The sequence below is a fragment of the Pantherophis guttatus genome, chromosome 6, assembly GCF_059756535.1.
Source record: "Pantherophis guttatus breed Tessera chromosome 6, ASM5975653v1, whole genome shotgun sequence".
NCBI classification, from domain to species: Eukaryota; Metazoa; Chordata; class Lepidosauria; order Squamata; family Colubridae; genus Pantherophis; species Pantherophis guttatus.
In genome coordinates, this window is record NC_142068.1 from 56053282 (window position 1) to 56162888 (window position 109607).

The 109607-nt window shown below is 39.1% G+C and overlaps 1 long non-coding RNA gene across 1 annotated transcript; it reads right to left on the bottom strand.

Annotated features, from left to right (window-relative positions):
- Positions 1-41717: 41717 nt before the first annotated feature.
- On the bottom strand, positions 41718-107923 carry LOC132709451 (uncharacterized). The gene is made up of 7 exons (XR_015728666.1): positions 107863-107923; positions 71969-72035; positions 69737-69791; positions 50043-50108; positions 45256-45605; positions 44227-44291; positions 41718-44128 (listed from the first exon to the last, which is right to left on the bottom strand). It is a non-coding gene; the product is annotated as an uncharacterized LOC132709451 (long non-coding RNA).
- Positions 107924-109607: the final 1684 nt, after the last annotated feature.

Consider the following 109607-nt stretch of genomic DNA (forward strand, 5'->3'; position numbering starts at 1 on the left):
ACCTCAGCAAGTTAGATGTTCCAAAGAGCAGGAGCCACAGCAGAGAAGGCTCTTCCCTGGACCCCGCCAGCCGGTATTCATTGACTGATGGGGCCTGCAGCATGCCTCCTCTGCTGGTGCAGGTGGAATGGACGAGTGCCAGTGAGGTAAGAAGGTTCCTCAAGTAACCTAAACATGCAGGGCTTTAAAGGTAATAAGAAAGATTCTTTATTGAATTAAATGTACACTATGAACATGTAAAAAATAAAATCACTTTTGCCTGTTTTATCATAACACCGACGGTTGAGACTGATATTATTCTGACTCATGTTTTAATATTTCTTATAATATATTTTTCATCTAGATAATTTGCATGTGCCCAAGTAAATATCGATATAAACTGAATGAACAAAAGAGCATTTTTGTTAATGTCATCAATGCTTTATGCAGATTTTCCATTTGAATGTGGGTTTTTTTACCCCATTGATATAATCTGTTCTAAAGTATTACTACAAGAGAAAAATAAGTGTTAAACAAGCACTGAATTGAAAATTCTGCTTAGGTCATGAAAAGTAATGAATACTGCCTTATTTTTATTTTTTTTTAAAACCAGAAGCCAAAGAAATGTTATCATGTCAGTTGACATTAACAAGGCCCAAGGGTAATGAATTACTGCAACATGATTATGTCCATCAAAAAGAATTTCTACTCCATTGGGCAAAGCAAAGTGGGCTTGATTGAGGCTTTCTGTTTAGAAATAAGTAGACATAATAAAAGTGGATGACTCAATAAAATAATGATTCTCGTCCTTTCCTTTTTAATTGCAGCTGCTGCTGTAAGGGAAACCAAAGGATTTTCTGAGGGCAAGGATCTAAATCAGATTTTGATTGCTGCTGGAGTTTAACCTAAGCAGATCTGAAATTAATTCTTCTTGGGTGCAATGCTGTAATATCCAGTGAAGGCCAATCTGGCTTGATATCTTATTTTTAGTGGAAAAGGTAACATTAGGGTTTGTAATAATATAGATTTTTATCCATGGAAATTGTATTTGCTGCAAAAGGTTCTGCATTTTAAAGACCAAAGTAGCAAGGGACTTTCAACATCATTTGTTCATCCCCTGTGTGACAGGTAGACATTTAGTTTATGAAAATCGTAACATGATGACATGTCAGTATAGTACTAAATTCTGCACTGATTTTATAGTTTTAATATAAAGTTAGGTATATAGCCACCCTGAATCCTTCTTGAGAAGGCAGTTATACAAATTGACTAAATAAATTAATAACATATTATTTTCATAGCACGGACTTATTTTTATTGTAAATACTTATACTGCCTTTCAGCACAACTGATTCTATAGTTTTAAAAAAAAGCAAATCAAATAATAGATAACCAAATTAACCTGGAGATAAAAGAATATTTCAGGGTACCCAAAAGCAAGAAAAAGTGTGGGTAAATATTCCTAATGTCTAAAAGAAAAATAAAATATCAGTGGTCTGTCTGATTGTTGAGCTTTAGTTTATTTATGTATTTATGTATTTATTATTTAAATTTTTATACCACCCTTCTCCCAAAGGACTCAGGGCGGTGCACAGCCAACACTAAAACACATATATACAAAAAATTTAAAAGCAATTTAAAAATATATTAAATAATTTGGCCCCAGTCTTATTAAAAAACTAAAACAACCATTAAAATTCATGTTTAGGCCAGCCCAGCTTGTTGAAACAATAAAGTTTTGAGGGCATGGTGAAAGGCGTGTAGGTCAGGGATCATCCGTATCTCCGGGGGCAATTCATTCCAGAGGGCAGGTGCCCCCACAGAGAAGACTCTCCCCCTGGGGGTCGCCAGTCGACATTGTTTGACCGACGGCACCCTGAGGAGTCCCTCTCTGTGGGAACGTATTGGCAGGTGGGAGGCTATCGGTAGCAGAAGGCGATCTCGTAAGTTCCCAGCTTCCTTCACCATTGGCTTTGCTGCCTGAGGCTGCTTGGATTTCATCTGGATGACCACCAATTTCCTGTCCTTAACCTTAAAATAAATAATATTGGAGTGAGGTATATCTCCCTCCAGAATTGGGGTGCTTTGACAATCTGGAGAAATCACCTGTATTCACAGAGGTAGGACCAGCTGCCAGGTACCTGGTTATAATTGCAGGCTTCTCCTTGTTGAGAGACATGGAGAGTCCTACTATTGATTCAGATTGTTCATGCTGTCATCACTCCTTTTCCACAACTTCATGAAGCTACTAGGTAAGATCATCCAGTGGCATGGATTGAAGTTTCTTAGTATGCTGATGATACTAAGTGGTATATCTCTGTTCCTAGTCCAACCTCTTCACCATTATACCATGCTGTCCTTTTGACTAGCAGCTCTCCAAACAACTTCCCTCTTAGAAAAAAAAGTCTGCATTTAGCTGGTTCCCTAATCATACAAATATTAAGTATGGGGGATGTTGCAAGACAGGAAGAGTGGCTATAACAGTAGTGTTAGGGATCAATCTGAATCTTCTTATTCAAATGCCAAAGACCTTAACTAGTCCAAGTATCAGCATCACCTTAGGACTTTGCTGAAAAATGAACATCTGAGAAGACACCAATATGAGCTGAGTCAGCTGATCTAAAGTCTGAGCAAGACAAGGTCATGGCCATATTGCAAATTAAGAAAACAAGGGCAAACAAGTCAAACCGTCTGCTTGAGGGAAAGACACATGACTCAGCCAATTAATCAAACTGAGTGTCAGGGCTAAAAAAAAGGATGACTTTTGTGATGATTCTTTGTAGAAGATGACACTTGTATCTCTTGCGTGTGGCTCTATCCATAGTCTGTTAACTAGATTACCTAGACCCTTGGACTGCAAAAAGATCTAGTCTTGAATATTCCTAAACTTGAGGTTTGTGTCACTGGACTCTTGTGTTGGGATAAACTCTCCTGCCTCTTTCCTACGCAGGATGCTTTGAGTTTGCCATAAGCTTTGTGCTACGTTGATGAAAGATTTTAAACAACTGTTTTTTGAATAAATGGCAGCATAGAACAAGCAACTACAGTACATTGAGATTACTGGGAATTTTTAACCATTCAGTGTCTGGGAATCTCAGACCTCCTTATCTCCCTTTCAAAAGTTCATTTCAACTGTCACTGTTAGAGGAAAGAAAATATAAAAAATATCACAGTGGGGTTAGCAGGACTGGATTTGGGCAAAGAAAGAGACAATCTAAATGGCCATTTCAGGATTCAGAAATGTAGTGTTATGATATAAATGGCCCCAATCCAACTTATACCTTTTTGAATTATTGAGAAAGAATATTGAAATATTGAATATTGAAATATTGACAATATATGTGTTGGACAATATATGTGTTGGAAAGACAATATATGTGTTGGAAACTCCAAAGGTGTTGATTATATTGATTTATTTGAGATATATCTTTTTTGAGTTGTTAGCCATTCTGGTGGCTAGCAAGATTTTAAGTGGCGTAGGTAGAAACTACTGAAATGAAGAACAAGAGATTTCCAGCTGACATATAGCAATCCTGGAAGGAAGAAGCAATTAGAGGCGAGCAACAGATATAAGGAATGCAAGAGGTTTTAAATGAGATGGTGATTAGAGCCTTTCCAGGCAGACAGTATAGAAGCGACAGGCATACTGAAGCAGCAGGCCTAACAGTTGTCAGCCATATGGAGACAACAGTAATCCTCATGCTGATAGCACATGGGACTAACAGTGGGCTTACATTGGTTAATGCTGTCCCAACCTGGCACAGGCCCCCTCCAGGTATGTTGGGATTGTAAATCACAGAATTCCAAGTCCATTCTGGCTAACAATACACTGAAGCTTAGCAGAAGCTGGCTACATATGAATAAACAATTGGAAGGAAAATCCCATTGCTGGGTGCCCTTATTAAAATGTTTGTGCCTATTAAAAACATACTAAACATGCCAAAGATAATTAAGGTTTATTGAAATATTTGTATCTATTTTTTCTTACTTTTTTCTGATTATTAGGCACTGAGTTGTATAATTTGAGGAAAATCACAAATGTCTTTCGCTTTCTGTGCACTGTGTTCCATTCTTTGAGCTTGGGTAGAAGCAAGCTGCCAATTGCTGGAAAGTCAGCAAAACTAGAATCATGATCTCTGACGAATATACGAATAGCAACCTGCCGTCTAACTTTCCAATGTTGTTCTGGCTCAGCTTTCCCAATGGCTTTTTCTGCTTGTGAAAGCCAAGGGAAGGGAGTCAGAGGATTAAGCCTTTCCTTCTCTTTGCTCAGATGTCCTATGGCAAAACTGTAGCCCAGATGTTTTGCACACAGAGGTCTCAGATTCGATTTCCAAGCAAGCAGGAAGTAAAATCTGACCCAAACCCTGGCAAATCAGTTCCAGTCTGTGCTGACAAACAAGACCTACTTTAAATAAGTATAAGGCAACTTCTGATCTTTTCTCTGGATGTCCCCTTCTATTTCACATGTTTATGCATTCTCCTCGGTTGCTCCCATAAGACTATCTGAAACATGTCTTTGTTATACATTTTTTGAAGATCGTTTATCTAGGTCAGGGGTGTCAAACTCAAGGCCTGTGAGCTGGATCCAGCCCTCAGGGTTCTTAGATCTGGCCCCTGGAGTCACCCTGGAAACAGTGAAGGACCAGCCTGTGGTGCCTCTACCAGTAAAAACGGAGCTTGGGAGGCTGCGACGGCCTCCTGCAACCCTCTGCCAGTGAAAACGGAGCTCAGGAGGGCTGCATGCAGCTGACAGATGACCCCGACACGAATGACGTCAAGATGGCCACACCTACCCGGCCCCCAAGGTCAAACATGACCCTCATGTGGCCCTCAATGAAATCGAGTTTGACACCCCGATCTAGGTTGATTAGTTTGCTCTGATAATTTTGAGGATAGGGGTTTTTTCTGTCTCTGCTATTTTCCAGGGCTTTTCCTTCTGGTTTCTAATGATTGCCTGTTTTAAGGTATCTTCAAAATACATTTGTGCGGCCTAATCAAATAAACAGCATACTTGGGTCACTCGGCGGTCAAACGGCTCATCTCTGCTGTTGTTCTAAGCACCCTTACTGAGATGTCATGGGGAAAATCTAGTTAATTTCTTTAAGGGACAGCAGTATTTATAAAATAAATATATCCTCTAATATCTCTGTCTTGCACAAATGACAGGTTAAGAGAAGCCCAGCAGCTGTATATTTGTTGAATATCAGCCCCCTGCGAATAGAAATTACACCTTACAAGGCAGAAATACAATACGGTCCACCAGAGATTTCCCTGCAAGGTGTAGCTGCTTGACTACGGGCAAGTAATGACTTGCGTTTTCAGCTGCTTCTTAGTAAGAAGCCTTAGTAATTGGAATCAGTTATTCAAAACATCTCTAAATGTGATTTAAATGGCAAGGATTTAATAACATAGAAAGAAGTCATTACGCCCGGTTCAAGCAGGAGGAGAAGGGAATTCCGTTTTTGAGAGCAGAGGGAGAAAAATAAAGCAATTACTTGATGTAAAGGCCAGCAACAGGACTCCTGCTGTCACAGAGAAATCAAATCTGTCAGCAATTAGTGGGATCTTAAGGAGGCAAAGAACCCTTCAGTGTGGAACAGTGAATAAGGGGTTAGCAATTATACGAACTGATAAAAATGTTCTGGTTTTCAAGCAGCAGGCTAACAAGCACCACTTTTTTCATAACTTGATGCAGATGTGATGATTCACACTTGGTGACTTTTTCAATAGCTTCCTATGAAAAGTTGTGCTTTTTTTAAAATTGTCTTTTGTGTTTGTATTTGAAAAGCCCAAGTGATGCATCAGCCTCATCCAGAATTTCTGAAACCATCACTGGGAAAAGACAATAAAGGAGTTTGAAATACACTGCAGTCTTCTTCTTCTTTTTCTTGTGTTGGACAGTATAGCTCTGGAAGATAACATGTTTTAAATGTCACAGGCTTTCCCTTTGTTTGTACCTTGCCTGATTATATGGCTGGCATAATGAATGATTACAAAGACTGTAACTCACTCTATACAATAACAACTCATTCTACTGAAACAGTGCTAGCATAGCGACTGGCTTAAATTTAATCTGAAGTGGAAAGTCATAATTTCATCAGAAATATTGGGTTTCATTTGTTCCAATAGTTTCATATTAGTGGCCTGACCGATTCCAAAATTAAAGAATATCTGATTCAGAAACCACACTAAGCCATAGTTTTCTTTAACTATTATTTACAAGATAATGCAATGCTCCAGGCAGACCATTAGATAGCACTGGTGTGCTACAAATAAGAGTTCTTCTTAAAATGCAGGTAGTCTTTGATGTATTTGGGCTCATCAAATTTGTTGGGCCCAAATTGTTCTTAAGCAAGGCAGTTGCTAAGTGAGTTTTGCTCCCTCTTACAACCTTTCTTGCTGCAGTTGTTAAGTTAGTAACACGGTTGTTCAGTGACTCTGGCTTCCCCACTGACTTTGCTTCTCAGAAGAGTACAAAAGGGGATCACATGATCCCGGAAAACTGCAACCATCATAAATATGAACCAGTTGCCAAGCATCTGAATTTTGATCACATGACCACGGGGATGCTACAAGGTAAGTATGAAAAAGTTACTTTTTTCAGTCCCGTTGTAACTTCAAGTGGCCACTAAACAAATGGTTGTAAGTCGAGGACTACCTGTATTACAGATCAGCAGATCATTCTACGGAAAATTTATCATCAAAAGGTTTTAAAGCAAAAATTAGGAAGGCCACCTAAAAAGACTGATTAAAGGCTGAATTATATACAATTCAGTGGTTTGTAGGCAGAAATAACAAACATTTGGAGTTTGATAACTGATTTAATGCCACACAAAGGACAAGTGGAAAACATAACACAAATTCCTAGCCAGTGTTTTCCCAGTTTCTATTCCTGAAGCATCTGCTCTTCTGCTTCTATTCTCCTGAATTTCCCAGCTTCTTGGAATTCCAAATTTTCATGAAAAGCATGAGATGGCAAACCTCACTCAATTTCAATCTTGGGCCACAGGCTTTGGCCCTTTCCTATCTCCAGCTAAAGAAGGGAACCAGAGCATGTTGTCCATAGATGACAGGAGCGCATTTCTCTCTTAAAAAAATAATGATTGTGAATATCTGCATTGGCAGCTGCTGCAAGCTACAGTCTCTATAGAGACTTTAAATCAGGGCTGTCCAACCTTGTCAACTTTAAGCTTTGTGGACTTCAATTCCCAGAATTCCCCAGCCCTGCTTTAAATTAAGCTTAGTTGCTCAGAACACACTTCCAGTTTACTTTCTTAGTGAAAGGAGGGTGCAAAGAAAGGCAAAACTGATGCTTTGAATATTCCACCCATCCATCCACCCCCAGACTTTATTCTCCAATATCACCATGGTGTTGGGTAATAAACCATCACAGTGATTAGAGTGCAGTACTGCAGGCTACTTCTGCTGACTGCCGGCTGCCTGCAATTTGGCAGTTCAAATGTCACCAGGCTCAAGGTTGACTCAGCCTTCCATCCTTCCAAAGTAGGTAAAATGAAGACCCAAATTGTTGGGGGCAATATGCTGACTCTGTAAATCACTTAGAAATGGCTGTAAAGCACTGTAAAGCGGTATATAAGTCTAAGTGCTATTGCTATTGCTATTGCTATTGCTATTGCTATTGCTATTGTTATTGTAAGGCATTAAGATGATAATAAGAGCCTTTTCAATAGATGAAATATTCAGTTTAATAATTCTACAGTATAAATAAAATCCATGTAAAGCACCTGTCATATAAAACAGATGCCAAACAATATGGACAGTCAAGGTAATGTTTATATTTAACATTAAAAAAAATATACATGGCATATCTTTCTCTAAAACGTCGAATTTTATTATAATTTTACTGAGGGACAGATTCCAGTAAAGGCAAACTCCAGTAAAGACATTTTTCTAGTATTCCCAACTCTATAAATATGTGAAATCTTCCAAGATTAGGAAGAGTAATATTTATCTGTAATTTTCTCTTTCATCCTCCCCAGCTGCATATTCCAAATATTTGAGACTTAACTGAGCTTCACTCCAATTGTCTAAAGGAGATGGGGCTCACTCACACATAAAGCATCCAGTTTTCAAGTGCTTGAAGAATTGTGATGATATGGTTGTATTGGCAGCTTGTGTTATTCTGAACTAAAACATACTTAGACAATATAAATTAAACATAGAGTGGTATGAATCCTTTTGAATCAATGAAAAGATTAAACCATGCAAAACCCTGGCTGCTGTTGTAATTTTAAGAATTACAACATAACTGAATCATTATATGGTTGAACAATTTCATCAACCCTGTTTTTTTCCTCATAGAAATAGCAGTAATACATAAAAGGAATGAATTCCTTTCTGTGAGGTTTGTAATTTGGAATCAAATTAAGGATCTTGTTTGTAGGAGTGAACCAGATTTTGAAGGGGAAAAGGAGATTCAGCACACACGTGGGTAAACACATTGCATCTGTCAGCACCTTCTTATTGAATATGTCTTTTTCTGGGACTCTGCAGCTATGCATTCAATATGCACTCTGGGCCACCTGTTCCCTTTTAAATCAGGATAACTGCACAGCCCTATTATGTAGAGTGGCTATCTTTTTTACAGTCTCTTCCAAATGTCTGTGCTTCAATCATTGTTCCCTCCAATCTGTTGTGGTGATTTTCATATATAACTCTGAGTGAAAGATAAATCAATCATGGATTTCTTTTGAAAGAAAATTGAGTGAACTGGCAACAAAATACTCCCTTGGACATGCAATTCAAGGACTGAGAAATATTAAAGCAAAAGAAATAGTAAGTGAAACTATAAGAGGAACGAATATAGTTAAACCTACATTTCTTTATCAATCTATTCTTGTAAACTGTCTTTGTTTCCACCACTTGATACATGGCCTTTTCGTCTTTAAAGTTCCCAGTTCTCTTTTTGAGGATCTTAGCAACTACATTCAGTCATAATTTTCTCAATCTTCCACTTCTTCTTGACTTTTTCACTTTTCCTTCACATATTTTATTTGTGACATTCTTAAAATTAACTTCTGGATCCATTGTCCAAAAATATCTTTCAATATGCCCAATGTTAATATGATATTTTGCCTCATTCTGTATTAGTAAATTAAATTTCAATGTTCTTCTCTAATTGCAATCTTTAGTTCCTTCTGGTTCCCTCTAGTGTTCAATTTCAAAATATCATCCTATCACTTTTTTAACAATTCAAAACAACCCATTTTTTTTTCCAATAGGAAAATTAATTCCAAAATCTATTTCAAATCCATTGATACTCTTAGTCCCTTTGTAACTTTCCAAAATCAAGCTTCTAATTACCCTTTCGCACTTTATTTCAAAACAGGAAAAAATATTTCTTTAAACTTGTATTTAAAACTTCTTTCTCTAAGGATTGAAGGAAACACACCCAAGAAGTTTTGAGACTTCTTGATCTAAAGGTTCCTAATAGCTAAAAACATAATGATTAGAAAAGAAAGAATGCAAACCCAGTGTCCTTCAAGGTACTGACTATGGCTTAAGCAATGTGGTTTTCAGCAGGGGTGAAATCTATTTACCTTCCCAACCGGTTCAGAAATGCATGCACCGTTCATACACGTGCATCACATGCGCATGCAGACCCTCTGCACATACGCAAACCCTTCCACACATGTGCAGAGGGTAAAAAACAGGTTACTTCCTGGTTAAAACCAGGAAGTAACGATGACCGGGTGAGTGGGCAGAGCCTCGTGCCGCCATTGCTACCGGTTCTCTGTACCATTGGCTGCCATCACTACCGGTTCGGCTGAACCAGTCCAAACCGGGAGCATTTCACCCCAGCTTTCAGAACTCCAAACCTGCTCATGAGAAACAACTGTTTAGACTTGTAAGAAATTTCAAGCCTTGCCCTTGAATGAATTACAAAGAGCCAATCTACTCAATAGCTCTTAATTCTGACACGGTCAGTTCACCATTTCTTTCCCGGAAGTTCATCACAATAAATTTTGAAGTATTCTTTCTGCACCTTTTTAAATACACAGATGGATAGCCAAGCAGCCTCCAAATCAGGGGTGAAATGCTCCCGGTTCCGACCGGATCGCCCAATCCGGTAGCGACGGTGGCGGGTTGTTCGGAGAACCGGTAGCAAAAATCCCTGAGTGCCCCCCCCACCATGCCCAGCTGAGCCGCACGATCATCAGAGGCTTTTTTTTTTTACTTTTAAAAGCATTTTTTCTACAACTTCTTCCGTTGAAAAAAATGCTTTTAAAAGTAAAAAAAAAAAAAAGGCTCTGATGATCGCGTGGCTCAGCTGGGATCATCAGAGGCTTTTCAAAGCATTTTTTTCTGCAACCTCTTGGCTGAAGAGGTGGTTGAAAAAATGCTTTGAAAAGTCTCTGACGATCCCAGCTGAGTTCCCTGATCAGCAGAGAGGAATTTTTTAAAAAGCCTCTCTGACAATCCCAGCTGAGTTCCTGATCGGCAGAGAGGCTTTTCAAAGCATTAGAAAAAATGCTTTGAAAAGTTTTTTTTAAAAAAAGTTGGCCACGCCCACCCAGTCGCATTACCCCACCACCACCAAGCCATGCCCACAGAACCGGTAGTAACAGATTTTACATTTCACCCCCGCTCCTAATTGTCCCGCGAACTGCCTTATTGAGCTTCCTAATCCAAGTAAAAGATAAAGAAATCCTAATATAATTGTAAAACGTTTTTTTTTTTTAGATTTTGTTTTATCCCACCTTTATTAATTTTATAAATAACTCAAGGCAGCAAACTTGCCTAATACTCCTTCCTCCTCCTATTTTCCCCTGGGCTAAGAGAGAGTGACTGCCCCAAAGTTACCCAGCTGACTTTCATGCCTAAGGCAGGATTAGAACTCATAATATCTTGGTTTCTAGCCTTAACCAGCACCAGACTTAATATGATACTGATGTGCCATTGGACGATTGTGTGCTGTGACACACCCCTACTTTGAGATGCATAAAATATCATGAATTCATTAAGTCTGGAATAGATGGAAGCTTTTTGTTTCCTAAAAAAATGTCTCCCATGTACTGTGAAATTTCAAATTAACAGTCTACTTAGGAAAATTACATCGTTTATATTGACATAGGCCACTCATACAATTATGTAATTATGCACATGATATATTAATGTTATTTCCACATTTTAAGTGTCTCATTTTGACTACTTCAGATTTTCTGCTTGGACTGACCATACACCAAACCTCCTGCATGGCCCTTGATATATGGCCCTTCTTTGGTTTTGCCAAAGAAGCTGGTTTTCTCATAGGCTCCATGTTCTATAAAATTGAATGTAAGTGCTGAGAAAAAGGAGGAAAGCACAGGAATAAAAAAGAACATCCTAACAAAGGCCAAACAAAACAGGCCATCCTAGGAACATCGAAACAGGTGGCCCTGATAAATCTTCTCCAGACAACTGTTCTATGATGAATATGTGCTGAAACCCGAGTTTATTCAAGCTATCATTCATAATACATACCTATTTTAGTTACACTAGCTGTATGGATATTTATTGTATTTAGAATTCCACTGTTTATTGTTTTCCCTTGTTTTCCCTAAGGTTCTCTTCTTCTCAATAACTCATTTTATATCTGCATTGGTTTTATAAAGGAATTTTTCATAAAACTCGTCCCTGCGCCTAAAATTTCATAAAACTACTTAAAACCTACTCTTGCAAGATTGACATAAGGCTTGTTAAATTCTGAATTTCTGGTCTTTAGTCAAGAGGATTTCAGGGTTGTTTCACACATATATCAGCAAATGAGCTCACATAACATGGTGACACATAGCTGAAGATAGGTTGCTTCATCCAAAAGCATAATGAATATTAATTATTTTGTAGCAGTTATTCTATTGCATCCAAATATTGATGGAAAAGAAGAAAAGGTATTCCTAATTAACACAATTGTTATTTCAGAGGGATAACTTAATTGTGATGCAAAATTTGAACACATTCTCAAAGTTCAAGCCATTAAATTGCCAATTTTATTTGCCTATCTTAATCAAATATTACCTTTTTTGGCAACCAATGTTTCTTGACTCCAGAAAGTCAGAATCTGATAACATGTTTCTGGATTATTTATATTAGTTTACTCATTAAAATTATCATACAACATTCTTTTAATATTTTATTATATTTGATGTATTTATTTGTATTTATTGCTGTTAGGTTTTTAATTATCTCCTATGAGCTGACTTTGCCAGGATTATAAGGCATACATATATAATAAATTACAAACTAGAACTAAAACTTAGGAACAGTTTATCAATGCTTTCAGCCTGCACTTTCATCTTGAGAGAGTTGACTTTAAGGTAAGAAGAGTTTATATTTCTAATACTTCTCAAAAGCTACATACTGTAACATAAACTGTTTCAACTCCTATCCTCCAAACGATGCTATAGAGCACTGCACACCAGAACAACTATTCACAAGAACAGTTTTTTCTCCGAACGCCATCACTCTGCTAAACAAATAATTCCCTCAATACTGTCAAACTATTTACTAAGTCTGCACTACTATTAATCTTCTCATCGTTCCCACCACCCATCTCCTTCTACTTATGACTGTATGACTGTAACTTTGTTGTTTGTTTCCTTACAATTGATATTGATATTGATTGTTTCCTGATTGCTTATTTGTTCCCTACGACTATCATTAAGTGTTGTACCTTATGATTCTTGATGAACGTATCTTTTCTTTTGTGTACACTGAGAGCATATGCACCAAGACAAATTCCTTGTGTGTCCAATCACACTTGACCAATAAAAAAAAATTCTATTCTTATTCTATTCTATCCTTATGATATCAAGGTGAAATTTGTCCCCATCTTCTTGGCTTTCTGAAAGTGGCTGAAAACCTGGCTCTACCATCATGAGGCCCTGATGATTAATAGAAATGGTTAATACCATAGATTAAGCTCCCATCTACACCCAGTTGTGTATTGGTTCCTTTCTTATCTAGTTTTTTTCAAATTAATTTTTAACATTCAATGCTTTTAAATGTTGTAATGCTTTATGATGTTGTAAGCCACCCATAGGTGTTTGACAGTGTCCAAACCATTGCCAATGTTAGCCACATATTGTAATATTGAGGCTTTAAGGCTATAGTACTGCAGTGTTGTACATAGATATGTAGGAGAAATTAATATGGTTTACAGTTAAATATTGTTATATTTTTCAAAACTGGTTGCATCTTTTCCAAGTTTTGCTATCTATCTGTCTGTCTGTATTTCTATGTCTGTCTATTATGTATCATATATCAACATAGTCTATTAAAATGCATACACATGTAAAAAGTATATTAACACCAGATAGAAAAATGTGAATGGGAATTTGTGAGGACCTTTTAAAAACATTTGCCAACTAATATGAACTCTAATAGACTGAACTTGAGGTTGGAAAAATAAACAGAGTAAAGTATAATAGATTTCCTGTCTATAGCACCTACTACTGCATTTCCCTAGCCATTTCTAGTAGAGTCCAATAAATGTACACTGATGTACTTAGAAGGATGCTCCTCTTCCAATATAAATCATATGGTTTAAACATCTATTCAATTCTGTTTAGCAAATCCTTGCAGATTTGAATCTGCATTAACTCTCACAAGATTGAAGAATGAAAACCAATCACTTATTTCCCCTCCAACAATCCATTTTTTTTCTTTCCTTATGTAACCAAGAAACCATGGCAGCATTTTGTTGACATTCATTCTTGTCCACTCTTGACAGTGCAAATGAACCCGCTGTGACCTCTTTTGACCAGGCACTTTTTGCTCAAAGAACTGCTTACAGCATTTTGCAGCCAGATGGTATTGTATATGCCTTGAATGTTACTAATATTTTTTGTCTTAATTTTTTAGTTTATGTGCTGTCTGTTTGTGTTATATAATAGTATCTACTTTAATTTAAGGTTACACATCATTTCAGAGTGTAGTGCATTAGAATAAGGGAAGCTAAATTTGTAGCCTTTAGAAGTTTGGGAGTTCAACCACTATCAGTGTCTGCCGTAACAATCCATTGTCAAAATTTGTCATCCAGATCATCTTACTAATGATATATTAAACTAGGAGATGGGATATTTAAAATAGCAGTATCTGGCCAGCTCATATACTAGAGCTTCAGTGTCATCATGAAGGGTTTGAAGAACAATATTTCATCAAGTTCCATGCGTCATTACCCCAATACATATGCTGCAAAGGAGCAGTGGCAATGACAGTTAATAAAAAGAGCTTAATCAAAAGGCAGTTTGGTGGTAGACTGGTGCGTCCAAAAACAAATGAGTAGACCGGTGCCTCCAAAAACAAATGAGTAGACCGGTACAGCTCTGCAAGTAGTTAAAAGCCTGGTAGACCAGTACCACTGCTAAATCCTAAAGAATTGTCACATGACCATCAAGCCATGCCCACAAAATAAGCCACGTCCACAGAACCGGTAGTAAAAAATTTTAGAACCCACCCCTGATTTATTGTTATAGAAATGGCTAGTTTATACTGTTATGAAAAAATGAAAAGTTGAGGCTTTATGTTACTGTCTTATTCTACTGCACCAGAGGGGGTCAGAAGTCAATGCCTTTCCCCACCTTCTCTTCTATACTTCTCCCTTTCCCTCCCTTTTGTTTCCTACTATTTGCTCTTGTATTTTATATTTTAAGCTAATACAAAACTGTAAACACTACAGACTAGTGTCTGATTGTGCAACAGTCCGGATGCAAAGGGAGAAGTTGAGAAATTTGGATTGTGCAAGATTGCTTATGTAGCATCAATTAACACTCTTTAAAGAAGCACTTTTTTCTGGGCTTCTCAAGTGACATTCCATAATCCAGGAAAGGACACATTTGCTGATTCTGACTCCTAACTACATATTACATGCCATGCAAGTCCGCCTTGTAAGGCTGGTTTCCCTGAAATCAAACTCAGATCCTTGTGGCTACATGGATATCTACACAGCTTGCTAGGCCCCCTTGGATGATGATGATGATGATGATGATGATGATGATGATGATGATTTAATCTTTAGTGAGATTCACAGCCTTTGAGGCTAGTTAATAGCTCAGCAGCTCGAGTCCTAACCAAGGACCTAGGAACTGTTAAGGTATCGTCGGAGGATGTAAGCTGCTCCAAGTAAGGTGGTTTTTTGTAGAGTCAAAATGTTCAAGTCCGGCAAATTAGAATTTCTAAATAGCGGGGTAGGCCTTTGGGTATTGCTTCAAGGGCTCCAATTACAATCGGGACAACACACGATTTCTTTTTCCACAGTCGCTCAACTTATTATTATTATTATTATTATTATTATTATTATTATTATTATTATTATTATTATTATTATTTGACATATATATGCAGCTATGGGCTTTCCAAAAACTAAATTGGTATGGTTCTGCTTAGAAATAGATAAAGAGCTAGATATTACTATCTGTTGAAGCAAGAAAGTATTATATTGTCTGGTTACCATATTTTTATGATGTTAAAACACAATTTCCTTGATTTATTTAGATCAGTGTTTCTCACTCTTGGTAACTTTAAGATGTATGAACTTCAACTCCCAGCATTCATGCTGGCTGGGAAATTCTGGGAGTAAAGTCCACACTTCTTAAAGGTGCTGCGGTAGAGGAAAACCGATCTAGATTGTGAATGTTCAACTATGGCTGATGTACTTTATATAGCTACACAGCATGACATTATAGAGCATTGCACACCAGAACAACTAAACACAAGGACAGTTTTTCCCCACATGACATCATTTCGCTAAATAACTAATTCCCACAACACTGTCAAACTATTTACTAAGACTGTATTACTATTCTTCTTCTCATCCTTTCTATTACCTTCTTATGACTACAACCTCGTTACTTGTATCTTTACAATTTATATTGTTTTATTTAGTTTCCTAATATGATTTTGATTGCTTATTTAGTATCCTATGACTATCACTAAGTGTTGTATCTTATGATTCATGATGAATGTATTTTTATGTACACTGAGAGCTTATGCACTGTAGACAAATTCCTTGTGTGTCCAATCACACTTGACCAATAAAGAATTCTATGCATAGTCAAATGTAGAATGTGGAGATTCAGTTCCAACTTTTCCATCAAATTGTACTATCCTTAGTTGAAACAAATTGCCTACAAATTGATTCAGACAGTTTAGTACATGGACAAAAATAATCTGCTTAGAAATCCACATTGAATCAGCCTAACCTCCTGAGCTGAGCCTCTGAACAGAAATTATTTGGAAAATTGATTCAAATAATTTAGGTTTCTTGAATTAAATCAAGAAGTCAAATAGAATTTTACATTATTCACATTGGATTTCAGCAAATTTAGGAGAACTTTTCAGATATGCAAAATAAATGAGGTGGGAATCTCTGAAACCATTTTTCCTTTTCTCTAAAGTCACAAACTCAGAGACGACTGAACGTTGTCAATGTCCTCGGACTACTAAGATGCATTAAGGGAAAAATATGGATCTGGGAAAGATTGGTATGCTGACTTCTTTATATTCTAAGACTTATATAAAGCCATACTTTAATGATTTTATGCAGCAACATTTTTTAATCTTTCCCCACCTCCCTTGAGCTTTTGTTTAGAGCTGCTGCCATCCCTACATTCCATTTGTGTTATTTAAGCATCTGGAAAACAGACCAACATATATGAGGTCAGACAGACTTGCATCATCGCTTCATTCTGTTGTAAGACATCAACTGTTCTATCATTATTGATGGAATGCACACAGAAGAAGGGAGGGGAAGAGAGAGAGGGGGGGAGAGGGAGAGAGAGAGAGAGCGCACATATACAGGGAAAAGCCAAATATCTTGCAGCACCCTTCACTTCTTAAGACAATTACAGCAACTGGGACCATTACATGCACATTCCACAAACTTTTTGGTTTTTGCCAACCACTTACCTACCTAACATTGTGTAATGCTAACTGAATCAATATAGCCAAATCTATTTAATGGTTGGCATGAATTGCTTCTACCCAAACGTACACTACAATCAATAAACATGTTAAAATCCCATTCTCCAATCTCCAGCTGTCTGTTGCTATGAGCACTTTTAATTAAAAAAGTAAAATAAACATATTTTAACTTCATACAAATAAAATGCCAGCTTCAGTTTAGTTCATAAACATTGATCTGAAGATATTTCTTATATCAAGTAAAATCTTTCATTCCTCTGACTCAGAATTGTTAATACTAACTGGCAGCTACCGATCAAGGTTTCTCAGTCTGCAATAGACTGATTGAGAACAGCTGGTATTGACCAGTGTTTGCAATCTATACTGGAAGAATAATCTTATTTGATCTAATGGATCCATTTCACACCCTTAGGGAATTTGGGGAGTTTTGTGAGTCTCTGGAACATGGTTTTACCAAAGCTTTAGTGGCCTACTAGAACAGTTAGGATTGGGCCTGGGTTATGTTTTCTTGCTTGTTACCAGAGGAAGTATCTGGAGTGATGCTGATAGAAGACAGAAAACAAAGAGCAAGTCTAATTAAAACCAGCAAAAGTTCATATTAAAGCCAATATTGTTGACAGGTTCTATTGAAGTGATTATACCACATCTTCTAAGGTTATCTGGGATATGTTTGAACCTGTTAGTCATAAGGAAACGGGCAGGATTCTCTGTAATAATATGTTCTGCCACCTGTTATCAGTCTTTGAAGTAGACAAAGTCAAGAAACAAGCCTGTGTTGAAAAAGGCAAGGGTGCATTTTTCTCTTAAGAAGAAGTTCAACCTGGCAACTTTGAGCATCTAATAGCCAGTCACCAATTGACCAGAAAGGAAGGTCATTGAGAAGATGATGAAAAATCTACAGTATGCTCTGGAGGAACTGGATTATCTGGATCCTTTTCATTCTGGCTTTGGAATTGGAAATGGGAATGGCACTAAGGTCACATTCATTGCACTTGTGGGTAACTCTTGGTGAGAGCAGGATAAAATTAGTGTAATCCTATTAGTGTAAACTTGCTTGATCTCTCAACAGCCTTCTGTCAGCAAGGGTTTGAACCAGGGGCGGGTTTCAAAACCCATCACTACCAGTTCGCTCGTGGGCACTTGCAAGCTCATGCGCTCACACAATGCTTTTGCACATGCGCAGAAGTGTCTGGGTGGGTGGGCAGAGCCTCCCGCCACTGCCGCTACCAGTTCGTCCAATCCGGGGTGAACCAATAGCAACCCACCAGTGGTTTGGACCAAGTGCCATGACTTTATAGTGGTTCTTTTCCATCTTGAAAGGACATTCCAGTCAGTAGAAACTAGTTATAGTTTGGGATTCCATGGGGCTTGATACTCTGTCAACTTTTATTTAATAAATGCATACATACAGTATACTGGAGGAAGTAATTATTAGTATATTGATATTAGCATCAACACAGTGCATTTCAAACTTGAATAGGCAAAGCTGAAATATTGTCTTGGTGCCTGGAAATTATTAGGATCTGGATGGGAGGAATAGTCGCAAACTTAATCTTCTCATGATAGTGGCTTTTGGTTTAGTAGAGAATCAGTTCAAAGGATATTCCATATTTGATTCTGGATGGGGATTGCATTGTTCTTTCCCCAACTAAGCAGACTTGGATTATTGGCTTTTTGGTTCTTTAAATTCTACAAATTCTAGAAGCAAAGACTGTACCAAAGTAAGTATTTAAGGCTTTATTCTGAGACAGTATAAAAAAAGAACAATGATTGTGCACCATGAATCTGCAATAGAACAATATATAGGAATACTGAAGAATATAACATAACCCAAGACAGAAGTCAAAGAATATTATATGAAACATCAAGTAAAATTATTCAAGAATACATGAAGATAAAGAAATAACCTTCTACCAGTCAGTAAATCCCAAAAGGATTAAAGTAATTGGGCCTCTTCAAAGCCATGAAACATGCAGTATGCCCCTCCTGGTTATGTCTGCATTGAAGTTCCATCTGATGGAAGTTTCTGAGTAGCTCATATGGGCACTGAACCATAATTAAGCATATCTGATTTTCAGTGGTCTCATCTTACTGGAATTTACCAAGGGCAAGGAGAATAAATCTATTTTATCTTAGAATGCTTGCCCTTGCTGCCAGGAATCAGCCCTTGAAGGTTGAGAAGTCCTGCCAAGAATGAAACCATCAAGGCTAAGGAGTTCTTGTTTATACCAGATGGCAATGAGACCATCTCAAAATTAAGGAGTATCTGTTTGTCAAGGTTAATTGGGTTGAAGATGAGAAAAAGTTCCTACTCTACACAGGTGTCTTACAAAGAATAAGGCAAAGTAAAGTATACCCCAAATATGATTAGTGACTGAAATAAATATTTACTTAATTCTTCACTATAGAACTAAAACATTACATGAAACTATACATATAGAGTTTAATATTGTACTGTATGTACCTAAGGAAAAGAAATACCTTTTTTTAGGCACTGTAATGGGGTGTGTAGATGCTTTGGGGAATGAAGGGAAGTGAAACTGCCTAGAATCCAATCAGACAAGTGAAGGATTAATATTAGAGGAATAAACTTAGGATGGGGCTGCCCTAATTCATCGATAGTGAAAAGTGGCAGCAGGAAGTTAGGACCCTGAGACTCGTAAAATTGATTTCAGCCTTTGCAAGTAAATCAAATAGGAAACACGACTAGAGAAACTAATTCTACTTTAATGTAGGATCCATTAACAGAATCTTTCAAGTCTGAAAGTTCATACTTCCCACTTTTAACCATCTAATCCAGGGATGTCAAACTCGATTTCATTGAGGGCCGCATCAGGGCTGTGTTTGACCTGGGGGCCGTGGTCAGGGGGGACATAGCCAGCTTGACGTCACTTGTGTTGGGGGTGCCTGTGATGGCCCGAGCACTCTGCTGGTGAAAATGGGCTCCCAAGCTCCATTTTCGGCTGCAATGGCCTCCTGCAACCATCTGCCAGCAAAAATGGAACTCAAGAGTGCTCCCAAGCTCTGACAGAGGGTTTCAGGAGGCTGTCACAGCCGAAAATGTAGCTCGGAAGCCCATTTTCGGTGGCAAACGCACCTCAGGCCAGTCTTTTCCTGTTTCCAGGGCAGTCGCACAGGCCAGATCTAAGCACCCCATGGGCTGAATCTGGCCCCCAGTCCTTGAGTTTTACACCCCAATCTAATCAATTAGGGAAGGTCCATCCTAAGATTCTTTCTCAGACCATTAAACCCAATTGACTGAATGGTCTGACAAAATCCTATAAGAGGTGGACATCCATCCTTATCCAAAGTCTCAAGAATTAGCCAGGTTTTTAAGATTTCTTACACATTATCATGATTGGAGCTACATAGATCTCAGGAGGATGCTCTTCCAGAGGGGCAGGTGCTGCAACAAATTTTATTAGCTAAAAAGACCATTTTACAAGAAAAACCATCCATCACCCAACTTCAGCAGAAATGTAGGATTCTTCCAAGTATTTTGTTTTTACTTTAAACAGTAGAAAGCATCCCATTTATTAACAAGATCTTTAACTTATTCTTAGCAGATGATTATATAATTAGATGATAATTAAGCTGAATCTGGATGCTTTCTGGGTGGTCTCTCTGTGACCTTGTCAGATAAAAAATAAATAAATAGTTTCATCTTCCTTTAACCTTCCGGGACTTATTTCAAGGATGTAAGATAGAAGCGATCTTTCATATAGAATGGGCAGTGAAATAACACATGAATCATCGGCTCCATTTCTGCAGCCTGAGGAAGACATATTAATTCAAATATATATTCTCCATTACCCAAAAGCATTAAAGTCATTACACTGTGCCAAGAGAAAAGCTTTTTATGGGATCCAGAAGGTCCTATTATATAAATAATTAGCTGATGTAAATCTCTCTTGTCAATTCCCATCTGAGAAGGGAAGGAAGTACTCCTGCCTCTTTTGGAGGACTATATTTAGCACAGAGCCTGACCTTTGCTTTAATCTTCCTGAGACTCAGGGTGATCAGATATTGGTTAGAGAACCCATATGATTAGATCATTAAAGAAACCACATCAAGAAAGTAATTTTTATCTTTTCTTCAGGAAGAGGCAAAGCTTCTTTCAAAACCAGACAGGTTTCCCAAGTAGCTAGCAGGAATTAGCTTAAATAGTAATTGAGGTGGCAAATTCACACCCAGGCCCATAGGGAAGAAGTCCCATAATCCATGTGAAAAGTTCCCTTCAGTATTAAGGAAGTAAAGAATAGAGTGACAAGTTAAGCAACCTACTTCTGACCTTCTCCAAAGCAAAACCAATATAACTGGAAGCAGTCTAGTGAAGGAGGCTAGTTCCAGTTAGATCAAGGCTTCCAATAGTTTATTGAAATACTATTTCTGAAACTGAAAGGGAGGTGAAAGGGTTTGGAAATGAAGGGTACACTAAGAAAGCTGTATGTGGATGAAGGTGATGCGATCCTTAGAAAGAGAATGTAAGTGCAATAAACAAACAACAATGTATGAATCTGTGTAAAGATGTGGGAGCAGGAGAATTTGAAAGGTCAGAAAGGTATAGAGATCTGTTGGGTTCGGGTTGGCATTGGCATGCTCTTTTTCATCCTTCAATCCACAATTTTGGAATTAATATTAAGACATTTTAATTGAAAGGTCCTTGTGCTTTAATTTTATAGTATCATGTTAGCTTTTAGTGGTTTATTTATGTATATTTATGACCATTGCTGTGTCCCAAGGTCATGTGATCACTTTTTGCAACCTTTTCACAAGCAAAGTCAATGGGAAAGCCAGGTTCACTTAGCAACCAGGTTACTAACATATCAACTGCAGTGATTCCCTTAACAACTGTGGCAAGAAAGGTTGTAAAATGGGGCAAAACTCACTTAACCACAGAAATTTTGGGCTCAGTTGTGGTCGTAAGTTGAAGACTACATGTAGTTTGATTTGACCTTCCTTAATATAATATGCATAACAAATAAATTAGAATTGTGTTATTTCTCAGTTCACCACAAACAAAGGGTCTTGTGGCCTTTAAAGATGAACTTAGTAAATAATATAAATGTACTGTAAGTTTATATGGTAAAAGTGTACCTAATATTTGAGTATTTATTTATTTATTTATTTATTTATTTATTTATTTATTTATTTATTTGATTTCATTTCATTTCATTTCATTTCATTTCATTTCATTTCATTTCATTTTTATACAGCCCTTCTCCAGCAGGACTCAGGGCGGTGGACAGCCAAAGTAAAAACACAACATACAAAAATTAAAACAGTTTAAAAGATATTAAATAATGTCAGCCACAATTTAAAATAACCCAGTTAAAACCAATTTCAAATTAAAACCGAAAGGATGGGATCAAGCCAGCCCGGCCAGATGAAATAGATGTGTTTTCAGGGCCCGACGAAAAGTCTGGAAGTCTGGTATCGTGCATATCTCTGGGGGTAGGTCGTTCCAGAGGTCAGGTGCCGCCACAGAGAAGGCTCTCCCCCTGGGGGTCGCCAGCCGACATTGTCTGGCTAACGGCAACCTAAAGAGGCCCTCTCTGTGCGAGCGAACTGGCCGGTGGGAGGCTATTGACGGCAGAAGGCGGTCTCGTAGATACCCCGGCCCTAAGCCATGGAGCGCTTTAAAGGTGGTCATCAACACCTTGAAGCGCACCCAGAAGACCACCAGAAGCCAGTGCACCTCGCGCAGGAGAGGTGTCACATGGGAGCACCCCATCGCTCCAATAATCCCCGCGCGGTCGCATTCTGGACCAGTTGGAGCCTCCGGGTGCACCCCAAGGGGAGCCCTGTGTAGAGAGCATTGCAGTAGTCCAGGCGGGAGGTGATGAGTGCTTGAGTGACTGTGCCTAGGGAGTCCTGATCCAGAAAGGGGCGCAACTGGTGTATCAGGCGAACCTGATAAAAAGCCCCCCTGGCCACAGCCGTCATATGCTCTTCTAAAGACAGCCGTGCATCCAGGAGGACGCCCAAGTTGCGAGCCGTCTCCGTGGGGGCCAATGACTCGCCCCCAATAACCAGTGATGGCGCCAGCTGGCTATATTGGGACGCCGGAAGCCACAGCCACTCGGTCTTGGAAGGGTTGAGTTGGAGCCTGTTTCTTCCCATCCAGGCCCGCACGGCCTCCAGGCACCGGGACATCACTTCAAGGGCATCATTGGGGTGGCCTGGGGTGGAAATGTACAGCTGAGTGTCATTAGCGTACTGATGGAATTCCACCCCAAAGCCACAGATGATCTCACCCAGTGGCTTTACATAAATGTTGAACAGAAGGGGCAAGAGGACCGACCCTTGTGGCACCCCACAAACAAGGCACCTCGGGGTCAACCGCTGCCCCCCTGCCAACACAGATTATGACCAGTCAGAGAGATAGGAGGAGAACCACCGCAAAACGGTGACCCCTACCCCCAACCCCTTCATCCGGTGCAACATGATACCATGGTCGATGGTATCAAAAGCCACTGAGAGATCTAACAGGACCAGGATAGAGGAACAACCCCTATCCCGAGCCGTCCAGATATCATCCACCAACGCGACCAATGCCGTTTCCATGCTGTGCCCAGGGCTGAAGCCAGACTGGAGCAGATCTAGATAGACAGCTTCCTCCCATTCCCAATGGGAGGAGGCATGGAATAGAAATCTTAAATTGACTAGAGCGGTGGCATATAAGGAAAATCATTACAAAATGTTTCATAGGTGGTACCTAGCCCCGGCCAGACTAGCGAAGATATATCCCAATATACATCCCAATTGTTGGAAATGCAGCCATGGCCAAGGCACCTTCTTTCACATGTGGTGGACATGCCCGGAAGCGAAAGGATATTGGAGTAAGATCAGGAGATGGTTACACGAAATAATTGGGGAAGATATTGAACTAACACCAGAGATTTTCCTCCTGGGAATAATAAAGAAGCCATATAGAAAGGAAATGACACATTTAATGATCCATATAATTACAGCCGCTAGATTGGCATACGCACAGTATTGGAAAGAGAAAATTCAACCACCAGAAGAGCTTATAATTAAGAAAATACTCGAGTGCGCAGAGATGACTAAATTAACTTATGAATTAAATGATGAAAAGTCAGTATACTATATGGTGTGGGAAAGGTGGTACAAGTGATTGCATGTTAAAATGGAAGAAAGATCAAAGGTGTGTTAAATATTGGTTAAAAGTGAGTCAAAATATCAACAAGTATTATTTATGTAAATAGTTAAAACACTGCATATCCGATACAAATTGAAAATGTTTATTATATTTATGTGTTCTACGTTATTGTTTGAATGATTGTTTGTTTGTTTGTTTGTTTGTTTTATTTATTTCCTTTTTGTTCTGTAAAAAATCTCAATAAAGTCTATTAAAAAAAAAAAAAAAGACAGCTTCATCCAGGTACTGTGGAAGCTGCCGCGCCACCACACTCTCAACAACCTTCACAGTAAAACGAAGGTTGGAGACTGGACGATAATTAGCCAAAACAGCCGGATCCAGGGAGGGCTTCTTGAGGAGGGGCCTCACCACCGCTTCTTTCAAGGTGGCCAGCAGGACACCCTCACTCAAAGAAGCGTTAATAATCCTCTGGAGTCAGCCTTGTGTAACCTCCCGGGAAGCCAGCACCAGCCAGGAGGGACATGGGTCCAATAAACATGTGGTCGCGTTCAGCCGTCCCAGAATCCTGTCCACATCCTCGGGAGCCACAGGATCAAACTCCTCCCAGATAACACTCTCAAGACCTGCCTCAATCATCCCGTCCGGACTTACCCAGTCAGAGACCAAGCCTTCCCGAATCTGAGTGATTTTATCATACAGATACTGGACAAAATCCTCAGCTCGGCCCTGCAAGGGATCATCCCACATTTCCAGATGGAGGAGAGAGCGGGTCACCCTAAACAGAGTGGCTGGGCGGTTATCTGATGATGCGATAAGAGTGGAAAAATAGCTAGATTTTGCCGCTTTTATCACCACAAGGTAGGTCTTAATATGAGACCTACCTTAATTGCATTAAGTATCTGAGATTTACCATTCTATTTCCACAAATAGCTGGGACCTTTCTTCAGTATTATCTAACCTGAGTAGCTGACAAATCATCTTCAACCATGGGAGCGTTGGTTTCTTTTCATCACAGATACATGCTACACCATATCATCCTTCTGATAGGTCAATTCTGATAGTCGTCTAGTACATATCAGCACCTCTTGGTTGCCAGTTATTAAGCAATTTGATTTGATTTGTGTGAGATCTGCATAAGGACATGTTGGTGCTCATTTCAATATTTGTCTTAGATGTTTCACCCAGAACTTCTTGGTATATATTGTAGCCCATCTCTTTATTGAAAATGAAAGTCAGATTTTTTTTAAAAAAACTCGGACAAATAATTAGGAACAACCACCAAACTGTAGACTTACAGCGGTATTAACACTGTGACCTTAGATTAAAAGTAAATGATTATTTTATATACCAAAGCAAATTACTGTGGTGACCAGACCTGTTTGGTATCTAAACCAATAAAGAAGAGGGAATAGCCACAAAGTTCAGCTCTGATCCAGCTTAATCCCTTCAGGGAATAATGGAAAACTTGGAACGTAAGTATAGTATAAGCATTTGTATACCAGTGAGATTAATATTTATCCTGCTGCTATTTACAAGAATAGAAACATGGCTAAAATCTCAAACTTCATCTTTCCAACAACCACCTCGGGTGTTTGCTTTTCTCAGTTTTTTCCTGAAGTTTGCACATGGCACTTTCATTTGCATTTAATGTACTTCAAATTACTTCCTTTTGTTGTGCTAAACATTTCTCTCAGTTGAGCCTAATTTGGTGAGGTCATGCTTTGACCTCTGACCTTTTGGTTTTTAAGTGAAACCATCTGACTACAAAATAGGTGGAACATTCTTTGCTTGTTCATGATACTTGATATTTGTAGACATGCAGCTGGATTTTAAAAAGATTCATTTGCCAAGTTAACACTTATCTAGAAAAACTGAGTTAACGAATTCTCACCAGAGGCACTTGAATATCAAGAACAGAGATGAAGCCACTTCAATCCATTTTCAATCTTAATATAAATGTTGTATATAACTGTGTGCATATAAATTATGAATCCTGCCCTTCCTGACATTGCTTAAAACTTGTGGGTTAGTACACGTATTACAGGTGTGTTCTACTGGAAACATGATGTATGTCAAGAAATCTATGCTGGTAGAGTACCTGCACTCAACACAAATCTTTTTCTTCCTCTATCCCTCTCCTAAAGGATAGAACACATATAAAAGGGCTGAGTCAGAACTTGGGTGTTTCTTACATAAATTGTTGTAGATGTCAAAGGCTGTAGCAATTTCAGCATTGTTTGGCTATTAGTTTATTTAAAAAGTGCATATATTTTACAGCACATTTAAATGTTTTCACAGTCTACTGATTGAAAGCATTCCATCTAACGTATATAGACATTCCTACACTTCAAAACTTACAGTATTTCAATTAATTGGAAGATGTGATAGCAGAGTCCCAAAATTGTACCATTAATCAGCTGAGAATGGCATTGGAGGGACAATTAATAGCAAAGGAGAGTTGAATGAGAGACCATCCAAACTGGGTCAGCAGAGACTTGAAAGAAAAAAAAAAAGCAGCAAAGAATAGAAGGCACCATTTCTAACTGGGAAGAATCTGAAATTCCTGTCAGAAGATTGATGGAAAGTAATAAGTTTTGGGGATGAGAAAGTTCACACATTCTGGAAAGAGAAAAGTTTCATGAGGATGGGCTCCAGCATGAGTCCAAGAGCTTGGAAGAATAAACCTTTGGTCCCAGTGACTGACTCAGATTGGATCCTACATAAGAAAGTCCTGCTACAAAGAACAAAGTTCTTTGTTCTGACAGAGTGGAACTACAGGAGTTCTTAGGCAGGGAAGAAATCTCAGTGGCCTGCATCAAACTCCTATAAAGAAGAAAGCTCCTCAACCACCACCACTCTACAGTTTAATGTTTAATGAACATTGTAAATTATCAGAGTTTATTTTAGTGTTCCTTTTTCTGCTTAATATTCCTTTTTATGCTCAGGTTATATATTTTATTTTATTTTCTTAAAAAAAAACTTTATCTGCTGTTTTCAAATCACGATAATCAAAGAGGTTCAGCTTTATATGAGAATCAAAATCAAACCTTAATCCTAAAGTCTTCCAAGTGTGTTTTCCTTGGCTTTACAACAGAAAAATATGTTCACTAAAATTAGAAGCAAGCACTTGCCAAATTATCAAAGAAGTCAAATAGTATTACTTAAATATTCTGGCTGTTTATAAAATCAGTAAGGCTGCTAATTGACTGATATGCTAAATATTTATCTGATATTTTTCTGAAATTGTGTTCTAATATTCAATTTCATCAAGACACGGTCTTGGTGAATTCCTTAAAAGGGCCGTAAGTTTAACCAAATCAACATAAAAATTACAGCTTGCTGGGATGCTTGGTATTTGTTTTTAGGCAAATTATATTCTATACCTAATTATAGTACAATATTAGGTAAGTCTATTGAAAGAAAGTCACATTCACAGAAAACCTCCTCATTTTCAAGGATGCAAAAGTAAAGCTAAGGGGTTTTTTCTATTGGTTTTAATACTTTAAGATTATTTGTGAAATTCTGCTTGTGCAGCTGAATGAAAAACAGTACATTTTTCTTCCTATGTAATGCTTTTGAATCTTCAAATTTTCTTTGATTGAAAGGTGTCTTTGGCAATTGCTTTGTTTAGCAGCAGCAAAAATGTAAATAAGCACCATTAAAATTGAAATGATCTACAATTATATATGTGTTTAGTTTCTAATAGGAAGGACTAGATCAGCCTTCTCTCAGGCTGGCATCCTCCTGATAAGCTGTACTACAACTCCCATTGTGCCAGCTGGAATGATGGAAATGATTATCCATGCACATGTGAAAGATGCCAAGTTGGATGAAGGCTGTAGTAGATTTTTTATCAATGTCCCACTCTCTGATGGCGCAGCTATTTAAATAAATGATGCCAAAGCATTATTGCAGAATGAGCGACTAGTGAGAAATGGGTTGTCCAATAAATACATAGTTATTAAGCTACAAACTTCCTAGCCAGAATGACAGTGTGTAAACAGTTTGTCTTCATCATAACTGCTTTCAACTAGACAGTTAGTTGCATGCATTATGCAGAGCTACTACTTTGCTTTGCCACCATTAACAGGAATGCTATAAGAAACTAGCAAGGAGAAAATAACTAAATTTTTAGAATGAAATTTTACATTCCACAGCATGGTAGCAGCTGTCACAAAGAGTCAAAGCAGCTGTCACAAAGAGTAATTTCAAGTAGTTTCCATATGGTACAAGTTCATATATATTGCTCCTAAGGATATGTGTGCTCGCTCTCTCTCTCTCTCTCTCTCCCTCTCTCTCTCTCTCTCTCTCTTTCTGTATAAATATGTCTCTGCATCCATTTCACATAAGCATGTTGCATACTATTTTCCCTCAAAGGAAATTATACAAAGGAAAGGCCAACTATTGAATTGAGGTCTAATAAAACAAGTTCCCCTAGGACGGTCCATCTGGACAGTGCTAATTTGAGATATCAGGTGAGTTGTTTTAGCACCTCTGTCCCTGCAGTCCAGATGTTTGGACTTCTGCCATCTTCATAGCCCACCTCCTTTTACAAATAGCTCGCAGAGCTATTTTTATAGTATTTGAGAAATCAATAGGGAGGAAAAAAATATCTTAGAAACAGTCAGATCTGGTCATATCCCAATTGTGGATGTCCCTTCCTTGATCTCTCAAGGACTGAGCCAGGCAGAAAAATGCAAATTTCTAGGAGATATATCTGCCGTCTTTCCCCCAAAATAAGACCCTGTCTTATATTTTTTTGAACCCCAAAATAAGCACTTGGCCTTATTTTCAGGGGGCTCTTATTATTTTGGGGCACATGGAGCAAGATGGGGCTCTTGCCATCTTACCTGATTTCCAGCTCTGCCTTTAAATATTTTTGGGGAGGGCTTATTTTCAGGCGGAAGCTTATTTTAGCAAATGCGCTCAATAGCCTGATTGGGCTTATTATCAGGGGATATCTTATTTTCAGGGAAACAGGATATATATCCCCTTACTTCTGGAGAGTGACTGGTTAGGAAAAGCTTGAGTTAGCAAGAATGTTTTGCTTGATCAATTAATATTAAATATATAATTCTTCTAAGTGTTGATTTAAAAAATCAATCATTTGTACAGAGAGATAGCTGATGGAACTTTAGATGTACCAAAGAAATAAATCCTGGTGTAAAGATATTTCTTTTGATCAGTCATATGGAAAGAATTTAGCTGGAGAAAACTAGTTATCTAAGCTTGATTCTTGGCTTTTCCCCCCTAGGTTTTAAACCTCAAAATTATCAGGAACATGATTCTCCTCTAAGAGTGAGTTTGCTTTATAAAAACCATTTTGGCAGTTGTGACACACTCATTATTCCTCCATATGTTTTATTTTTCTTTAAATGTACCACACCCAGGAGAATTTTTTATAGAATAAAACTATGTTTAATAGACAAAATTCCAATCTGAAGCATGAATAAACGAGACTAAACTAAAGCTAATATACTAGGCTATAACTTTCTACAAAATCCATTTAAGGTGACTAGTTCTGAGAGATGCCAAGTATGTCTTTTTTTAAAAAAAAAAAATCATTTTTTTTGATCCAGGCATTCTGCCACCAGAGAAGACAAACCAGTAAAACAGAAGCCCAAGAAAACATAGAGAATAGAAGAGTAGAAAAAGGTGGCCTAGGAAAGTGGAACAAAAGGCCTGTTATTGACCATGAACATTCCACCCATATCTTTATTTTTTTCCATTTTTAGTATTAAAAAATTATCCTAATCAATATAAAATAGAAGGAGACATAGCAGCACCTATGAGGGTGCTAAAATGTTGATGGAGGCATGGTGGCATCATCCTGCTAATACTACCCTTAAGTACTTACGCCAAAGCATTCAACTTTCAACAGTGCATAAATCAAAGCATTTGTTTGATGGCATCATCACACACATTTTGTTCTTTGCCCACTCTTCCTATAAAAACAGAGGAGGAACCAATGCCTTTTGTGGCAAGACAAATCCCCAAATAATAGTAATTTAGATGTAGACTTTATGAAGGTTAAGAAATGAAGGTTAAGAACTGTAAATAAAAGCATCTGCAGAATCAGGGAATTTTGGCCCTTTTTACACATGCACACAATGTCACCATGCACGTATAAAAGGGTAAGCACTTTTGCAACATGATTAGGGGTGGGTTCTACTTACCTTTACTACCGGTTTGTAACAGGGCCATGCAGAAGCATTTTGATTATGTTGAGATCGGTGGGTGGAGCCTCCCACCAGTTTTACTACCAGTTCTATAGAACCGGTGCAAACCAGGGGCAACCCACCATTGAATATGATGCTGGTTTCATTATTTTTCCCTTCTTCCCCTCACCCAAAGATGCCTCTGGTTTAAACAATTTATATAATTCCTATATTCTAAACTATAAAAGTTATCGCAGTTTGAGTTCTTGTGAGAGATGTATCACTTCTTGAAATGCAACCGAGACATCGCTCAAAGACCTTTGTCTGAAAAATATTGTACATCGTTATGCACAAGACATTTCCATTTAATTATATTTTTTTTAAAATCAAGCAAGCAATTTGATGATTGTAAGAATATGATTAGAATAACCTTGTATGTTTAAATAATATTGCGATTGGTATTAGAACCGTATATTGAAACATTGAACAATGAAATAATGAAAGATTGTACCTTAATACAAATAGCTGCAAAGAGTGAAATATGGGAGGTAAGTTAAAAATGAACAGGATTCAAAGTACCAAAGTGGGCAAGAGAAGTTGTATAGAAAGAAAACATATTTTAATATAAGGGTGATATGATTAAAAGTTAGAATAGAGACAGGAATAAGAGAAAGGGGGAATATTAGTATACACATTTTTACATAATAAAATGAAAGCAATAACAAGAGGGAAGTTTAGAAGTTTAGAAATTGAATGGCGGTATTATTATGTATGTTCAAATAATATGGTGATTGGCATTATTATGTATGTTTAAATAATATGGTGATTGGCATTAGAACAATGTATTGAAACAATTTAATAATGAAAGACTATAACTTAATATAAATGTGTACTATTAATAGAAATACATAAACTGGATGAATGTAACAACTATGATTAATATTACTAGTTTTATCTGTATTAAAATGTATAATACCCAGGTGCCACACAGTTCACGCATTGATATGTATATGTAAAATAAAATAAAAAACTTGAAATCTAGAAAAAAGAAATCTAGAATTCTATCCAGCAGCCTACAGCCAGATCAGCAGAGATTACTACCAGACAATATTTAATCCAAGATCAGATTGATTCATTGTTTAAGATTTTTCAGTATATTAGCAAATAAAGTGGATAGATTATGTTTGTTTTCAAAATAGAGAAAACCTACAAATGTTGAACACTGTACAACCTCTATTTTTTTGGGATTTTATTGATTGATTGATTTAGTAAAATCTCTCTTGAGGAGCGGGCCAATATCAAGAGAACCAGCCGCAAATACAAATTGTATTGATTTATCTTTTGGAATAAAAACTCAACTGTAACTAATTATAGTATGCTTTGCTTTAAAATGGATTTTGAGACATGTTTTTGATAAATGGATCACACAAGATTACATGACTGCAGATTTCTTTCATATATTTCTGAGAAAAATTCTGAAACATTGTGTTAATAAATCTCATACATAAATGCAACTTCAATCTCTTCTAAAGTTTATTAAAGAAAAAGGCAACATTTAGGAAACAGCAAGAACTATTATGTGTGTGACTGTCTTTAAAATATTTATTAAACTTATTAACTGCACTTAGTAAGATCCCTAGAAGTTTATTGTAAAATAACGTTAAAACCAATAATATTAAAAACTGCTTAAAAAAAGTAATAAAATTAAGATCAAGAATCCTGCTTAAAAAGGACTACTTTAGGGCCATTTATTTATTGGATTGATTGACTTAAGGCACAACCTAACTCTGAACTGACTCTGGAAGCTTCTGAGAAGCTTGCAAAATGGTTTGCTCAATAGAAAGGATGGATTTCCACATTTATTTAGAACAGCTGAGTGTAAATCTCTGAGGATTTCTATGATGGGAAATAATATAAAAACAGCCATTCTCTCAAGTAGTATGAATCCAAGTCATGGAAGACTTCAGAGTTAATAAACATTATTTCATATTTCACCCAAACACAAATTGGCAGCCAGTACAATGGCTTTTTCCCCTCCCATTTAATCTTGTTTGTTCTTGGAAATGAGCTGGACAAGGCCCCTTTTTTGTAAGGCTTTTCAGAGTGATTTGCCATTGCCTTCTTCCTAGGACTGAGAGTAAGTGAGTGACCAAGGTTACCCAGCCTAAGGCAGAATTAGAGTTTGTGATCTTCGGTTTACAGCCTGATGTCTTAACCACTACACCAAAATAGTTCTTGAAATGGCTTTAGGATGGGTATAATTCGATTTGAGTTCTTCTATATATCGACTTGACTGTTGGGTTCTGTGCTTATTATGAAGTTTTTTTTAAAGCCTTATGTAGAATGTATTATAGCAATCAAGACTAGAGATTGCGGGTGCTGGTATAAAGTTATAAAATCATTTTATCCCAGGATAGGATACAATGGCAGAACAACTATAGCTAATTACTAGAACTCCTAGGTGTTGCTTCAAACTGAGAAATCAAAAATTGAGATCTAGGATCAGTCCCAAAATGCATATTTAATTCTTTGAAAACAGTAGGATTCCATTTAGAGCAAAGCACTGCAAAATGCCATTTGCTACTACATTTGATTGGGTGGAAGAGAAAAACAGACTGCTAAAATCAAATTCTATGCAACAATTGTTTAAATACAAATAACAGTAATATAATTTCTTATATTCAATTGTTATATATATTCTAATTGTTAATTTATTCCAGATGGCTTGACTTACATTTACATCTACTTCTACATCTATATCTACATCTACATCTACATCTACATATACATATACATATACATATACATATACATATACATATACATATACACAAACAAAACATTTGTGATGTCCATGTTATACAATTGAAACCTTAAAATCTTCATCAGATACTCTGCTCCATGTGAAGAAGTAATGGGAACGTGGTGATTTTCAAACAGAAGACCTTCTTGGTAATGACATCTTGACTAGGATAAGGCTACCCAAAAAGATTCATTGCGAATTTCAAAACCAGATGAAAACCTATTCTATTCCCTAGGGCCCAAAGCTTGTAAAAATAGGGATACTTCAGTTCTTTGACTTGAAAAAAAAGTATTACTTCTCATAGGTAAATTTAAGGGTGATCAACAGCACACAGAATTCAAATCCAAATAATTAAGTACACATAGATGGTTTTTCCATCAATTGATGGTATGATTGGGGTTTTTTCCATTAGTCAGAATTAGATAAAATTTATAGAAGTAGTATTCTTTTCTGAGATGATGACGCTTTAGCAGTTTTCAGACAAATAAGATGAGTGATTCTTGAGGTATACTTTTTAGAATTTTTAATAAAACAAATTAATTATAAGTTATTACTTTTAGAAGAGTTTTATTAGATTAAGTCAGATGTAATTTGTAATGTACAGTTTTGTATATTTGGTTTTAGATTAACCAAAATTATGAATGCATAGATGGATGGATATATCTATATCTATATATCTCTATCTCTCTCTCCATCTTTATCATCTCTCTCTCTCTCTCCCTCCCTCCCTCTCCCTCTCCCCATTTGGATCATAAAGCAATATAGTTTAGTATAATTACTAATTAATAATTAGTAGAAATGGACAAGCTATTAGCAAGAAGAGAACTGTCTTCCTTCATGCAGCATAACCTGTTTGATATTGTTTAAAGCTGGACTATACCTCATCACTTTCACTCTCCAGCAAACACTCAGAGTTTCAGAGACTCTACAAAATCTCTATCATGAAATCAAATATATCTCCTACATCAAGCGCTAAGAAATTACAGGTCTGCTACTTCAATCTTGTGGAAATAACACCATTAAGGAATACAAATGGGATTCACTACTTTGATATGTTTTCTTTATGAGTAAAATGGATCATCATCCATACAGGATTGTGTGAGAAATTTATTAGATTCATGCAGGCAAGTTGCAGCATGTGATTAGCGTTTGAAGAGTAGTGCAGCTACATAAGAGAAAGAAGATGTGCTATGTGTACCTTTTCTTTGTTTTCATTACTTAATGTGTGTTGTGCTGGAAACATTATTTTTATGTGTTTCTATGCTAGTGCTGTCTTTAATATTAATAATCACTGTTTCCCACCACGGAACCTGACAGACAATTTGATCATACCAAGGAGGATACATCAACTGGATGAATAAATTTAAGTTTCTATGGGTATAGCCAAGCTCTTTTGTTTCTCTTGTTATTTCAAACACTGTGTGGAAGCTATTTTATGTCAGTAAGGACCCCTCCGTCCTATTTCTCCACTCACTTCAAGAATAGCCACAGTAAAATGCAATAACCTGATATTTTTCAAATATTTTGGACTTTTACCCAATATAACTTCATCATCCAGTTCAAAGAACATAAGAAGAAACTTCCTCAGTCAGATAAATGACCCATCTAGTCTATCAACCTCTTTCTAGCAACATAACACAGAAAGGCCTGTGTTGAAGGACTGATATTTGATCACACTCTGGACACCTCTGGTAGCCACTGATAACATGAATTCTTCTAGGTATTTAAAAAAAAACATGTACATTGTCATCACCATATTTAACAGTGAGAAATTCTCTGTTTTCGCTATACACTGTATATTCTAAAAATCCATTTGGCAGTACTAAATCTCCCCACACTTGGTTTCCACTAAAGACCTCTATTCAAATATTGTGACAGAACGAGCACAAAAAAGTTATTTCCACTTTTTCCATATTGTGCATGATTTTATACATCTTACTTCTGTCTCTTCTTGCCTGCTTTAACCCCAAGCTAAATAACTTATAAATACTTACTTCAGTAAAAAAAAAAATAGAAAAAACTCAATGTTCTTATATATTCAATATGGATATTCGCACAACATAATGCATTCAGGAAATTTATAAGCATGAGCATAATTTCAATAGCCTTCTACTATAGGTCCCTTTCAGCTGGAATGAGTATGATATGCTGCTGTGATTTCAGAGGTAATAAAGAGCTAACCACTAGTACTCACCGGAGACATCTGCAGGATCCAGGGCTTTCATTAAAATGACAAAAGCAGTACCACATTACTGTGATGCAATAATGGGTCCATTCTAGAAAGGATGCAAAAATCATATTTTGTGGACAGATAAAGGATGGTATTAGAAATCAGGAAAAAAAGTACTGTTTTAGCCCATCTAGAAGTAGTACACAGAAAACTAGAAACTAGAAAGTTGATGGGAAAGGGAAAAGGGAGGTAATTCTCTGCCTTGGGTTGATTATTTGCTTGGCATGGTGATAATGGGAACCCTTGCTGCTATTCTTTAAAATAAAAATCAAACACATGGTTTTATATTCTTCCAAGTATAGCTTGAAGTCAATTTCCACATGATTAAAGCTGACAGCTTTCATAGCAGTGACCTAGTTATCTTTATATACTTAAGAAAAGTACATTCTCCAAATGGTGGCAGAGGGTCTAAATTAAAGCCAGAAATGGATCTTTCATTCTTTCTAGATCATTTTTTCCTGCTGCTTCTTGACCAGAGAATGTTCTGGTTGTATTGTGATCCTACTTAAAGATCACCCATGCATAAATTGTCTAGCTACAATTAGTGCAGTAGAGGCATTTATAAAAGCTTAAAATGATTTAAATAGCTTTTTTTTTTTTTTTGGCTTGGTATAGACAAGGATGATTCTGCCAAGAAACCAGGAGTACTACAACTGAATCCAGCAATGTGTTAATGCCCCAGGGCATAGAAGGCAGGATGCCAAGTAGTTCAAATCCTTCTAGAATGACAGTATGGAAAAGATGGAAGAACATCACAGAAATCATTGCTCTACAGAAGATCAACCCATTCCAAAGCCTTGTTCTATTCCAGTTACTCCTGTTGTTCCTCAAGCCCTAAGATATCTTCCTACCAGATCATTTTCTTGAGTAGATAGTTAATTTAATAGCTGAAGGATCACTCTGATCCTTATTTGGATTAGTTTGAAGTCATCAGTGCAGTCAGGGAACCTGGTATCAGAACCTAAGGTAAGGGACAATCATTTCATCAGCTGCACAGTTCAGAATTTCCCATTCCCTCTAAGTTTAATGGTAATTCTAAGCAAATGGAGGAAAAACATTAATTTATTATTTATCCATCTATCATAATTGTACACCATTGCAATCCACTGTCAGCAGCCCATGTGCAAAAAAACCCCCACAATATAAAATGAATCCTTTACAAAAATACAAAACACAACATTAAAACAATAGGAAAAAAAAAAGGATGGCAACAACTCAGATCAGGGAAGAATCTCTGAAAAAGTTCTGTTTTTAGAAGCTTGTGTAAAACCAGCAAAGAAAGAGCCAGCATGATCTTCACAGAGAGGCTGTTCCATAATATCAGTGCTGCAGTAGAAAAACAGTGTCTCCTTGCCTTCTCTGTTCCCATATTCAAGGAAATTCATGGTACATCCAGGAGCAAAGTAGCACTGAAATACTGATTGCCTAATATTTGTATAAGGGCTAATGTCCAAAATATTGCCACTCAAATCACAGATGATCTGTTTGGACAAACAATCCTGTTTCACTAAAAGTGGTGGGATCTTAATCCTTGACTTCAAATGTAGATTGCATATAATGCTATTAGCATGGACTTAATGAAAATATATGCAAACGTCTAATAGAGAATATTTCAAAGGTACTCTTCACACCATCATTTGTTTAGTTTTCCAACAATTATGATGCATTCTTATGATGGGATAAATTAATCTTTTAATTTTAGCAACTATAATGCTTATTCCAAATCTTATTACTATCCTATGATGAATGCCAGGTGTCTAAACTTCATCAAGTTTCTGTCTCTAATTTTGTTCCTAAGATGTTCCAGAAATAAAGGCTACAACTGTCGAAGGATTTTGTAAATAAGATCACTAACACCTTTTTCTAAAAAGTTATCAAAATGAATCCCATGTAGGTGACTAATTTAATTTTCAGACAAGCCTACATAGTATATATTGCAAGAATTTGTATAGGATATATATTTATCCAACAGTGAGGATTATCTGACTTTTAGAAGCTAATCCGCTTGAATGGTAAATTTCAATCCTGCACAAAGACATGTAAGATTTTCAATATTACAAATGTTTTAATATTATCTTTATTAATCCACACAGTTACACACTTTAAAATGCATTTACGAGGATAGGTAATGTTTTCTAATATAATACTTAAACTTTAGAAACTTGGACAATTAAGTATTATTATCATAAGTAGCATACTAGGCATTCTTTTTTTCTGTTTCCATTGTTGTCTACTTTCCACTCTATTCCAGAAAGCCCTTCATGTCAAGCATCAATTCCAAAAGCAGAGTACCAAATTGTATAATAACTCATAAAATAAATGAAAGAATGGAAGGACTGGTAATTTCATACAATATAGCTGTGATGGTGAACCTATGTCACGCATGCCAGAAGTGGCACACAGAGCCCTTCTGAGGGCACGGGTGCCATCGCCAGCTGCTCTTGCGGTTTCTGTCGCGTGCATGCGTGAGACGGAACCCGGAAGAGCAGCTGGCCTCCACGTGCACGCGCACTGGCCAGCTGCTCTTTTCCGGATTCCGATGCTCCAACGCACGCTCCAGTTTCAGCACTGCAATTTATGCTTGTATTCATATGCACATGCTCATACAGTGGGCATGTGACTATGAATACAGTTTTGGACACAATTGTTGGTCATAAGTCCAGGACACCTGGAATTTAATTCTTATAGCTTTTGTGTATTACATGTCTTTCTATCATACTGGGTGAAGCTACAAAACAATGTTATGTATCATCCATCTGTTGTGTAATCCAGCCAGCCTGATAGCTCAGATTCTCAGAAAGCCAAAGAATTTTTTTTTGAGCATTTCCATAGTGCAGATGATAAGACTCCCATGGTTTTCTCTTCTGAAACATGGAACTAACAAATTAGGAATGGCTGCCCTGCATTTTGCTGATTCAGAGCTATTAAAACACACAAACACACAAAACGTATTTCATCAAAACATGTCACCGCATTCTGCGGAAACTACATTGAGAAAATGTATTACATTTTATCAGCCTCTGCAAAACTACAGGATATCATGGCACTCACATGGCATGTAATCCTATGTAATGCAACACACATTGGGGGATAAATTCCCTTTTCCACTGTGGCTAGAAGTAAATTGTAGATAGAAGCTTATTATAATGACCCACAAACTGGCAGACCAACCAGACTTCTGTCTGACCAGATTACTATCAAGTGAGCTCAACTGTTCTCAAGTGCAAAAATCTATATATATATTTTAATAGTTATGACTATGGCCGTAATTTATAGTTTCTTAACTTTCAAATTCTGTGCAGACTAAACAGTCATTCACTAGGTTTGTGATCTCTATATCTCTCAGAACAATACATTTGGAAGATATTCCTAACAGTGACTTTAAGCAGTACAATTATAAAGAGCCGTGGTGGCGCAGTGGTTAGAATGCAGTATTACAGGCTACTTCTGCAGACTGCAATCTGGCAGTTCAAATCTCACCAGGCTCAAGATTCATCCTTCCATCCTTCCGAGGTTGGTAAAATGAGGACCCAGATTGTTGGGGGCAATATGCTGACTCTGTAAACTGCTTAGAGAGGGCTGTAAAGCACTGTAAAGCGGTATATAAGTCTAAGTGCTATTGCTATTGCTGTATTTTTACAGTAGCAAAAACTAATGCAAGACTACAGGACCCAGACGATGATAAAAGCAGGTGAATGGGGTTAGGGCTTGATCACACTATTAATCCTTATGAAGAATTCTTTATTTTCTCCATGGGAGACCTGGATGTATTTATGAATTTTATTTTCCTTTAATTTCATTTTTCTCAGTTTCATTTTGATTTGTCCCATTTTTATATCAATTTGAGACTTTAAAAACTTTGCCCCAAACTAGACATGTATATATAAGCATGTTCTCCCTAGTGTATGGATATATCTATGCATTTTTGCCTAATGTGAATCATTTTGCAAGGAAGTCACAGACTTAATTTGCACAAATATGCACAAGATTAAAATACACTGTATTTCAATCGGGATAGGAATTCTATGAACAGCGTTCCTCATGCACAGTATGTGTATGTTCAATTTTTCATTGCAGAACTATAGCACAAATTATAGCAATGAAATTTGAAGGATAATGGAGCCTTGGTACAGATGTAAAACTGAAAATTAAAGATCATGCCATCCCCCATTTCCCTAGTGGTGGTTCAACTTTACATCCATAAAAGAGCTGGTATAAATTAAACTTGTCTTCTTTCAGTCCTTCCCACACACATACACCCCCAGCACTTTCCACCTGAGTACACTTTAATATGCTTTCTATGGAGCCTTTTACTTACTTGTTTGTTTGTTTGTTTGTTTGTTTGTTTGTTTGTTTTTGTACTGTATCATCTTTTTTCTTTTAAGGATAATAATAAATTGATGCACAATAAACTAATATCTCTTCCACCCATCTTATTTTTATCTTTAAAATAAATGAACGAGTGAAATTAAGTTGAAACGGGCCAAGATGAACTTGGAACTCTGACCATCTTTTCAAAGTCACCAAGGAGCTGTGGTTAGAATGCAGTATTGCTGGATAACTCTGCCCACTGAGTTCAGTCCTGACCGGCTCAAAGTTGACATAGCCTTCCATCCTTCCGAAGTTGGTAAAATAAGGACCCAGATTGTGGGGGCCAATATCCTGATCTCTGTAAACCATGTAGACCACCAGTGTCAAACTCGTGGCGTCACATTGCCATCATGTTATGTATTGTGACATTTCTCCTTTTCACAGAGTTAAGGTGGGCGTGGCCTGCATGTGACACATCCAGCCCATGGGTCACCAGTTTGACATCCCTAATGTAGAGAGTGCTGTAAAGCACTATGGTGCGGTAGGTAAGTCTAAGTACTATTGTTGGTGCTATTGCTATTTGACTCTGTTCTGTCCAAATCTATTCTGACTTTCTAACCAATACTCTTGATTCACTCTATTAAAGAGGATAGCAATAGCAATAGCACTTAGACTTATATACCGCTTCACAGTGCTTTACAGCCCTTTCTAAGTGGTTTACAGAATCAGCACATTGCCCCCAACAATCTGGGTCCTCATTTTACTCAACCAGATTTTCAGTATGTGAAAGCTGGTGCAGCAGAAACCGTCACATTCTGGACCAATCTGTCTTGACTGAAAATGTGCATAATCAATTAGGATTTCAGCAAAGGTCTATCTATGTTTCCTCTGATTTTCTAGTTGAGAGGTGAGTGTGAATCTTGATGTGGTTGGAGTGTCATATGCACTTGGAAAAGAGTTTGGAAACATCTTGAGGCTTGCAAAAATAAACTTTAGGGTACCCCAAAATAGCCGAAAGAGGCTAGCATGTACCTAGTGGCTGTGAAAAAAGTATTGGATGGCGAATATGGCTAGCCAGATGGATTGAGAAATGAAATGGGGACACAAAATAAGGGGTAGATGGATGGACAGATGGATGGATGGACAAATAGATCAGTAAATAAAACCATTTCACGCTGCTGCAGTGTTTTGTTGGAATCCACATTTGTAACATTCAAAAATATATGTAATTTTGTCTTTTGGTCTCTGTGTCTCTTATTTTCACATCGTCTGCTTCAATCCTTTTACTTGTTAAAAATTATACACTCTGTACTTCAATCATGCTATATTTCTCTCCACTGATTTCCTCCATTGTTTATAAGTTTAAACGTCTTTAACCTTTAAGTCTCCTCATGGTTTTGTCTTTTTTTATCTGCCTTCATTATATTTTCCATTTTCCTCTTTGATCTTTCTGCTCAAGTATTAATCTTACTAAACCTCTGCTCCCTTATGCTAATTCTTCTCTGTGTGCCTTCTCTCTTGTGTGTAAAACACACACACACACACACAAGTCCTTTCCTGTCTCAATATTTGCCCAGCTTTTTCTTTCAATATGTCCCTTTTTTTACCCCATTGTGTTGATTAATTTCTAGTTATATTATTATTGCATAAGTTTCTCTTGTACAAGAAGGCAAGGTTCTTACTTCCTTCTCAGTATATCTCCCTTTTAACGTGGATTTTAAAATAGTAGGTAATCATTTGCCCAGTTATATTAATTTACAATGCCTAGTGTTTCTTAGGCTTATGTATATGACATGATGTGGATTTCTTAAAGAACATAAATTATAATATTTTAATATGACACTTTAAACAGGCATGTAAACACAGAGTGGCACCAACCATGCTGCCAATATTTTTTCCATAGAAAAGTTAGAAGGAGGTTTGAAAGTTGTGCATAGCTGGAAAACTACATTGTAGATTTTCACCAAAAAGATGCCCAAGGATGAAAAAAAGAACCATTTAGTATGATTTTACCTAGTGGGATGCAAAGTCCTTTGAAGTGAGTTATATTGATAACTGTAAATACATATGTAGATTTTAGAGATAGACATGACATGATGGTTAATTAGGCAGCCAAAGAAATCACAGCCTTCTTACTGCTCTTACTGTATTTGTTAAGTTGGGTGATTAAAGAGACTGGAGACTGGCTTCAGACAACAGCTCTTTATTCAGCAACTATGTACAATCCAGCAGCTTGCCTCTCTGACAGCTTGCCCTTATATAGGGAGCTGTCAGGGAGTTCAACCAATCACATTTGAGTATTTTTCCCACTCAAACAACAGACCAGAGAAAAACATTTCAATTTTTCAGTATCGACACCCCTCCCCTCTTAGTTGAAGCAATCCACTCTGCATACGGAGTCACACAGATAGGCAGGGCGTTTACAGGTCCTATCAGACCTGCGCAACTCAGTTGGTGTGGCGGCAGCGGCCTGAAAGGTTGTGTCTACTGCTGCCTCTGGTCCACCCATGGGAGGTTCTGGAACTTTCAGGGTGGGGCCTCGGATTCTACTGGAACTGGTTCATGGCATGAATGTTGCTGGATTCCCGGTTCTTCAGGTGCGTACTCTGGCTCCATCAACCCCTCCTTGAGTCTGTCAAGGAGGGGTTAGAGTTTAGCTCTTTTTGGTCTGATTCTGGGGTGTCAGTATTTGGGCTGAGGTGACTACGTAGTTGGTCTATGTGCTGCTTCCATTGATGCCCGCCGTTTAGTCTAACTAAATATGACTGGGGCCTGGTTATTTTCTCTATCTTGCCTGGTAGTCATAGGGTTCCTTCGGCAAAGTTTTTGGTGTGTACCAGGTGCCCAATGCTAAAGGCCTGGGTGCTATTTTTTGTCTCTTGAATTGTTTCGGCTGCATAGTTTGAGTGAACCCGGTCTAGAACCGATCTGAGCCGGCAGCCTATTAGGATCTTGGCCGGGCTTCTCCCTGTAACCACACTGGGTTCGACTGATTAGTTTGTACAATTCTAGGTTGATCTTAGGTTTTAACGCAAGGGGAACCTTCCGGGGCTTCATGCGTATAGACACAATATTGGGGTTTAATCTAAAGGATATAGGGGTGCCCACATACTTACCAAGCTCCAGGCTAAAGACATCCTGGAATTCTTGAATCAAGTCGTCTGAACAAGTGCTGGCAATTGCATTGATGCCTGTTACCCCCACCCTGAGGGATTCAAACCAGTCTAACTTGAGCAGGGTCGGGAGGTCTCCATGGAACTTGTTGAATTTCACGGTGAAGGTTCCGCAGCCTAACACAGGAATGCAATTCCCTTGATAGTCTCTGAGTCGTAGCTGCTGGCGATCCAGCTGATTCTTTTTGATTTTCGGGACTGCTTTTTTCAGGGCTTGCCAGGAGATGATGTTCACCGATGACCCGGTGTCGATTTCCATCTCACAGGGGGACCCCTTGATTTGTACCGTCACATGTAGTCTGGTTGGCTTCAGGCGCCCCTGAGTTGGTGTTTTCGCACCTTGGTTTCCAACCTTGCCATTTAACTGGTTTTGGAGCCTCGGGTAGGACAACCTCTGGGGCGGCTTGGCGATTGGCAGGCAAGTTCGCCCTGCATACTTTCACTAGGTGCCCTTTCCGGTCACATCGCCGGCAGATGGCATCTCTGTAGCGGCAGAAAATTCTTTGGGTGCTGACCCCCGCAGCTGGCACATGGTTGCCGCCTGCTTTCTAGCTGTGTGGATTTCTTCCTCTCTGTGCAATAGACCTTGTCCTCGCTTCCCTTGAAGTCCTTGCCCTGGTAATGGTCCTTATGCATGGTGGCCATAAGCTTTATTGCTTGTGGGGCCGAAGTGAGTTTCTGGTGTGATTCAGCCGCTTTGTTAGACGACTCCATGGCTCTTGCTTCATCTAATGCAGCCTGCAGAGTCAGGTTCGTTTTAGCTAGAAGCCTGTGTTGCAGGCGGAAGTCTTGCATGCCACAAATGTGCTGGTCTAACAAAATATCATCAAAGTCTCTAAACTCACAATGAGCGGCGGCTTTTCGAAGCACAGCTATACAGTATATTGGTTGATGGACTTGCCATCCATCTGTAATCGGTGCCTGAATTCATAGTGTCTCACAATTTTGGATGGTGCCAGAGTGTAGTGAGTCTTCAGGGCATTCTGAAGTACTTGCCATGGTATAGACTGCACTGGAATTGGTTCGGACAGGTATTCTGCTGTGTCAAACATGCCGTGGCCACAATGACTAAGGAAGAGTGCCCTTTTTCGGTTATCCAATAACCTGAGGAGATCATTGGCTTCCATGAAGCATGCGAATTGGGTCATATAAGTGTCCCATTTCTCCTTTGCTGGATTGAAAGGTGTAGGTGGGTAGAACGCAGACATGCTTGCCGCTGTGTTTTGACTTTGAATTTGATGTGCAAGATGGCCGCCGTTCTTTCCGACCACCTGGCTGGATGTATAGTTGTCAGCTATTTTTGCCTCAGTTCTTCTTCAGAATCCCACCTTTGTTGCCAGTGTTGGGTGATTGAAGAGACTGGAGACAGTCTTCAGACAACAGCTCTTTATTCAGCAACTATGTACAATCCAGCAGCTTGCCTCTCTGTCAGGGATAAATGCCTTGCCTCAGATCCAGGGCTAGGGGCAGGGGGGCTGGACAGGCCAACCAAGGTCCACCCTAACCCAATGACCCCTCCTTACCTTAGCCACGCCCAGGGGTACTTAAGGTCCAGCCATGCGGTCCTGGTGTAGTTCCAGATCTATACCTGCAATGATAAGATGCCTTGTAAATAAAGACTATTGATTTAAAGAATACCTGCATGTTGGAGTTATTGGGCACGATCCTTGAACATCCTTAACAATATGGTAGCAGAGGATGGTTAAATAGCCCAACCCTAATACTCCAGGACATGCCAGGGGGCTCCATGCAAAGGACCACGACGGACAGGGTGAATACCAGGGTATTCACCAAGAAGATGGCAGAACGGCCTGCCCAACGCGAAGACACGCAAGGAGAGGCACCCAAAATAAGCAACCTACTCCACCACCCATGCACCCCGATCAGACACGACGAGGGGTGGAAGGAACACGAGAGCCCAACGAGAGAGAAGCACAACCTAAAAGAAAAACTCCTGAAGCTGATAGACTCGGCACAAAGCAACACCGACCTCATCGCGGAACTCCGAAGCCTGGTCAAAGGCTGCGAAGCAGCGAGTGAGGAAGATGAAGACGAGTCGGACTACAGCGACGAAGACGTGGTAAGAAAAAACTGCCCCCACCAGAAGCCCACCGAAAAGGCCGAAAAAGAATCCGTGCCCTTTTTGCGGCGGCCATCTTGGAAGGTGACATCACCAAAGATGGCCGACCAACCACCAATAGATTCCCGAGATTTAAATCTCATGGTGGGACTCAGGGCCTACTCGAGAGTAACCACCCAAAACTACCGCGACGGACAAGAAAGCCCTAAACCAAAAGCCACGAGCTCGCCTACCGAGCCCGAGGTCAACAGGGCAATCGAACTGATCACTGCGGCCCTAGGGGACAAAATGAAGCTACCGGACACCCACTCCAGCGCCAGGCCGAAGCGCAGAGGAAACACCGACGCGACGGGAACCAGCGCCAATGCCTACCCAGGGGAGCAGATTGCCGCCGTGCAAACCCAACGCTACCAACGATTCCCGGGAGGCCCCCCCATGGGGACGGAGCACCGAAGGCGATGGGAATACTCACCTAACTGGCGACCGGGACCAGACCCAGGATCCACGGGACCGTCAGCAGGCAGGGGACGGCCATCGGCGGGCAGGGGACTCGGCCCGACACCCGGAGGCAGCATCCACGCGAGGCCGGGCCATCCGGGACCATTCACAGCCCCAGCGGGACTTCCGACCTTCGCCGACGACCCTCACCGCTTCCTGGAGATCCAGACGGCGATCCGAGGCAGCTACGACCAAGCGAGGCCGGCCAAAGTGGAACCGAAGGCCCATCCGGAAGATTGGGGCCTCCACCCGGGAGCAGCAGGGACGAGCTCCTCAGTCCACGGCGGCTGGGCTGAAATAACTTCAGGCATGCGCAGTGCCTCCCTGCAAGAGAAACGGAACAAGACATAGAGCTAGACCGATGCAGACACATAGAAGCAAGTCAGTTCAGACTTGCCACAGTCATCCCCCTGCCTTATTGCGAGTATCCTTATGTGAGAAACCATGGACAGCGACACAATATAAGTAATTTAAACTACAATTCAGGGACTTTACCAAGTGACTTTCCCAAACTAAGGCTAGATGGGGAGAATTTCCTGGACTGGAACCAGCAGCTCCAAGTCGCCCTGCTGAAGGAAGACCTATTATCCCTAGTCACTGACCCCCCAGAAAAACCTTGGACTTTTGAATTAGATTGCACCCACCATAAAGCTTATTATATTGTTATTGCTAGCATTACCCCCAGCATTTACCCTAGCATTAGCCACCACTTAACTGCTCTAGAGGTAATACAGAGGATGCACAAACTATTTTACTGTCAAAGCGTAGCAAGCACCACCAGACTATCCAGAGAGTTCTATGCCACCAAACTCAAGGCAGGGACCCCAATGAGCGAGCATTTGCTGTCCTTAAATGCCACCAGGGCCCAACTGACACAAAGGGGGGAGGTCATAAGTGAGAGGACCATGATAAGCATTATAGTGAATTCCCTGGACCCCAGCTGGGACACTTCCATCACACAGATAGATAACCTCGGCTCAGGGAAACTCACACTGGAATTACTAACAAGCAAACTCATAGCTGAAGACAGCATCAGGAAAGACCGCTCACTAAGCCGTAGAGAGCAGAGACCCAGCAGAAGGGCTGAGCCACAGGGTAGGAGTCACAGTAACACAGAGTGCTACATATGTGGTTCAAAAAACCACTACAAAAGGAACTGCCCTAAGAACGTAGGGGACAGGGACAGGTCACACCGGAGGGACAGACCTGAACAGAGGGCGAGGTACAACGACAGGCGCTCACCAGAGGACAGGCACAGGCGCAGGGACTCCCCTAGCCCTAGGGACAGAAGAAATTGCAGGGACAGCTCCAGGGAAAGCCAGACTGGGTCACTGTATGGACTGGGAGACCAAGAACAACACAACGATCAGGACAGGACGGAGGGCACATGGCTACTGGACTCGGGAGCCACAAACCACACCACATATGACCAGAACTCACTGACATCATTCACAAAGGAGAACTTTATAATAAAAGTGGCTAACCAGACAATGTGCAAGTGACAGGGAAAGGTAACACACACGTGCCAGGGATAGGGATGATAGAGGGAGTGCTATTGGTGCCAAATATACCCTACAATATCCTTGCCACACTAAAGCTGAGCAAGGACAACAATGTCGAGGTGACATTCAAAGAAGGAAAGGCACATGTAACTAGAGGGGGCAAAAGCATAGGAAGAACAGTGATCAGTGGGGATCTGCCATTCTTCCACCCAGTCAGGGACATACAGCCCGAGGTAAACAATCACCGGAGGGCAAAACCCGACAACCCAAACAACACAAATGAGGAAGTAGAGGGGGTCAGTCAAGAACACACCACTAGCGACTCAAGTGAGCAGGGGATACCCAGGAAGGAGAAGCCAGCGATAGGGAAATTAATGTATGACAACTGTGCACACCTGTTACATAGGAGACTAGGGCACATCAGTTTTCCTGTGGTACAGAAAATGATGGAATGCTCCGAAGGTGTAAAAATAAAAAATTGTGAGAACTATCTCGAGTGTTCTATTTGTAAAAGCTCCTAATTAAGAACCAAACCCAGGCCCAAAAAGTCAGTACGCACAACCAATTCAACTTTCCAACTCATACACATGGACCTAGTGGGGCCACTAAGGCCCTCCATCAAGTAGAGGAAGAGGTTCTTCCTGATCATAGTGGATGATTTCAGCCGCCATGGTTTCGTGTACACCCTGAAGCACAAAAATGAGGTATTCCAAAAATTTAAGGAATTCTATGCAAGGGTGGAAACACAACACAACACTAGGATCAGACAAATAATGACAGACTGGGGATCTGAATTTTTGTCGAGCGACTTCTCGCGATGGCTGAAGGCACGCAGGATAGTCCATTGCACATCTTCACCATTCTCCTCCTTCCAAAATGGCGTCATAGAATGGAAAAATGGAACACTACAAACCATGATGAGATGCGCACTAGAGGATGCCAGTTTAGGGCAGCATTTCTGGTCAGAAGCATTCATCTATTCAAACTACACATTAAACAGGCTGTGGTCCAGCGTACTGAATAAAACTCCATATGAGTTGATGTACCAAAGGAAACCACAGGTGTCACACTTACATATATTCAGGGTCACAGCCGACGTGCACATCCCCAAGCAATTGAGACATAAGGGAGACAAAGTATCCAGAAGGTTGAGGTTCATGGGATACGAACCAGGGACGAAGGGATACAGATTCATAGACAGCAATAACAGGTTTGTGGTATCACGAACAGCTGTCTTCCACGAGAATGCCAACTGGTCCAAGATACACTTCAACGAGGTGTCCCTTAGCAAGGACGGACCAGGAGATAACCAAGAGGTGATAGGACATAACACAGGAAAGGCCACAGAGCAGGAAAAGGGCAAACCCAAGAGGCAGGAAGTGCAAGTGAAGGAATGGAAAGAGAACCACCCATGCATTAAAGTGGATTCACTCACAGAGAAAGAAGCTAGGTACCTACATGACACCGAGACACCCCCTGCCAGGCCAGTTAGGGCAAACAGGGGTAAAGCGCCAAAAAGGTTAGGGGACTACGTGTTAGCTCTCCACACTAACCAATTAACTCCCAATACATATGAGGATGTGCTGAAGCTACCAGAGGGAGAAAGAACAAAATGGGAACAAGCTATGGAGAGGGAAATGAGCAGCCTGAGGGAACTAAATGTATACATCCCCTCTGAAGTCCCAGCAGGTAAAACACCCATAGGCACCAGGTGGGTCTACAAAGTCAAAACATTAGAGGGAAACAAAGTCCTCTACAAAGCTAGATGGTGGCACAAGGGTTCGCCCAAAAATACCCTGATGATTATACAGAGACATACTCCCCCACAATCAGGGCTGAAAGCGTAAAATGTGCATTGATAATTGCATCACTACTTGGACTAGAAGTACACCAATTCGATGTACAAACCGCTTACCTGCATGCTGAGCTCGATAAGGAGATATATGTAAGAGCGCCACCTAGCCAGAGTACCAGGAAGGGGGAAACCTGGGTCCTGAACAGAAGCTTGTATGGACTCAAACAATCAGGGAAACGCTGGTACGAATGCCTGTCCAAGACTCTGAAATCCATGGGGTTCTCAGCCACCTTGGCCGACAACTGCTTCTTCACTAAGAAGGTGGGCAACTCTGTCGAGTATGTCTTAATATATGTGGATGACATACTGTACATCAGCGAGCAGTCCAGCAAATGCAATGACTTCACCAACGAGCTGGGGAGACACTTCTCACTGAAGATATTGGGTAAAGTGGATAAATACTTGGGGGTACAGATTACAAAGACTGACAAAGGCTTCCAACTATCACAGAAAGACAAAATATTGGAACTATTACACAAATGCAATATGACAAACGCTAAAACGTGTGAGACACCAATGCAACCAGACTTCATAAAGGACATGTACAATGAGGCTGAGGCATTCAAGGACAATACATTATACAGATCCACCATAGGTTCTCTATTATACATTGCGAACTGGACAAGGCCCGACATTGCCCTGCCAGTTAACTTGCTATCTCGACATGTAGGTAACCCCACTGTATACCACTGGGAAGCCATCAAAAGGGTATTAAGGTACCTAAAGCATAGCGCCAACGCCTGCCTATCACTAGAGCCCGAGAACGCCACAAGACCCACACTCACATGCTACGCTGATGCTGACTGGGCTGGGGACGTGAAAAGCAGGAACAGCACCTCAGGTTACATATTCTTCCTCAATAACAGCCCAGTACATTGGTACACGGGCAAACAGGACCTGGTAGCCACATCCATAACAGAGGCCGAATACATATGTTTGTCCAAAGCCACCAACAACCTGGTCTGGTTTGATGACCTGCTCACAAACATATGGGCCGAACCCAACTACCCAATTACTATACACGAGGACAATAAAGCCACTGTGGAAATATCAAAGGCCAAAGCAGTTGGTCAGAGGTCGAGACATATCGACATAAAGTATAAATACGTTAGACAATTCGCAAGCATAGGATTCATAAGGGTTATACACTGTGATACAGAAGAACAGACAGCAGACATTTTAACAAAACCATTGCAAAATAAACAGCATACATATCTGACATCAAAATTGGGTGTCCTCTCAAAAACAACATCCCAGGTACATACCATCCAAGGGCACCTCGGCCAGGCATTTAGAGGGGGTTTTGTCAGGGATAAATGCCTTGCCTCAGATCCAGGGCTAGGGGCAGGGGGGCTGGACAGGCCAACCCTCAAGGTCCACCCTAACCCAATGACCCCTCCTTACCTTAGCCACGCCCAGGGGGTACTTAAGGTCCAGCCATGCGGTCCTGGTGTAGTTCCAGATCTGTACCTGCAATGATAAGATGCCTTGTAAATAAAGACTATTGATTTAAAGAATACCTGCATGTTGGAGTTATTGGGCATGATCCTTGAACACCCTTAACACTCTCTGACAGCTTGCCCTTATATAGGGAGCTGTCAGGGGGTTCAGCCAATCACATTTGAGTATTTTTCCCACTCAAACAACGGACCAGAGGGAAAACCTTTCAGTCTTTCAGTATCTAACAGTATTTTTCGTTGGGAATTTTCTTACAAAATAAAACAACCACTAGATAAGACAAAGGGAGAGCAAGACTTCAGCAATATGCCTGATTCTTCCATGCAGGATTGATACTTCCAGAATACAGTTCAAACTAATGCCTAAAGACTGAATCCTTAAACCTCCCAACAGCAATTCAAGCACACAGTTTCCTGCCTACCACAATAGGCAAAGGAATCTGACATGAAAGGATAGATAAAACTTCTTTCTTTCCCACCTTTCAAGCAACAAATACATTGGTTTGTCTTCCATTGCTGTTACAGGCACCCTCCCTAGAGCAACAGTGGGAAAGCCAGTGCCCTATGTGATGTGCTCTTAATGACATCATTGTCTATGATGAGATTACTGATCATTTTTATCATTATTAACTGTACAAACATCACTCTTTTACTGCAGCATTGGATAGAATGCCAGTAAGTGTGACAAATGCTCTTTCCTTGTCCATTGGATTCTCTGACTTTGTCCCTAAGATAAAAATAGGATACAAATGTTTTAGGTGTTGTCTACTGTCCATGGACCATGAACTGCTTTTATGGATTTTCTGAACATATGGAATAGTTATTGATCAGTTGTTTTGTACCTTTGTATAGGGATCGGCATGGTTTCTTGCTTTTATTTAAAAAATTCTGATGGGTTGTGATTAAGTCTATAAAATTTATTATTTTATCACTAGTGATATTGCAGCTGGGCAGTTACAGTCCTAAAGGCTACAGTTTCTTCTCCTTTCCTGAGAAAGATGGGGTAGGGGAGATATGAAAAGCTGAAAAGGGAAATTCATTCTATCAGTAGAGTTTACTGCATAAAACCTTAATGCATCACAACAGTCAGAGCAGGATTAATCAGAGATTGTAATCTGCTGGGGGCCACGACATTTCTAAGTCTCTGCAAACTGCAGAGAGAGAATACACTTGGTTCTAGTTATCTGTAGTCAAAACATAGTATTGACAGTTAAGGTGTGCATCTTACACATCCTTAGGAATATCATTTTCTGAAATTCTAACAAAGCTGCTTTGGACAATTCTTTAAACAAATATAACCATGCATAATTTCATTTGTTCTAATTATTATGTTAAAAATTAAATAGATTAATTATATTGCCTGAGAAAGCTTTTAAGCATGCTTATTCTTGTGGTGCTTGACAGCTTGGTATTTCATCAGTTGACAGATGGAACTATCTAATATATTACTCTCACTTAGGTTAGCCAAGTAAATTGGTTAATAATAAGCCGTATGAAAGATCACTTTAAAATCATCAAAAGCTGTTTTAATACGTTAAATGTTATAAGAATTAAACATCACAATATACAGAGATCTACTGAAGCATGCTTATTCTGATAACGTATTCTGAACATCTATCATAAATGATACAGTTTTCATAGTGCTTCAGGATAGCAAATGAGAAATGATCCTTATTTTTTGTACTTAATCAATGCCCCAGTTTATAATTCGTTTACAATCGAATAATGATACTTGTCTAATTTATGCTATTTTCACAGTGTTAATTATTTTAATAATTTGAATCAGAAAACTTTTTTCATGTTTATTACTATCCAATGATACTATTTTAGGATTTGCTGGTTTCTTCTAATAATAAAGATGCTAAACTTTGCATCAGATTAAATCTACACAAATTCCTATTACTCTATTTGGTTCTACCTTATTTTCAATCCATAGAATAAATGGAAATTTTATCTATGCTACTCAGTATAGACCTGAAAATTATTTATACACAGTGAACTTCCAAGTGATAATCTGTCAACCATGGAACCATATACAGTATTAGGTATGCCTATACTACACACACATTCACACATTGCCACCTCTATTTGATGACTTCAACTTAAACTTGAAAGTCTTTTCATATATGAAATAAAAAACTATAATATCATTTTTTTTTTAGGTATGTGCTATGGAAGAAGGTTAAAAAAAAAACCGCAGAAAGGAAATTGTGGCATGTGTCATCTTGCCTTTTTTTATGTCCTCACTCCTCAACCCCTGGGCACTGTCTGCTGGGAAGAAGGAGCATGAGTAGAGTCTTCACAACATAAATCCACTGCAGTTCAAAGTCTTAATTTGTACAACTTTGCAGTTTTGCATAATTGCTTAAGGATGATATACCGAAATTAATGTCGTTATAATACTGTCATCTTTTAATAATCCAAGATACATACATAATTTATATATTTCTACCCATAAAAACCATACCTTCTATGAGTCAGTTTCCACAGTAAAAAGCAAGATACAAGTATATATATATGATTTTAAGGGTCACAAGCCATCCTGCTTAAAAGTGACTATTAAAGCTAAGTCATTCTTTCCATAATGCTAATGATCAGACCACCTTCTACTAATTCTGACTATAACTTGGACACATAAGGTTAAACTTTTCAGGTGAACTGAAAACTTTGTAGCAGGTTTCCTTGATGATAAAATGGATGACACTTTCAACACTATAGTTACATACACAGAATTACAGAGAATAGTATTGCAAACAAGGTTTAAATCCATCCTTAAAACATCTCAGCTTCTCCTGCATCGGCTATATTTCAGTGAAGTAAATTGGAAGATTTCATAAATAGATGATATTAGACACTGAATAGCAGAACAAGCAGCTTCAAAAGGATTCAAAAGTGATTGGGTGTTTGGCTGCCTGACTGATGACATCTGTTTATAGAAGCTGAACAGCAGAGAGGAATTGCCACTATTTCTCTACTTTTGCAGTGCCACTATTTGTAATTCTATACATGCAACTGTAATGTTGGAAAGAAAATTCATCTCAAAAGTATGAAAGTTTAGGTAAGAAATTCCTGTGTTTTAAGTAGCTGTATGAAAGTTAAAACAAGGCAGAAAAATAAAAAGCAATACTTGGATTCTCATGCAGTGTTATCACCCACTGTTTTAAGGATTGCTGTAGTGAAATTTTTCTGCCACTGTTTATCATATAATTTCCAAAATAAGTATATATAACACTGACATTTATTGCATTAAGAAATCAGTCAAGTGGATTGTTTAGTTTTGGTAATATAATTTGACATCTAAACATAAGCTGAGAAGGATCTCACACAAACACTTTGATAATATGATTCATTGTCAAATGTTTGTTTTGCCTCTCTGGAACTCATTAATTAATTCTTTTTAATATAACTTGGATTTACTGATTTGGAAGAAGAGAATTCTTCTTATTGATGTTGTTAAAATATCCAGGTGGTTTGAATTTCACCAACGAGATGCTCTAATCTGGTGCATTTGTGTAGCCCTAATCAAATCTTTGCTAACAGATGTGAAGCACCCAGCCCTGGAACAAATGTTTGTGCCTATATGATAATTAAATTATATCACTAAAGAGAAAAAATGAACAGCAACAGCTATAGTTCTTTTAAAACTCATGCTGTCATTGTTAAACCTGAGTCTTTTTTCTTAAACATATTATTTTTTATTAAATAAATATAAATATTTATTTTCCAGTTATTTATAATAGCATTTGTATACTTCACAACCCTATGCATTTGCAATTTGGAGCTAGTGTATGTTTACATCAATAAACAAAATGTATGTTCTCATTTTTAGAAGAATAACAATAACACAAACAAACCCAAATCTATCACCATTATTAAATTTTGCTTCTTAGTGGTTCATGTAGTCTTCCATATCCCTATCAGTCTACCAGCTATTAATGGCATTTAAATCACAGTCTTGCTACATTTTAAAAATCTGTTTATCTCAATTTAATCAGTCATCCATTTACATGACAGGTATACTTTTTTGAAGTAGTTTATTTATTTAAAAAATCAAGAGGCGTTAAAGATCATTTTGGGAATGTCATATTTATTATCCCAAAATCCAGGAATTTCAGAAACGTGAGACTCAGAAATATTTCAGAAGAAAATGTTATTAGCAATGTGGAAGTGTAAATTACAGAAGAAACTTATGTGTTGAAATTTTTGTGTTAAATAATATTTTTTTTATTTTGGGGATGAAAGGTTTTATTTGCACAATTCTATATCCTGATGATAATCTTTATGACTACCATATTTTTTAAAAATCTCACTTCTTCTTCATCCATTGGTTCAGTCAATAAGACCCTGCCTTAGCACAGGAGCATATACTGAAACTCAAACATTGCTGATTGTTAGTAAATGTACAGTAAATGCCTATTACTGCCTATTAACCTAATCAACTTGTTCCTGGTTGAGGGCTTTGCTTGGTATTTGAATGGGAATTCCAGTGACATACTCCAAAAAGTAATTGATATGAACATGGAGAAAAACTGGTAGGTCACAGGTCCATGTGATCATGGAAAAAAAGGTAAATCTGATTTGAAATCAGTTACCTTCAATTGATTAAGATTAAGTTAACTCTCCAGCTATCTGTTGAACAGAATTGTTTTCTTTTGTTGGTTTTTTGTTCCATCTGAAACTAAGCTTTGCTAGTAACACATCTGAAGTTCACTTTAAACTAATCTAAGCCATAAATTTCTGCTAGAACAGAAATTTTATTTCAGAAGGACCAAAACAATCAGGGACATTAGCTCCATTCACTAACAGTTTGAGCAAATGAAATGGTTACACATTTCAAAAGCACTTACAAGATCAATAAAGGAAAATATTAGTAGCTCAGGATTGAAATGAGGGGTCCTTGTTGCTCTCTAATTGTTTTCTTGCAGACTGTTACTTAGTTTGGGTAATGAAATGCCTGTAAGAAAGCAACCAAGCTCAGAGAGCAACAAGGACCCTTTACTTATGAGATCACAGTAGCCTCTACCACCTCTACCCGATGTCTTTACTGCAACTTCTATCCTCTCATACCAGCATGACCATCTCAGCTAGGATTGGGGGCATCTAACACATTTGGAGGGAACACCAGGTTGAGGAAGGCCACTATCTAATATGTTGAAAAAGGACCAATAGCTTGTCAAGATGCAGCTGCAGTTCAGCTGCCATTTAGCTATGTTTTTCTCCAAACACAGGAGTGGAGGTCTCTCTTTGTGCACTTTACTTGATGCTCCTGACCTTGCTGGAGGCTAAGCAATCCCCCCAGCTGCATGCGTAGAGGAGCCACTGGTGTCATGTCTTGATTCCCTTTGGGATGCAATTCCTTTTAACAGATTGGGCATTCTTGCAGGTGGGGAAGCTTTGTTTGTGTGCTTTACTATATTTATTTATTTCTCTGTCTGAATAATCAAGCCAGGTCATTCATGCTCATCTTCTGATTTCACAGTCTAGGAATACAAAGCATTCAGCATCTTGATTGTTTCCAGCCTTCAGATGTAACTAATATTAATCTTAAAAAAAAAAAAAAGCTGAATTGTTTTATTTTTTTCAAGCAATGGGAAAGTGGTTTTAACCCTACCTCCAAGAAGGAGAAAAGGAAAGAATATATGAAAACACATGAAAACACACACAGTCACCTTACAGAAGAATATATTTCTTAGGTATTAAATAAATTATACTTACCAATTTATCCATGTGATATAATCACATAGTTAGTATTTAGGTAATTTTAGTTAATAATGGAGGGGGGGAAAAGGAGTCTAAAAATATAAACTAGAATATGCAGTCTAAAATTCTAAATAATACTCCAAACAGAAGACCAGTTGCATTAAAATGCTTGCTCAGACATAGAAGTTAGTTGTTCAGAGTACATTATAGATGCAACAGAGCGGATGCTATTCTAATCTTTTAAATCTGCAGAAATGAGAAGGGGCTATTTTATAAGATCAGAATTATGTGCTGAACACATAAAGGAACAATAATTTGAGTTTATATAAATGTACATTTTCTAATAACCTTACCTGGCTGAATAGGCCCTCTCCCTAATTTTTATCATATAATTTTCTGTGTTAAAATTTAAACTGTCAAAACTTTTATCTTTACGTATCTACCCAACTGATATTTGACCTTAATGAGGTAGCTCGTCCTATTGGTTCATTCTAGACATCCTATACTGGGGTACACTTTGACAATGGAAGAAATAGTTGTAAACTAAGCTGAATAGGTAAAGAGACATCAGCAATTAAAACCATAAGCCCTTCTCCAAAGCTGAATTACAAATGGCTGTTGGAGCCTGGTGTTGGACTATTAATTTTAGAATTCTCTGAAAGACCACAGTTTAGCTAAAATAAAGGAGAGGTGGATGCACTGCAAATTTTAGGAACAAAAGTAGTTCCTAAAAACTCCAAAACTGAAACAGTTAAGAAGCAGTGTTTTTTAGATATATAGTTTCATGGAATTCAATAAAGGTTCTCTGACTTTTAACATGTAAAAGTATATTTTTCTCTCAAGAGATGTCTTTATGTGCATCATTTCATTAACTTTACTTTGATACAGTCCCTGTACAATCCCTCCCACATTTTTAAAATTGCCTTACTTTTGCTAAAATAAACTATTTCACGGTGCAAGGAATGTTTCTTCAGCCCACCACCTCTTTTCTTGTAAATACATCTCCAAAAAAAACACAAAATCCTCCAATTCTCTTTAAAGTGGAAACAGCCTTGAGTTTGTAAATATATTGTGGTTGAAAAAGAGTTAAAAATACAGTCAAAGGGATTTACTTTCCTCATTTCTTCCTGTGTATCATGACCTTTGCTTTTTTCAACTTCCTCAATTTGGTCTTAGTAAATTGTCCTAGAATGGCATAACACCTGCTTTGGGTACTTGAGAAATTGACTTTTCCTGCAAATTACCCTGATCAGTGACCTTGTCTGGCTACTAAAGGGGTTTGGAGGAGCAGGGCAGCTTTATGTGTGGCCATCTCCCACCCTCCCCTGGCTCTTTAGTCCTTTGAAGTTTAGCTATCTCTCTCGTGTATAATTCTAACTGTGGAAAAAATGCCAAAAGGCAAATGTTATCTAACAACTGAAAAATACCATCATGGGATATATTGGAGACATCTCAAAAAGTCTGTTGAAAGAGTGATTCTTCCCATTGTTATATCTTAAGACATAATTACCTAGTATTTAGAACAGTTAAATAAATGTTTAATGCTTAGATAGGAATTGAATATAAAACTCAGGTATTTATTAGATCCATGCAATAAAAAATATTTTTGTTTAAGCATTTTGATTTTGGGGGAAAAAACTATGTTCTTCAACATACAGTAGGTGCTTTAACCACAAAAGTTTTACCTTGGAGAATCAGAAAGAAAAGTTAGATATTCTATAATTTTATTTTTAAAAAAAAAAATCAAGGAACTCTAATGGGTTGTTATTTCCATTTAGCAGGTGTTAATCCTCAATGGTTGTCCCAAAGGGAAGCTTTCTGAATTGGCAGCAATTCTTGGGATTCTCAACGTCTCACAAATTGGTTCATGAAAGTTCTGAAGTCACTTTAAGGTCAGATGACATGAGAACCTTTCAAATATCAAAGGAAATCCTATTGTGAATGTAAACATAGATGAACCATCTGTCCTGAGCTTGTCAAGATTCAGTGGCAGATTTTATTCAACGAAGAAATAAAATAAATAAAATAAAAAGAAATAAAAAGAAATAATTTAGAAGTTACAATAGAAAATATATCTGATCCCATTTTACATCCATAATCTAATTTAATTTTTCAAGTTATCCAGCATATAATAATTTGGGAAAATTGATTTTATTCAAGATTTGGTCTGTTAGTCTAATTATGGTATATTTAAATTTGCATCCTTCTAATTATAATGTAAAGTACATGATATCATAAAAGTACTAACTTCATATGATCAAGAGGTAGCATGATAGGTCAGTGGTTAAAGACACTGAGCTTGTTAGTTGGAAAACTGACAGCCTGGGTTTGAGATCCAAGCCATGAGACAGGGTGAGTTCCCATTACTTGCCCCAGCTCCTGCCAACCTAGCAGACTGAAAGCATGAAGATGTGGATAGATAAATAGGTACCACTCCTGTGGGAAGGTAACACATTGCATGCACTTTGGCGTATAGTCATGCTGGCCACATGACCATGAAAGGATCTTCTAACAACACTGACTGCCTCAGCTAAAAAACAGATGAACACTGCCCTCTACAGTCAAAAATGATTGGACAAGAGAAGCCTTTACCTTTTTATATTATTTATTTATTTATTTATTTATTTATTTATTTATTTTTGTCACGCATGTATTAGATAACAGATTTAAGTATAAACATGATTATGAATACATGAAGTGGATATGAATAAAAGGGGACATTAGGACAGGGACCTAGGCATGTTGGTGTGCTTATGCACGCCCCTTACAGACCTTTTAGGAATGGGCTGAGTCAACAGTAGACAGTCTAAGGTTAAAGTTGTGGGGGTTTGGGGAAGAAACCACAGAGTCAGATAGTGCATTCCAGGCATTAACTACTTTGTTGCTGAAGTCATATTTTCTACAATTGAGTTTGGAGCGGTTTCCCTTAAGTTTGTATCTATTGTGTGCTCATGTATTGCTGTGGTTGAAACTGAAGTAGTCACTGACAAGTAGGACATTGTAGCAGATAATTTTATGTACTACGCTTAGATCATATATGAAGGAGCCTTGGTGGTGCAGCAGACTAAAGTGCTACTAAGTAGCACTTAACTGCCAGCTGCCTGCAATTACTGCAAGTTCAAATCTCATCAGGCTCAAGGTTGACTCAGCCTTCCATCCTTCCGAGGTAGGTAAAATGAGGACCCGGATTTTGGGGGCACTAAGCTGACTTTGTATAAAAAGAACACTGCTTATGGGGGGCCGAAAGCCCTACTAAGCAGGTATATGCAAAGGTAGGTATATACAATATGAAGGCTATTGCTTAACGCATTGTAAGCCACCATGAGTCTCCGGAGAAGGGCGGCATATAAATCGAACCAATAAATAAATAAATAAATAAATAAATAAATAAATAAATAAATAAATAAATAAATAAATAAAATAATAGTGATACAATTAGGATAAAAGAGACTAATTGTTTTTTTAAACTCAATTGACAAACAATCAAAGCATTAAAAATGTATATAAGAGCATAATGTTTAGGACCCTAAATTCCTAAATTCCCTTGACATAGGAAACAACATTCCCTCCTATTTTCTACCCAAATTCTATTGCTTTCTGAAATAAGGAAGCGATGATCATATATGATCTAGAATAAGCATTTCTCAATCTTGGCAGATTTAAGAGGGGTAGACTTCAACTCCCAGAATTTCCCAGACAAGGGAAACTGGCTGAGTTATTCTGGGAATTGAAGTCACCAGTGGTGGGTTGCCCCTGGTTCGGACCAGTTCTATAGAACCGGTAGTAAAACCGGATGGAGGTTCCGCCCATCACCCCTGTCATCATCAGAACGCTTCTGCGCATGCACAGAAGAGCCCCGTTGTGAACCAGTACTAAAGGTAAGTAGGACCCAGCCCTGGAAGTCACCCATCTCAAACTTGGCCAGGTTGGGAAACATGGATCATGAAGGTTCTTAAAGGGATTCTCTCTCTGAGCTAGAGCAGAAAGGATGGATGGTGCAAAGGAAATATTTTCTGAAGAAAAATTAAATCAATCTCCTTTCTCTCTCTCTCTTCCTGGGTTGCCCAAGAAATTGTCATAATACTTCACTATTGGAGCATTTGATATCCAATAAAGTTGATTTGCTGTGCCAAAATTGTAAATGCCTGAGGAACCAAAAGGAATGGTTTGATTTAGTGTCAAAATAGTACAACTGGGATGAGAAAACTTGGTTATGTTTTCTTGTTTCCTACAGTACCTAATTCATGCATGTAATCATTAGAGTAGAAGAAAAATGTTCTGGAATTCTGCTGGATGGCTGTATCCCACATGCCCAAAAAGGAATAAACCACGATTCCTACAATACAGCTCTCGCTCTTGCTCTCGCTCTCTCCTTCCCTCCCTCCCTCCCTTCCTCCCTCCCACCATCTCTCTCTCTCTCTCTCTCTTTCTCTTTCTCTTTAATGTTTTGGTCTTTTTTGTCAAAAATATCTTCCTTAGGTCTTTACCTTTAGGTAAAGAATTATAACCAAGCATAAAAGGGTACTACAAAAGTATGAAGATATTTAGAACCTTCACTAAACATATGCACAGATCAAGTGATCACGATATTATATTCTCTATTTTACACTTGGATTATCATACAATATTTTGGAACCTTTTATTGATAATACATTTATAATAATAAATATAATAATTATATTTATGTTCTGGCTTTAATGATTTATGAGTGTCCATACCAACCAGTTTTCTCAAGCAGGGGAAGAAACATTAAATTGTTTTTTTTTCCTTGCAAAGGTAATGAATAATAGGACTGTACAATAATAGAACATATTTAAAAGAAATGCTTTCAACCTAATCAGACCCTGATGATCTAATGAGACATTGTCCATCTGATGTTCATTGAAACAGCCTGCCTTTTATCAGGTGTCTGCCCAAACACTAAGTTTAATGATTTTCTTTTTAGACTCATACAAAGTCCAGAAAAGATAAGCTTTTTAGTTAGGTAATAGCAGAGACTTATTTTATTTTTATTTTTTATTTATTTAATTTTTATACCGCCCTTCTCCAACAGGACTCAGGGCGGTGAACAGCCAAGATAAAACATAACATATAAAATTTAAAAAACAGTTTAAAGTACATTAAATAATGTTGGCCCTCAATTTAAAACAACCCAGTTAAAACCAATTTCAAATTAAAACCGAAAGGATGGGATCAAGCCAGCCCAGCCAGATGAAATAGATGTGTTTCCAGGGCCCGACGAAAAGTCCAGAGGTCTGGTATCATGCATATCTCTGGGGGTAGGTCGTTCCAGAGGTCAGGTGCCGCCACAGAGAAGGCTCTCCCCCTGGGGGTCGCCAGCTGACATTGTCTGGCCAACGGCACCCTGAGGAGGCCCTCTCTGTGTGAGCGAACTGGCCAGTGGGAGGTCTATTGGCAGCAGAAGGCGGTCTCGTAGATACCCCGGCCCTAAGCCATGGAGCGCTTTAAAGGTGGTCACCAACACCTTGAAGCACACCCAGAAGACCACCGGAAGCCAGTGCAGCTCGCGCAGTAGAGGTGTCACATGGGAGCGCCCCATCGCTCCCATAATCCTCCACGCGGCCGCATTCTGGACCAACTGGAGCCTCCAGGTGTACCCCAAGGAGAGCCCCATTATTTATTTATTTATTTATTTATTTATTTATTTATTTATTTATTTATTTATTTATTAAATTTATATCCCGCCCTTCTCCCCGAAGGAACTCAGGGCGGTGAACAGCTGAGAATTAAAATAACATACAATATAAAAGTTAAAAGAATTAAAAATAAATTAAATTAAACGGCCGCCCCAATTTAAAACCCCTAGCAATACAATTAAAAAACCCCTAAAACCTATTCAGGCCAGGCCGGCTTGCTGAAATAAAAATGTCTTCAGGGCCTTACGGAAAGTGCGGAGATCCAGAATCAGCCGTATTCCGGGAGGTAGCTCATTCCAGAGGGCGGGTGCTCCCACAGAGAAGGCTCTCCTCCTGGGGGCTGCCAGCCGACATTGCTTGATGACGGCACCCTGAGGAGGCCCTCTCTGTGAGAGCGTATTGGCCGGTGGGAGGTTATCGGTAGCAGCAGGCGGTCTCGTAAATACCCTGGCCCTAAGCCATGGAGCGCTTTAAAGGTGAGAACCAACACCTTGAAGCGCACCCGGAAGACCACCGAGAGCCAGTGCAGCTCACGCAGGAGAGGTGTTATATGGGAGCGCCATGTCGCTCCCCATGTAGAGAGCATTGCAGTAGTCCAGGGGGGAAGAGACAAGTGCCTGAATGACCGTGCATAGGGAGTCCCAATCCAGAAAGGGACACAACTGGTATATCAGGCGGACCTGATAAAAAGCCTTCCTGGCCACGGCCATCATACACTCTTCTAAAAACAGCCGTGCATCCAGGAGGATGCCCAAGTTCTGATTCGCCCCCAATAACCAGCGATAGCACCAGCTGGCTATATCGGGATGCCAGAAGCCACAGCTACTCGGTCTTCGAAGGGTTGAGTCGGAGCCTGTTTCTCCCCATCCAGGCCTGCACAGCCTCCAGGCACCGAGACATCATTTCAAGGGCATCGTTGGGGTGGCCTGGGGTGGAGATGTACAGCTGAGTGTCATCAGCATACTGATGGAACTCCACCCCAAAGCCACGGATGATCTCACCCAGCGGCTTTACATAAATGTTGAACAGAAGGGGTGAGAGGGCCGACCCTTGTGGCACCCCACAAACAAGGTGCCTCGGGGTCGACCGCTGCCCCCCTGCCAACACAGATTGGAACCGGTCAGAGAGGTAGGAGGAGAACGACTGCAAAACGGTGCCCCCCACCCCAACCCCTCCAACTGGTGCAACATGATACCATGGTTGATGGTATCAAAAGCCACTGAGAGATCTAACAGGACCAGGATAGAGGAACAACCCCTATCCCGAGCCCTCCGGATATCATCCACCAACGCGACCAATGCCGTTTCTGTGCTGTGCCCAGGCCTGAAGCCGGACTGGAGCGGATCTAGATAGACAGCTTCATCCAGGTACTGTGGAAGCTGCTGCGCCATCACACTCTCAACAACCTTCGCAATAAAATGAAGGTTGGAGACTGGATGATATTAGCCAAAACAGCCGGATCCAGAGAGGGCTTTTTGAGGAGGGCCTCACCACCGCTTCTTTCAAGCCAGCCAGTAGGACACCCTCGCTCAAAGAAGCATTAATAATGCTCTGGAGCCAGCCTTGTGTAACCTCCCGGGAAGCCAGCACCAACCAGGAGGGACACGGGTCCAATAAACATGTGGTCATGTTCAGCTGTCCCAGAATCCTGTCCACGTCCTCGGGAGCCACAGGATCAAACTCCTCCCAGATAACACTCTCAAGACCTGCCTCAATCATCCCGTCCGGACTTACCCAGTCAGAGGCCAGGCCTTCCTGAATCTGAGCGATCTTGTCATTCAGATACTGCACAAAATTCTCAGCTCAACCCTTCAAGGGATCATCCCGCACTCCCAGATGGAGGAGGGAGCGGGTCACCCTAAACAGGGCAGCTGGGCGATTATCTGTTGACGCAATAAGGGTGCCAAAATAGCTAGATTTTGCCACTTTTATCGCCACTAGGTAGGTCTTAATATGAGACCTCACCAGTGTTCGGTCAGATTCAGAACGGTTGGTCCTCCAACCGCTCTCCAGGCGTCTTTTCCAGAGCTTCAGCTCCCTCAGCTCCTCGGAGAACCAAGGAGCTAGGTGAGTTCGGTGCCGGGTCAGAGGCTGCAAAGGCATGACGTGATCCAAAGCCGCGGCGGCCGCACTGTCCCAGGTGGCCACCAGGTCTTCAGCCGAGTCATGAGCCAGAGTCTCAGGAAATGGCCCAAGCTCCATCTGGAACCTATCAGGATCCATCAGGCGCCTGGGGCAGAACCACCTAGTCAGTCCCGCCTCCCTGCGGCGGGGTGTAACAGTTAGAAAGCCAAGTCGAAGGAGCGAGTGGTCAGACCATGACAGGGGTTCGATGACTATATCCCCTGTATCAAGGCCACTCGACCACTGACCAGAGATAAAAACTAAGTCCAGAGTGTGCCCGCCCGTGTGAGTAGGGCCATGAATTAACTGAGTCAGGTCCATGGCCGTCATGGAAGTCATGAACTCCCGAGCCACCTCAGACGTTTCACCGATGGATAGCAGGTTGCAATCCCCCATGACCAAAAATCTGGGGGTATCAACCGCCACCTTGGCTATGATGTTAAGCAGCTCGGGCAGGGCCATTGCCACGTGGCAGGGAGCCAGGTACGTGATCAACAAGCCCATCTGCACTTCACAGCCCCACTTTACAAGAAGGGACTCACATCCGGCTATCTGTAGAACAGTGGTCTCCTTCGGATCAAGACCTTCCTTTATAATAACCGCCGCCACCCCGCCTCTGCCCTGAGCTCTCAGCTGGTGGAATGCACGGAAGCCTGGTGGGCACATATCTACAAGGGGAACTCCCCCCTCCTGGCCCAACCAGGTCTCCGTAATACCTGCCAGGTCCGTTCGCCCCTCCTGTATAAGATCGCAAATATTTGTCATATTCAAACTTACATGAGGTTTTAAACAATTTTTCCAAAGTTCTGATGAACTGTTGGCTTGGCAGTCAGGTAGCCAGTAAGGACTTTATGAATTAGAAGACAATAGGATGAAACCAGAGGGAAATGCCACAAAAAAATTTAATGAATTGCTATTAAGAGAGTCAACAGTAAAAATTACACCAATCCATGTTCTTTCAACATTCTAGAAACTCTAAGAACATCAGACAATGAACCTCTTGAAACCAAGAGTTGCATAGAATCCTCCTAGGACTTTGGGTCTAACATTGAGGTTCAAACAGTTTGGGAGCTTTTACCACCTTGTTATTTTTATTTATTCAATTAGCCACCCATCGAAAATCATTCTGGGCATTGAATAATCATTTTTTTTTTTCTTAAGAGAATAGGAATATAAGCAATGGTTTGGTAGCACACTTAATCAGGGACTTGGTAGTCCCAAAGGTGCTTTTTCAAGAGGCAACTGGACTTTCTGGTTTTTCTTTGAAGGCATTTTGTTTCTCATGGAAGAAGCTTCTTCAGCTCTTGGATGAGAAGCAAAATGTCTTCAAAGAAAAACATCTTTGAGACAACCATGACCTACCTGGATAACCGAGAATCTCCATAGACATTTAGGGACTTGATAGTATTTTTAGACAGTGGAATCTCTGCCAAGAATGTTTTAAGAAAGGCAGACTCTATGATGGACAATACCTGAGATTGGTATAATGACATATTTGGTCAATACCTTGGGAAATGAACCTTTCCTGATGTTTCATATCAGCTAGAAAAGAATGAAAAATATATTTTCCATTTCAGGTGAGGTACAAAATACCTTGGCACAGTCCTTATTCACTCAGCTCTTACTCCTGCAGCAGTCACATAATTTCTATAATGCTAGCCTGAATGGAAATAATGAATTGGTCTAATGCAGACTCACATTGCTGTATAATTTGATTGAAGCTTTAATGCCGTTGCTATAAAAATTAACACCCAATGTCATATTTTATTGTACATTCAATCAATTAAAGCACACATCACATCTTGAATCTGTTAACTTTCAGATGAGTGCCATTAGACCAAAAATATGCTTTAAGTAGTGTTTACACATTTATTTACAGAAGACAATTATTTAAACAAAGGACCATTCCCAGCTAATTGATATGAAGATATGAGAAAAGATGCAATTAATCATCATTATTGTATGCAGCTTTTTTTATTATTCATTTATGGCACGCAGCTGTGGGAATAACAGAGAGTGACACCACTTCAGGCTGCTGTTAACAGAAGCTCTGACTCCTTTTAAAATGGAAAATATTAGCCAAAACACACCAGCATTGCATGATTTTAACTGTTTGCTTGACAAATCTTTAGGATAAGCTGGAAATAAAAGGCTGGTAAGAATGTGTGTGGAAGGGAAACAGCATAAGTCGGTAAATGCCATGATGCCTTAATTGCTCAAACGATGCAAATTATGTAATTTGCTTATGTTATATGGCAACATCAATGATGTATCTTAAAGAACATGCCATACAGTTCCATGCACTCACACATAAACATCAATGGAGAGCAGAATGGTGGTCTCCTGTCAGAAGAAGTTGTAAGTAAATTCGGATCTTTCCACACAATTAGGAACTGTGATTTTTTTCTTAATTCACCAATAGGTTCCTGGTCAGATCCTTACTATTAAATCTTTTGGTTCGTTGTGCAGTCAAACAGAAGTTCAGACTGGATTTGGCCTTTTTATCGAGCTATCATTCTTCCAAAGGACCTGGACTAGGAAGATATTAATGTTACAAATATTGTCTCAGGATGTAAGCTGTTCCAAGTAAAGATGCCTTTTGCCAGGGGTGGGCAAATATGGCCCCTTTATGATCTGTGGACTTTAACTCCCAGAATTCCTGGCCAGCTTGGCTGTCTCAGGAATTCTGGAAGTTGAAGTCCACAGGTTGTAAAAGGGCCACAATTGCCCACCCCTGCTTTTGCAATTCAAGGTATTTTATTATTATTTCATTCCATATTAATTTCAATTGCAACATATAACATTTCTTTCTTACTGAGAATCTTTCATAAGTGGGAGAAAAAGCCTTAGCTATTAATGTTGATTTCATGCATGGGGAGGAACTTTCTTTTTAAAAAAATGAACTGATCCTGATATTATCACTTATTTTTTCTTCCAGAATGTTAACCCTTGACTATGTTCCTCTCTTAGTCTATATTCTAAATCCTGAGATAGAACTACGTACTACACATATTTTGTGTTTTTGGGCAACAGCACATATATTTGAGGGTGAGGAAAGGGGGTTCATCCATGGAAAACATTAAAAGTGGGGAGACTATTTTCACAATAAATATGGGATATGGAATGATGGAATGTGCTGAAAGGTCCACTGATGGTTCATTTAAAACCAGGGCCGAGCTGAGGACTTTGTGCAGTATCTGTATGACAAAATCGCTCAGATTCGGGAAGGGCTGGCCTCTGACTGGGTATGTCCGGACGGGATGACTGAGACAGGTCTTGAGAGTGTTATCTGGGGGGAGTTCGATCCTGTGGCTCCCGAGGACATGGACAGGGTCCTGGGACGGCTGAACGCAACCACATGTTTATTGGACCTGTGCCCCTCCTGGTTGGTACTGGCTTCCTGGGAGGTGACACGAGGCTGGCTCCAGAAGATTGTTAACGCTTCTTTGAGTGAGGGGGTCCTGCCGGCCGCTTTGAAAGAAGCGGTTGTGAGGCCCCTCCTCAAGAAGCCCTCTCTGGATCCGGCTGTTTTGGCTAACTATCGTCCAGTCTCCAACCTTCGCTTTGTTGCGAAGGTTGTTGAGAGTGTGGTGGCGCAACAGCTTCCCCGGTACCTGGATGAAGCTGTCTATCTAGACCCGCTCCAGTCCGGCTTCCGGCCTGGGCACAGCACGGAAACGGCATTGGTCGTGTTGGTGGATGATCTCTGGAGGGCTCGGGATAGGGGTTGCTCCTCTATCCTGGTCCTGTTAGATCTCTCAGCGGCTTTTGATACCATCGACCATGGTATCATGTTGCACCGGTTGGCGGGGTTGGGGGTGGGGGGCACCATTCTGCAGTGGTTCTCCTCCTACCTCTCTGACCAGTCACAATCTGTGTTGACAGGGGGGCAGCGGTCGACCCCGAGGCACCTTGCTTGTGGGGTGCCACAAGGGTCGGTCCTCTCGCCCCTTCTGTTCAACATTTATGTAAAGCCGCTGGGTGAGATCATCCGTGGCTTCGGGGTGGAGTTCCATCAGTACGCTGATGACACCCAGCTGTACATCTCCACCCCAGGCCACCCCAACGATGACCTTGAAGTGATGTCCCAGTGCCTGGAGGCCGTGCGGGCCTGGATGGGGAGAAACAGGCTCCGACTCAACCCCTCCAAGACCGAGTGGCTGTGGCTTCCGGCGTCCCGATATAGCCAGCTGACGCCATCGCTGGCTATTGGGGGCGAATCACTCGCCCCCACGGAGAGGGCTCGTAACTTGGGCATCCTCCTGGATGCATGGCTGTCTTTGGAAGATCATTTGACGGCCGTGGCCAGGGGGGCTTTTTATCAGGTCCGCCTGATACTCCAGTTGCGCCCCTTTCTAGATCGGGACTCCCTACGCACAGTCACTCAGGCACTCGTCACTTCCCGCCTGGACTACTGCAATGCTCTCTACATGGGGCTCCCCCTGGGGTGCACCCGGAGGCTCCAGCTGGTCCAGAACGTGGCCGCGCAGGGGATTATGGGGGCGACGAGGCGCTCCCACGAAACGCCTCTCCTGCGCGAGCTGCACTGGCTCCCGGTGGTCTTCCGGGTGCGCTTCAAGGTGTTGGTGACCACCTTTAAAGCGCTCCATGGCTTAGGGCCGGGGTACTTACGAGACCGCCTTCTGCCACCAATAGCCTCCCACCGGCCAGTACGCTCGCACAGAGTGGGCCTCCTCAGGGTGCCGTCCGCCAGACAATGTCGGCTGACGACCCCCAGGGGGAGAGCCTTCTCTGTGGCGGCGCCCACCCTCTGGAACAACCTCCCCCCGGAGATACGTACAATAACAGACCTCCGGATTTTTCGTCGGGCCCTGAAAACCCATTTATTTCAATTAGCGGGGCTGTCTTGAGTTAATTTTAAATTGATTTTAAATTGGGTTATTTTAATTTATGGCCAATAATATTTAATTATTTTAAATTGTTTTTAAATTTTGTATGTATTGTTTTTTATTCTGGCTGTTCACCGCCCTGAGTCCTATTCTGGAGAAGGGCGGTATAGAAATTTAAATAAATAAATAAATAAATAAATAAATAAATAAATAAATAAATAAATAAATAAAAGAAAGGAATCCATTTTGTCCGGAATACCCATGATCTGGTTGTTTTCTCTGGTAGAACATTCCATTTCCATTCTGAGAGACCTACGGTCCCTTTCCTTTCCTTTGTTGTCATTGCATGGACATTAATCATCTCAAAACTGATCAAGAAAAGGGAGAAAAAAGAAGGAGGAGAAATATACAACCCATGGTTGATTTTCTTATATCTGACCAGATCAAAATAAACCCATTGAATTCAATAGAAAAAAATCCATATGAATAATTTAAGACTAATTCAAAGACTATGTTCTGATTAATCTGGATCTGCGGGATTATGGGAAGGATGGTTAAGGTACCAGGAAGAATTTTTATAAAAGATAATGGTAATATATCCAAATAAAAATAGTTTATTGTTTGTTTCCGTACTTTGGTTTCAACATATGAAAAAAGACAGATTTCCTGTAAGATATTTTGTAAGTCATAAAATATGACTTTTCAGAATTCATCTTGCAACATAGCCTTATGTCAAAGTTATAACATGCCAGTTCTTCCCTTTTCCATATTGATGCTTATTTCACTAAGCTGAAATCTTCTTGCCTTCAATAGGCAGTGTAAATTGCTGTCCCAGGGCCATGAAAGCCTCAAGGCTTTCATGTCAAAATGCAGGTATATCTCCAGGCAACACAGCCTTGATAACAAAAACACTCATACAGTGTGTGCTTCCATTATTCAGCTACTACATACCAGTAGATAGCTATAAACTGAGAAGTTTACATGACATGTTTCTTTCTTTTTTTTTTCCTGTTCAAATATTGCCTTGTGAAATATTCCTCATTATCATTCTTAATGTGTCACAGAAGACAGTTCTCCATTTAAATTGCCTGTTAGACTGATTAATAACTTATTTTTATTTTATTTTCTGTGGGTTTTTTCGCCTACTTTGCCTGTGAGGCAAATTTTTAATCAATGCTCTTTGACAAGAAATAACACAATTCATGAAAAAGTTTTTGCCTCCAGATCAGAGAAGTAAGTTGAAGTTTAATATACCCAAAGACAGCAGCATTTTAACAAAGTTAAAAGAAATATATTTATGTTTTATTTACCTCAGTTCTTTGTCTGAAAAACTATCCTGTTTTCCTAGGTGCATCACTCCAATCACTGATGAAATTCAGTAGCGTATATGAATCAGGGTAAAAAGAAAAATAACAGTACTACAATGAAAAAAAGTGAAAACACATATACAGTACATATATACAGAGACATCAATTGCATTCCGAAAATCTTCCAATGTGGATCAAGAGCAAAACATCTTGACCTTTGAGGTCTGTTGTTCCATCAACTCCAGTCACCATGACAAATGATGAGGAAAGATGGTGACTATCACTGAGTAATAGTTAAATAACCAGGACTAAAAAACTATTTATCAAAAGTGGTTTCATTATTCAGGTAATCTTCATTACATAACATTTGGCATTCTTCTCTCTCAAATTACATTTTACCTACAGTATATACTTCTTTTTTATCTTTTTCCTGAAAATTAGAGGTCATGAAGCTTCAGTTAAACTTTTCTCTACCTATCTCTTTAAAAAAAAGAACATTCTGTGTGTACTAAAGCAGTGACATAACAGTGACATAAATAAAACTACAGCATTTTGAACAATTCAGAATTGTCTTAATCCAAATTAAAGACCCTAAAGTACCTAAAGAACAGAACAGAATGGAATGGAATAACAGAGTTGGAAGCACTGGTGAAATCTGAACCAGTTTGCTACCGGTTCGCTGGCCACGCATGCACCCTAAACACACCCTGTGTATTTAAAAAGCTACCAGTTCAGTTGAACCGGTAGTTTAAAAAAGCTACGATCTGACGATCAGCTCTGCCGTGTGGTTTAGCTTTGCTAGAAAGCAGGATTTCCTGCTTTCTAGCAAAGCTAAACCACGTGGCAGAGCTGATTCTCTCCCCCCTCCCCCATTCTACTTACCTTCCCAAGCCTCTTTTTTGTGCGTGCTGTGTGCACATGCATGCGCAGTATGCATCAAAAGGAGGCTTGGGAAGGTAAGTAGAACAGTGGAGGGGAATCAGCTGTACCGTGCAGTTTAGCTTTGCTAGAAAGCAGGAAATCCTGCTTTATAGCAAAGCTAAACCACGCGCCACAGCTGATCGTTGGATCGTAGCTGTTTTTTAATACCGGTTCACCCGAACCAGTAGTTTTTATCATTACGCCTGAACTGGAGCGAACCGGTAGCATTTCACCCCTGGTTGGAAGGGACCTTGGAGGTCTTCTAGTCCAACCCCCTGCTTAGGCAGGAAACCCTATAGCTATGATGGTGAACCTATAGCACGTGTGCCACAGGTGGCAGGAGACCCCTCTCTGTGGGCACATCATCACCCCAGCCCAGCTCCACCATGCATCCGCACTCCCCTGTGCCCCATTTTGGGCCTGGAAAGCCTCCTGCACCAACCTGGAAGCCAAAATGAGGTGCGGGGGGGGGGGAAGCGCATTCGTGGGGGGTGGGTGCATGCATGGGGGACACACATGCATGTGCAGGGGACACACATGCATGCACAGGGGCAGAGTGCATGTGTGGGGGGCATTCGCATTGCATTTGGGGGGTTTGGACATGCGCACGTGCATTCGCACCTAAAACTCGGAACCTAAAAGGTTAACAATCACTGCCCTATAGCATTTCAGACAAATGGTTATCCAATCTCTTCTTTAAAATTTCCAGTGTTGGAGCATTTACAACTTCTGGAGGCAAGTTGTTCCACTGATTAATTGTTCTAACTGTCAGGAAATTTCTCCTTAGTTCTAGATTGCTTCTCTCCCACTGTTGTTGAAGAGAATGCTCAACAACCTGGAGTGCTTTTCTACCTGTTTGCCTAAATAATGCAGTTCTTGAGTAGCAAAACAAAATGTCTGGCAAACATCTCAAGACATTGGCAGCTTCATGTGGGAACAGTTAGGCCATTAGAACATGCAGACAATGAAAATGAACAATACTGACTATCATTAATGTAATAATGTATGACAAATGAATAATTAAGTATATTTCAAGTTTAAAGCCAGAATATCAGTTAGGAGTTTATTCACAGACTTTCTGAGGGTAGCAAGCTGGCATCAATAGTAGCGATCTAATCTCCTCTTTGAGTTTGTATTTCTTCCTAACACAAAAAAAGTGCACACAGCTAGTAGCAGACAGAAAGGTGGGAAAGAGAAAATGAAAATACGGGACTGCAGGAGACATAACATATAACAATTCTAGGCAATAACACATTGAACAGTAAGATATTTTTAACTTTCAGCTGCTGGTTTGGTGTGTGTATATGTGTGTACCTGCTTCCTTATGGCTCTGTCAAGCTGACATTTTCTCCAAATCTGTAAGTTAAGACTTCTAAGAATGCTGTAGGACAAATCAAAAGCAGAAAAGTGAGTCAAAGATACAAGTCAGAAACATGCAGAGACACATTTAGGAAACAGCAAACCTAGCCTAAAACAAGAGGGAATATTATTTTTGCTGTTGTATTCTATCACAATACAAAAAGTGCGTATCAAGAGGTAGCAAGAGAATTGATTCCCTCCTTTGTGTATTGATCAAACACATGTTTTGTCTTATTATAGAATGTAAGCGTAATTAGGTTTCACCGAAAGGCAAAGTGAGGAAAACCCTTTCTCAAAGGATAAAAAAGCTTTTGAAATGGGCTGAACAGAAATGGTTGTTAATCACCATCTAGTGGCTGTATAGAGAACTGCATGGAATTGGTAGCAAAGGCATCATTTATTTTTTATTAATGCTTTTAAAATGACAATATTAGAGATTTTGGAGAGTAATTGCATGCAAGGAGACTTCAGGGCACAGAGAAAATGATGTCTCTGGACTGACAAATTAGCCACCTAAAAATAAAGGTGGTCCACCCCTAAAGTATTTATCTAGCATGTATTGAGGTGTTACGTAGTTATTCTGTTGCTTTGATTTCCATCCATACAGGAAGAACCTTAAACTCTGGCTTCCCACAGAGGAAGCCAGAGAAACAGAAGATTTTCATATTAACTGTACAATAGAGTGGCTATGATTTAGGCTATGTCCATATAACACAACCAACCGTATTTTCAATTTTTGTAATCTGAAACTTTAAATTCTTGGAATTCTCATAGCTCGTGTTAGGGTAATTTTGCAATAATCTGACCGCTTAACCCAAGCATCCCTATCCATGCCCAATTTGTCTAATGCCACATTCTCTTCCAGATTAAGTGGCATTTAATGGGTTGGCAGCCATTATGATTAATTCATTGGCTAATGGGGCTAAACTACAACAAGGAGCCTGAGTGTCTGCAACAGTGGTGGGAAGCAGAAAGGGGAGGGGAAAATGTAGTTTGTTTTCCAAACAGAAACAGCTCTTGCAGGAAACTAATTAAAACTGTATAGCAAATACAGAAAGGCCCCATTCATTATAGTGATATAAAAGGCCTCAGCCTAAAACAAAGCAACACTCAGAGGATCCAATCCATTGAACTGATGAACAATCTAGCTGACTTCAGAGGCGCTTGGCTTCAGGACCTCATAAACCATTTGCAGGGTTTTAGGGTGAGGTAACATCTATGCAGATATGTGGCCCTCTTATTCCTTTTGCAGCACTTAAATGGGAATGGCCTTCCACTCAGGAAGATCTGCTTAATTTTATAGAAACTGCATATTGTCCTTTTATCTAGAGCAGGGGTGTTAAACTCAAGGTCCGTGGGCCAGATCTGGCCTGCGGGGTGCCTAGATCTGGCCCATGGGGTCACCCTGAAACAGTGAAGGACAGGCCCGTGATGTTTCTGCCAGCACAAATGCAGCCCTCCCGAACTCCATTTTCGCTGGAAAAGGGTTGCAGGAGGCCGTCGCAGCTGAAAACAAAGCTTGAGAGCCCGTTTCCACTGGCAGAGTACTTCAGCCACCACAGGCATCCCTGACACAAGTGACACTGAACTGGCCACGCCCATCCAAGCCACACCCACCCCAGCCCCCTGAGGTCAAACGCAACCCTGATGCGGCCCTCAAAATTGAAATTGAGTTTGACACCCCTGATCTAGGGAAACAATCCAGACCACTACCAGCCCAAGTAGCTGCTATGAACACAACTCCATTGAGAAAGCATTAGTCCCATCATTCATGGTGAGTGAGCATCAGTACAATGAGTAGTATAAAGGACAGAGAGTGAGGCTCTTTATCTCTGACCAGTCCAAATTAGAGTTTTGAATGTTCTACTATTTAAAGAAGGACTCAGATTTACCAGGACTGTGACATAAGTGTATGAAATAAATAATCCTTTCCCCCACTTGTCAACATGCTCAAAATTCTATAAATTTGATAAAGATACTTTTGCTTCATAAAATAGGAAAAAATGATTCAAATGAGAAAATTAACATGGAAGAAATAACTAACCACATCCCCTTGATCCAATCATAGACTGTATGACTATAGGAATGTTAAGAGTTTTGATGATGGATCCAAATACAGTTTTATCTAATTTTCTTCTGGTCAAATTGAGAGAAATCAATACTCCAGCTATCTTATCCTAGTCTTGAATTTGGAATTCTTTCTTTCTATTGGCATTGTCTTTATAAATCCTGAACACAGAGGCAAGGCCAAGAAAGAATAGTTGAGTCAGTACAGCTGCATTGAGTTGAATGAATATAAGCTTTATACTGATATTTCGATACTTTTTGGTAACTAAATTAAGATGTTCTTGGAAAGAATGATGGATTTAACATTTTAATTGGTTAGATTTGTTGTATTATATAGCTGGTATTTAGTTTGTCACCAATGCTGGGATTCTTAAGTAGTGTTATTATTATAGACTAGGTAAGAGTTTCATATGACACTGAATATAGTACAAGAATACAGAAACAGGTCTCTCTGGATAAGGGCCAATGGATCACTTAATCCAGCATTCTACATCATTAGGGAAACCAAATGCTTTCTAGAAGTTTGTAAACATGGACCAGACCACAGTAGCCTTCTTGTGACCTTACAACTGGTATTTGAGGTATGCTGCCTGTGATTTCAGAGGTAAGAAATATAAATCACCAAAATGTAATGATAACCTACGAATTCCTCTAGTTCTTTGAAAAGTTATCTCATTTGGCAGCTGTTACCACATCTAATGGCAGCAAACTCCTCAAAGGAATACATTGTTTAAAGAAATAGTTCTTAATCTTTCCAATTTAGTCTTATTGGGCATCGCCCAAGTTTCAACATTGTGAAAATGGGAATAGAACATATCTCTATTCACACTTTCCATTTTGTGCTTGATTTTAAACACCACTATTGTATTGCTATTTAGCCACTTTTGTTACAAACTAAAATAGTTCAATATAGAATGTTTCTTTATAGTTTGATTCTCCTTTTTTCTCCCTTTTCCTGTCCCACAATCTTTCTTTTAGATTGTGAAGATTGTAATTGTGCAACCACATCGTAGAACAAATTAATGAAAGGCAATTACTGTGATGGCTATTTTATTTTCCATTTGTTTTCACAATTTCATCTGTAGGCTGATATCCATGATGTAATTTTTTAAAAAAATCCTTTTTGATTTTACTACTCTGAATAGTTTAGTATCACAAACAAATTTAGCCAATTCCCTACTCATCATAACTCAAGATCATTCACAAGTATGTTTTAAAATAATAGTCCAATGCAAATCTGTAGAGGATTCTGTTTTTCATGGATTTCCAATAGGAAAATGTACACTTGTATTTATTCTCTATTTCCTGTTCTTCAACCTAAGCAAGTGTTATCATTTATATCTGCTGACTGCGGTCAGGAATCTTTAATAAAATCCACCTGCTTTACTGGTACCTGCAAAGAATTAAGGAACTTAATAAAACTTATCCTTGAAGAAGCCAAGGTTAAATTTTTCATACTTAATCATTAATCATACTTTGTATCATTATACTTAGAAAATTGGCTAATTGCCCTACAAATAATGCCCTTCTCTGTGGGAGCCCCTACCCTCTGGAATATGTTACCCTTGGCGCTCCGGATGATCCCCAACCTCCGAACCTTCCGCCGGGCCTTGAAGACCTGGCTCTTCCAACAGGTGGGCCTGGGTTGACTCTATACTGATTTTGTAGCTTTTTATATTCTTAAATTTTAAATTTGAATTGGTATTCCCACATTTAACTTTATTTATTGGATAATTTGTTTTAATTTGTCTTTTAACTTTTGTATTTTCTGTTTCTTATTGTTGTGAGCCGCCGTGAGTCGTTCGGGAGAAGGGCGGCATATAAATCCAATAAACAAATAAATAAATAAATAAATAAAAGTTCTACATACAGGTAGTCCTCGACTTACAAACAATTCATTTAATGACTGTTTGTAGTTACAATGGCACTGAAAAAAGTGACTTATGACCATTTTTCACAGTTACAACCATTTCAGCAGCCCAATGTTCAGGTGATTAAAATTCAGACCCTTGGCAACTGGTTCATATTTATGATGGGTACAGTGTCTCAGGGTCCCATTACTACCTTTTATGAACTTCTGACAAGAAAAGTTAATGGCGAAGCCAGAGTCACTTAATAATGTGTTACTAACAACTGCAGTGATTCACTTAACAACTGTGGCAAGAAAGGTCGTATTAATGGGGCAAAATTCATGTAAAAACTGTCTCGCTTAGCAACATAAATTTTAGGCTTAATTGTGATCATAAGTCAAGGACTACCTGTATAGAAAACAAATGCCAGCCTTAAAGAAAAACTATGTATTTCTTGTGCTTCAATGATTTTAATTTCTCTCTCCCACTCTTTCTCTCTCATTCTCTCTTTCGCTCTCCCCCTTTCTCTCTCTCTCCCCACTCTCTCTCTCTCATTCTGATTCTCTCATTCTGATTCTCTTTCATTTTGTCTCTCTCTCTCTCATTCTCTCTCTGATTCTTTGATTCTGTTTCATTTTCTGTCTCTTTCTCTGTCTCTCATTCTCTCTCTCTCACTCTCTCTCTCTGATTCACTCTGTCTCTTTCTCTCATTCTCTTTCATTCTGTCTTTCTACCTCTTTCATTCTTTGTCTCTTTCTCTCTCTGTCTCATTCTGATTCTCTCTCTTTCTCTCTCATTCTCTCTCTCTCTCATCTCATGGCCAGCCAGTGTCTTGGGGCTGAGAGGAAGTCAAGCATCTCCTCTCCCTGAGAGACTGAGGGCCGGAAGAAGTGTGGGAGCGAAGCACTACTTGAACTTGTGCGGCATGAGCATTCGCCTTGGTATATTTGCGCCAGCCAATGGCCAAGGCAGCCCTCTCTCTCTGCTGAAAGTGCAGCATCAGGATTCTGCCTTGGTATATTTGCAGCGCAAGGCAGCCTTCATTTCCTGCTGCTTGGGACTCAGAGCAGTAAATGGTGACTGGTCCGGGGAGTAGCTGGATTTTGCTCTCCATTGCGGACGCCAGATCAACCCCCTGCAAGATCTCATCTTTTGAGGAGCGCTCCCTGAAGTGGCACTGGAAACTTTGGTCGGGCTCCTCGAGAGAAGAGAACTTGCAGGGGGCCGATCTGGCATCCGCAGTGGAGATCAAAATCTGACTGCTCTCCGGACCAGTCACCATTTACCGCTCCGAGTCCCAAGCATCAGGAGATGAGGGCTGCCTTGTGCCGCAAATATACCAAGGCAGAATCCTGATGCCGCTCTTACAGCGGAGAGAAGAAGCCGGATTTTGCTGTCCATTGCAGACACCAGATCGCCCCCCTGCAAGCTCTCCTCTCTCAAGGAGCCCAACCAAAGTTTCCAGCCCCGCTTCAGGGAGCGCTCCTCGAGAGACGAGAGCTTGCAGGGGGCCAATCTGGCATCCGGATTAGAGAGTAAAATCCAGCTGCTCTCCGGATCAGACGCCATTTACCACTCTGAGTCCCAGGCAGCAGGAGAGGTGGGCTGCCTTGCGCCACTGGCTGGCACAAATATACTAAGGCAGAATGCTGTTGCTGTACAAATGAAAGTAGTGCTTCACTCCCACAGCTTCCAGCCATTGCAAACGCTGCTTCTTCCCACTTCTGCCACCCCCTCCCCTACCGCCACAACAGCACCATTCATTCCAGATGGCGAGGGCTGCGCTCGTTTTTCTGTATTGCATCACCTGCAAAAATGCAAAAATACAAAAATTTCTCCGCGGACCACCAAAGGACCACTGGTTGGTGACCACTGTCTTAGGCGACCCCTGTGAAAGGGTTGTTTGACCCCCAACCACTGAGCTAAGGTAAGCAAGCTGGAGGGGGAAAAGTTTTTCCCTTCTCCATGGCTCTGGCGATCCCAGCTGAGTTGCCTGATTAGCAGATCGCCAGAGCCATTTAAGGCTCGTTAGAGCCTTTCGGGCTGGTCTGCCTGGTTACAGGAGAACAACACCCGGCGTATAAGACGACCCCCGACTTTTGAGAAGATTTTCATGTGTTAAAAAGTCATCTTATACACCGGAAAATACAGTACATTCTAACTGCATTCTAATGACAGCGCCCCCACCAAGTGGTTAGAATGCAGTTAGGATCATGTTCTGAAGACTCATGTCCCAATAAATTATTAAAGATTTTGCAGATATAACTTTGGGGAGGGGGGGAGAGAATCTGTATTACTCTTTACCAATAAACCCTTTTGTATTTATTATGATACAAATTGCAAGTAGCTATCTGAAACAAATACCTCTCACAGATAAACCATCTTGAACTCAGCTTTTTTATATATTTCAGTACAGAATCCATAAGTTAATACATCACTGTCAATTAGTTAACTCATTACTTGAAATTCTAGAGCTTATGAAGTAACCTTTCAGCTTATGATCAAGTTGTTTGGTTTAACTACCAATCCATAAATAAAATGCCTTCTACTCTTTAGGTCTGCAAAAACTTGCTAATTGCCATCTCTGATATTTCTTAGTAAAAAATCCTTTAGGTTGAATTCACAAAGAATTTCTATGAATAGAAGCTTTGGAGACTATATTATTATTTTATACATTGACTAGTTACGTTGTGTTACTATAAATTGCCTCTTGATCATCGTTATATTTTTTTTCCGGTTAAATACTAAAAGGAAGCAAAATAGTATTTCTATTAATTGTAGCAAAAACAATGTATTCCAGACATTCACATTCAAAAAGGTCAAGGGGAAAAACTGATGCCCAACTTTAAATCAGATTTAGGCTACCTCTGATTATAATAGTAAATGCTTTATGGTTCAGGGTCATGAAAAAAAGTAGTAGCTCTAATATTTCTGTTAGTTTGGGGCATAATGTTTGTTTAGATCTTATCATTTGATGTTCTTCAACACTTTTAATAAGTTTTATGTCACCTTTCTCAGAGCTGAGACAGACCTATTTGTACACCTGGAATCATCCCACTACATTTTACCAAAAGACTGTGGCTTGCTATGACTAATCCAAAATCATTCTTAATTTTCATCCTTTTTTAAAATCAGGGGTCATATAGTTGCCATAAGAAGCTATGTTTTCCCATAGTGAAATGCCAGCTAATGATACTGTTGTTCTCCTAGAATAGGCACTTGTGAGTTGTTGATATGCTCCATTTGCCAGTTTTCAATACTTTATCACAGATGGAAAAGCATTTGTTTTGGGTGAAAAAATTTAAACACTCCCCAAGTTTAGCTCCTATGACACCATCAACACAATTATTTAACTTTCTTGGTAAAACGAAGGAAAGGACTACCATTATCTCTTTCTTTTTTAGTCTCTAGTGTAGTTTATAGATCTGATATTCCACCATGCTGTCCTAATCCTACACCCGTGATAGCGAACCTATGGCACGCATGCCACAGGTGGCACGCATAGCCACATCAGTGGGCATGCCAGTTCAGCTCTGATTTTCGCTGGCCAGCTGATTTTCGGGCCTTCTAGGCCCACTAGAAGTAGGGAAACAGGGTGTTTCCTGCCTCCGGAGGGCCTGTGGGGTGGGAAGGCCCGTTTTTCTTTCTCACCTGGCTCCAGATCCTCTCCATGCACTTGGGGAAGGCGAAAACAGCCTTCCCCACCCCCTCAGAGGCCCTCTGGAGGCCTGTAACATTTCCCAACTCCCGGTTGGACAGGAAGTGACATTTTTTGCTGTCACCAGCCTCCAGAGACTCCTAGAGAGGCCTACTAGGCCATCGCGTGCCAGGAGCAGGGGGGAGGGGGGATTGCGCACACATGCGCAAGGTGGGGCGCATAGAATTATGGGTGTGGTCACACGCACACACGAACATCTCCCACCTCCCCACCTCCTGGCACACGATGGCAAAAAGGTTAGCCATCACTGTCCTACACAAACACTGGCCAAACCCAGACCTATCCCTATACAGTTTCTAAACCCTCAGGTGTTGCTGCCTGCTGAAACTTACTTGGGGATTCAAGCTTCTCTCATGAATTATTCTTCACATCAAGGTGACTCTCCAATATATTGTTCTTGGGATAATCCCTTACTTCTACTTCCACAAAGCAAACTTTGTCATTTGCTCTGAAAAGTTTCTGTGTAATACTGCAATCTCTTACTTCAGCCATTAGACAACCTGAAGCTCTCCAGTGTCTTAAACAAACAACTCCATCATACCAGCATGTGAAGAGAGAAGTACTGTGCTGGGAAAGATTGACAAGAGTGCTTTAAAATGGAAGTAGCATGTTATTAGACATTTTAACATGCTTGCACTTAGAAGGGGTAAGGACAGATACATATTTGTGCCTGCAAACCTCTGGAAGACACGAGGGCATTGAAACCAGTCTGAAAACACTAAAGTGGGCAGAATGTCTTCTAACAGTTTTGTATTCTATACAGCTGCTGTGCTAGACCTCTAAGACCTTCTTTTAGCCTCGCTTGCACAGTTGTCCCTTACTATGAAGCTTGTAAAAAAGAGATAAGGGACAGAAGCATTGAAGCAGATTTGGGGGCCTCCAAATCGGATAATTGGGCTTCCTGCCATCATTTTTCAAGAGCGGGGTGCATACAAACAAGATCTGCCCCTTCAGTAGCTGCCACCTGCTTGTGAAATGATTCCCCAGGGAAACATCAAGTGTTTAAAGACGTTTTATGGAAGATACATCTCTGAAATAGAAACCCCACCTTCTCTCTCATCCCTAATTTTCTCTCTCTCTCCCTCCCTCCCTCTCTCTTCCCCATCCCATTTTAAAATGGTGGTGAGGAAAAATTCTCAAGGGAAATGGCAGGAAATAAATCCTTGATCGTTCAAATATGCTTGAAGTGGGGGGAAGGGAACCATAACAACAAAAATGTCTTTGAATTTCTTGAAACATTCATATACGATAGGAGGTGGTTGCAGCAATTTTTTTTAAAAAAAATGCCTTTAATTCCATGTAGACCATGGTGTGTGTGTGTGTGTATGTGTGTGTGTGTGTGTGTGAAATGTCTAAAAAAGAATGTGAAATGGTATCTTTCCTCAGCTGCAAATCAGCTGCTAATTAAAACTGCATTAACCCTAATGGATTGGAACGCAGATCTAATTTAGAAAACCTCTGTTTATACAAGGCAGACCGGAATAACAAACTCCACTGGACTTCCCTCTCTCACTTTCTCATTCTGGCATCCACAATTTGTTAAAACAGCTTTGTGGGAAGGAAAGTGGGGGAGGGGGAGAGAAAGGGCGATTCTTCCTGCCTCAAACACTGCGAGCTTCAAAAACACATTTTTATTGTTGGATCCGGCAGGAACTCCTGCCTGAGATATGCTGGTGCTAATCAGTGTCACAGGTGCTTATAAATAGTCCACCTAATTGCTTCATTATTTTTTGCCACTCTGCAGACCAGATTTGTATTTACTGTACAGTATATAGTTAAACTTATTACAGGCACTTACAGGGATGATTTCCACCAGCCATTCTGTGAATTCTCTCTTGGTTGAGGCAAGTATTGTCTTGTTTTCCTTTTATTTCCCAGGTGGCTCTGTTAGAGGCATCAGTATGGAATCTAATTAATGACAGGAGTTGTTCTAGCTGGAGTGATAAAGGTTGTTTTGGAAAGTCAGTTTAAAACAGGGCAGTTGGAAGAGCAGGCAACTGACTCTTGCAAAGAGACAGTTACTCGCAGCTATTCCAAGGGTATTCCTCTCACATTCGCTATAACTACAGTCCTTGAGGTCTTCTTCTATGTGGGGGCAGGAACACTAAGCAGTCTGTACCCCCTCCTAGAAGCTTGTTGTTCTAATGAATGTCAGATTATACATTAATTAGCAGGTTCAAAGAAGAATTGTGAAGTTTAGCCAGTCAAGCATTGGTAAATCTGCTAGAAGAGAGGGACAGCTGGTGGTGATTGTTTACAGATGTGTTTTTATTTGAAAGATAACCAAGATATCCAAATGTTACAGCCATTCACATTGGAACACGTCTAAACTACTAATGTTTTCACTCTCCCTACCCAATTTATCACACAAACCAATTTGGAACCGAGTCGCCATCAGCTTCTCTTATGCAGACCTTGAAAGGTAGGGAACATTATGTGCAAATTAGCGCTTGCCAACTTTTCTTCTTCTATTTCAACAAGAGTATGTAAACAAAGTCATTAAATCAACGTCCTCTTCCCTGGGAGCTTCCACCAAGCAGGAATTAAGAGAACACGTTTCTTCTCAAAAAATGGAAAAATAAGGATTACTAGCACCTTGACTCCCAATTCATTTTTCTAGGGGTATATCTGGGTGTAAATTTATTTGGTGCTTGCAAAATAAATAAAAACAGAGAGCTTGTCATGATGGATACCTATGTGAACGAAGGATGGCTGGTAATAGAAGATTAAAAAGTACACTAAAATCCTTCAAAGGCATCCCAGCCACCTTGTGGCCATTCCTCTGTTGTATTTAAAAGTCCCAATGAGTGGTGAAGGTCAGAGTAGTATGTGTTAGCAATTTGTAGGGTTGGCTTGGAGAGAAGGAAAAATAAAACAAGTTCTAAGAACTGGAAGTGAAATATTAAGGAGCAAGGCAAGAGAAAAGTAATATCTAGCAGGAACGGTAAGGCAAAAGTTTTTGACAACTGTAAAATGATACACCCATAAGGTTTGCAGGGTTGCTGTGATTCAAAGTAAAGTGTTAGCTTTGCTACAGTTTCTACCAGAATATAGTCAGAAATATATCAGCACATTGCCCCTAAACAGAGAATCTTGTGTGATGAATTATATGATCATAAAGTGATTTGAAGCACTGTTGTGGTGGTTCCCCACAACATTTCTTGCACTGTTGTTGTGGTAAACCTAGCCTTCTTCCTCAAGGTTGACAGATCTATCAGTAGCCGCTTAGCAGTGCCAAACCAAACACAGGCATCTGTTCCTAACCGTGTGGATGACAAAATGTTAAGCACCACCATTTTGTATTTGCATCACGTCTTATTCAAGTACATAAGGAACATAGTTTGCATCATGATGCATGTTTCATTGCTTACTCCATTTTTGCTTCATTCTTGCAGATGCCGATGAAATCAAAGGAATTCGTAGTTCTGCTTAAGTCAGTTCAGCATTATTGGGTGTTGAGATCCCACAGGCCTAACAATATACCATTTCTACTTCACATCAAGCATTCAATCAAACCAGATGAAGCCTGGAGATCTTCATTTAAATATTCGAAACGAGGGTGCTGTGTTCAGAGCTCACAAAAATTATTTGCATTATTATTATTTTAAAGAATTGTCTTTTGTTACAGATATATAAATAGTTAGGGTATCTATTCATAACCCTATCAGGCCTCCTGCAGTGTGCAAATAGATCCCCATAACTCTTCAGAGTTCAATATGAGGAAATTCTCTATGATTACTAGATAATGCATATTTAGATTATTCTTTAGTGTATGGAAGATTTTAGACTCTTTTCCCATTCTGTTGAATTCTGATTTTTAAAATTATTTCTTATATTAGTAATCATAGTTTTGGAATGTATTCCTTATTTCATATACCACTGTTTCCTGGCATGTTTCTTATCTTTGAAATACTTGAGTTTAATATTCAATTCAGAACAAGGTTAGATACTATTTTTGTAAATATATACATGATCATTTGGCCCAGGTATGCTGTGAGAACCAAGGTACCTTTTTTATTTTATTTATTTTATTTTATCAAATTTATATACCGCCCTACTCCCAAAGGACTCAGGGTGGTGAACAGCCAAAAAATAAAACACATAAATTACAAAATTTAAAAGACAGTATAAAACCACATTAGATAATTTGGCCCGGGACAAATTAAACCTCCCCCCCAATATTTAAGACAAATTTACAATTTAAAAAATTAAAAAGGGAAAAGTTAGGCCCGGCCAGCCTGTTGAAATAAAAAAGTCTCGAGGGCGCCTTGGAAGGTGCGTAGATCGGGGATCTTCTGTATCTTTTTGTCCCTTCAAGTTCCTTGATTGTTACCTTTGGAAAGACACATCCTTATAGGAATGGCCTTTTGACTAGCTGGTCTTCAATGCTAGGTCAGTTGCTAGTAAAACATCAATTAACTGAGATTTAATACCACATGAAAGCATTGGACGTGCATTTGTCATAGAACTGATAAAAGAGAAGGGAGTTCATTTCCCTCAGTTCAGTAACCATGGTTCAAGGCTAGGCACAGAAAATAAGGAAATAAGGGGGAATTCCATCTTGCCAACCAAACATTCCATCTGTCACTCTGCCAATTCATGATGTCTCACTTGGGTAACCAGGACAACATAAAGATGTAGAGATGTAATATTTCTTCTCAAGAGGCAAATCTCAGTTTATCACTGAAATTATAAACTAGATGGGACTTCAGCACAAGTGAATTTCTAAGGACAGTTGTGATTGGAATGAGGCTCTTCTGCAACAGAATGAAAATGACAGCATACATTTATTTCTTTGTCTCCCACTGTGAGTGTGGAGAGTCTGTGCTTACTCCCTCTTACTCCTATTATCCATGATAAGAGTTGTCCCCAGCTATGCTGGCTGGAAAATTCTGGGAGTTGAAGTACACAAGTCTTAAAACTGCCAAGTGTGAAGACCTCTAGTGTATACCATCTTCCTAAATGAGGCAATACTAATAATACCTCCCTGGAGGAATCTTACTTTGACCTGGAGATCTATACATATATACAGTAGGCAGTTTCAAACATTCCTTTTCTGTGAAAAGTGACTGAAAAAATGATGGCTTCAAGCTTAAGGCACCAGGCTAGAAACCAGGAAACTGTGAGTTCTACTCCAATTTTAGGCATGAAAAATTGTCTGGGTAACTTTGGACAAGTCACTCTCTTAGACCAACTCACCTCACATGATTGTTGTGAAGAAAATAGGAGAAGGAAGGTGTATTAGGCATGTTTGTTGCCTTTAGTTATTTATAAAAATAATAAAGGTAACAATAAATAATAAAGAAAAAAGAAAAAAGAAACAGCTTTGGTTGCATGGGTGAGTGACCTACATTGATAATTAAATGTATGGAGAAAGCACCTTGTATATTATGCTTGTATATTTTGGTGGCTTTTGATATCTTCACTCATGATAACTTCCTAGGAAACCCAGCAGCACTGAATTTTGGAGACAGTATTTAACAATGTTTTTAGTCTTCCCTGTAAGGCCATAATAGAAAAATGTCTTAGTGCCTTCTGCTTGATGTCTATGATGCCTAAAGGATTCTACAGAGTTCCATCTTTTTGGCTACGTATATAACATCTACATAAAATGACTGGAGAAAAGCTTTACAGTGGGGTGCAATCAGTACACCAATTAATTGTACAGATCAGTACATAAGTGCATATTTCCATTTTTACCAACCATCCACATCAAGGAAGGAATGAGTATTCTTAAATTCAATAATGAAGTGGATGGAAAATAACATTTTCATGAAATTATATTGACACAGGAGGTCACAGGTGTTGTTAGTAAATAAACCCTGGAATCAGGATCTCAGATACTCCATTTTGGACAGAATTGTACTTCTCCTGAAAGAGCAAGTTCATAGTCTCAATGTACCTTGAACTTCCGCTAGCCCTATTTTGTAGGTTGTGGCTATGGTGAGGGGTGTATTTGCATAATTATACTTAGTTAACCGGCTTTGTCCCTTACTGACATTGTTTTTTCAACACTGTGGACACAGTTCACAGAGCATGTGTCTATTGATGAAAAAAAATCCTGAATAGATTTAATTTGTTTATTATGCTTCCTATCTTGCATTTGTCCTAGTGGCACATAGGTTTATCTGCTCCCAACAACATTTAGTCCTACTTACAATAAGGGCCTCTGTGGTCTGATAGGTTTATCATTTTTTAAACATTATCCGTGATTGATTATTATCACACAGCAAAGGACTGCAAAATCCTGACCAAAAGCAGAAAATATTCAGCTTGTCACTTGGCTCACCTAAGGCTAATGAAAATCAGTATGTGCAACAGCTTCAAATAATTATATGACTACACCACCTTTCCCCATAACATCAAGTAGCTTTCATTTAGACCCATCCATTCTCCTACTCTTACTTTAACTTTACAACATACATTATTTTATATCTCTAAATTTTCATCCCAGAATGCTTCATTGCACATCTATGTTTCAAATTAAAAGTACTGTAAATAGAAATTATCTGACATATTTTACATTCTGTCATGAATTAAATGAATTCTCTTTCCTAATCTAAATTCTTTACCCGTGAAAGCATATTTAAAAAAACACATGAACATTTTCTTTCTGTAATTTTTTTTTAAAAAAAGAATGTACATTGTGACTAGCTTGTATTGAAATCAACAGATAACTTCCTGTGTCTTAATCTTCCAGTGGGAAGAAGGAATGCTAATTTGTTTGCACTGACCCATAACTTTGCTGGCAGAATCTAAAGTTACCATAATGACCCTCAAGCATAGACAAAAAAGACAGCTTTTTCTTTTGCTACAAATCATTTCATTAATCCACATTATTAAAAAGCATATAATCATCCAAACACAACAACTCTTAAACGATGTAGTTTCCAGTAGGTTCCACGTTTGTATGGACTCCATCCCCAGATTCCATCATATACTTTTCATCCCCCAAAACATGTTATTTTTGTACATTTTTTCTCCTGTGTGTGTGTGTGCATGCACATGTGCATGCATGCACACACATAGATACACACACACACACACACACACACACACACAGAGGAGCCTCTCCCTTTCCTTCCAAGTCATGATTTAGTGCTTCTTTCAATAGCATGATTTCTGTTCTTTTCAGAAGATGGGCACCATAAATCATGCTGTGATCCAGCAGCAATAAAGCATTAATTTCCTGGTTGCAAATGAATGCAGTGCATAATATCCTTTTGCCATGCTGACCCAGGGCTATTAGTCCTGCTGCTCTGCCAGCTGGATACTCCTCTGAACAGAAGATAAGATACTGAAAGATTTTGCCTGGTTCATGAAAACATTCTCCACTGTCACTCATAGGATGCTGTCTACTTCCTATACTAATTCCTTCTCCAGCACTATCAGTTTAGTATCACCGCTAACCTCTCTCTCACGCCAGGTTATTGCCTCTGTGCAAATATAGGAAGGTTAGAGTTAGAAATATGTGCATCATTTCCAATTTACCATTGATAAGAAAATAAGAAAAAATCCTGCAAGATGTATTTATGGCTGTCTGTCAAGCAAATATCCAGAATACTGCAGCCCAGGGACACTAAAATGATGCATGGATAGCGGCAAGTGCTCAAGACAGCAATAAACACATCCTGCACTGATACTTGAACTAATATAGATCTCCTGAGATCCACTGGCAGTGACAGTGCTCACAACACATTATCATATTTAGTTTTATCATCTACTAGAAAGGTTGTAACTTAAGTCGTGGACAGCTCATTTTACTATTTTTATTTCCTGAAACATAAATATGCTGTCCCAATTAAACTATTTATTTGACTGGTAAGATAAAGGGCATAAGATCCTTAAGTAACCTTTCTTATCCTTCAGGATAGAGTTAAAATGTGCAATAAATAACAATTAAGTTCATTATCAGGTTTTTAATTGTTGTAGCATACTGTTTTGAAGGGCTGAGACTCAAAAGAAACATTGGATCAAAACTTTCCATCATAATTGCCACCTAGGAAGCTGTAATTCAGTAATTTCTGGATGACAACATCTTGCCATTCCTTAGCTATTGAAAAGAATATAACAAAGGGAAAATTATTAATATCCTTCAACAGCTAGAGACACTAACTCTTATTCAGCACATTTGCTCTGGTCTTTGGCTGTAATAAACATTGACTTGACTACTCAGCATATTTATGTGACACGTAACTTTTAACAAAGTAACTTTCCAACAATTTGCTTGGTTTCCTTTCAAAATCAGGGACAAACAGCTCATCCTTTGCTGTATTAATTATGTAATATGAATAATGATATGCTCTATTGTAAGTCTTCAATCAGGTATTTATATTAGATGACTACATTTGGTCATTCTTAGAATGGGAGATGACTATACTGTATATGTGTCCACATTTTCAATGCTTCACAATTTATCCTACTCTCCTCATTTGGTAGTAGTACACTTGTACAAATTATACAAATCTGCATGATAGTATTTATCTCCATTGTATATCCAATTTATATTAGTGGTAATTCAAGATAATCTGCAAGGTGGATCTACCAATTGATAGATCTGCAAGGTGGATCTACCTATCGAGACAGCAACTGTTTACTAGAGGTAATGCAAAGTGCTTCCATTAGGCATCTTTTCCCATCAATAAATCAGTGCATGTTTCTGTGAAATGAAACAGCTCATTGAGATGGATCATCTGAAATCCATATATACCTTCCAAGCAATTCTATTTCCCCTATTCCGTACTATCAACTAAGAATGTTCATACAAATAACCAGCATTCCCCAACTACTGCAAGGCTTTGTATACCTGGATATTATTAACTTCATTAACATTATTGCAGGCTATTTTACAGGTCAGTGGCACAGCTGCACTAACCAAGTAAACGGCTCCTGCCATGCATTCTTGCCAGCTTGTCTTTAAGCCATCTTCTCTTGATTGAGAAACTTTGGCAACTTTCAAGCTATTCATTCTGGACTGCAGCTTACCATCTGTTCTCATATCCGCACAGAAGACATATAAGTGACCTTAAATGTATGTGCATTTGTTTGTGTTTATGTGAATATAGAGGAGCACGGTGGCTCAGCAGTTAAAGACTGGAAAGCTGACAGCCTGGCTTCAAGACCTGAGCACTGTGCAATGGGGTGAGCTCCCATTATTTGCCCCAGCTCCTGCCCACCTAACAATTTGAAAGCATGAAAATGAGAATAGATAAATAGGTACCACTTCGGTGGGAAGGTAACAGCATTCCTTGTACCTTTTGCCTATAGTCATGCTGGCCACATGACCATGGGAATGTCTTCAGACAGTGCTGGCTCCCTTGGCTATGAAACTGAGATGAGAGTCATACATGACTGGAGAGAGGAAACTTTTACTTTTACCTTTATGTACCAGTGGTGGGTTGCTACCAGTTCACCCCATTTCATACGAACCGGTAGTAGTGGTGGCAGGAGGCTCCACCCACCTGCCTGGACATAATCAAATACACTCTCCGCATGTGCAAAAGTGGCGCGCATGAGTGAACCAGTAGCAAAGGTAAGTGAAACCCACCACTGTTATGTACATATAACACAGATATAGATTAAAGCATCAAATGCATACATGTGCAATCACAGCAAGCACTGCTGGCTTGTTTACAAAGGTTGATTAAAATAGACTGAGGGTTGCATATGTCTTCAATGCTACACGTTACCATCCCAATGACTTCAAACCCTTCACATACCCAATGTCATCTTGCTATGTTTAGGGCTGTAACTTTTTCCCAGCTAGTAAGGCCACACTGCATGTTGAAATTGTACTTCAGCAATCTGGAAGGCTTTGGGTTATAGAAGGCCATTTTAATACATTTGTCAGCTCAGCATGAGACAATAACAGCATAAATCCCTACTGCAAACCTGTCCTTACATGGTGATGGAAAAGTGCCAAAATCTTCTAAAATCCGAGGCCCATGAATATGGGTTATCCATTTCTGTCTCAACAGATCATTTACTTGCATACAAGTCTGTAAATGTTTCTGTATCTGTAGGAATGAGTGGAGATGCCCCATTCTTATTTACCTCACTGAATTATTGCCAACATGTGACTCACATCTAGACCAGATTTTTTTTCATTAGTCGACATGCAATCTACACTGACTGGAAACACCTTTCTATCACTTTTTGGCTCCAATAAGTTTGTAAGGCAAAGCCAACATTGTTTATACATTTTTGTATTCTCTATTCTATTTCTATTCTGTTCCCCATCAGCAATATTCACACTTTCCGCAAATAGCATGAAAAAGGCTCTGAGGTGCACAATTCTCACTTGTGAAAATCTTCTAGCTTTGAACTAATGAAAAGAATCTTCTATAGCCACTGTGAACTTATTCAATAAAAGCAAGGAAGCAATTAACAAGACGGAGTGGTATTTTTTTTTAACTCAAATGTAAATTTAAAAAAAACAAACTCCCATATTTGACTTTCAGGTTAATAGGCCATGACCTGAAGTTTGGATGGCATGGATATTTATAGTATGATAATGTTAAAACTGATGTAGATTTTAAAAATCACTTTATAAGATATGCCATATTGAGAATGTGGACTAAATATACAAGACTGTGCTTGAAAACACCTACTTTTTTCATTAAAAAAACAATGTGCAAAGACAAATGGTTAACATGCCAGGAATCATTGGGAAATCATCAAGGAGAATATAAAATTAAATCAAGAGAGCAACATTAGTTGCAGAAGAATCTAATTGTCAGTGGTTTTGCCAATTACCAAAAAAATTCAGAATGGATAAAAAGACTTACGGTATGAAGCAAAGTGGGTCAGAATTTGCAGTATAATTGTGTACTGATCATGAACATGTAAAATAATTGCTAAAATGCATAAATAATAATAATAAATAATAAACAGAATGTATAAATATTTTTTTTTGAAGTTTGAAACAAAAAGAACAAGTTAAATAAAGTGGGCTATGAATTGTGGCTACAATATACAAATGGATCAGTAGGAAAACATGTGGTAAAAAAGACTGAAATTTACCTCACGTTATAAACTTAAAGAGAACGTTCATCATATGTATATTGGTATGTGACACCAATGAAATTGTCTAGTGTTTATCATGGCAGTTCAAATGTATTTTTGAAATATGAATAACATGAAGGGACATCTTATCATGCTTGGTAGACATGTAAACCACCCCTCAAATGGATTCAAATACATACTTTGATATTAAATAGCAATAGGACTTAGACTTATATACAGCTTTACAGTGCTTTACAGCCCACTCTAAGCAGTTTACAGAGTCAGCATATTGCCCCTAACAATCTGGGTCCTCAATTTACTCACCTCGGAAGGATGGAAGGTTGAATCAACCTTGAACCGGTGAGATTTGAACTGCCAAATTGCAGGCAGCTGGCATTCAGCAGAAGTAGCCTGCAGTATTGCACTCTAACCAGTGCGTCACCATGGCTCATTATTAAGATTAAGATTCTATTGAAGCCAGAACTTTTCCTTTAGTATTGGTTAAACAGTTAGAAGATGGAAAATGCAATGGAAGATTATTTTAGTATAAATTTACTGCAATGAAATTATTATATGCAGAAAAATGGAAAGATTCAGCATTTAGCCACTAAGGCAGAAGGGGGTTAAAATATAATTATATTTAAAAATGATATAAAGATTATTGGAATTCACTTTTTTATACTTTTCTTTATATTTTTCTCTTTCTACTTTCTTCTACTTTTTTCTTATTGCATTTTTAACTTTTCCTGTTATTTCTCTTTTTTTGTTTTCTCTGTTCTGTTAATTCTGTTGCTGTTATAAATTTCAATAAAAATTTATATGGATACAGATATACTATAGAGATATGCTATAGATATAAATATATACATTTCTCCTATCTTTTAGTACTTATTCCTTCCTCCACACATTGCAGTTTCAAATGATTGTACAAAAATTAACTGGCTAATTAGGCCAATGATGAGCTTCCTTTTTAAAATGTATTCTGTGTTTTTTAAAACATATATTAATATGTCATTCTTTGTCACTGCTCTTTGTTCTAAAATATTACACACTGGAAAGGGCACATCTGAAATGAGTTTGCCTTCAACATTTTGTGTGCATTTTTGAGGAATAGCGGGGAATTATTATCTAAAGGGGGGAAAGACTAATCATACTTTGTCCATACATTGAGGTGGCTAATAGAAATTTAGTAGAAATGCCAGTAATGTCACACTAACTGACATTAGATTGATCTGAACTCCAAAATATCTGGAGGGGACAAGATTATTGAAGATCAATTTCACTGGCTCTTACCTTGCATGATTTCACCTTTACAAGAAACATTGGGGTCATCTCAAAATTCGCTATGCATTATCTATTAGGAATAATATAATTAAGAAACACTAGTTCAAGTACTAATTGTTAGCAACAGACACCATAAATCCTTTAATTGTATGCGTGTTGCAAGGAATTGGGAGATATTCAATCTGATAGATGATGGTAAAGATAAAAAGTGAAGGAGTCTCTGTGGGTTTTATTCCACTAGTCATTGCCAATTATAGGGGGCAGTGCTCATCTTTGTGTCAAGGGTATATAGACAGTGTCGTCCAAAGATTTTTCCTCGGTCATGTGTCACTGAAGTGGTTCCTATTTATCTACTCGCATTTGCGTGCTTTTGAACTGCTAGGTTGACAGCAGCTGGGATGTGGAAGGAAGCTCACCCTGTCGCATGGCCTTCGAACCTGGGCTGCTGACAGTGATGCCAGCAAGCCCAGCATCTTAATGACTTGTCATCAAAAGATTAACTACTTAAGGGAGGAAGCAAAAATACACCAAAGCAGGATACAGAAAAAGCTACATTTTTTTCTGGAGAAGAATGGATAGTATAAATGGATTGCTATAAATATATATAGCAATCTGCTATATATATTTGAATACCATGCTTAAATAGATTAGAACACACCTTGAGGTTCTGATATAGCTCATTCTGACTAGAAACTGGCCGTAATGCAACCACCTTTCCCTACTCCCCTTTGAACCTGCCCTGTGCCACAAACCTCTTTTGGGCATTGAACGTGGCACATTGTGTAGTAATTAACATGTTCCTTGTGCCTCTACCACCATCGCAGTTTTCCACTCATGGATTACATGTTAATCATGTAAACTACCCAAAACGTTTGGAAGGATGTTTTATAAATTTAAGGAAAAGAAAAAAGAAATGTGAAATTTAATCTATACCTTTTGTCTTCCCAGAAAATAGCTAGAAAAACCCGTTTTCATCTTTTATACCAATACTTTCATATTAATAGTTAAGCATTAGAAGTATTCATAAAAAATCATTCAGGGTTAAAAAATGCTACTATGTCAGGATATATCTTAAAAAACAATTACTCTCCAAAGTAGCCCAAAATTAGGACAGGCCTAATATCTTGAATGACCTCTGTCCCTCTTGGGGCAGATGGAATTAGGATGGTTTTGTGTGAATATTCGTATATCATGGTTCCTTTTATTAATGAGCTGCAGAGATAAAAATTTAAATAGGAATGAATAAAACTAAGGTCATTATAGCAAATCATCAGAAAGTTTTACTGAAAAGGAAAAGAAATAAAATCTCTCCATTCTTCTGAGATACTGAATGGTGTTTCAAGGAGAAATATTAATTGTGTTTGTAGAATAGCCTCTGGGCATCCAAATCACTTGAGTATGCCTTCAGGGAAAGGCGGAGTTAATTAAATTATCTTATATTTAGCATTAATTTTCTTCCAGGCTTGTCAGGTAGCAGACAACAAGCCTAGGCTTGAGTGACTGTGAACACTGGCTCTGTGCAAAGATCTGAGCCTCTTCCTACCAGGAGAAGAGTCAAACGAGGCTGCATTATTGCCCTTTATTATTCATTTGTATAACAATTCCACCACCAATTTTCTGAGAAAACCCATCACCCGTCAAACCTTGCTGTCAGGAAAATAACGATGCTATTCCATGCTGCCTTTATTTGACTACAAACCTCAATACGGCTAAAGAGGGCCTTTCATTCTTTATTCGTCTTCTTGCATCACACAAAATGGTTATGATGTTCTTAAAAAGGCCTTCAAATCTGAACTGGGTTGTCAGTTGGCACAAACTGGACCAGGCACCTTGTCTGTGGAGATCGTCGGTCATCCAGATCAGGGGTCTCCAATGTTGGCAACTTTAAGCTTGGCGGACTTCTGGGAGTTGAAGTCCGCCAGGCTTAAAGTTGCCAAGGTTGGAGATTCCTGATCCAGATCATAGTTGTCTCAAAAGTACTTTTTTAAAAGGCAACTGGACTGTTTTTTCCCTTAGGAAGAAGATGTTTCACTTCTCATCCAAGAAGCTTCATTAGTTCAGAACCAAATCATATGTGAAATATTTAGTTAGATAAATATATTAGAACTTTTACTATTTTTGGATTACTGAACTCTCAGAAGTCATTCAGTTACTTTGACAGGCAATTTTAATAAAGAATGTAATAAAGTGTTTTACTTTACTTTACTTTTATTTGATTTATATACCACCCTACTCCCGAAGGACTCAGGGCGGTGAACAGCCAACAATAAAATACATATATACAAAATTTAAAAAGCAGAAATAAAATCGAATTAAATAGTTTGGCCCAGACAAATTAAAACTCCAATCAATTTAAAACAAATTTAAACTTTGAGTATTAAAAATATTAAAAAATATTAAAATTATTAAAATTCTTTAAAAAGAGGGAGAAAGTTAGGCCAGGCCCGCCTGGTGAAATAAAAAGGTCTTTAGAGCACGGCGGAAGGTGAGCAGATCCGGGATCCTCCATATCTCCAGGGGGAGCTCGTTCCAGATAGTAGGTGCCCCCACAGAGAAGGCTCTCCCCCTGGGGGCCGCCAGTCGACATTGTTTGGCCGACGGCACCCGGAGGAGCCCCTCTCTATGAGAGCGTACCAGCCGGTGGAGGCTATTGGTGGTAGTAGGCAGTCCCACAAGTACCCAGGTCTTGAGCCATGGAGCGCTTTAAAGGTGGTAACCAAAACCTTGAAGTGCACCCGAAAGACCACCGGGAGCCAGTGCAGGTCGCACAGGAGGGGTGTTACATGGGAGTGCCATGTCGCTCCCATTACCACCCGCGTGGCCGCACTCTGCACCAGTTGGACCTTCGGGTGCTCCTCGAGGGGAGCCCCATGTAGAGAGCATTACAATAGTCCAGGTGGGAGGAAACGAGGGCATGAGCGACTGTGCGTAAGGAGTCCTGATCCAGAAAGGGATGCAACTGGCGAATCAGGCGAACCTGATAAAAAATCCTCCCGGTCACGGACGTTAAGTGCTCTTCTAAAGACAGCCGTGAATCCAGGAGGACGCCCAAGTTGTGCGCCCTCTCTGTGGGGGCCAATGATTCGCCCCCAATAGTCAGTGATGGCACCAACTGACTATATCAGGACATCGGAAACCACAGCCACTCGGTCTTGGATGGGTTGAGCCTGAGCCTATTCCTCCCCATCCAGATCTGCACGGCCTCCAGGCAGCGGGACATCACTTCAAGGGTATCGTTGGGGTGGTCTGGGGTGGAGATGTACAGCTGGGTGTCATAAGCGTACTGGTGGTACTTCACCCCAAAACCACGGATGATCTCGCCCAGCGGCTTCACATAAATGTTGAACAGGAGAGGTGAGAGGACCGACCCTTGCGGCACCCCGCATATGAGGGGCCTCGGGGTCAATCTCTGCCCCCCTGTCAACACAGACTGCAGTCAGAGAGAAAGGAGAAGAACCACTGCAACACAGTGTCTCCCGTCCTTAACTCTTCCAACCGGTGCAGCATGATACCATAGTCGATGGTATCAAAAGCCGCTGAGAGATCTAACAGGACAAGGACAGAGGAGCACCCCATGTCCCGAGCCCTCCAGAGATCATCTACCAATGCGACCAATGCCGTTTCTGTGCTGTACCCAGACCTGAAGCCCGACTGGAACGGATCCAGATACGTCGCTTCATCCAGGTGCTGGGGGAACTGTTGTGCAACCACACTCTCCACAACCTTTGCCACAAAGCGAAGGTTGGAGACCAGACGATTTACCAACATTGCCGGGTCCAGGGAAGGTTTCTTGAGGAGACACCTCACCACACCTCTTTCAAGGTGGCGGGAAAGTCACCCTCACCCAACGAAGCATTTATAATTCCCTGGAGCCAGCCTCGTGTCACTTCCCGAAGGGTGAGCACTAACCAGGAAGGACACGGGTCCAATAAACAAGTGGTCGCGTTCAGTCTGCCCAGAATCCTGTCCACGTCCTCAGGGGTCACAGGATCAAACTCATCCCAGATAACATTCTCAAGACCTGCCCCAGTCCCTCCCCCTGAGACTACCCATTCGGAGTCCAGAACTTCCTGAATTTGAGTGATTTTGTCATACAGATACTGAACAAAATCCTCGGCTCTACCCTCCAAGGGGTCTTCCTGCGCTTCCTGGTGGAGCAGGGAGCAGGTCACCCTAAACAGGGTGGCCGGGTGATTATCTGATGACGCAATAAGAGCAGCAAAATAACTACATTTCACTGCATTTATCGCCACTAGGTAATTCCTAATATGAGATCTTACCAGTGTCCGGTCTGATTCAGAAAGACCGGCCCTCCAACTACTCTCTAGGCATCTTTTCCGGCGCTTCAACTCCCTCAGCTCCTCAATGAACCAAGGAGCCAAATGAGATCAGCGCCAGGTCAGAAGCCACAAAGGCACGACCCGATCCAGAGCTCCAGCGGCCACCCTATCCCAGGTGGCCACTAGGTCTCCAGTCGAGACGTGTGCTAGAGCTTCCGGAAATGGCCCAAACTCCATCTTTTATCAGGAGTCTGTGGTTTTCACTAACTATTTTAGTGGTTCCATTTTTAAATTTTTAGTATATTAAAATAAAGATATAGTAAAACAGTATTTTGGTGCATTAAATCATTTTTGTACAGTATGCATTATATAGAGAGATATAAATTATAATCTTTTGTTCTAGAAAGTCAATCTGAAAAAATGTGTTTTGGTAGTTTATGAATCATATAAAATGAGTATTCAGCAGAGAACTTGGTCTTGGAAGCTTTCTTGTGACAAATATATAAATAGCAGGCACCTTAATTTTTTCTCCACTTTTTCAATTATGAAAGAACATTTGTATTTTTAAGCTGATCTTCTGCCTATGAAAATAGAGGAGGGCTTACCTTTAACTAGCTTATGTGCTTTGCTTTGATTACCCATCAATATCTATAGTATTTACAGTATATAACACTAGCTATTTTCATTCTATTATTAAGGCTCTAGTATGGTTAAGTGGCAAGAAAAGGAGTTAACCTTAAAGGTTAATGTTAGTGTGTGGTGTTATAGACAAACATATGTAGAGACTGGCCAAGATAACTACATATGCCTAAAACGAAGGAAGTGGAAATTTATTATGATTATATTATATAGCTAATCATAAATAATATTTTAAAAAATGCTCTGGGTACATGTTCAATTTTTCAAAAGAAAACCAAGCTTGCTTCTTTTTAAAAAAAAAAAAAAAAAACCCAATTTGAGGAAAAGCCCTAGCAGAAGAGAGCTTGCTTGATGGGAAAATAAAAAAATGGGAATGGGAAATAAGTGAAATCCTGGACACCAAGTTTGTTTGTTGTTTGTTCACTTATAAAATAAATAATTTAAAGCATTTGTTAAACACTTATAATTGCTAGTCCTGCTGGACTTCTTCAGTGCCTGGAACTTTTTACAACCTAAATTCTATCTCACTAATCTCTAACAATCTCTCTCTCACACACAAACACACATGCAAACAGACAAACATGGCAACGAGTATACAGAATGCAAGAAAGATGTTTCTGTGACCCTCTGTCCTTTAGAAAATCTTTATCATTTCTCAGGAGCAAGGGACGCTTTACATTTTAGATTTTCTTTTAAATGTTTTTGTAAAATAAGCCTCTTAGAAAAGATAAGTTTCAGATGATTATTAAGATTAAGAATATCAAATAAGCATAACTGAACTTTTCTTTTAAAAAGAGGTCTTTGCAGAAGTAATCAAAAACCCTCAAATGTCCTTCCTTCCTTCCTTCCTTCCTTCCTTCCTTCCTTCCTTCCTTCCTCCCTCCCTCCCTCCCTCCCTCCCTCCCTACCTCCCTCCCTCCCTCCCTCCCTTGTCATTCTGTCATTTCTATTAAATTATAGTTTCATGTTGTTAATTATGATACCCAAGTTTTATACAACTTGGTGTCCTCTAGATTTAATTCCATAATTCGTCCCAAATCTCATCATTGGACAATATTTGAATAACTCCTGGTTGGAGTGAGCTACAGGAAATATAGAGAACCCTACACACTTTTTGGCACATCCTATTATTAATTCCACTGTAAGTAACACACCGTGTATGGATACATCTATGGAGAGCATTGCATTGCAGCCCATATGACCCTGTGGATGGGAAATCAAGAATGATTTCCTACTTCACATCTTCCCTGATCCTGACTGTAGCTGGTGAAGAGAAAGAAAGGATTTCCATTTAGTTGGCATACAACCAGGAAACGATTTCTTTTATCTCCTTGCTCAGGAATCCCTACTGAAGGTCAAAAGAGAGAAAATGATAGCCAGAACCATGCAATCAAAGCACCATCCTTTTTTGGCTGGCATCAACACACATGAATCAAGGCAAGGTTTCATGGCTGCAATTATTATCCCTGTTTATGAATAACCCAAAAAAAATAAAATAAGATTTTGCTCTTTCCATATCATTTTGTGATCTAGAAAGTGTGTTGTTCCAGCTGAGTAAATTATATCTATGATTCTATTTTGAATGACTTGCATAATTAGATGGAGAGGATGCACAGTTAATCCATTTAAAAGTATAAAGAAACCCATTTAATGAATATTATGGTCCTATTAGACTTAGAAACATCCAATCCTTTTGTTGAATAAAAGTTCAATGAGATTAACTTCTTTTAGTTGGTTTTAAAGAATAATCAAACATGTCCTACTCTGATAGCATACTACTATTTCTTAGTGCATGAATTCTGCATACCAATATCTTCAGTATAGGAGTATAAGATTGAAACTGGATGACATTAGATTTCAGTTAAATAATTAGAAATTAAAGAGGATCACTACTACTTTCCTTGCTTACTATAGTACGATAAGACTGCTGAACTACTTGAACTTGTAATTATATAACTGAAATGTTAATCTTCTGGTTTGCTATTCCATTTGACTCCATTAACTATTTTCTTAGAATTGTCAAGTTTACTCCTTGACACAAAGACACTTCCATTGGGAGACTTATTATTTTATCACATCAGGTTTGACCATAAATACAGTAATGAAATTTTGTTGCCCAGTCTTTTATTACAAAAACAGTTAATAGGATCAGTCTAATATTTAAATAAAGAATCTGGGGCGGAAAGTGCAAATGACTGATATTTCAATGCTAAATAAATATTTAAATATTTTTACAGTTTCACCACATTTTTACAAATAAAATAGTAACTATAACTGTCAATATTTAAATACAGCATTGTCTAAATTGCATAAATATTCATAAATGTATGGTAGAAAGTATTTATCCTCCACTAAAAAAGACAGTAGTTCTGGCCACAATTTTTCAAGCCTAACTTTTTTTTCACCAAACACTATAATACATGCTTTAGCTTCAGCTAATGAGATATTCAATATACATATTTGGCCTCATTTTTGTTTATTTGTTTATAATGTTATCTGTGAATACAAGTCACAAGACCAAATGAATCTAATTAGACTTCATTGGTCCAAGTAGAAACTCTCTTGAACCAGGGTCCCTAAATGTTAGCTTCCTCCTAATGACCACATCCAAAATCTGTTCAAAGTATCTATTAAAAGCACTTATTTTAACGAGAACACAGAACTATGGCATCACCCTGAGTGCAAAACTAATCCTTAAGGAGGAATTTCATCATTCTCCAAGAATGGTTCTGGCTTGTATCTTCAACAGGAAGATGCATTCCACCTGGCCACTATAAAACTCTTGCTTTGTTGATGTAGTATCCTCTGTAATTCAAAGTCACGGAGATGCTGGTTGATTCAGTAATTATTATGTACACTGCTACAGAATATTTATATTTCAGCCAACTTCAGTGATAATGTATTTTTTTTTTAATTTGATTTATATGCCGCCCTTCTCCGGAGACTCAGGGCGGCTTACAATGCGTTAAGCAATAGGCTTCATACTTTTGTATATTTATACAAAGTCAGCTTATTGCCCCCACAAACTGGGTCCTCATTTCACCTACCTTAGAAAGGATGGAAGGCTGAGTCAACCTTGAGCCTTGGAAAGATTCGAACCAGCAGTAAATTGCAGGCAGCTGTGTTAATAACAGGGTGCTTAAACCACTGTACTATCAAGGCTCTCCCTTGACAAATCTCTTTGGTCCACAGAAGGATATCCATAATTGAGAAATGGATAAAATTATGTGCAGTTACAACAACCAAGAAGCAGATAGATATCATGCTTTTAGCTCCAGGTATCATGTAGTATCAGTTCAATCAATTCAGTGTGAAAATGTTCAACCAATGTATTATATCCATGTAGTGAAAATTTGTTTTCATTATTTTTTTTTTCCTACCATTCTTTTTCAGTTTGGGAGTAGAGTGGTTTTGTTATTGTTGTTTGAGAAAAATGCTCAAATTAAAATTAAAAAATACAAATTCTTTAAGTTGGGGATAGCTTCTTCCACTTATGTCCGTAATGAGGTTCTCTGAGGAATGTGTGTGTAGCTACCAACATGTTCAATGCACAATCATCTTTCTGGACATTGACCACCATATTTTGATTACATTCTATGGGAGGTCTTCATGTAGGAGGGAGAGAATCGTTTTGTTTTTTTCAGAACTAAGACCAACAAAGAGGACTGTGCAATAGGAAAGCCTAAGAGAACAACAGTATGCTCACACAGTTTGCAACAATAACAAAAAAAATGATTTATCATTTTTAGAATGTCAACATAATTTCTAAACCATGCTGAAAATAAGGTTGAAAAAGCAGAGTTCACAAGGAAAAATAATTATGTAGGACTAATCCTACAGAAATGTAAAATCCACAAATAAATGATGCCTTTGGAAAATTTGGCAGACAGAGAAGATAGTAAGAAATGATCCTAATAAATTCATGTGATCCTCGTTCAAATATAGCCTAAAGATTTTCAAAATACAACTGAAAAAAATCCCCAGATATTCCTAAATCAACTGTTTCAATATGGGGAGATGCTTCATTTGATCACTCCACAGACCCATAAATAAAGGCATTCAGTGAATCTATTTTAAATCCACATTTCTCTCTCAACTGTCCTGGAAAAAAAAAACACACACAGAGAGAGAGAGAGAGGCATAACCTGCAAAGCAAAGCTTCTTAAATTTGTAGTAGCACTTGCAGATCAATATATCTTGATGTGGTTTATAGAGACCGCTTAGATACAGTATCATAAGAGAACAGCTTGGGAAAGGCTCTTCGTAACCATTAAAGATAAAGCTATGGGAACAGGCTAAAACTCTGCCAGGAGAATATAAAGCTGTAAGATTAGTAGAAGATAAATTCTTATTGCTTAGGAGCATGCCCTGCTCTAGTGCTTCTGGAGGAGGACAGAAAAGTTATTAGATATGAAATTAATTCCATAGTACCTAGAATTCCACTGTTATAGGCTGGATAACCTAATCACTTTATCCTTACTCCCTAACACATTAATCCACCTCCTAATTCTTTACCTAATTAGAGAGAAATTTGGAGCAATGCTGGTCAGGAAGGTAAGGATTAGGGTTAAGCAAACACTTGTATTTGAAACCCACTGCCTCCCTTAGTCAGTGTGAAAGATCCTTTAAGAAACTCCCACCCTAGCTAATCCATGACCCACAGCAGGGAGGAGTGTTAACAATTTAGTTTAAAACTCACACTCTCTGACAAATGCATTTTTTTTAAAAAAAAAAAACAGATTTGCTTCTTTGATTTATAGGTATTAGTTGTTTTTCCAAGGCCCATTAATGACTCTTCATCATGTACTTGCAAGGAGCATTAAGCAAGAAAAGTTGTTCCCAGCTCTGTATTATTCAAAGGCAATTTACACTAATTATTGGAGTCCATGGTGTTGCCCATATTAGCAGAATGATCAATCCCAGCAGGCTAAAAATACTTTTAAAACGCTGGGGTTTTGTCAAGGTACAAAAGAAGGGCTTTCACTGAAGTGTGATTTTTTTCACACTTTAAATCTCAAATGTTTGTAATGTTCAAAGATGAGCTTGTTTGAAGACAGAGCTTTATTTACTGATGCTATAATGTATCACATGAAAAAAGGTTTAAATAAAATATAAAAAATATAACCTGTATATTTTAAATAGTGCTTTTAAAATTTACATCCAATTCAAGATTTGTTTTAAAAGATTATTTAATAGCTTCAAAAATCAGAAATATTTGTGAAGCTTTCTTGTTAAAAAGTTTTTCTAAGATCTACTTAACTGGTCAACTATATTTTAAAATAACTGATATATAAGTCAAAACAGAAAAGGCTCTTTATTGTAAATCTTACCCTTGTTTTACCAGGCTCCAAACATAAAATAGGAGGAAAAAGGAATATTAGATATTTTCACCACCTTGAGTTGTTTATAATAATAATATAGGTGGAATATAAAATAAATAAATAAATAATAAAACCTTTCTATTTCAATGTATATCCTACTATAATATGGTCTAATGAGATTTGTTAAATTATTCAAAGGTAAAATCTTTGAAGCTAGAACATATTTGTGCAAATAAATTAGAATTTGTACCTTGTAGGTGATATTGCAATTGATTGCACGTTAGCAGGGAGAAGAAAAAAAACTGTTGTGAAAGATACAACATTAAAATATTCAAGGATATTATTTCCAGGATCAGTGGGAACTAGTGTCCTGATATAATTTATAGATATTTAAAAATATTTATTTTACATTTATATTGTAGTTGCACCCATTTCTAAATAGGTATCTATTTCTTCATCTACTTAGAGCTCAAGTGTCAAATTCGTGGGGTCACGTTGCCATCACATGACATTTCATGACGTTTTTCCCTTCATGGAGCTAGGGTGGGCATGGCCTGCATATGATGCATCCGGCCCGCGGGCCACCATTTTGACACCCCTGATCTAGACAATAAATTAGAGAAGTTCAAGATTCATCGTCAATTTTTACAGGGAGAAGACCAGGGAATGTAAATACGAGTCACTTTTCAAAATGAGATGGACAGCATATAAAATGAATGAATGAATGAATGAATGAATGAATGAATGAATGAATGAATGAACAATTATTTTTTATACTGTTCGGGGGGGAGGGTGTCTTTGTGACAACAAAGGGTAGTAAGATGTTGTTTTTAGAAAGTTATAAACAGACTCAGGGTCCAGGGGGATTTGAAATAAGATTTTAAATTAATTATAAGAATCTTTCCCATGGAAAACAACTTAAAAATGATAGGATTGGCGTTTAAAGATTGAACACTAGAAGGAACCAGAAGAAACTGAAGCTTACAATTCAAGAAGTACATTTAAATTCATCTAACTCTTATAAATCAAACTACTTTAATATTAGATGTATTGAAGGATATTTGTGAGAAAATGGACGCAGAAGTTAATTTTAAGAATATCTGCTATTATAAACAGATCGTATGCAAATGATGTTATTGAAGAAGAGCATTGAAGAAAAAGGAAGAAAGAAGAGAAAGGGAGAAAGGGAGGAAAATATTAAGAAGTGGAATTCTGGAGAGCTTAAAAGAAAATAGCTAAAAGGAGAAGAAAAAAAAGATGGTAGAAAGGGAATTAAAGCATTAACATGTTGATTTAATCCACATTGTATATATTTGATCATTTGAAGGGGGGGGGGACTTGAAATGCTGATTAGTTCTTATGAAGAAAAGCTTTTCTTGCAGTTACTGCAAAGCTAACTGGTACAATTACTATCTTCTTGAAAAGCTATAAAGTAAAAAGAACAGGTTACAATTTTGCAACCATTTACTCTATCCCCACCTGATAATAAGCATTTAGACTGGGGGGTGGGGGGGAGGGTTAGAGAGAAGCATTACTCAAACTGTCTACAAACAGGAATATGGAACTTGATGAGAAAGATCAGGGAAAAGAGAGATTGGGGAGAACAAGAGTTCCTGCATTATCCACAAGCTTTGCAGAGCTTCTGTGTTGAAAATGAAATGATTACCTCTTTTGTTATTCTATTTCCAGCATATATCACAGCTGAGCCAGGAATAAATTATCTGAGCCAAAATGATAACACTGGTGCAAAGCTTCTAGAGCAGAATAAACATCTTATGTCAAAGGACTTCAGTCAAGACTAAATTATGTTCAATTAAGTTCATGCTTTACTTTCTGCCTCCTCACATTCTCCCCTTTCAAGAAGTTGCAAACTGAAGTAATGATAGTTGCAAGGCTATGGCCTTGAGGTCATTCTGCTCCAAATATGGTTCTAAATCTAATATCAGAATATAAATTGAATAAATAAATTGAAAAGCAGCTTAATTAATTGCATAGCGTTCTAGATGTTTTCCTTAAATCGTTTTAGAAAATTCACATAAACAGACTCCATAATTAAGAAATCTTCGTTTGATTGAAACAGACATAAAGAAATTAATGCGTAAGGGGTTTGCAATCATCAACAGAAGTGTGACGCATTTGTTTTCTCATAATTCATATTTCAACACATGAAATGTTAGAGTTGAACTTAAAAGATGCATGATGTTTAAGCCTTTTTTAAATAAAATGAATAAACTTCTTTGTCTCTATGGTTGGACTGCAAGCCCCATCCTAATAATTATCAGAAAGTGTGGATCTATAGTCTAACTATTTAGGAAATTAGGGACACAATATTCATTTACTTTACTAAAGCAGTGTGTGAAAATGGTCATTTTACTCTTATTTTTAATATTAATATTGTAGACAATAGTCATATTTAAGGTATTAAAACCACCATCATCTAGCTCAGGGGTATCAAACTCAAGGCCCAGAGGAGGATCTGGCACACGGAGTGCTTAGATCTGACCCGCGGAGTATCCCTGGAAACAGCAAAGGACCGGTTTGCAGTGCCTCTGGCAGAAAAAATGGAGCTTGGAAGGGTGATGCGTAGCCCTACCAAACTCATTTATTTTATTTATTTATTTATTTATTTATTTATTTATTTATTTATTTATTTATTTATTTATTATTCATATTTCTATGCTGCCCACTCTCCGACGACTCTGGGTGGCTTACAACAAAGACAGTATACTAAATAGCACATTGCCCCCAACAAACTGGGTCCTCATTTTACCCACCTCGGAAGGATGGAAGGCTGAGTCAACCTTGAGCCGGTGAGATTTGATCCGCTGATCTCCTGAACTAGCAGTCAGCTGAGGTAGCTGCAGTACTGCACTCTAACCACTGCGCCACCTCGGCTCAGCTGCGATGGCCTCCTGCAACTCTCTGCCAGTGAAAACAGAGCTTGGTTTTCACTGGCAGAGTGCTTGAGCTACCACAGGTGCCTCTGACATGAGTGATGTCAAGCTAGCCATGCCCCTCTGGCCACGCCCACCTGCCCCCCCAAGGTCAAACACAACCCTGATGCGGCCCTCAATGAAATCGAGTTTGACATTCCTGGACTAGTTGTAGCAACACTATTACAGGTAGGCCTCAATTTATAACACTTCATTTAGTGACCATTTCAAAGTTACAACGGCAGTGAAAAAAGTGACTTGTGACTGTTTTTTACACTTATAACAGTTGCAGCATCCCCACAGTCACATGATCAGAATTCAGATGCTTGGCAACTGGTTCATATTTATGATGGTTGCAGTGTCCCAGGGTCACCTTTTGCAACCTTCTGACAAAGTCAACAGGGAAGTCAGATTCACTTAACAACTGTGTTACTAACTTAACAACTGCACTGATTTATTTAACAGTGCAAAAAAAAAGTCATAAAATGGGCAAAATTCACTCAGCAATTGTCTCACTTAGCAACAAAAGTTTTGGGCTCAATTGTGGTCAAAGGTCAAGGACTACCTGTACATCCAGTAGATTTTTAGCTCTACCAGTTGGCTGATCAAGAGTCACCTGATTGGATCTTTACACTACATTAGGTTGTTCCCATCACTATTTCAAAAAATGAAGATCTACTAACCTTCAGCATGCAGTCCCTAAACATCCGTCACATCTTGTGTTCTGGTAATAATTGGGAGAGTCTTAGAAGGAGCAGAGAATATTTTTCTAATGAAGAATTAAAATAACATTATGTAAAAGCCTCTGCAAATCTTCTGAAATATAAAAGACAAATAACAAATGAGTGGGAGCAGTGGTGAAATCCAAATTTTTTTAGTACCATTCTGTGAGCGTGGCTTGGTGGGCGTGGCATGGCTTGGTGGGCGTGGCAGGGGAAGGATATTGCAAAATCTCCATTCCCACCCCACTTGGGGCCAGCCAGAGGTGGTATTTGCCGGTTCTCCGAACTACTCATAATTTCCACTACCGGTTCTCCAGAACCTGTCAGAACCTGCTGGATTTCACCCTTGGGTGGGAGTTACTTCACCAAATGCAAAATGACAGCATCCCAAATCCTGGGCTGGTATCTTTGAAGCAGGTAAGAAAAAAGAAGTACTTATCAGAATTGATTTTCTATGACACATATTAGAAATAGATAGTGGGTTCCTGGAAGTAGAACACAATGTAATGGAATGCATGTATTTACACTGAACACAATGTAATGGAATGCATGGATGACCTTGAGGAAAGGGAAGAAGAGAACTGCCTAGGAAGCAGAAATCAGACATGGGAGGCAGGAGCTCCCAGTTGCTTAATGGTCAGAGAAAAAAAAAACCTAAGGAAATACCATCTTAATAGAAGTTAAAAGTGGAGATGGGAAGTTTATACCTTCACACTTGGCCAGATTCTGTTAATATCGTAGCCTAAAGTAGATTCATTTCATCTAGCCATGTTTCCTGTCTGGTTAACCCAGGAAGGCCAACACACCGCAACCTCACATTTATGGAACTATGTCTCAAACTAAGCTATAAGCCTTGTAACATATATGCCGAGTTTAGAAACGTTCCCCCTAACTGCTTCAGACTTTTTGATGAAGGATGTAAAGACAACCGGCGCGAAAAGGATTCAGTGTTTTAAACTAAAGAAGGGAACTCTGCTTATGAATGAAAAAATAGGCCACATCAAGACATAATCTGTGTATGTGTAGCCAGGGTTGGAATTCAGAATAGTGTTTTGCTTGCCATTTGGATCACATAGCAGCTGTGCATTATGCATTGTATGTAATGCTGTTGGCACTGTTCTTGTTCTAATTAATACAAGTCAGACTTCATCAGTATGATGGGGAGGGGCACCAAATTTCTACCACCACTTGAAAAAAAATCCCCACCCCAATTCAGAGAGGGAGGGAGGGAGAAATAGATCTTCCCACAATTGTCTATGCTATGCCCAATGCCAACTCATCTGCATAATATAAGAAAAACCAAATATGCAAACAGATGTTTCTCTCATTAAAATAGTATATGCAAATACTCTGGATTGGAGTGGTAATGTTGTTTTAGGGTTGAGAGGTCACTGGGGGTAATTAAAGGTTAATCCAGTTTTCTGTTCACAGGGTGTAAAACATGAGTGGCTGTGAAGAGAAATTGTCACTTAACCTTCAATTCATTACCAACAGGCACATGGATTTCCACTGAAATAACATAAACATATATGCATTTATCCATTACCCACTGTCTAGGCAGGGTGCATCTCACTGGAGATAGCTCAAAATGATTTGTTGTTATGAATCTAGTTAAGTAGGTGCTGGGATGCATTAATTAGACAAACTGGAATTTGATCAGAAATTCTCAGACCCCAATCTAATGTTGTAATCACATTAAATATGTTTCAATTGCTTTGAGATCTTGTCAAATGTTAATAGAAAAGTGTCTGAAATGGTTGCAGAACCATCCCCTTTTCAAAGATAATTAAAATTCTAGCATTTCAGGTGCTGGGCAGTGGCAAGCATCTGAAAGTTGAAGGCAAACATGAGCCAGCAGGCAGCAAATCAGCACTTTGGCTTGGAGCGCCCTGCCAGACAGATTGAAAGCAGCAAACAGGTTAACACTTTGAACTGAGTTCATCTCTGCCAGAAGAAGGTTCCCCCCCACACACACACACTTTTTGCACCCAGGAGGAAATAAAGCGATAACTGTTTGGCACTGCAATCTACCTTTGCTGCTTCTTCTTCTTCAGTCAGGGTGGGGGAGGTGGAAGCGAGGCAACGTAAACATCCATCAGTCCTTCTGGAAGTGGGAACAGTTTCATAGAGACAAGGAGACAAAGTTTATGATTTGTTGGAAATACGGGTTTGGCTGCATATCTGGCAGTCACCTCTTTAGCACCACTGGCTTTGCAAGTTGTTTTCTTGAGTCAGAAATCACTAAACCCTATCCCATTCTCATGATAAGGGGTCCATAAACAGCATACAAATACTATTGTTAAATAAGTGATGAGTTCAACATGGGAAAGGTGCATGAAAGCCAAAAGGTCACACAAAACAGATCACTGTATATTGAAACAATCAGCCTTGTTTGTATTAATGATTTATTTCCTAAATGATAAAAGATACTTGCAGTAGATCAGAAAATCAAAATGTATTTCTAGGCATGCCAAATGAAAGCATTCATTATTTCATTGCAGTATACCAAGAAGGCAATGTTTGATCATTGAACGTTATAACCCATTAACCTACCATCTGAACTGGTTTTTTGGAGGGTAAGCTAAGAATTTAGTGTGTGTGTGTGTACCTATACATTATTGACTTTATCATCTTATTATGATTATTCTGGCCTTATTGTTTATGGCAGGGGTAAAAAAAAAAAGTGGGATAATTGTAACATAGTTATAATGGAAGAAGTTGATAGATGTGGTCCCCTCTCCTAAAATGTTACGAAGCAGAAAAAGAATTAAATAAAAAATTCCTAATCTGTAAATAGACTTTAGAATAAACTGACTACAGATATTGAAATTGATCTAAAAACCTAACATTATTATTTGAGCTATGGCAAATATCTCTCTATTTATTCATTCATTGATTTATGGAAAACTTGTGGCTTTCAAGAACCATGCAAAAAGAATGAAGAAAATGAGAACAGGTATTAGAACAGTAAGACCTTGAGTTGTGCACAACTAATTGCTGCAATTTATTAAGGAAACAAAACAGAGATCTTTCCTGGCTTTAGCCATATCCAAAGGGATTAATTTGTCACTCTTCAAAAACAACTCTTTGGAGGAATACCCTCTGATTCTTTATTCTCACATTAATTAGGAGTAATAAGAACACTAGATACACTTGGCTTTTAAAAATTAAGAGCAATAAATCTAAAATAATCTCAAGAGGGGAGAAAACAACAAAGATATAAATGAAATATATGTATATACCCATATTTGCATACACAAGCATGTCTGCGTACATACAGTCAGATATATATGTGTATAGATGTCTCTCTCTCTCCCTCTCCCCCCCTCTCTCTGTCTGTGTGTGTGTGTGTGTATATATAAAATAATAACAGTGCTGGAAGGGAGTTTGGAGGTCTTCTAGTCCAACCCACTGCTCAAGCAAAAGATCCTGTATCATTCTGGATAAATGATTATCCAACCTCTTCTGGAAAACCTTGAACAATCGAACATCCACAACTTCTGGAGGCAAATTGTTCTGTCAATTCTTTATTAATTTTAATATTAATAACATTAATTTTATTATTTATTAATGACTATCTAATAATTGTTAATAATTGATATGTGTATTTATGTGTGTGCACGCGCATGTGTACGCATGTGTGTGCACAAAAATGTATGTAGGTATATATATGACATCTGACCATTACTAATTTTAAAGTTCTAATGCTTGGAGACAGGAGAAAGATTTTGATCAGTATTGTTCAACTAAGTCTTTCTATTTTCTACTGGTCATAT